Genomic DNA, 144,179 nt, shown 5'->3' on the forward strand with positions numbered 1-144,179 from the left:
TTCGGGTAATAGATTGGACATGGGGGTATGGAGTGCATGGGCGGATGGAAAAACATGAATGATTATGAATGGTGGCCATCAGATCATGGGAGACATATGGTGGAGATTGCCTTTTGGAGGTTAGTGGTCATGGTGGGAGTGGGATATGTCTGGGTCGTTATATCTCTAGGCGAGGAGATCAAATAGTTATCGGGCGGCGGAGTGTGCAGGTGATAATGCTTGGGGTGGTTTGATTTGAGTGGTAATGGCTTTTATCGTGCGGGCATCGGGCGGTAAGTGGTAAGTGTCAAAACGCGTGTGATGCCACTCAATGGATGACATGTAGCAGTGGGGAAAAATTAAAACCACCCTCATCGCATGAGTATCTATCTTGCTTGTTGTCTATGTGATATGGGCGATGACTGTTAGATCTGGCAGGGGTGATCTAACGGCAGAGGACTATCGGGAAAGTTGGTGTATCAGATGTGACGTGGGCTGTTGGATCAGCGGGGAGAGATCAATGGTAGAGAGAGACGGGAGAATGAGGTGGCCTCGAAAATTGTGCTAAGGGCGCGTATGACGGATGGGTAAGGTTTTATGGGGGTTTTGGCTATCGCGCTTGGGGCTAAGGCCAAAGAGGAAGTCATCGGCGCGCAAAGGGAAGAAAAAGGGTAAAATGTGAGCGGGGTAAGGGAAGAAGAGGAATAACGGCCCGTGTGGGACCTTTTTAAGAACAACAAAGCAGCCCGAATCCTTCCTTTATCCTTCAAAAGTCAGCACTGCACCTCAAGGTTAACATTTCCATTTAGAGCATTTAATTTTATGCAATTAGTTTAGGATTTGACTTCAGCACATGCACTCCATTACATCATGACAACAGAGGACAGAAAATTGTATGCTGCACACATAGTGCTGATACCTCTTAAGTTTGTACGAACCCCGGGTTGATAATTAAAGTTACTAGCCTTGTAAATTGCAACATTCTTGTTGCAATACCGAGGCTCATCACATGGTATTCATCCACCCATGGTATTCATTCACCAATGGTATTTACCCACCCAGGGAATTTACATGTGGTATTTCAATTAAAAAATACTATAAGTAACAAGCCACATTTTGTGAAAGGACACAATGTAGATTTTACAATTATTCTTTATTTTAATAAAAAAAATCTTGGTGGTTTTGTGTATTCTCTTTTTTTCCTTCAAGCATTTTAAATTTTCATATGTTGGGGGTTCCCCCAATGATCCAGACCAGTGGTATCAAATTCAGGTTATGAAACCATGGGAATGAAGGTTTGGAGCATATTTTAGATTCAAAGTTTCGCAACAATATTTAGAAAACTTCATGCAAGTACTATGACCTCCACATAGCATTTTAGAAGGTGAAAAATAACTCCTTTGAAATTATTTTCTATTATCTCAAATGGATTTTTTATGAAATTTGATTTCGTTTCCTGGTTTGAGAGATATGAGAAATTGAAGTTACACATGTATGGAACGTTGCATGGGGGCACGTACCATGAGTTCCTCGAATCATTTTATCACTCCACAATTCATGAAAGTTCAAGTGTCTTATATCAATGGAAATATCTCTTTAATACCTCAAATGGGTCTTTTACGGAAATTGATTTCATCACTTATAGCAAAATTTATCATCAAAGTTGTAGTAAGAGGTCTATAATATGAAAGAAGTCTTTACAATATCTCATTGGATAGGAGAATATACAACACCTGTGGGCACTTTTGTTACAATTTTGCAACACATTTAAAGTTTAGGTGCTTCTCTAGTGTGCCCTGGTTCTGTACCCCACCCAGAATCCATGCGTTTTTATATATTGAGCGGCGTTCGGACCGGGTTCGCTTTGGAGATGTGCCCTCCCACCCCGGTTTAGTAGGAACCTACTTCACATTCATCAATTTTAGAATAAAAACACCTCGTTTGGGTTCTTTGGAGACGTTTCCTCCCACCCTAGGTGATTTAGGCACCTTCTACTTCATTAATAGTCATCATCATGATTATAAGTCAATTGCACAAAATCCTTGTCATCGAAGTCCATTTGCTAGGCTGCACACTATTAGTATTGTTATCACTCAGGTTTTTCCCAAAATTTGTAAGAAAGGGAATACTACCGAGATAACCATAGACCAATCTTTTAGATACAGATTCTAGCCAATATGTATCCAGAGAGGGCTCTCTCTTTATGATTTAGCTTTGTTTTTAAAGGTGTTAGGCTAGTTATGGAGTTCAAGGGTTTTGTTTTGGGTTTGGGTGGTGAGATTCAATAGAACAGAGAGGTAAGATAGAATAGTTCAGTCCATTGGGCATGATGGAGTCAAAGAAGAAGGCTTTCTGGATTTGGTTTCTTAGCATAGGATGGCTTCACAGGGCAAGGTAGTTAAACAGGGAGCAAATGAAGGATTGAAATAGATGGAATGGGCCCAAAAGGGTGAAGGGAAGTTAAGGATCCTTCAACATATTGAAAGAGGGAAAATGGATGATTACTCATATGGAGCAGTTAAGAATTCCTTAGAAAATAAATAGCATGAGAGAATTAGGAAAGAGGAGCAATTAAGAGTTCACTGTTTATTCTAATTCTGAAGAAAACACAGAGAATAATAAAGACTGAAAACAGAGTGCAATCAAGCATATTCTGAATTAACCATTTTATTTATCATTCAAATTATGAAACACAGATGATATAATAAACCAAAAAACTATAAAACACAAGATATACGGGACTTATTGATCTGGATTTTGATTCAAGAATTCTGTAACAAGTTCTCTGCTTCAATTCTTCATCTAGTAGGTCAAACAACAGTTGGTTCCAACAGCTTTGTATTCCAAAATATTTAGTATTACAACAGAGTCTAGGAAATCCACACACTACAGACTACCCCAAAACTCTAATGGAGAGGGTATTTATACAACAAAATATGTACAACCTATATCTCATAACAGTTGTGAGATAATATCTAGTTTTAACCAAAATAGTTACAAGTGAAATAGAAGCGGCTTGAGAAAGATAACTGATGTTGCGTTGGAGGCAGGCCTTTAGGGTTCGGCTTGCAGGTGTCCTATAGTAGCTACACACTGACTGTCCATCTTAACTGTGCATTAATTCTAATGGGATTCTCTTCTATGCCGTCCTGATACTCTTTAATACCAATCTGATACACTTTAATGCTTGAACTGATACTCTTTGACTTGTTTTCATCCTCTTTAATTCTGAACTGACCCCTGCTCACCGCTGTCTGATATTTGGCCCAAAATTTCCCTTTTTCCAAGGGTAACAACACAGTCACGGATGAACACCTTTTTTTGGGAGTACTGGAGGTTGTTCTGTGCTTTTTAATCCATGACATTGAGATTTTTCTGTGGCTGGTATGCTAACTTTCTGGGGAGATTGCTGAGAAATCTTGGTAATTGATGCACTGATAGCCGATTGTTGGAGAAAATTTATAGGTACCTGCGTCAAAAAGGAGGAAACCATACACTAGAGGGTCGGTTGACAGGTGGCGGAGCTCATCGATGGAGCTTTTTCTTGTCTGGAGGCGGTCTAGGAGCTGGAACATTTGATTTCAGTCGATTTTATCTTGCAGGAGAACGCGGGGCGCTATATGCAGAAAAACATAGAAAAAACGACCTTTTCCCTCTTATTTGACAAAAATGAAGCTTTGGCGGGAATTTTTTTATTTAACGGATGGGTGATGTAAGCAGAAGTACGGGGCAGATGACATGGAAGGTGATGTTGTGGGTGATGTGGTAGTGACGTCAGCATAGGGCAGAGGATGTTAGTAGAGGGTTAGCGGGAGAGTGTTAAGCTATTTTTCTCGCACCACTTTTGGGGCTGGGCGATTTCGGGCAGAGAGCTGGTGAACATGGTGGGAGCTCGACGCATGGACTTGTACGGGCGGAAAAACCACTGATTCACCACATGTTAACGTTTGGTGATCGAGGGGGTTACAAAATGGATGGAGACCATCGGATGGTGGATCGGTTGATCGGACGGCGGACGCATATGGAATATGGCGGAGTTTAATGTATGCGGGCTCGGTATATTCAAACTGTTTTTCAATGGTATTAGGGGTAATTTAATTTGTTCGGGGGATGGTTAGTTTTTAATTAACGAGAGGTTAATTAATCCTTTTGAACGCACAGTGGGGAGGTTATTAATAGGTTCCAAATAAAACTATTAATCCCTTGCTTTATACAGTGACTAGGGTTATAGTTAACCGGGGCAGGGATATTAATATTTGGGGATTTTTAATGTATTTTTATATATAATACGAGATTGGGAAATAAAGTATGGGAATTATATAATAGTGTTAAGAGTTAATATGAAAGAATAAATGAAAGCGACAGCGCTAAGTCATATGGTTAAAAACTTAGGCTAAAAGGGAAAAGTGGTTTTATATGAGAAATATGACTATTCTCTAAGTAAAACAGATTTTTACTTAGGCAATCACTTTGAAATGGAATGAGTGGTTCATGGATATTAAGCAGATCTTAATACCTTTGGGGGGAGTTAGTGAATGATTTAGGGAAAAAACATGAAGGGAAGTTAGTTATGAATCTGCCTTGCTTGAGCTACATCAAAATATCTGCCTTGCACTTGTGATAGGGATAAGATTAACACATTTTTTTAGATACAAAATCAATCACAAGTATCCTTCTGCAACATCAATCTACCTACCCTGCCTACTTTGCCTAGCATTTTTTCTTCTCTTTCTTTAGGTGCACTTGGACTAGCAAGCCCTCATTTAACTTTTCTTTTCTTTTCATGGTAAGCCTACCTAAGTCTGCACTTATTACTTCCAAGGGCTCAGATTAAACTGTTGAGCTCCTTTGCTTCTCTACCTATCTACTTATCTACCAAGATTAAATAGTTTGGACAGATTTTATTCTCTATCTCTAAAACAGGAAATTAAAACATGAACTAGCCAAGATTAAGCTGTTTGGCCATTCATCAATTGTGGCATAAAGTTTAACAAGTTGCACACAATGCTTATTTATAGAAAAAGTAGTGGCTTTTTGGATTTGCACACTTTCCTGGTCTTTTTTTCTTCGGGGTTCCTTTATTCTCATTTTTTTTCTTTTGACCATTTTATTGTTTTTACCCTTTGATTTTTCTTTGAGGGCATACCCTCTTTAAATTTTTTAACTTTTTGATCTTTTGATAATATGGAAAACTTTACAGCAAGGAAAGGATGAACATATTACAGAGCTCAATCAGTCAATCATGAAATATGACACCTATTGGTATAGGAGTACAACAGTGGCTCCACTTGGGGATGGCTTTCCTTGGTGGAAAGTCAAAAACAGCAGGTCAGATGGCCTTTTGAGTAACTTTTACTATGTTATGAAATCTTCCTTTGCTGGTTGCTTTATTTGTATGTATGACAGCATACTTGTGAATCTTAGGGCCTTCTCTTCGGGCTTCAGCTGTAGCAAGTTGCTATCCAATCCAAACTATGATATTTTCAAGGATATAATATGTACATGTTAGGTTCAGAATACAACAAAAAATTGGATCAAAGTAATGTTTCAGCATTCGACCATTCACTAGTCCATCTTTTGTTTCCGTACCATCCAGGCTCTTCAAAACTTAAGTATTGTTCCCTTGCAATGCCTCGATGATAAATGGCCCTTTCCACGGGAAGTCAAACTTTCCATGTTTTCCTTTGTCTTCTCTCCTAGAATCCCACCTTAGAACTTTGTCTCCAATGTAGAAGTCTTCTGCTTTGGTCCTTTTATCAAATATTTTCTTGAGTTTTTCTTGTAATACTTAGGATCTTTGGTGCACTTCTTCTCTAGTCTATTGTAAATGGATGGTCTGATTTATTCTCCTTTGAATGTCATTTGGTTCCACCTGAGCTTCTTGCAGCAATTTCATTATTGGAACTCCTAAAGATGAAGGAAACACAGCCAATATGTCATAAACTAACTCATAAGGGTTTGTTCCAATAGATCTCTTTGTAGTTAGTCTGTCTGCCCATAATGCATTTGTGAGCTTCTTATGCTAGTTTTTCTTGTTCTCTTCCAGCAGTTTCTTAATAATATTGATTAGGCTTTTATTGGAGGACTCAGCTATACCATTACCTTGAGGGTAATAGGTTGTGGAATGGCCTAAAGTGATATGGTATTTGCTACAAAAATTTATCAGTTTCTTACACTTGAAGGCAACAACATTATCGGTTATGATCTTTTCAGGACAACCAAATCTAGACAAGATGTTGGTTTATAAAAATCCTATGATCACTATACCATTGGCTTGTCTAGAAGGAATGGCTTCTATCCATTTGGTGAAATAGTCTGTGGCAATAAGAATCCATTTGTGTTGGCCAGAAGAGGGAGGGTGGATTTCTCCAATGAAGTCCAAACACCATTGTTGAAATGGTTTTTCTGTGGAAATTGGTCTCAAGCGCAAGGGTAATAGTTTCATTTTGCCTTCAGAAATTTGGCATTTATGGCAAGCAGTGACAAACTTCTTTACATCAGCGAACAAGGTTGGCCAGTAAAATCCAGCCCTTAGAATTTTGTCTGCAGTTGATTTCCAGTAGAGGTTTCCACTGTAGTCCCTTGTAGGAAATTCTTTGAGAACTTTGTTAGCTTCTTATTTTATCAAACAATTCAATAAAATACATTCATGATTTTTCCAAAAAAGAGCATTATCTAAAACACAGAATTTTGAAGCTTTCATCTTTAAAAACCTTTTCTTTGTTCTGGATAACCCTGTAGGAGCCTGTAGGTTTAATAATACATGAATTATGTCAGCATACCAAGGTGATTCTAAGAAGGCCTGGCTAATTTTTGGAGTCGCCATCTCCTATTCGTTATCCAGTTCATTAATATCCAGGGCTTGAAAATTTGTTTCAGTCATGAGTTTAGCCAATTCCTGTCCTTTTATGAGCTTTGTAGGTTTTATTTCAATGTCATACTCCAATATTTTAGCTATCCATTTACCTCGTTTGCCTTCAATTCCATCCTAAGTCAGGATATCTTTGACAACAACATTTGGCACATAAGCTATTACATGTGAGTACAGTATATAGACTCTGAAGTCTTGAATATCTTTCACAAGAGCATAAGCTTGTTTTTCCATGATTTTGTAATTTAGAGGTGCATCTCTAAGTGCTTTACTGAAAAAGGCTATGGGTTTTTCACATCCTTGATCATATTTTTGGAGTAAAACAATGGCTATGGTGTGTTCTGATGCAAATGAGAAAATTATGAAGTCTCTATCAAACTTTGGACTTATGAGGACTGGTGTTCTAGTTAAAGTCATTTTAATTTCTTCAAATGCTTATTTGGCTTCTACTGTCTATTTAACCTTTGAATCCTTTTTCAACATGTTGTTCACCAATCTAATTAATTTACCCAAATTAGATATGAATCTTCTTAAAAAGTTGATCTTCCCTAGGAAAGCTTGAAGTTCTTTGACATTTTTGGGGTGGGGTATTTGCAGAATGGTTTCTATTCTGGCAGGATCAATCCTGATGCCATCTTTGGAAATGATATGACCTAATAGTTTGCCTTCTTCCAAACCAAACATAGACTTTTTAGGATTTAATGAAATACATATTTTCTGCATTATAGAAACACTTGTCTCAAATGATCTAAATGTTGCTGGTCTGGTTTTGAAAACACAGTGAGGTCATCTAGGTATACAACCAGAAAATCATGAATTTCTTTGGCAAAAGCTATGTCCATTTCTGATTGAAAGGTTGCCCCTGCATTCTTAAGTCCGAATGGAATTTTAACATATTTGAATGTACCCCATGGTGTTTTAAATGCAGTCTTTTCTTGGTCATCAGGATGAACCAGTATCTAATTAAAACCTGAAAACCCATCCAAAAGTGAAATGCTAGAAGCACCTACTACCCTTTGTAAAATATGATCCATCTTAGGTAAATGGTAATTGTCCTTCAAAGAAACCTTGTTTGCATTTCTTAAGTCAACACATAACTTGATTACTCCTGTTTTCTTCCTGGTAGGCACTAAATTAGACACCCACTCCGAAAATCTGATTGGAGCAATTATCCCTGAATCATGCATTCGTCTGCTTTCTTTTTTAATTAAAGGAAGCAGTATAGGGTTGAATCTTCTGAGTTTCTGTCTGAATGGTTTTTGATTTTCCTTAAGGGGTATTGTATGTTGAATTACAGAGGTGTCATAAGATTTCAGATCTTCATAGCTCCAGGCAAAAACATCCTGAAATTCCTTGATCAGTTTGACATACTTATGTTTTTTATCAGGGGGCAAAGTTTTGGACAATTTTACCATTTTTGGGTTTTGTTCAGTTCCTATGTTGTAGTCTTCAATGTTTGCTTTTGGAGGTTCCATTTGAGGTTTCTTTGGAATATCATTGAAATCAAAAAGATCTTCCAAAGGAGTCAATCCTTTTGGCAAATGATTGTCTTTTAAATTGATAATTTCAGATTCTTCTTCAATAATCTCATCAACATCCATTTCTTTAAGATCCTGTATATCCTCTTTGGTGAATTTCATTGGATGAAGTGTTTGAGTTTCGTTTTCTGTTGAAATGTTTGTTTCTATATGATTTGTTTGATCAAACTCACTAACCATATCTCTGTCTGCGTTAGTGCTGGAAAATTCCTCTTCTAAGGTTAATTTTTTTTTGATTTGAGTATCACTGTCAAACACTTGCTAGTTCTTCACATTATCAGGTATGGCTGGCCTGTGTCTAATTTCTGCTGTGAATTGATGATTTGGTTCAAATGGTAATTTACAGGTGCTGGCAAACATTGCTAGTCTATGAGCTTGCAAGTTATGTTTTCTCGGGATTTTGGCAAGCTGAGTTTCTAGAAATGTGTTTAGGATCTCAATGGTTATGCCTCTGTACTCTCTCAATCTAGGATCATTTGTCAAAAAATTCCCTTTTATCTATTGAATGATTAAATCAGAATCTCCTAGGACTGATACTCTAGTTACTCCCAATTTCTTTAGCAGTTTAAGACCTAGCAACAGAGATTCATATTCAGCCATATTATTAGTGCATCTAAAGTTTAACCTATAGGCATAACCTTTAGCATAATTGTTTTCTAGATTGTGCACCTAGACTCCTGCTCCTACTCCTAATTTGTTCACAGTACCATCAAATTCTAAGTACCAAATGATTTCATGTTCAAAATTAGCATCTGATGTTTCAGGGATCTGTTCAATAGAGAGATTTGGTTTTTCAGTTTCTTCTAGTTTATCTGATTTTTCATGATTTGCGGACATTTCTTGAATTTGGACACTAAAGCTTTCATGTGCAATTTTCTTTGTTTTAGCTGTTAGGACTTTTATTGCATGTGAGGGATCAATTTCAGCATTGTATAGGATAAAAGAATCCATATCCGAATGTATTGAGTAGATAGGGAAATTCTGAGGTTTCTCTTGACTACTTACTACATACTTCATTAAGGTTTCTCTGTATAGTCTCTTTGGTAGACCAAACACTGAAATAGTAGCGTAAGACATGTCTAACTGTATAGATCCTTGAAGCTTTGCACCCTAAGATCTAGACAATAACATACCATACTTTGGAGGAATATCAGCTACTACTATGTCCATTAAGATGGTTTTGGTAGGATATTGGACTAGTGACACACATAAGTCTTTGATTAAACCCAAACATTTGACCTGACTTGAATCAAAGGAAAAAAGGTCCTTATATGGCCTGGTTATGTCAAGGTCAAGTTTCCCCATCATAAATTTAGGCATTAAGTTAAGAGAAGCGCCTGAATCAAACATGGCATTGCGAAGTATTTTATCATGTATGTTTAACCCTACATAGAAAGGAGGAACTTCTCCCTCTATTGTTTTTCCATTTATTCTGGGGCCAAATATCAATTCCGGCTGGTCATCAAAAATGTTTACTGAATCTTCATTCACAGAAATTTTGAGTGATTTGCTGATTTGAATTCTGTAGACATCATGTTTAGCTAACTCTGATAATGGAACAACTATCTTTAGTTTGCCTACTTCTGTCTCAAGATTGAAAGGTTTCTTGGTCTGAGTCTTTGTATTTCGGACAATTGAATTTTCTGCGTTTCTCTCCTCTTCAGGACTGGGATTATGGGATGAAATTGCTTCCAAATCAAGTTCTAGAGGCTCTTCTTCTTTTCCTTTAGCAGGAATAGCAGTGGAAGACTGTCTGTTAGGTGGCTATTTGTCTGATATATTTTCAACAATTGGATTATCAGGTTTTGGATTTGTTTTGGAAAGAATATGTATAGGGGGATTATTGATCTTACCTTTGGGATACTTGGTATCTTTTTTTTGTTGATTTCAGGGACATCTATTCTTCTGCTCCTTAGATTGTATTGTTTGTGGACTTCATAAAGGGTTGTATCATATCCCTCCCTAAAGTCAAATGATTCACCTGACTGAGTTTGGAATTGTTTCACAATGTGAGCTTCTTGATCCTCTTGAGTCAATAAAACTTGTTGTTCATTGGTTAGTCCCATTAAATTAATTTGAGTGTCTTCTGTTGGTTCATCAGAGGTTGAGGCTTCAGCATAATTTTCTTGAAATGGGGGCCTAATATTTTGGTGAGGCCCTGTCTTTCCGGTGTTTGGATTTTGGTTCTTCCTGAAATTTGGATTTCTCCTAGTGTTGCTTGGTTGACCATCCCAAGGAGATTTTCTCTCAATTGTTTCCACTCTATCTCCTAGTCTATCCATTCCTTTGATTATAGAATCTAATTTTTGTTCAAAGGCAGAAGGTTCTTCTTTGAAAGGTGTCCTCCTTTAACCTCTGGCTCTAGATCGTTTGGAAAACAAGTTCGCCTCAACACTGATAGCTATACTCTGCATCTCTTCTAAGTTTCAAGGAGCTCTTTCCCTCAGTTGATATGCCATATCAGAATCAAATGCATCAGGGAATTTGATTAAGGGAAAATCTAGAGGAGGTCTGAGATTTTGAGGAATAGCATTGTAGATATTATTGAATCTGGTACAGTATTCTTGGACAGTGTCTTGTGGGCCTCTTCTTAGGTTTTCATGTTCTGATAAAATGTGGAGAGGATCTTTCTTCTTTTCCCATCTGTTCAAAAACGTCTGATAAAGAGCTTGTGGGTCATTGATACTGTTTGCAGGGAGGGCTCTAAGCCAGGTTCTAACATCTCCATTCAAACTTTGAACAAATACTTTCATTCTAACATCATCATCATCAATCTCATAACTTTCAAAATAGTCAGTCATTTTCTTGGTATGTTGTTGAGTTGTGTAAGTGCTAGTACTGTCGAAAGAAGGGATTTTACTTTGATAGTCTTGGGGCATAGCCCCTGGATTGGCAGGTAAGTTTAGGGGAGTATATCGGTTTGCCATGGTTGAAGAAATAGCTGTGACAACTAGAGGAGTAGGGATGACAATGGGAATGTGTGTTGTAGATGGAGGAGTGAAAAGGGTGGCTGGAGGTGCTGATGGTGAACTTGGAGAAGCTGTAGTAATCACAGAAAGGTTTGGTGTTCTTTCAGAGGTAAGCTCAGATTGAATGGAGTTCTGCAAATGTCTGTCAAGGTGTGAACTAGCAGAATTTTCTTGGCTCTCTTGGCTTCTAAGGATCCTAGAAATTATATTAGGATTTTCAAACACAGGTGGGGGATTAGGATCAGGATTTGATTTGGTGTAATGAATCCTTTCTGAGGCCAGTGTTCTGGGTATGTTTTCGGTTTTTTTTTTTTTTTTTTTTGAAATAGTTTTGACAATACAACTTTAACAGTCTCTTCTAGGAAATTTTATACGTGGGAGTTTTGAAATTTCCTAAAGACTTATTTGAAAAGAGGAGCTAATCAAGTATTTGAAACCAACTATTCTATCCATAAACTAGACCAGAGATAGATTGAAGCAACATTCATTTACTTCTGCAATTGCAAAGCAAAAGCAGTTTCCAAGGCTATCTGGCTAACTTCAGGCTCCGTCTGTAGCTTATGAAATAAACAATAGTGACAAAGAATTATTCAGTCCCCAATGGAGTCGCCATTGATGTTATCACTCAGGTTTTTCTCAAAAGTTGTAAGAAAGGGAATACTACCGAGGTAACCACAAACCAATCTTTTAGATATAGATTCTATCCAATCTGTATGTAGAGAGGGCTCTCTCTTTATGATTTAACTTTGTTTTTAAAGGTGTTAGGCTAGTTATGAATTTCAAGGGTTTTGTTTTGGGTTTGGGTGGTGAGATTCAATATAACAGAGAGGTAAGACAGAATAGTTTAGTCCATTGGGCATGATGGAATCAAAGAAGAAGGATTTCTAGATTTGGTTTCTTAGCATAGGATGGCTTCACAGAGCAAGGTAGTCAAACAGGGAGAAAATGAAGGATTGAAACAGATGGAATGGGCCCAAATGGGTGAAGGGTAGTTAAGAATCGTTCAACATATTGAAAGAGGGAAAATGGATGATTACTGATAAGGAGTAGGTAAGAATTCCTTAGCAAATAAACAGCATGAGAGAATCAGGAAACATGAGCAATTAAGAGTTCACTGTTTATTCTAATTCTGAAGAAAACACAGAGAATAATAAAGACTGAAAACAGAGTGCAATCAAGCATATTATGAATTAACCATTTTCTTTATCATTCAGATTATGAAACAAAGATGATATAATAAACCAGAAAACTATAAAACACAAGATATAAGGGACTTATTGATCTGGAGTTTGATTCAAGAATTCTGTAACAAGTCCTCTGCTTCAATTCTTTATCCAGTAGGTCAAAACAACAGTTGGTTCCAACAGCTTTTTATTCCAAAATATTCAGTATTACAGCAGAGTCTAGGAAATCCACACACTACAGACTACCCCAAAACTCTAATGGAGGGGGTATTTATACAAAAAAATATGTACAACCTATATCTCATAACAGCTGTGAGATAATATCTAGTTTTAACCTAAACAGTTGCAAGTGAAATAGAAGAAGCTCGAGAAAGATAACTGATGTTGTGCTAGAGGTAGGCCTTTAGGGTTCAACTCACAACTGTCCTGTAGTAGCTATGTGCCGACTATCTATCTTAACTGTGCATTAATTCTGACGTGATTTTCTTCTATGTCGACCTGATACTATTTAATACTGATATGATACAGTTTAATGCTTGAACTGATACTCTTTGACTTGTTTTCATCCTCTTTAATGTTGGACTGACCCCTGCTCACTGTTGTCTCATATTTGGCCCAAAATTTCCCTTTTTCCAAGGGTAACATCACAGTTATTGATGAACACCTTTTTTGGGGGTACTCGAGGTTGTTCTGTGCTTTTTAATCCATGACATTGAGATTTTGTTGTGGCTGGTATGCTAACTTTTTGTAGAGATTGCTGAGAAATCCTGGTAGTTGAAGCACTGAAAGCTGATTGTTGGAGAAAATTTACAGGTACTTGTGTCAAAAATGAGGAAACCATAGACTGGAGGGTCAGTTGACAGGCGGCGGAGCTTGTTGATGGAGAATTTTCTGGTCTGGAGGTGGTTTAGGAGCTGGAACATTTGATTTCAGTCAATTTTATCTTGCAGGAGTGTGCGGGGCACTATATGCAGAAAAACATAGAAAAAACGACCTTTTCTCTTTTATTTGACAAAAATGAAGCTTTGGCGGGAATTTTTTGATTTGTCGGACGAGTGACGTAAGCATGAGTACAGGGCAGATGACGTGGCGGGTGATGTGGTGGGTGATGTGGTAGTGATGTCAGCAGAGGACAGAGGATGTCAGCAAAGGGTCAGTGGGAGGGTGGTGAGTTGTTTTTCCTGCACCACTTTTGGGGCTGGGTGGTTTCGGGCGAAGGGCTAGCGAACATGGCGGGGGCTCGATGCGTGGACTTTTATGGGTGGCAAAACCACCGATTCCCCGCATTAACATTTGGCGATGGAGGGGGTTGCAAAATGGATGTGGATCGTCGGATGGTGGATCGGTTGATCGGATGGCGGACGCATATGGAATATGGCGGAGTTTAATGTATGCTGGCCCGGTATATTTAAACTATTTTTTAATGGTATCGGGGGTAATTTCATTGGTTCAGTGGATGGTTAGTTATTACTTAACCAGAGGTTAATTAATCCTTTTGAACACGTAGTGGGGAGGTTATTAATAGGTTCCAAATAAACCTATTAATCCCTTGCTTTATAATATGACTAGGGTTATAGTTAACCGGGGCAAGGATATTAATATTTGGGGATTTTTAATGTATTTTTATATATAATATGGGATTGGGAAATAAAGTATGGGAATTATATAATAGTGTTAAGAGTTAATATGAAAGAATAAATGAAAGTGACAACACTATGTCATATGGTTAAAAAACTTAGGCTAAAAGGGAAAAGTGGTTTTATATGAAAAATAGGGCTATTCTCTAAGTAAAACAGATTTTTACTTAGGAAATCACTTTGAACGGAATGAGTGGTTCATGGATATTAAGCAGATCTTAATACCTTTACGGGGAGTTAGTGAATGATTTAGGGAAGAAACCTGAAGGGAAGTTAGTTATGAATCTACCTCGCTTGAGCTACATCAAAATATCTGCCTTGCACTTGTGATAGGGATAAGATTAACACATTTTTTTAGGGACAAAATCAATCACAAGTATCCTTGTGTAACATCAATCTACCTACCCTGCCTACTTTGCCTAGCATTTTCTCTTCTCTTTGTTTGGGTGCACTTGGACTAGCAAAACCTCATTTAACTTTTCTTTTCTTTTCATGGTAAGCCTACCTAAGTCCTCACTTATTACTTCCAAGGGCTTAGATCAAACTGTTGAGCTCCTTTGCTTCTCTACCTATCTACTTATCTGCCAAGATTAAATAGTTTGGAAAGATTATTCTCTATCTCTAAAACAGGAAATTAAAACATGAACTAGCCAAGATTAAGCTGTTTAGTCATTCATCAATTGTGGCATAAAGTTTAACAAGCTGCACACAATGTTTATTTACAACCAAAGTAGTGGCTTTTTGGACTTGCACACTTTCCTGGTCTTTCTTTGTTTGGGGTTCATTTCTTCTCATTTTTTTTTTCTTTTGACCATTTTATTGTTTTTACCCTTTGATTTTTCTTTTAGGGCATACCCTCTTTACATTTTTTAACTTTTTGATTTTTTGATAATATGGAAAAATTTACAGCAAGGAAAGGATGAACATATTACGGAGCTCAATCAGTCAATCATGAAATATGACACCTATTGGTATAGGAGTACAAAAAGTATCACAGTTGTTCACAAGCATTACAGGGTATCTGTATCATCGGATCTTTGTTTTTCATGGTTATGGGTCATCCAGAAACCCACATTTCATTGAAATCCATTTTCTAAGTTGCATACTACCAGTATCACAATTAATCACAAGCATTGCGAGGTATCTCTATCCTCAGATCTTTGTTCATCATGGTTATGGGTTAACCACACAAAACCCTTCTCCTCAGTGGCTCTTCATATTCAACAAAGGATTCTTAGGAGGGAACTTCATACAATGGGTACCATTTCTTCTTAAGGAGGGAGGAATGATCTAAATGGAAGGTGGCATCTACCAATGGTTTTGTAAGTGGCATCCACCCATGGTATTTATCCACTTATGGTATTCATCCACCCATGGAATCTACTCATGGTATTGTAAGTGGCATCCACCCATGGTCTTCATCAATCCATGGTATTTATCCACACATAGTTTTGTAAGTGGCATCTACCCATGGTATTCACCCACCAATGGACTTTACCCATGGTATTTTAACTTAAAAAGACTATAAGTAAGAAGTCACATTTTGTAAAAGGAGATATTGTCCACCACAATGTAGCTTTTACAATTATTCTCTATTTTAATAAAAACAATTCCTGGTGGTTTGGTTTATTGTGTGTTCTCCTTTTCTTCTTCTTCCATTTTAACTTTTCAAACCTTGGGGCCTCCCCTAAGATCCGAATCATAAACGTAATGAAACTTTTGATCCCATTGAAGTGGTACGAAGATGTATGAATATTTTATTCAATATTAAAAGCTATTAACCATGGGTTAATTCATTAATTATATTTAAAAATTGTTAATTATATAATTTCTTCAATTAATAATAAAAATCATTGATAATAAATTTTTAGTTAATTTATTGTTAATCCAATTTAAATCTAGTGGAGAAGGATAATGGTTTAAATTATGGGGGCTTTTGGTTCACTCGCTGTGAATTGCCTTATCTATATTAATGCATTTAATGTCAAATCCTTTATGGCTAATAAAAGTCACCGTGAACAAAATTCTATAATTAATGTGACCACACAAAAATGTTGGGGAGTTGGGAGAACATAGGGGCTATGAACGCGAAGGGGTAGATAGGCTCAGTAGTGCCATAATAACCTCCCACTCTCATGAATTGAAAATGTGAAGGAAGGAAACATAGGGGAAAGGGGTTCTCTCTTTGACATACCTAAGACGCAACATGATGACTATAAATATGTTGGAAATTTCATATAAGGGTTTTGATGGGATTTTGGAGGATTTTCATGGAGAGATAGTGTGGGTGTTAAACTCATGAAGAGAATTCGGCCTATGCTGGACCACAACTTTATCTTCAATTTTTAGCTAGGATTATTATTTTGGACATAGAGATATTGATTTGGAAACATCAAGTGCTTGTGGAGACTGTAAAACAATTGGTGCTTGTTGCAACTATAAAACCATCAATGCTTGTCCCCTGTTGTGGAACAACCCATACAAAAAATCAATGGTGCTTACAGTTAGTTGTGAATCCACTAATGATTTTTGTGGCTATAGCTTTTGGAAATTATATGAACTAAATTTGTTTTTATTAAAAATTGTGATTTAAGAATGACCTTCATATTTATGAAATTTATAGATATTGGACTATCCTAAATGATGAGTATTCTACAATTGTAGATAGCATAAAAACTCACCTAGGTTTCTTTTTTTAAGTGTTTTCTAGGGGCCATAATCCACTTCCGACTACATCAATACCATATGGGTGATTAATATTACCCACACATGACCGTACTGCTAAATAATTAACATAGGTCAAGCTGCAATTTCGTATTTTCCAGTACTATTAGGTAATTTAAACAAGGGTATTTATTAATATCAAATTGTTTGATCCATCATTTCTCGACCTATGGGCATTCAGGATTTCAAATTCCCTTGGTAACTAATGGGATATATATATATATATATATATATATATATAGATAGATATATATAGTTGCATGTCATTATGATGAAAAATCAAAATTTTAAATCATAGTTAAGAGATAAAACAAATCATGATGAATTGCAACCCAAGAAAACTAGATCACTATGATAGAATGTAATGTATTTATGTATATATTTAAACATGTATTTCTGCACTAATGATTTGATAAAAATGTGATTGTGCATTATTGGATTAATAACTATCCGGACCTCGAGTTGGCATCATGGCCAAGCGTGTAACCATGAGGTTCCATGATGCTTTATAGGTTGTGCATGCCCACGTCGTGCAATGCAATGGGCGTGGAGAAAGAACACGACATGTTGGATGCATGGGTCAAGTGCTAGGAAAGTTGGGTAGGTGAGCGGTCCATGGGATTTTGCATAGAGTTCAAAACACGGAGACGCACCCCATGGGTTTGCCCACAGGAAGGCGAGGTGCCTGGGAACTCGTAGGCAAAGTAGCATGCATAGTATGGAAACGGGAGGGTGAGCTTGGGAAGAATGGGCATCAGGTGCCATGGCCTCATGATAGGCGGCACAAGCAAGTTGGGTGGAGGGCTTCAATGACGTACACACGATAGGTGTCAGGTAGGTCATGCACGATGTATGAAATAAGTGAAGGAAAAATGGTTGGGCTCATGGGATAAAAATGGTGAGTTGATTAAGCAAAGTCACAAAGTTATGTGTGCACGAGGGGAGAGTTTGAAGAACTAGATTAAGTGAAGAAAGTGGCAGGGATAACATGCAAAGTTATAGACGCCTAAGCCTTGCGCATGTGCCCACATGATGGCGGGATGCCTGGGAAGCCAAGGGACGTTGAGTGTTATGCTTTCCAAGTCACCTGAATAGAGGGGCATGCCCAGACACAACAACTAGTCAACTTGAGAATGAAAGGGCATCGGCCCAAGGGTGTAACCACCCAACCTTTGTGTTGAGGTGCATATAAATGAAGGATAGGTGCACAATGAAGATGGTGATCGAACAAGGAATTTCACACAAGACAAGAAGGAACAAAGCGATGGAGTAAGGGCACATGTCACTAAGGTAAAACAAAGCTAAAAGGAAGTTGTAGGCAGGCAGGTAAGGCTCACCTAATCAAGCATCACCCAAACAAGCTTGGATGTGTAGGAGTTATGGATCTTTGTTAAGGGTTGGTTTCTAAATTTGACTAGTGCACTGCTTTGGAGTTTCTGGTTTGGTTAGGGTGCAAGCCTTGGGCTATGCAAAACCGGTTTATTTTTTAAGTTTTGGAAAATGTGTTTGGTTGGCCAATGACTTCCAAATCGTTGTAAAATTATTGTACATTATATTTTGAAGTTTAAGTCCATATAAAGCGGATTTTTTCTGTTGGGATTTCCCCCTCCCATGTATGTTATTTTGTACATGTTCATGCCTTATTGAAATATGTTGTTGATGTCCTTTGTCCTATATTTATTTATTATTTTCGTTGATGATTTTTTTCATATCACAAGTTGAATTTTTAATTGATGAATTGACTAAGAGCTAAAAGACGAGAGTTTGTCTATCGTGTAAGAATTGTTTATAATATTTAAGTCTACAAAGTTGATAGGTGATTTCGTCAAGGCTCATAGGCTAGAGACATAGTTCTAGAGAATGTAGTTAAGTGTCTCGAAGTGAAATCTCACATGTGCCACACGACCAATGCGATCCAAGTGGTGTGACCAATGTGGGGTCATGATAGATGGTATTAGAGCACATTTGGTTGAAGTGAAAGTTGTAGGTTGTGACAAGACAATGCAATTTGTGAGAATTCAAAGAGGCTCCAAGTCAAAGCTTGGAATAATGTTTGGTTGAAGTAAGGGTAGTGGCAAGATGGTTACTACCACAAAAAAAGAATTCAATACTTGTTGGGTAAATTCATATTGAAGGAAGATATAAGGGCTACTCAATAGACCATTAAGATGGATTATTCGTGGGAAGCAAGAAGATAATAGCACTATGATGAACTTATGCATGTCTTGGAGAACTTGAACTACACCAAAGTAAATATAATGAGCATGCAAAAGGACTTTGACACTTTCCTTAAGAAATTGAAGAAGAATCTCTTTTTTGAAGAAGAACTACGCCAAGGCGATCGTAGACTCCAAGAGCTTGTGAATGAGTGAGGTTGCATACTATGATGATATATGCTCCCCCTAAGGCTATGCACTTCTCATGTACTACTACATTCTTTCAATAATATACATAAGGTGATCCATGGACTGCAGAGAGGAATGAACTCAAAATCTCAAGAGGAAGAGACTATCCTTGTTCTCTTTCTTTTTCTCACTCATCCCTTCGATAGGTACACATTGTCTAGGGTCTTGAATAATTTTGCAAACACTCTCTTTGAATTCTTTGTCCTTATGTAGCAATCCTTGGAGTTTGAGATTGCTTGCTTGACTCCATCAACCATATGACTCATACTGAGGATTTTATACTTCAATGCTTGCATTAAATAAAAATCAACTACATTTTTCCTCTCATCACTAAGACTAGCCTTTCCTTTTCCCAACACCTTAGTAGATGCATTGCTTCCGATTAAACATGGACATAATTAGTCTTCCTTAAGGAGAGAAAAATTATCTTGCCCCCAACATGTGATGGGAACAAACACTATCTATATACCATCAATCATCATGATCAAATGTGCATAGGGATATCCCACACTCAATTTTTTGCTCCTCCTTCCTCCTCCACATTGTAGTAGGTTGATTCTTTGCATGCACATTCCCCTCTTGTTTTCTATTAGAGCTATTCTAGTTTTGTTGCTGCTTTTGACTAATCTTCCTTGAGGAACTGAATAGCGTGCAATATCTAGTCATTTGACCAAACTTGTAACATGCATTGCATCTCACATGACCGATATATGTGTTTAGAGGGTCAAATATTCTATTGTTCATGCTAGATCTATCCCTTACATGAAATGTGACTCTACTCATAAATCCATGCATTATATCTTCAACAAATATCCTTGTGGCCAAACAAGTTACAAGTAAAACAAAAACTATTAAAAGCACCAATATACCTGAAAGTTGATCTCCTATACTTCCCATACTATTGATTAGATATTTGTATTCTACATATATATCTAAATGAAACACGTATGCTGTTGTGGTAGACATGACACTCCACATTATCCATGAAAGGAGAAAAGGAATTTTGACTCCTCCTAAATCTACCAACGTCAACTAGAGGAGAAAGAGATCTTCTTGAAATGGCAGATCCTTTAGGTCCTCTTCTGGGCCGATGAATGCATTGGTTCTTTCTCCCTTGTTCTTTCTTATTTTTGTTATTCCCCACTATAGGTCTCTTAGATACAACATTATTGTTCTTCCTTGCATGCGACATACACTCTCCCTTTTGAAGGCCAATACTAAATCTAATCAAGGGAGATCTTTGGCTACAAACAAAAATGTCCCTGAATTCCTTAATACTATCCGCCATCTTGAGCCAAGTTTCTTTTTGTTTAATTTGCTTCCTCAATAAGACAACCTCATCCTGAAGCTTTTCAATTCAACTTTCACCTTCTTTTAATTGATTGGTCTTCACATATTCAACTCTCTTAGATTCTTCCAGATGGATCTCCAAACTGATAACTTCTTCTTTGAGCTTAGACTCTTGTCATCACAGATCTGCAAAATATATTTCTGAACTTTGCATACAGTTTTTAGGCTACTAAACTCAATAGATAATCTCACTATTTCATCCATAGTTGGGCCATATTCAACGTAAAGAAGCATCAATTTATCAAATTAATCAACTTGACTACTTGACTTAGCAAGGCTAACATTATATCTATATAAACCATAATTAAAAACAACTCATATTTGTTTATACCTTCAAATATCCTGCATTGGAGCACACTAGGTTCTTCTAAGGCTTCATTTTCTAATTTGTCTTCATGACCATATAAATCATTCACACTAGGGGGATCAAACTCCTTATTCTACAAATCCTTCTTCCTTTCTTCTTTGTCTTCTTCGCTCCATTTTTGTTGATATTTATTGTCTCCTTCATAAAACACCTGCAATTTGTCCCAACTCTCCTTTGCATATTTCAGACCTCTTATCTTCTTGGGATCTGCATTGTGGAAATTCTCATAGATCATGCACTTTTCTTGAGCATTAGTTGCAACACTTTGGCTATTATAGGATAATTTTCACAACCTTCACATACTAGTTTCTAAATTTCAAATCCATAAGCGAATACCTGCTACTTTGCAACAATGAGGACAAATACTTCTCAAGGATTCACATTGAAAACAAAAAATCAAATGTTTCACATCGACCTGCTCGGGTCATATTTATGCAACACTTGAAAGCACTACTTTGATACCAATTGTTGAGAGCTTGACACTATTGAGAAGGGTGGTGAATTAGTAGTGTACTAATGGATTAATATTTTTTCACTTTTTTCCTTTCTTAAAGAAACACCAATTCATCAACCAATTAACAACATGACACATGAGAAGATCTATTGATAAACATGAACCATAAAAAATAGATCAACACAGATAAACATGACATCGAAAACACATAAGGCCACCATCACACATGATGAAAATGCATATTAGTTGGAAAACCAAATTGGGAAAAACCACCATTAGTTGTTGCCTTTAATATCTTGTTCTTATTATTAAAATATTTTTTTTACATATTCATGCACGAACCTCCACCAATGTGTAAGCCACAACTTTCTCTTCATGTGAGAAACATTCACTCTGGGCCAGTACCTATTTGAAATTTTCATACCTACATATACTAGAAGTCAATACTCCCATGACTTTGTAGGACACCTCTTAGTAGATGACCCAACACTAAATAGTCTATCCAACCACCACTAGATGGAAGCTACCAATTCCAAGTTCTCGGGCCACTGTCTAAAGGATGCCACTGCACCGTGAATTTTCAAGCCATCACTCGCCTCACAAAAGGACTCAACCTTCAATCTCTCCTTGTGGACCTCATTTCACAATTTTCATACTAGTTTCACCTAACTCAATCCAAATACCATGGGCCATGTTTCATCTGGTTTTCAAACTAGACCCACACTGACTCTATCACTCATGCAACTGAATACAAATTGACTCAACAACTCAGACTAAAAACCTAACACATACATCATCTATGCAACACAAGTCTTAACTATACTCTCTGTCACTCATCATAAAAATTATAGCCACCTCTTCATCAAACACATAAACTACCACTCATCCCTCAATACAAAACCCTAACTCAATACTCTACCCAACAATAAATAAACATTATAGGGCGTATATATAATAACACACAACGACATATTTACACCTCTCTAAAGTCAAACTCAACCCAACATGCATCACACACTTTGACATAATAAGTAGCAATTTCATTATACAATGCTTTGCCCTTGTATCAAAAACATATTAGAAATACAAAATCTAAGATCAACAACACCAAGCACAATAATTAGCATAATCAAAACTTAGCTAACATCCTTTGCTCATCATCTGCCTCATCCAGATGCACTAGTATTTTTTTCTATTGATAATGTAGATCTCAACTTTGCTATAGATATCTCTAATCACTATAAACCCACTGGCACCAATGCTCTATCATTTCTTTCTTCATGCACAGTCCTTCAATTATGTTTTGATATATTGCTTAACATTCAGTCTCTTCCCAAAACAGTAATGTACTAATCATTTTATCATTTGAATATGTATTCCATTTCTACTTTATGCACTCTCCATAAACTATTATGCCTCTTCTATGTCACTAGAAATAATACCTTCATATGAACAACATTCAATCTAAACATTTACACCAACAAACACGCATCCAAATGCTATGCTATTTGCATAATATCATGACTAGTAGATCACAGCACATATAATAAACTACAAAAGCACATAACCTATTGGGGTCCAACCCTAACCCCTTATTTATGTAATAATCCCAAGGGGCCTAGTGAGAGTAATAGTTAGCTAGTTCAGTCAATAAATCCCGTAAGCAGTTATCCACATTAATAATAGTTGTAAGTGGTTGACATGCATTATAGAAAAGGGACCATAATTAGTTATAAATGGGTCATAGTTAATAAATAAAGTGGTTAACTTGTGTTATTCAGGGGACCACTATTAGTTAGGATTTTGGATGTCATTAAGATATAAATAGTATTAGATAGTAACTGAAGGATAATTGAGTCTTATCGTAATTGAGCTCTGGCCTGTTGGAGGTCACCCCCTTGAAGAAGCAAGTGAATATTGTATTCTGCTTCTAAACAATAAAATATATTTACATCTTTTCTAAATTCATGTGATTTTTATGTGTTTCAAGCTATATTGTTTTCTATTTTAGGTATTCTTGTTTACTTATAGGTCAAGTGCATAAAAAGTGGTATTAGAGCACTTTCCAGTGTCATCTATACCTCCAATTTTTGCAGAAATGTTTTTAGGCTAGAGACATGTTTTAGCGCCTTTAAACCATGAGATTTTTCATTTAGCACATAAATATGCATATTTGGGGAGGAATGCATGAAGGAAATACAAGAGGTGGTCATGCTTGTTGGACTCCCTTGTAACCCCTATGGGTACCCCTTCGAGTAGTATCACATTAGACAGAACTGCGCACAGACTACACTTCCACGTACCATTTAGTATATCAAAATCTCCCAAGGTAACTTGACACCTAACCTTAGATAATCCGTCAATCATATTTCTACTACAATACACTAATAAAAACACTCAGCGAGATTACTTGCACATACAATAAGGTAGTCAGCTAGTACGACTAAGGGTATGGTCGATCCTCCTTAGTTAGCACCTTGAAATTTTGGGCCAAGTACTATTGTTGGACCCCTGCATATATTGCGATCTACAGCACCGAACACTCCTTGGAGACCATAGTTACCTCAACTATGTGAAGATCACCCCGTACCTTTTCTTCCAGATTAGAACAAATTATTTATGTTCAACTATCGTTGTCCATATCAGATCCAGTAGTTGGGGTTTGACCATCGCCATATAGATCAAATTCAGTAGTTGGGGTTTTCGCATTGCAGATTTGACTCTTTGTGCAGTGAGGGTTTTTTCCATCATTATCTAGATCAGATTGTTGGAGCACATTATACAGCACCAATACCTTGGGGTTTTTATTACTATAGTCTAGGCCCCATTTTAGCAGGATATCTGGCAGTATCAAGATTTCTGGAAGTTGGTCACTACAGTATTGATCACTTGGGAGTAAAAAAAAAAGTCTAGGGCCATCTCGGGATGCTTGCAAGAGACCTAACCCATAATATTTAGGATGACGAGTTGGTCATAGTGGTACCATTCATTTGTAAGCCACCAATTTTTAGGTGGTCCCAAATTTTTCCTGAAGCGACTTCAAGTGACCCACGTCACTACACTCATGTGCTTGCCCTCTTTCCAATCATACTACTCTTAAGAAAACTAAAAATTTTACTGAGGCTAGTGTATGCTCAGTACCAGATGTCAAGTTATGGCTGCTGAAAGGTCTGCTAAGAAGGTCGACAACCATGAGAAAAAATTCAATGATTTCCAAGAGACCATTACCTCCCAGCTCGCAAAAGTATTAGTTGTTATAATGACACCTTACGAAACCATGAGGGAAGAACATAGTGTTGATGCACACATAGAAAGAGAATCTAACCATCTCATTCATTTCCATGGTGAACATCAATATTCAAGCCACCAAACACCCAAGTTGGACATGTACAAATTTTATTTCTCTATTCTCCGAGCATGGGTGGTATAGATGGAACAATATTTATTCCTTAATAATATCTGGGAGGATGGAACTAAACTACATTTGGGCGCCCTTTACTTGGACTAAGATAGATGGTATTGGTGGCAGTCGCATCATAAATTTTATCTAGGGAAGCTAACTTTTAGCATGTTCCCAAAAGCCATTTGTGACCTCTTTGATCTAGAATATCACATTTTAGGTCGTCTCACTAAGCTCAAGAAAATAGGTATAGTAAGGGACTGCATTGCACCTTTTGAACAATTGACCATCAGAAATGATGGAATAAGAGACAAATTTTAATTGGAATGTTTCATTAGTTTCCTAAAGGAAGCCATCCAAGCCCATGTTTGAATGCATCACCCAACTACTTGGTTGGATGCATGCCACAAAGCCTTAGATGTAGAACTTGCCTTAAATTCCTAGTCCAATGGTCCAAATTTCATTACAAAGGTATGTCTCACGAAGGCTACAGGCCCCAACCAAACACTTAAGTTTCAAAAGTTGGCACCGGCAGAAATGAACGAAAGAAGGAACAAATACTTTGCTATTACTGTGATGACAAGTACTCCCCAGGACATTGCAAGGAATCATTTTTTTTTTCAAATTTGTGCTACTCAAAAAATCTCAACTAATGAAGATCCATCCACTACAGTGCCTAAGGAAGAAGTGGGTGAATGATAAATTGACTGAGACAATGATGTCATAGTGATGCCAGATGAGCTGGTTATATCACTACATGCCTTCGTTGGAATGTTTTCGCTCCTCTTAACATCTGAGGTTTTATTAAGAATCATCTAGCAGTGGTGTTGATTAATAATGGAAGCACTAATAACCTTTTTAATAAGAGAGTAGAAGAATTTTTTCATTATTTTGTACATGTGATATCTAATTTCAAAGTCCTTATCACTGATGGGGGGACCATGAAATGTGAAGGATGTTGTGAAAATATTAAGCTTAAAATGGGGGATTATCACCTCAAAACCCTCATGTTTGCAATTGAAATGGGTGGTTGTGAGATTGTCCTTGGTGCTTAATGGATCCACACAATGGGCCCTATCACAATGGATTTCTAGGAGTTATATATGAGATTTAAGAAGAATGTCCATACTCATATATTTAGGGGACTCTAGATAGATGTTCCTACTATCATCAGCTCAAATTGAATGGAGAAGTTTTTTAAAAAGGTCCATCATGGGGAAGTATCCCAAATTAATGCCATCCAAGCCATTGAATCCACTCCTCTTCATATTCATCCTAATATGTAACAAGTATTATATCACAGCCAGTGGGTCTTTGACAAACCTAAGGAGCTCCCACCCTCTAGGGGTGAACAAGATTATCACATTCCTTTGGTTTAGAGTGCCCAATCACCAAATTTCCACCCATATTGATATCCTTTTGCACAAAAGAATTAAATTTAAAAAAATATCAAGGAACTCCTTGAAGCCAGTGTTATTTGTCCCAACACCAGCCCTTATTAATCTCAAGTGGTCATGGTTCTGAAGAAAGATGGAGAATGGTGCATGTATCCTGACTTTAGAAGATCACTATCAAGGACAAATTTCCTATTCTAGTAGTTTATGATCTACTTGAGGAACTTTAGGGTGCTAATTTTTTTACTAAGCTAGACCTCTGCTCGAGCTATCACCAAATACGCATGAATGAAGTTGACAATCCAAAGACAACTTTCAAAACTCATGAAGGGCATTATGAATTCTTGGTCATTCCATTTGGTCTATGTAATGCTCCATCCACTTTTTAGAGCCTCGTGAACCACCTTCTAAAACCATATCTTAGAAAAAATTTCCTCGTCTTTTTTGATGACATTCTCATCTACAACAAAACATGGAACAAACACCTTCATCATGTTGACCAGATATTGCAATTGCTCCAAGATCACAAATTATCTGTGAAATTACCCAAGTGCTCCTTTGGCATGGAAGAATTAGAGTATTTGGGACACATTGTGTGTCATGACAAAGTGAGGTTTGTTCTGAAAACAATTTAGGCAATGCAAGATTGGCCCCAAATGAAAACCTTGAAGAGTTTTCGAGAATTCTTTGGTCTCCTAGGCTACTATCGTAAATTTATCCATAATTATGGATGTGTTTCTAGACCCCTAACTAATCTTCTTGAGAAAATTCATTTCTCTGGACTGACGTAGCTCAATAGGCCTTCTTAGCTCTCAAACATGCAATGTGACCCACTCTAGTATTGGCTTTACTGGACTTCACCAAATATTTTGTGATTGAATCCGATGCTTGAGTTATGGGCATTAGCGCAATATTAATGTAGGAAGGTAGACCATTGGATTTAACCAGTCAACAACTCAGTGGAAACCATCTAGGTAAATCTAAATATGAGAAAGAAATGATGGCCATTTTACATGTAGTAGACACTTGGAAACCATACTTATTGGGGCGATGTTCCCAAATCCGCACTGACCATCATTGCCTAAAATATTTTCTATAGCAACGTTTACTGTCACCACAAAAAATAAATGGCTTGTAAAAATTTTGGGATATGATTATGAAATAATTTACAATAAGGAGCATGAGAATGTAGTTGTTGATGCCTTATCGCACCAATTTCAGGATGAGGTTACCCTTTTATCACTTTCTCTACCCATACCATATTGAATTGAAGAGGCCAGCCATGAATGGTTCTCCCACCCCTCTTTGTCCTATCTCATTAATATCTTAAGAACATATCCTAATGCCTCAAAAGAATACTCTTCGAAGGATGAGATTCTTCGCTACAAGGATCGGGTAGTGCTATCCCTAACCTCCACCCTCAAAAACTGCATCTTGGAAGAGTTGCACTCCTCTCCGATGGCAAGACATTCAGGCTTTCAAAAGACTTATGCACAAGTGCACCTTTCTTTCTTTTGGCTGACATGAAGAACAAAATTATTACTTTTGTAGCTGAATGTGATGTATGCCAGTGCAACAAAGGGGAAACGATCAAGATACTATGAACCTTACAAACATTCCCACTCCCTACTTCCATCTGGATGAATGTTTCCATGGATTTCATTACAGGTCTCCCGAAATCCAACAAAAAATTAGTCATCACGGTGATAGTTGAAATACATTCCAAATATGCTCATTTTTTCGTTCTACCACACTCATTTACCCGACATTTGTGGCTCAAGTTTTCATGGACAAAATCTTCAAATTGCATAGCATGGTGACTTCCATTGTGTCCAATTGAGACCCAACTTTCGCCATAAAATTTTGGCAGGAATTTTTCAAGCTCCAAGGCACAAAACTCCAACTGATTACATCTTATCATCCTCGAAATAGATTATCAAATAGAAGCAATCAACAAATGTTTGGAGACCTATCTGTGGTGCTTCAATTTATGCAAGCAACATCAATAGGTACAGTGGCTTCCTTTAACTACGTGGTGGTATAATACTAACTATCTTGAAGCCACCAAGATGACACCATATGAGGTAGTGTATGGCCAGCTCCTACCTTCACCAACTTTTTATATCACCGGATGCTCCAAAATATATGTAGTTGATTAGCTCCTACAAAACTGTGCCACTACGATCACTCATCTCAAAGATAATCTACATCAAGCTCATAAAAGAATGAAGCACATGTCGACCAACATCATTCTGAGCAGTCATTTCAAGTAGGTGGCCACGTGTTCCTATGTCTCCGACCATATAAGAAAACCACTCTCAAAGGAAAGGGTTTCCATAAACTAGCACCAAAATTCTATGGGCCTTATTAGGTACTTCAAATTATAGGAGTAGTCGCTTACAAATTGGTCTTGCCAATTACTTTGAAAATCCACCCGGTCTTCCATGTATCATGCCTTAAGAAAGTTGTGGGGAATAATTGTAGGGTCCAAACAAGTATGGCATAATTGGATGATGAAGGCTCACTTTGGCTCTGACTAGAACAAGTTGTCAACACTCGTGAAAGAAATCTTCACATCTACATGATCAAGGAAGTCCTCACCAAGTAGAAATACACCTATGTAGAAGATGTGACATGGGAACCGCCGAATATTCCTCTGTAATTTCTATGGCTAGAGCCTTGATTACAAGGTTTCTTTTGATGGGGGAATGCCATGTTAGGGTTTGAACCTAACCCTTTATTTATGTAATAAGCCCAAGGGGCCCAGTAAGAGTAATAGTTAGTTAGTTGAGTCAATAAATCTCATAAGAAGTTATCTGCATTAATAATAATCATGTGTGGTTGACCCGTATTATAGGAAAGGGACCACAATTAGTTATAAATGGGTCATAGTTAATAAATAAAGTGGTTAACTGGTGTTATGCAAAGGGACCACTAGTAGTTATGGTTTTGGATGCCATTAAGCTATAAATAGTCGTAGATGGTAACGGAAGAATCATCTAGTATTATTGTGATTGAGCTCTTCTTTATTGGAGGTTTCCCTCTCAAAGAAGCATGTGAACATTGTATTCTGCTTTTGAATAATAAGATATCTTTGTAGCTTCTCTCATTTCATTTGATATTTCTATGTTTCAGGTTATATTATTTCGTATTTTTGGTATTCTATTTTTCTTGCACGTGAAGTGCATAACATAACCTTAGTATCATTAACACTCTATAGGTTCTAATATCCATTGGTTTGTATGTGTATATAGCCTATACAGAGCACTACATGACATATCCAGTCAATCAATCTTTCTCTATAAATGCACACATGAGATCTCCAGGGAAAATTTTAAGGATGAATTTTTTTCTTAAATTTTAGAATCCTTGAAGAATCTTACTGGTCCCAAAATTGAAAATTATAAAATCTTTGTTGATATATTTGTAAAAACATGCAAATTTCCAATATTTTTATATATAGCCTTTATACAATTTTGGCAATTTTTAAGGTAAACGAATTTTATACTATAAAATTTGGGCGAATCAATTTTAACTAAAAATGGAAATTGGTGATTCATTTTTTTAGAAAAATAATGGAAAATCAGCCCACTTGGGAATATTAGCCCCTGAAATTTTCCATTCAGATCTCTCTCTTCTCAAAGACATATTATGCACAGGTTATTGAACTCTCTAACCTTTCCCATGACTTTTTGCATGATTATTTAATCTCATTTCCCAACATCTCATTGAATGATCAAATAGATCATTATTACAATAGCCCCATGACCATATCAATTTGTGTTTTATTCAATCCATTGAGACAACTATCCATACTCCCTTTGATCAAATCTACACACATTAGGCTCAATCCAATGAGTAATTGCTCAACCATATCAACCACCAAAGCAATGGCGTGTAGTTTTAATGCATTCACATTTTAAACATAATGTCCAATGATGTCTCTATTGAAAAATTCAACATTTGTGGACTAGATTAGTTCATTGATTCAGTTATATCCATAATTAATATATTTAAACAACATTTCCCAATGTTATACTTGACCAAATCGATCACTTTAACAAGAAAATTAATTCATTAGGACCATATCACTACCACTAACACCATAATAAATTTGTAAATGAATTTACACTTAAATTGAAAGACCATATAAAAAAGTGATGAGATGAATGTGTGGGGAAGAATAGATCAATGCCACTAGCACGATGATCACACCAATAAAGCATTCACACCTTCCTTAAAACCATACTGACCAGGACTAAGTCATTGTAAATGTTGAAGTCTAATTCAAAACTTGAGGATTAGATCAATGCCACTAATTATCAACCAAAAGTAAATGCATTCCATGACCATTAGAAAATAATATCCATCCACTAACAATGATCACTTAGCAATCAAGGTATTCACACATATCTAGATACCAATTCAAACATAGCCATTGCATAACCAATATCAACCATAATTGTCTCGTAGGGTTGCCATCAATTCCAACACCATGCTACTGATAGGATTGGTCCCTATCATTATGTTAAATTGGTGTCATGTTATTTGATATCAGGTCTCAAAGGATCTACACCAAAATCATCTTATAGGCTATCTGATATCTAGTTTTGAAAACTAGTGTGCACAACTATATCAAACTTGGGATTTAACCTTGACTATAATGAGAATCAATATAATGAAAATGAAAATTACTTTTCTTTCTTTCATGGGTTTTAAAGTAAAAAATAATACAAGGAATAAAACTATATTCTGGAGCCAAACCATGAAATTACTAGGACATTTTGATCTTCAAACCCCACTGCTACATAACTATAACATATATTTTATAAACACTTTAAGAACATGCATACAAAAGGAAGGCACCACTTACTTGATAAATATAAATCAGTATTTTCCCCTGCCTGTAAGATTAGCTAGTCTATGTACTCCTTTCTCTAGAAACTAGCACACAGGAAACAATGCCCATTGTCTCGATAAGCACTTTCACGCTAAACATCACAACACAACTTAGAGAACAAACCACTCTCAAAATGTAACTAGCATAATGACCACCATATAGTATAGTGAATAAATTATTCACCTTATACATTTAGCACAATGATAACCCAAGAAATAATTCCCAAGGACATTTTTTGTAACAAGGTACCCCCCACGCCCCCCGCTTGAAAAGTGTTTTACTTCTCTTAAGTTAATTACAATGTCATAGAAAAAGTTCTAAAATCATAGTACATAAATATTTTCCAATAAAATTAGCTCACTGAAATGAAATCATAAAGTTTCTAGTTCAATATTCACATTCTTGGCCTCAGAATTTACTGTTAGATGGTGGTAAAATATATTGTATGAACATTTTAAGCACTCACATTTTATCCACTTTTTGAGCTTCAAACTATTGGTATTACATCTCATGTGTTGTCCTTGATGTCAATCTCCACATAGTTTGTTGAATGGATGGTTTGTTCACTATGGTGTCTACAAGATGTTTTGGTGTGCTTAATGCCATATTGATGTGTCAAGTGAAGGATTGTGCCTAATGTAGGATTCATGTGCCTAATGTAGGATTCATGTGCCTAATGCTGGATTGATGTGGCAAGTGTAGGACTAGTGTTTGGATGGTTGAGTTGCATAGATTTGAATGAGGCTTGTACGATGATATATATATCTTAAACAAGTGGTGGAGGTGATAAGGATCTATGTTTAAATGTTTTACACTGGCCAGAGAAGATTGTGCGTTACAATAAGCCCCATCCACAAGGAGGAAGGCCCATTAGGGTGGCTAGAAGCCTTCAGTCACATCAGGGAAGGTTCATCATGGTGTTTCTAGCTGAGATATCCATGAATCATGCATGTGGCCACACTTGTAGGTGGTAAAAATAAAAAACCAAGAATGAAACCAAGGTTTCGCTCATAGATTTGTCTATGCAGGGTTGTTTTGACATGATCCAATAAATACAATAATTTTCTTGCCTGTGGTATTTGAAAGAAATATTTTTTACGTGAAGTATTAATGAGATCTAGAAACAATAAATAGAGTAGTGAATGAAGGCATTGTGTGTATGCATTCTATGGGTTTTCATGATTATTGTTTCCCACATGTCTATACAAGGGTGAATGGAGGATAAAGTATCTCAATTTATTTATATGGTGAGAAATGTTTGACATATAAAGTGTGAAGAGTATGGATCAATGATCATGTTCTCTCTATTTCGTAAAGATTAGCCCTTATGTATGTATCATTCTATTTCTGTATCTGAATATACTTGGTTTTGTTACATATTCCTATGAATGAGCGCATTGTTCAACATCTTATGATGTATTGCTTTATATATATATCTATATATATATATATATATATATATATATATATATATATATATATATATATATCTATGCTCTGTGTTATGGAGGAGAAATATTGGGCAGAGGTGTTTTCTGAAGATTCATGTGAGACTTGTATGTTGCAAAGAGGATGAATATAAGATATTTTTTGACTAAATATTGTGTATGTAGGGTCAGAGCCTTGTAGTGTGCATCATGACTAATGTTTGCAAAGATATCTTCTTGATAATGTTTTGATCGACGACCTTGTATGAGAAGAATAATTTTATGCATTCATATGATTGTATGGCTATAATAACTTATTTTTTTGTGATCTTCAGAGATGATGATTATTTTGATAGTAAATACAAAAGACATGGTTTTTTTTGACATAGATGTTGTATGTTGAGAGTTAAATGCAAAGATCTTAGATTAATATTTGGCATTACTTTATAAGATAAAAACAAGCTTTGAATGACTTCTTGTCCTCAAGTATTTTATGTGTTAACTAAAGTATGCATATCTTAATGTTGGAAGACTTGTATTGTGATTATCATAAGTAATTGACTTTAACTTATTTTGTCGGTGAGGTTGGACGTCTTAACTTGATTGATGAATAAGTGGTAGGGTATTATTGACATAGGTTGCAAGGGCAAAGAACAGAGACTACGGTGCATAATGGTGCTAGTCTTTTAGATGTTGGCAGATATAGAATCAGTTATGCTACAGTGACAAATGTATTATGACTTGTTGATAGAGATCAGTTTGACATAGATGATTTGAAGTTTTATTTTTAAATTAGGATTTGATGAAAAATTTCGACATGCTTGTTGCATTAATTATGATCCTTTTACCTTCATGGTTCATGAAGTAGATATGTTCATGGTGATAATTATCCATGAAGAGAAAGGATTAATAGTAAATAAGTATGGGATATTTAGCTGTGTAGAGTTTGATGAATATGCTAATGATTTGTTTGTGGCTTGGAATTAAATAGATATTTCCTTATGGAAAAGTATTGAATGACTATTAATGTTATGAATTATGAAGATTTGTTGCTAGTGTTATGCAAATAAAGAATTGACAATGATATTGTTATGATGATTTCATTGTTGAAGAGTTGAATGGTTTGTTGCAAATCTTGTTGAGAGAGTCTTGGATTCTTACCTCTGCACATTCAAAGATTACAATAGACAAGGTTTGGTATGATGATGATACATTGAATGTGATAAGGTCTATGATATATTTCTTTATGACAATTAATATGATGGGTAATGTCTTGTGTTGAAGAAAGGATTTGAATGGCTTGACAAAGGTGTGACTTAGTTTCTTATGATAGTGGATATGATGAATGATTCATGTGCTATATGGCTTGACATTTTACAATATGATCACTTAGGGTCTGATATAATTGTTGATAGGAATTGACTTGGTATGATCTGACAGTATTATGGTTTGATTGACTTGGTACTAATAGTGTTGTTGTGATTGTTTGTTGGTTTGATTCAATGATTCAACATTAAGTTATTCAATGATTCAATATTTAGTTATTCAGTGACACATTGTTTCAGTGTTTGATGTCTTGTTATATGGTTAGTGTGGTTGGTGGCCTACATGTTCTTGGTGGTTGATTGACAGGTGGATCCAGTATGAAAATTTGAAAACATGGTCCATGAAGGTGTTGAGGGTTGTAGCCTTCAGTGAGGAAGTAGGTGTTTCCTTCTGGTAACAACTGGTAAACTTGATTAGGGGGTAGTAGCTCACTTCTAGTAGGCGTTAGAGAACAAGTGGAGGTTGTATCCTCCTATAGCTACGAGCCTATGTGCTAACAAGAGTCTGCACTATTACAAAATGTAAGAACATTTTTCTTTATAGTAAAATAAGAAGACAAAATTACAACAACGGTGGTTTTATCCCATATCGTGTTTCCACCTAAAATCTAGGTGTCCTTATGTGATTGATGTGTTTATGTGTTTTATGGTTTACATGCTCTTATTCTTAATGTTGCACATGGTTAATTGAATAAGCTATATTCAATAACATTATGATTTGCTAATGAAATAACTAAAAAAGAAAAATTTAGGAATGAATATATAAACTAAGTAAATTTGAATTAGGAATGAAATCTTGATTCACCCCCCTAGTATTTCCAACACAACCCTCATTTCTACAGAGTTGTAATTTATATTGTGTGAATGATTTAAGTACGTGCATATAAAAATGACATACGCTTGCCAAAAATATTGCATGTTTTGTTTCTCCGTTTTAAATGAGATTTCCTACCACACCATGAATGAACTGCATAATAAGCAACCATATAGCTTCGAAAGAAAATCCCTCATGTCATGTGACTACTAGAACAATGAGATTACAACCTCAAGAACAAGTCATTGACATGATGGAAGTAGAAAAATGATCACCCAATACCACAATATGAACAAAACCATTTTGTAATGAGATCTCCCAAAAGATAATCAAACATATGTTGGCAACATGCATGCTAAACAATGCATGATAAACACTTGCAAAATGCACATACATACAGAATAACTAGAAGTAGTGGTTACAATTATCACATTAGCTTTTAAGATTTCAACATATCTATTACACACTGACTAATGATGATACATTATTCATGATATCTTATTTTGAATACATATCCAATGCACATGCAGACATAATAAAAATTAATTACTGGTTAGAATCCTCACATTACTTTTTGAAATTTCATGATATGTTTTAGATACTAACTAATGAAAATATTTTATTCATGATACGTTATTTTCAAAAATATGCTATTCACGATATGCAGTGCATTCTAACTAACATGTATAACAATCATAATTATACTTTCCTCCTGGTTCTAAAAGTCCCATACCTTCTAGATACAGTCCACTCATATCTTTTGTTGCTAGAATCTATATGTATTTCAAGAAAAAAGACAATGAAATCATAAAACATCATATACTGAAATAATTCTAATCCACGACAGATCACTCAAAAATCATGGGTCAAATTTTAAACTAATGTCTTTCTAAAAAGGAAAAATTCATAAAATCTCAACAAAGTAATCCACATTCAAGGGAGTATTGACCATGAGATGATTGCTATAGTTCATAATAGAGGTAGGTACTATTTATCTTAACAACCATTTTTGAATAGCTGTGAGCACCCATGATCCAAAGTTCCTTATTAAATTTAAAATTATTTCATGTATGCGAGAAAATGCCTCTATTCATGCTCCACACAAACACTCCCTCTGCACACTCATTCTCATGCACATAACCCCTTTTCTGCACACCCTTTACTCCACACACATCACTGAATCCATACATCTATTGTTCCATATAGTTGAATGTGTAAAAATATCTTAGCTATTGCAACAACTTTCAATTTCTAAATTATTTGTGTAATTTCTAATTTAAAGTTTATACTTAAAGTTAATATAATTTTATGTGTACGGGAAACAACTTTTGTTCTTACTCTGCACACATATTTTCCCACAAATTCCCCTATTCCACACATCCTTTACTCTACAAACATCCCCAACTCCATACACCTGTTATTCCACATAAATGAATGTGTACAAGTTTAAAATAAATAAATAAAATATGTTAACTATTTCAACAACTTTTTTTGTAAGCTTAGTGGTTCCTTTCTATTAATTTTTGTAAATAGGAAAGATTACATCGATATAACCACGAGTTAGGTGGCCTCAACCTACCTAGTGGGAAACTAGGTATGTTGGCCACCTATCTGCAAAATAAGCCATCCATAAACACAAAATTGTAAGTATGTACAACCATGCCATATACACCTGAGTGTCTTTGTACTTCTTATGCACTAGATAACTATAAAAATAACTATAAATAAGTTTATATCTATATAAAAGTGTTCAAAAAAGATAACTAGAGTTTGTTGTCACTAATCATCGTCATCCAAGTCAGCTGGGGTAGGATCCTTCAGATTGGATCCAGGAAGCTTTGAGTGAGGGATGCACGAGATATGATGTTCAATCTGGACAAGCCTTCCACTCTACTACTATAGTTGAAACTGATTTTTTTTCCAAAACCCTCATGAGATCTGGTTTCTCTGAGTTGCCCTGGGTGCCTTCACGTTGCTATAAATCGGCCTGTGCATGTTGGTCAGAGGGAGACCGATCAATGGAATTTGCCAATATACTTTTCATCATCTAGAATAGACAAATTTTCTGTTGATATTAAGTTACTCTCCCCTTGGTATACCTTGGGTCCAGTGCAACCTCCTACCACTCATCCAATTCCATCTCAAATTCTTCCCCAGCTTGGTGAATTTCCTCCTCCCACTATACATTTATATTTCTTACTAGGTTCAAGATGCTAGCATGGTATGCTTGAGTGACCTTCTTAATGATGCTCATTATCACCTTATGCCCACGACCCCTCCCTGTCACCTCGTTGGATAGACTAGGTCTACTTCCTTGAGCTTGAGTGATCTTCCTGTGTCTTTAGTGGCCTCTATTCTTGGCTGCACTATTTCAAGGCCCCTTTGTCCATGCCATGCTTTCTCACACCTTCAAATTCTCCTCTCTTCCCTAGCCTTTCCGCTCTATTGTAATATTGGGCTGCGGGATGGGAACTCAACACAACCAGTGGGCTCATCCCTCCAGCAAACCTGCTACACACTCACAAGATGCCAACCACGTAAGAGCCTCCTCCCACTGCTTATCATTGATTGAAAGAAACTTGATATGGTTATGAATTCATGATGACCAACCTTACCCTACTTCATGTAGAGTTTGACCAAGCAATACGGTTTCGTTCTCGTATACCTCATATCCTCTATAATAGAATTCTAGTTTTCAACAAAATTCAAGCGAATTGGCCGAGCAAATTTTTTATGGTTGGACAACATTATAGGTATCACTTGGGTTTGAGCCCCACTCCCTTTGAACATGCTGTGAAGTACCTCTTTACCATCGGCTTTGGCATAAGAAATTGGCTTAGGTTTGGGCCAAGTCAGATGGAATTCCCCCCAAGGACACACAACCTCTCCCTATCTCTGAGGTGAATTTCCCTCGCACCTAGAATCCTAGCCTGGGGAATCTGATGCCAGAGGTTCATATCCAATCTATGGTTTTTTCCCTCAGTCCACACAGCCAAACCCATTAGGGTCCCCCTTTCAGTCACCCTCCCTTCCTCCTCTTCTACCTCATAGACCACCATCTTCGATAGATAAATTTCAAACTTCACAGACATTGGAACAAACATAATAATTACAACTAGTCCACCCATGTTCCACATGAGGCCAAGACTCTGGCATTCCTCCAAATCGGTACCCCCCCGACCCGACACCAGAATATTGAGAGGGACTAGACAATTCACCTCCATAGTAATATGATTTACAGGAAATAGCAGGAAAACATACGTGAGAGTGCTCCCCTTTACAGTGGATGTCATCCCCCAGTAGTGCAGAACTCCTGGAGTTTCTAGCACCCAGACCTCGCTCCACCTCCGCAACACCTTCCTCTCTCGTGCTCAACTCCTCCATAGTTGAAATGACCCTCTTCTCACTCCCACTTTCCTTAACTCTTCCCCTTTCACATGCATTACCTCTTGCATGCTCGCCACCACCTTTCCAAATGTTGGCTGCATATGGAAGGTGGCGGGGACAATTGTTACAACAACTTTTGGTTTCCCAAATTTTTGTACATTTTTTTATTTTAAAGTTTTTTCATAATGATAAAATAATTTCATGTGTGTGGAAACAATTTTTTTTCATATTTCACACATGCATTCCCTCTGCAGACCCATTCTCCCACACATACCCCTTCTTTCACACATCATTTACTCCATACACATCATGGGATCCATACATCTATTCTTCCAGATAGTTGAATGTCTAAAAGTTTAAAATGAAAAAATATGTTAAATGTTACAACAACTTCTGATTTTTTAATTATTTTTACAGCATTGTTATTTTAGATTTTTTTCATAATAATTTCATGTGTATGGGAATTAGTTTTAATTCTTGTTTTGTTTATGCATTCCCTTTACACACTCACTCCCACGCACATAACCCATGTTATGCACACATCCCCATTCCACACACCTATCATTATGCATAGCTCAATATGTAAAAGTTTAAAATGAAAAGGAGATGTTCATTGTTGTAATAGCATTTGATTTCCCATTTATTTGTGAGATTTTTTATTTAATGTTTCCACTTAAACTTAAAATAATTTCATGCAAATGTAAAAAAGTTTTTGTTCTTTCTCTGCACATGCACTCCCTTTGCACACATGTTCTCCCTCACATACCGCTTGTTTTTCACATCCTTTTCTTTGCACACATCCCCAACTCCATACACACGTTATTCCACATAGTCGAATGTGTAAAAGTTTAAAATGAAAAAATATGTTAATTGTTGCAACAACTTTTGATTTCCTAATTATTTGTGCAGTTTTTTTATTTTAAAGTTTCTGCATAAAGTTAACATAATTTCATATATGTGGAAAATTGTTTCTATTCTTATTCCACACATGCGCTACCTTTATACACTTGTTCTCCTACATATACCCTGTGTTTTGCACATCCTTTCCTATGCACACATCACCAATTACATACACCTATTATTATACATAGATAAATGCGTAAAAGTTTTAAATAAAAAATTATGATAACTATCACAACAACTTTCGATATCCAAATTATTGGTGCAGTTTTTTGTTCAGAAGTGTATCGAGAAAGGCTCGATTTGGCTTAGCCTTGGCAAATTGAGAAAATTCAAAATTTCCACATCAGAAGACAACTTGGAGGTAGTTAACTGAGGTGACATGGATCTTGTCACTTAATTAGCTTATTAAATTCAGCTTAGAGGGAATGTAGTTCAGTTATGCATGTGTGATTGCTAATTTATATCAATCAAGATCAATTATTTCTAGTTATACTCAGTCAAACTAGTTATAATACTTAATATAACTAGTTAGAGGTCAGTTGTGGAGTGGGACAATGGTCTAACTAAAAGATCAACTAGTTTCCCGATCAATCAACCAAAAATATCTCATGCATTCAAGGAATTCAAATTGATCGGCTATGGTGGATATTCTAAGGTAGTGTAACATTAGTTGTAAACTAGTGTTGAGTGTACATGTGTTGCATGCAATCAATGATCAATCATTGGAAATTACACAATCATTTTGGAGGGAGTTCCTAAAGAATAGGGGATAATTTACACAACGTTTCCACAAGGAAATAGTGGCATTGGTGAGAAAATATTTTCCTAAGTGTTGGCTACAGATTGTTCATTGAGTAGGAGAACAATTACACTTTTACCGGTTGAACTTAGAGCTAAAGCTAGAAATCGTAATAGTTTCTCAATTCATTGATTAATGTAAATAGGCTTGAGGGGTTTTTTTCTAGTTTTCTTCCCCTATATCACCGTTTGTTTGTGGTTTTTCTTATTTCATGTCTATGCATGTTATTCTAAATTGTGAATTTCATTCCGCAGATCTGTAGAGTAGAATTGTGTCTCTTGATTTTAGATTAAATTTCTTGAGCAGTTGCAACTCTATCAAATTTCTACATGGTATCAGAGCAAGATTCACATTAGAAAAATAATTTCAAAGTTGTTCCTCAAGAGGTTGGCATTTGCAGCCTCAATGTAGCAGGATTTCCTCAGAATTGGGAAAATGGACTTCAATGGATTGATATTAGAGTATGCCTTGGAAGGAAGCTTTAATTTCATTTCCTGGAAGGATCTCATGGAGGCAATGCTATATGACAATGGATTTCTAGATTATATCAAGACAAATATTCCAAAACTAGGATCAACTGATGCCCAAAACCTAGCCCAATGGAAGAAATATGTAGTCAAGGCAAGCAGAATAATCCCGGAGAGAGTGAGAGACCACATTGTCTCAAATATCCATGGAAAAGAGACACCATTTTACATGTGGAAGGCACTGACTGAATTATTATAAAATAGTAGTGACAATAGAAAATTGGCCCTGAAAGGCAAACTTCGAATAATTAAGATGCAGAAAAATGATACTATTCCGCAATATCTCACTAGAACTACAAAAGTTCAGGATGAGCTTGGAGGGGTTCATTTCAATGTTGCAGAAGACGACCTGCTTAACCTAGCTCTTCTAGCCCTTCAAAAATCCTAGCACAACTACCAAGACTTTGTGAATGGAAGGGAAAAGTTACCGAATTGAGAGCTTTTATGGTCCAATTTGGTAGAACAAGAAATTAGGTGAAATACCAGAGATGGAGGTTCATCCAAGGGAGAGGATGAAGAGAATTTTTCATTGGTTGGGAAGCGAAAGAAGGGAAAAGGGAAGAAATCACAAACCAAACTAGGTTCCAACCAAGGGGGAAAGAATAAATACTTGTCCAAAAGAAAATGCTTCAATTGTCATGAATTCAAGCACTATGCTACAAAGTTTCCACACAAAAGTTCTGGCAAGAATAACTTAAGAGGAGGAACAAGTGAATCATTGGATTCAAAACTCGAGTTAGACTTCACCCTGATCACATGCATGACTAGCATTGTGATGGGGAGTGTGTGGTATTGGGACTCAAGTGCCTCGTTCCACATGACATGGTGTAGATAGTTTTTCAGTGAATACAAGAGAAATATCTTCAGATACATATTGAGGTTGGGGATGACAGAAGGTACGATGCTACCAGGATTGGTATAGTAACATTTTAAATAGATTCAAGATCCCCTCTTCACCTCCAAGATATCATGTTTGTACCAAGCCTAAAGAAGAACCTCATTTTTGTAGCAATTCTGAAATATTGTGGCTACGATGTTATTTTCAGTAAAGGGAAATCCTTTCTGAGACACATAGCTACTAGGTAGGTGAATCAGACTAGAGTCATGTGAAGAGCCTATACAAAATTGATGTGGAAGAATACACTATATTAAGCAGTAAGGTAGAGAATGTATAGATTCGAGATTTTGGTGAACTCTAGCACAAAATACTTGGTCATTTTCACCATGGTGCCCTTAAAATTATGCATCAAATAAATATTGGCATCCCTTAAGGATCACTTGAGCAACAAGATGTATGCAAGTATTGTAACTTAGAGAAGTATGTATGAGTGTCACCTACCAACCTCCTGGCAATAAGTGTTCTATATGAAGTAGCTCATTGTGTAACCAAAAACCCATATTCCATGATTGAGAAAATAAATAAAATACAATCTTGGAGAGATTCCACTATGATGTTTGTGGACCCTTCTCGACAACCTCCATTGCCACACACACACACATATATAAGCTCAAATTTGATGATAATACCATAAATGATGATTTGATTGATTCCTTTGAGGCTTTTCATAGTTAAAGGACACCCAACAACTGCCTTCCATGGTAAAAAATACCCCCATAACTTTCAAGAGAGGGCACACATGTCTGTAATCAATGTTGCATCATTCAAGGGATTGGTTTAATGCCTTTCTTTATAAACATTATTAAAGAATCTTTAAAAAATATTTGGGTACTATGGCTTGAAGTAGTTTGTGAATGGACATTTATAATATTTTAACTTTGGTTATTGGCTAAAAGAATCAATGTAAAATTATAAAATTTGTTTGAAGGAAAAGTAAACTATTTTTTAATGAAATATTAATGGAAACTTAAAATTTTAATTTCTGAAGTCTTCTAATTTTGTGAGGATATTTTGTATCAATTATATTCTTTCTCAAAATCTAAAATATTGTTATAAAGAAGGAAAATTTCGGAAATAGTGTATGATTATGGGTCTGGAGTATGCTCTAAAACTACTTATGTTTGGATAAGAGCTCATTTTTCTCGGATGTAAGGAAATAGGTTAACAACCCAAGACACAGAGACATCTGGAAGGAGTTAAAGCCTACCCCCTTATGGACCACTAGTGAGTTATTCTAGGTGGCATGGTTTTCCATGGATAATGGTGATGAGTCAGCCTGTATTCACGGATAGCAGCCAGAGATGGTTTTCCTCACTGTTGATTTGACAACTAAATTATGATAGGTTTTCTCACCATGTAAGAAAAAAAAGTGTATGATTATGGTATGTCATTCTAGATATAATTATAAAAAGTGGATATTTATTTTAAATAAGTTACAAGGCAAATTTGAAAGTTATAAAAAGTTTACATAGCATTCATTTATATGTTAACTTTATGTAAATGAAAAAAGTTTTGTAAAATAGTTAAAGGCTTAGAAAAGATCTAAGCAATAAAGGAGGTTCCAAAAATTTACATTCATAATTGATCCTAGAAAAAAAACATACTTAAAGACTTCATGACTATTTAGGGAGTTACAAGCTAAAATCATTATATTTTAATCATAATGCAGGGAAATTATACCATCAATTTCAAAATAATTGATGTATAAACTACTATCATCTTCAGTTTTTCATTTTTGAAATTTCTATGCTAAGCCTCAATGAATTACTTTTATAAAATCTACAAAATTTGAATGCTTGAAACTCAAAATTTGGAAAATTTCACTATGTAAACATGTGAGCCATGTCAAGTGAATAACTTTCATAAAATCTACCAAATTTGAATGCTCGAAACTCATAAATTTGGAAAATTGCACTATGTAAACATGTGATCCATGTCAAGTTTTTTTCCATGAGTTATTTGATATATATGGTTCAATTGAATTGTTCCTTTGAGTAGAAATTCATTGAATTGTAAAATTGAAATAAAAGATTGAAACATATGATCATATTATGAAAATAGTGGAGTTACAAGAAGCCTTGTTATAAAGAAATGATTTGTTTGAAATTTAAATAAGTAGGTCATTATCAAAGAGAATTCATTATCAAAACACAATCTATTGTGCATGATCAATAGTACATGACATACTAAGCATGCACAAAGTAAAGTGAGTGTGACATAAGAAAAATGAGTGAAAATAAGCATGAAAAGAGGTATAAACATGTGTGATGGCTAAAATCATAGAAATGTTTTCCTTATTGGGAGCATTTCTTGAAACAATGAAAATAAATTCAATACAAATTCACAATAGGACATTAAAAAATGTTCTTTCGTGTTTATGGATCATGAAAAAAAAGGATAAATTAATAAAAATGCAATCCCAACTCTTGAATGTTGAGTTAAGAATTCTTAGAAATAAGGTCTTGTTAAGAGTTACGAAGTAGTGTTTTTCCAGGATCACCATTGTATGCTATTAATCCTCCCCATCATGTAGTTCAAAGAAATCAAATAACTGATGAAAAATAGCAAGATGTGAAAGAAAAGAGTTATACAAAAGATTAATAAAATCAAAATGACACTGAACACATTTAAATGTAGTTAGAATGGAAAACATTCATGAACATTTTAAAGATAACAAACAAGAAAAGAATGATAATTCGAAAAGTAGTGTTACCACTTGCGAGGAATTACAATTCAATATTAATTTACATCACTTGGGATATAAAAAGTAAATATGTAACATCCCTTATGTTAATTATCATTCATTTATGGACATTTTTATATAATTGTGTATTCCAACTTTATAAGAGTTGCTAGCATAAATTGTGTTTAAATTGATCTAAATGGAAGGTGGCATCTACCCATGGTTTTCATTCACACATGGTATTTATCCACCCATGGTATTCATCCACCAATGGAATCTACCCATGGTATTGTAAGTGGCATCCACCACGGTATTCATCCACCCATGGTATTATAAGTGGCATCTACTCATGGTATTCATTCACCCATGATATTTACCCACCCATGGAATTTACCCGTGGTATTGTAACTAAAAAAGACTATAAGTAACAAGTCACATTTTGTAAAAGGAAATATTGTCCACCACAATGTAGCTTTTACAATTATTCTCTATTTTAATAAAAAATTGATTGGTGGTTTTGTTTACTGTGTGATCTCCTTTTTTTATTCTGAAATTTTAACTTTTTAGATCGTGGGGGCCTCCCCCAAGATCTAGATCATTGGTATTAGATTCAGGGTATGAATCAATGGGAATGAGGGTTTGAAGCATATTTTAGTTTCAAAGTCTTGCAACAATCTTAAAACAACTTCATGCAAATACTACGGACTCCATTTAGAATTTTAGAAGGTGTGGAATATCTAATTTGAAAGTATTTTATGTTATATCAATATTTTTTTTACCGAATTTGATTTCGTTTCATGGTTTGAGAGATATGAGCAATTGAAGTGACACATGTCTTGAATGTTGCATTGCCGCACATAGCATGAGTTTCTTGAACCATTTTCTCACTCCAAAGTTCATGAAATTTAAAGTGTCCTATATCAATGAAAATATCTCTTCAATACCTCAATGGGTCTTTGAAGGAATTTGATTTCATCACTTGTAGCAGAATTTATCAGCAAATTTGTAGCAAGAGCTCTATAACGTGAAATAAGTCTTTAAAACATCTCATTGGATAGGAAAATCTACAATGCCCATGGCCACTTTTGTATTTACCTAGCCATGGAATTTACCTCTGGTATTGTAACTAGAAAAGACTATAAGTAAAAAGTCACATTTTATAAAAGGACATATTTTCCACCATAATGTAGCTTGTTAAATTATTCTCTATTTTAATAAAAATTATCTTGGTGGTTTTATTTACTGTGTTCTCCTTTTTTTCTTCTGGTATTTGAAGTTTTCAGATCTTGGGCCAACCTCCCCCCCAAAGAGATTTCGATCATAAACATAATGGAACTTCTTATGCCCTTGAAGTTGTAGAAAATCTTGTAGATTCACAAGCTAATGCAATTTTTTAAAGCAAGAGACAAGAATCTACTTCTACTCTTTACAACAGAAGCCCATAAACTTTGGGCAAACAATAATCAATAGACGAAGAGAATCACAGGCACATAACACAATAAATATATGGGGAAGGCCACAACTCAAAACCCCACTATATGTTTTGTATTAATCTAGAAAATCAAGATGAAATTACAATGCTTTTTCTCTCTAGAAGAATCCTAGCATTGAGAAAATTCAATATCCAACTCATAAGAAAGCTCAAGTCCAAATCTTATCCTCTTCACAAGCTCTCAAAGTCTCTATTCCAATGCGTAATTCTTATGGAGGATAGATTGTATTTAAAGGGAAATAAAGCTTCTAAAAACTGTGTAATCCCTTAAGGGTCATTTCCTAAATGCATGCACTGTCAGTGCAACTCTAAAAAATATAAAGCAAATAGTACACTATCCCTACACTCTAGTCTCAACTAGGTCTTTCTCTTATTCGACATGCATGATTTTCTGATGAGTAAATATTTAGTTAACTAGAGTAGCATTGTTGGAGTTCAATAGTGACATCACTGGCTATTAACTCACTATTAGTTCTCTAAATCAGTTTGAGAACTAATTTAACTGAATTGACTCATTAAAGTGAGTATTTTATTTTACAACTGACACTGGACTCCTACAAAGTAAGGAGAACATACACATGATGACAAAAGGACTTCCAACTCGAATTTCTAAATAAGCTTAATAAACTTAATTTAACTATTTTAAGTTGCTACGAGAATAGAATTCAAATTTAATTTGCAGTTTAATTCAAGGAAAAATTAAGCTAGACTCTCTTGTTTCCATTTCTCAACACTCCCTCTCAACCGGAAAGGGATTATCAACTACCTCGATCTTGTCTCTATGAAAACTTGAATTTATATCTTGACAATGCCTCTGTCAACATGTCAGCATCTTTCTCCTCCATGGGAATGTAATCTAACAACATGATCCGCCTCAATACATAATCTTTGAGATGATGATATCGGATATCAATATGCTTGGACTGATCATGAAAAACTAGATTTTCATAGAGGTTCATACAACTCTAATTATCACAGTAAATCACTATCGGATCCATATCCTGACCAAACAAACCAACCAGGATCTTCCTCATCTAGATAAACTCACATGCTGCCTGACTTGCAACCATGTACTCTACCTCTGCCGAACTCAGTCCAATCTATCTTTGTTTCCTTTTGTACTAAGAAATTGTTGCTCACCCAATACTCAAGATCCCTCGTGAGGTCATCTTCATATCAGATGGACCCCTTGCCCAATATACATTGGTGAAGCCTTGAGGATTCACTCCATCTTTCCATCTGTACCATAACCCAAACCAATTAGTGCCTTTGAGGTATCTCAATATATGCTTTGTTGCCTTCCAATACAACTTGGTAAGCCTAGCCATCGCTTGACTAAGTTGGTTAAATGCATAGCACATATCCAGTCGTGTGTTCACTAAGTACATGAATGAACCCAAAATCTTCCTGTAAATAGTAGCTTCCACTACTTCCCCTGAAGTAGCATCCTCCGTCCTCTAGATACAAGCTAGAGGAGTTTTCATGAGTTTACTGCTCTCCATGCAAAATCTCCTGAGTATCTCATTGGCATACTTTCCCTGAGATACAAACAACTCCCCATCTCTCTGCCATACCTCCATGCCAAGAAAGTAATGTATAAGCCCCATGTCCTTCATCTCAAATTCTCTTGCAAGGTCCTCCTTGCAAGGTTTGAGGGGCTTCTCATCACTTGTGAGTATAATATCATCTACATAAACTACAATGATCAATAGCTTACCTTCCACCACTATGTGATACAGGTTCACATCTTCTTCACTCTTCATGAAGCCCAACCCAATGAAGTAGCTATCTATCCTAGTGTACCAAGCACAGGGTGCTTTCTTCAGCCCATACAAAGCTCTCTTGAGTTAGCACAAATGTGACTCGCGGTCCAAGGTATCAAAACCTTCGGGCTTCTCTAGTACACATCTTCCTTAATCATGCCATTGCGGAAGGAAGTCTTAACATCCATCTAAAGGATCTTCCAACCCATCTGTGCTGATAGTGCCAAAATAGATTTGATTGATGAGTACCTTCCAACAGGAGAAAAGGTCTCATCATAGTCAATCCCATCTATCTATGAAAATCCATGGGCCACAAATCTGGCCTTCTACTTCTCCACACTACAATCTGCAGCTTTCATTACCTTGTAAAGCCAACGGGAGCTCACAATTGACTTGTACTTCGGTATCGAGACCACATCCCAAACACTATTTCAAACTATGGAGTCATAATCCTCCACCATTGCATCAACCCAAACCGGTTACTGCACTACTTCCTAAAAGGAAAATGGCTCTATCACAACACATGCACCCATAAGTGGCATGTAACCAGTGTCTTCTCTGGTGACTTCCTCTGCCTGCACTGGGAAGAGGGTGCTCCCACATTCTCTCATGCAACATCCAACAATTTTTCAGCCTCTCCAATGTGATCTCTTCCCTCTCTGGAAGACTCTGCCTAAATGGATTTCTCCACTCCCTGAACCTCTATATGTGGTTGCTCCACATCAATTTGAGGCCCCCCAACCTTAGGAGCTAAAAGCTCGTCATCCGCATGTAGCTCAAGATCCCTCTCAAGGGATACTCGCATGGCCTTCTCCTCATCGAACTTGATATCCCTGCAAACCACTCTCGTCTGATTAGTCGGCATGTACACCTGATAGTTGTAAGGTGTATCAGTGTACCCCACAAAGATCCCAAACTCTATTATTGGCTCAAGCTTCTTCCGTGCATCTTTGGTCACATGGAAATAAACTAATGACCCAAAAATCTTGAAGTGACCAACATCTGGCTTCTTACTAGAATAAGCCTCCTCTGGTGTCTTCATCTCAAGTATCTAATGTGGGATATGGTTCTGAACATAAACCGTTGTGTTGCATGCCTCAGCCCACAAGTGTAGTGATAGGCCCTGATCATGCAACATCACCCCTACTGCCTCTACTATGCTCCTATTCTTCCTGTCGGCAAGCCCATTATGTTGAGGGTTATGGGGTGCCATCAACTCTCTTTTAATCCCTTTTGCTATACATAAGTTCTTAAACTCACTAGAGACATACTCACCACCATTATCACTCCATATAGCTTTAACCTTCTTGTCAGGATCTTTCTCTAACAATGCTTTTAACTCACAAAACTTTGTGAAAGTTTGATCCTTTTTCTGCATAAAAAATACCCAACATTTATGAGAACAGTCATCAACAAATATAACATAATACCTATGTTTGGCCTTGGATGTTGTCAAGAATGGTCCACACACATCTGAATGGACTCTCTCTAGAATAGACTCTATTGGACTATCTCTATCCCCAAAGGAAGACTTGGTTTATTTTCCCAAAGTACAACCCTTGCATGTATCAACTTGATCAGGCGTACCTTTGGGAAGACTGGTAGAGATTTATTGCAACATCTTCAAAGCACCATGATGCAAGTGGCCCACTCGCCTATGCCACAACTCATTAACATCTTGGATCAACATCTTTTCTTCTTTTGAACTCAAAGAAGCATAATTCTCTACCTCTATCTTATAGAGATTCTAAACTCAAACCCCTATCTTCTTTACTTGACTCGTGGCTATGTGACAAAGGAACACATTTCATTTTGAAAAGATCACATCATAGCGTCTTTCCTCAAGCATGGAAAAGGATACCAAGATCTTCGTTAGTCTGGGTACATGCATAACATTCTTCAAGGTGATTGGAGCCACATACTCCCTCTGAAAAGTAATAGTGCACACAGCAGTAACACTATACTTACCGTCATCACCCATATCAATATGCATCTTGAGATCTTTCTCCTCTAGTTCACTAAATAACTCTTTGTCACCAGTCATGTGGAAAGAAGCTCTAATGTCTAAGTACCAGACACTTCCCATCATTGAAGACAACATGCATGCAATGACGGAAAAGTCCAATTCGAATTGGGAGGCAAAAACCTCACCTTCCGCTCCTCCTGAGGACTTCTCCTTGGACTTATTCAATGGAAAATTTGTAGCAAAGTGTCCCATCTTGTGTCAATGAAAGCATTTAACTTTCATCATCTCCTTCTTCTTACCTCCATGATAAGAATCTTATTTGGAATGGGAAATTTTACCTTTCCCCTTCCTTACCTTAATCACTAAGGCACAATTCTCTTCATCACCAGTCTTTGATGAAGAGCCATCCTTGGCGTTCCTCATGATGTCATTCTAAATTAAATCTGACCATATTCATTCCCAATCTGGCAGCTTCTCCCGACCATTGAAATCGTCTTGATAACTATGCCAACTCTTTAGGTGTCCAAGAAGAGCAAGGCTCACCATATCCTCCTCAGCAACCATGATTCCAACACTTCCCAGTTCATCTCAACATTGAGTGAACTTGGTCAAGTACTTTGGAATCATCTCTCCTTTCTCCATGTTGATGTTATGAAGTTTATCCTTCAGTGCCAACTTCCTTTGATGAGTGTTATTCTGATACAAGTTCATCAATGTTTTCCACATAGAATGAGGGGTTTCCTTTCCATGGAAACTCGAGACAATATGACCTCAAACTCCATCAAGGATTACTTGCCTTGCCTTTGCCACACACTTCTTCCACTCGGCCAAGTTTGTGCATCAGTAACTACTGTCTTAGGAATTGTTTGTTCAACAAATTCCTTCAAGCCATTGTTGTCTAGCATAGCCTCCATCCTGTCCCTCCAGGCTATGAAATTCAAGCTACCTTCCAAGGCATACTCAAGCCTCAACCCATGGAATGCCATCTGCCAATCCTTAAGTATGTATTGCAAATTTGATTTTCACCTATAACCCAGAAACTCAAAACTTCAAAATCTCCCCTAGTATATTGTTCTTAGCTCTGATACCATGTATAAAATCCTGTAGATTCACAAGCTAATGTAATTTCTAAAGCAAGAGACAAGAATATACTTTTACTCTTTACAATGGACACCCATAAACATTGAGAAAACAATAATCAATAGAGGAAGAGAATCAAAAGCACATAGCACAATAAATATCCGGGGAAAGCCACAACTCAAAACCCCACTATATGTTTTGTATTAATCTGGACAATCAAGATGAAATTACAATTCTTTTTCTTTGTAGAACATTCCCAGCACTGAACAAATTCAATCTCCAACTCATAAGCAAGCTCAAGGCCAAATATTAGCCTCTTCACAATCTCTCCAAGTCTCTATTCCAATGTGTAATTCCTATGGAGGATAGATTGTATTTAAAGGGAAATAAAGTCTCTAAAAATTGTGCAATCCCTTAAGGATTAGTTCCTGAATGCATGCATTGTCAGTGAAACTTAGAAAAATCTAAAAAAATTGCACACTGTGCCTGCACTCTACTCTCAACTGGGTCTTTCTCTAATTCAACATGCATGAGTTTCTAATGAATAAATATTCAGTTAACTAGAGTAGCACTGGTGGAGTTCATTATTGACACCACTCACTGTTAACTCACTATTAGTTCTCTACATCAGTTTGAGAATGAATTTAACTGAACTGACTCATTAAACTGAGTCTTCTATTTTACAACTCACAATTAACTTACATTGGACTCCTACAAAGTAGAAATAACATACACATGACGACAAAAAGACTTCCAACTCTAATTTCCTAAGTTAAGTAAGTTTAATATACTTAATTTAGCTATTTTAAGTTGCTATGAGAATAGAATTTGAATTTAATTTGTAGTTTAATTCAAGTAAAAATTAAAATAGACTCTCTTATTGTCATTTCTCAACAGAAGTGGTACGAAGATGCATGAATATTTTATTCAATATTAAAATCTATTAACCATGGGTTAAGGCATTAATTATATTTTAAAATTGTTAATTATATAATTTCTTCAATTAATAATAAAAATCATTGATAATAATTTTTTGATTAAGTTATTGTTAATCAAATTTAAGTCTGTTGCAGAAGGATAATGGTATAAAGTCTTGGGGTATTTTGGCTCACTCAGTTGATGTGAATCACGTTATCCATACCATTGAATTTAATTTCGAATCCTTTATGGTTAAGAAAAGTTATCCTAAACAAAATTATATAATTAATGTGACTAGACAAAAATTTTGGGTAGTTGGGAGATCGTAGGGGCTTTGAAAGTGAAGGGGTAGATAGGCTAGGTAATGCCACAATGACCTCCCACTCTCATGAATTGAAAGCATAACATGCGAAGGAAGGAAACATTTGGGAAAGGTGTGCACTCTTTTCCATGCCTAAGAGACAACATGATGACCAAAAATATGTTAGAAATTTCGTATATGGGTTTTGATGGGATTTTGGAGGATTTTCGTGGACAGATAGTGTGGGTACGAAACTCATGAAGGTAATTTGACCTATTCAGGATGGAAACTCTATCTTCAATTTTTAGTTGGGATTACTATTTTCTACAAAGAGTGATCGAGTTAGAAACATCAAGTGCTTATTGAGACCGTAAAACAATTGGTGCTTGTTGTGGTTATAAAACCACCAATGCTTGTCTCCTGTTGTGAAACCACATGTACAAAAAATTGCTGGTGCTTGAAGTTAGTTTTGATGCCACTAGTTCTTGTCGTGACTATAGCATTTCGAAATTATATGTACATTTTTTTTGTATTGAAAATTGCAATTTAGGAATGACCTTCACATTTATGAGATTTATAGATATTGGATTGTCCTGAATGATGATTATTCTACAATTGTAGATGAAAAAACAAGTCACCTAGGTTTCTTTCTATTAAGTATATTCTAGGGGCCATAATCCCCTTCCGAATGAATCAATACCATATAGGTGATTACTATTACCCGCACATGACCAAACTACTGAATAATTAACATAGATCAAGCTACAAGTTTGTATTTTCAAGTACTATTGGATAATTTAAACAAGGTTATTTGTTAATATCAAATTTATTGATCCATTGTTTCTCGACCTATGGGCATTGAGGATGTCAATTGCCCTTGGAAACTAATGGGAATGAAAATATATATATAGCTATATATATATATATATATATATATATATATATATATATATATATATATATATATATATATATATATTTATATAGATATATAGTTGCATGTTATTATGTTGCAAACTCATTTTTTTAAATCATAGTAAAGATGTAAAACAACTCATGATGAATTGCAACCCAAGCAAACTGGATCACTATGATAAAAGGTAATGAATGCATGTATATATTTGAACATGTATTTGTGTATATATTGTGAATTATTGTATTAATAACTATCAGGACCCTAAGTTGGCACCATGGCCAAGCACACAACAATGAGGTTCCTTGACAATTTATAGGTCATGCACACCCATGTCATGCAATGCAATGGGTGTGGAACAGGCACATGACATTTTGGATCCATGGGTCAATTTTTAGGAAAGTTGGGTAGATGAGCGGTGCATGGGATGTTGTGTAGAGTTCACGACACAAAGACACACACCGCGGGAGCATTGGCAGGAAGATGGGGTTCCTGGACACCCATAGGAAAATTAGCATATAGGTCATAAAGATGAGAGGGTGAGCTGGGGAAGAATGGGCATCAGGCAACATGACCCCATGACGAGCAACACAGGCGAGTTAGGTGGAGGGATTTAGTGACATACACGCAATGGGTGTCATGGTAGGTCATGGATGATGTGTGAAATAATCGAAGGAAAAATTCTCGGGCGCATGGTATATAAAGGGTGAGTTGATTAAACGAGTCATGAAGTTGTGTGTGCCTGAGGGGAAAGTTTGAAGAATGAAAGGAAATGAAGCAAGTGGTAGGGATAACGTTTGAAGTTGCGAATGCTCACGTCTTGCACATGTGCCCTCATGATGGCGAGGTGTCTGGGTACCCAAAGGGGCGTTGCGTTCTATGCATGCTAAGTCACATGAATGGAGGGGAACCCCCATACACAACCACTAGTCAGCTTGAGGATGAATCGGTGTCAGCCCAAGGGCATGACCGCCCAACCTTTGTGTTGAGGCACATATAAATGAATGATAACCGTATAATGGAGATGATGACTGAACAAGGAATATCACAGAGGAAAAGAAGGAAAAAAGCCAAAGAGTAGGGGCATGTCTCACTATGTGAAAACACAGCTAAAACAAAGTCACAGAAAGGTAGGTAAGGCTCACCCAAGCAAGCCTGCACGTGTAGGAGTTATGGATCTCTGTTAAGGGTTGGTTTCTAAATTTAACTAGTGCACTGCTTTGGAGTTTGTGGTTTTGTCGTGATCTAAGGCTTGGGTTGTGCAAAACTTGTGTATTTTTTTACTTTTGGAAAATGGATCCGGTGACTTCCCAATCATTGTAAAATTGTTGTACATTATATTTTGAATTTGAATTCAATATAAAGGGGATGTTTTTTGTTGGGACTTCCCCCTCCCATGTATGTTATTTTGTACATGATCATGCTTTGTTGAAATATATTGTCAACGTCTATTTTTTTTTTTTTCTGAATTGGACTAATTCTATTAATCAAAATATGGTACAAGAAGATACATTCAAGAGAGACAGAAAACCGGCAACAAGAAATGATAGGACTATCAACCTCGGTTCCGGAGAAGCAGTGAAACAAGAAAGAAGCTACAACATATGGCTAGAAGCAAAAAAAGACTGACTTCTACCCAGAATGGGTAGAAGCCTCAACACGAATCTTTTTCCCTTTCCTTTTCTGACTTCGACCCAACCGTCGTCGGGTGAATGAGCAATAACAACTTGGAGATTGTGGTTCTCCGTAGGGGAGCCCTCCTTTTCTAAGTTAGAGGAGGAGGTCAAATGGACGCGTTTCTGAGCGGTGGCTGTATCGGAGGACTGTGCCAGACCATCAGTTGAAGGGACCACAGAATGAGGGGCTTGATCCTTTTTTGCATCGCTACCTTCATCTTCAGAGCTGGAGGAATCAGAATCCACGACTGGAGGTGGAGACCAAGGAGCCCATCATTTGGACTTGGGCTTCGAGAGGTTATCCTTATTCTTTTCTGTTGGGCGAGATGGGTAGGTGTTCTGCAAATGCCCTAATTGGTGGCAATGGCGGAAACGGAATGCAGTATTTTCGTGATCCAGTGCCTGGGACCAGAAAAAGTTGTTTATCTTGAGATTGATTTGGTCTGGAAGTCCTTTGCTCAAATCTAACTCCACACATATTCTGGCATATGAGTAGAGACCTTTGGTTTCCCGCCAGTAATCTCCCATAATGAAACTGCCCAAGGTGTTGCCTATAGCTCTATAGACATGAGTATGCCATAAGTGAGCAGGTAAGTTTGGAAGCTTGATCCATACAGGTGTCCTGGTAATGACTGCAGTTGCTGGATCAAAATCTGGGAACCAAGGAGTCAAGAAGAGCCCCGTAGTTCCCATGAACCAAGGGCCTTCTTCTAAGGCCTTTTCATAATGCTTACTATTATCAAATAGAACAATGAAGTAACCTTTTGAACAAAAACTAATCTTACAATGATGAGTCCAGTTTGCATGGATCCATGCATAGAGATCCAGAGATCGCGACCACAGTTCGTTAAATCTGCAAATGATGGTTCTTTCTGAAAATTCTTGAAGTTGGGTTGCAAGATCTTCATGGGTGATTTCAACAGAGGGAACTTCTTCTATCTTATCAACCAAAAAAGGCTTAGGTTTAAGGGCCTCTAGGGGTTTGGGGTTCTCAGAGTGTACTGCATCTTTGTATGAGAAGGGATGAGTAGAGGATGACTATCCCACCGCACCTCCTCTCAGATGAAGGGTTACCACCAAAGAGCTGTTCCTGGTAATGGTATAAGAAGAGAGGGGAAGAAGGTCTTCAAGTTGTTTACCTTGAAAGAGAAGTCTCTGAAGGCCTAAAGGGATCCTAATCTACTGTTCTAGATCCAATTTGAGATCCAGCACTAGATCTGAAGAACTGACGCATTATAGGATGGTTCTGCCTATAGGCTGAGAAATTTGGATCTGAAAGGAGTCGAAGAAGTGCCTAGACCCAGTGCCAAGGCTTCTTGTGCTTCCTAGAGCAGATCCGCCATGGCGATTTTCCATCCAGGGTGTCAGACCTACAAGATCTTGGCTGATTTGTCTATTGAGAGCCCGATCTGATTGATCAATGGCGGATCTGGGGTTTTTATACTTGATCAGATCAGTGACTTCACTCATAAATGCAGAAATAGCCAAACCCGCCATTGTGGAAGGCACTGAAGATGAAGCTGAAGACTCCTCCACAGGCTTGTTCCCATTGTCCCCAGCCACTTTCACTTCCAAACTTTGAGCAACAAGAATTGTTGCAGCATTAGAGGATCCATGGACTACAACCTCGTTCAGAGATGATTTCCACAAAGCTGGCCGAGAACCCCGATATCGCTCAAACTGTCCAGTAAAAGGCCGATTGAGGTGACTTCCCGAGAAGCTCGAAGCTAAGACCGAACCCCGTGAGCAGGCCCTGGCATTTGAAACCCTAACGTGATGATGCTGACTGGCCTGAGAGCTAAATACTCCATTGCTATTGTCGCTGTTTGCTTCTACTAACGAAGGCGCAGTCGCAGACGCTGTGGGAACGGTTGCCATTCGTTTTTGGGAAGGAGCTGTTTTCCTACTCATTGAGACCTCTCAAGCACCACTATTGTCAATGTCTATTGTCCTATATTGCTTTATTATTTTCGTTGATGTTTTTTTTCATATCACAAGTTGAATTGTTAATTGATGAATTAACTAAGAGTTAAAAGATGAGAGTTTGGCTATTATGTTGGAATCATTTAGAATATTTAATTGTAAAAAGTTGATAGGTGATTTCGTCAAGGCACATAGGCTGGAGGCATAGTATGAGATAATGTAGTTAAGTGTCTAGAAGTTAAATCTCACTTGTGCCACACGCTCAATGTGATCTAAGTGGTTCGACTATCATGGGGTCATGATAGATGGTATTAGAGAACATTTCGTCGAAGTGAAAGTTGTAGGTTGGGACAAGACAATGCACTTTGTGAGCAGTTGATGAGGCTCCAAGTCGAATCTTGGAAAAATGTTTGGTTGAAGGAAGGGAAATGGCAAGATTGCTACTACCATGCCAACAGATTTCAATACTCTTTGGGTAAAGTCATGTTGAAGGAAGGTGTAAGGGATACCCAATGGACCATTAGGATGGCTTATTCATGGGAAGTGAGAAGATAGTGGGACTATGATGAACTTGTGCATGTCGTGAATAACTTGAACCACACCAAAGAAAATATATTGAGCTTGCAAAAGGACTTCGACACTCTCCTTGAGAAATTGAAGAAGAATATCTTATTTGAAAAAGAACTATACCAAGATGATTGTAGATTAGGAGATCTCGTGAATTAGTGAGGTCACATAGTATGATGTGATATGCTCCCCCTGAGGCTATGCACCTCTCATATACTACTAAATTCTTTCAAGAATATGCATAAGGTGACCCATGGACTACAAAGAGGACTAAACTTAGAATCTCAAGAGGAAGTTGTAACATGCATAAAAACTCACATGATTGATATATGTGGATAGAGGGTACAATATTATATTGCTCATGCTATATCTATCCCTTGCATGAAATGTGACTCTACTCCATGCATTATATCTTCAACAAGTAAAAAAAAACTATCAAAATCACTAGTGTACCTAAAGGTTCATATCATAGGCTTCCCATACTATTGATTAGATCTCTATATTCTACATCTACATCTAGATGTAACATGTCTGAAGTTGAGGCAGACATGAAACTTTACATTATCCATCAAAGGAGAAAAGGAATTTTGACTCCTCCGAAATCTACCAACATCAACTAGAGGAGCAAAAAATATTCTTGAAATGGGGCCTCCTCTCGGTCCTCTTCTGGGCTGATGAATGTGTTGCTTATTTCTTCCTTTTTTACTCTTGTTGCTACTATTTCCTACTATAGGTCTCTTAGATTCAACATTGTTGTTCTTTCTTGCATGAGAGATTGACTCTCCCTTTTGAAGGCCAATACTAGATCTGATCAAGGGATATCTTTGGCTACCAAGAAAAATTTTCCTTGAAGTCCTTAGTATTATTCTCCATCTTGAGTTGGGTTTTTTTTGTTGAAGTTGCTTCCTAAATAAGAAAACCTTGACCTCAAGCTTTTCAATTCATCTTTCACCTTCTTTTAGCTGATTGGCCTTCACATCTTCAACTATCTTTGATTCTTCCAGCTAGAATTCCAAAATAATAACTTCTCCTTTGAGATTAGCCTCTCTTCATCACAGGTCTACAAAATATTTTCCTGATCTATGCATACAGTTCTTAGCCTAATTAACTCAATATATAATCTCTTTATTATGTCCATAGTCGAGTCATATTCAACCTAAAGAAGCATCAATTTATCACATTAATCAACTTGACTACTTGACTCAGCAAGGCTAATATTGGATCTATCTAAATCATAACTAAATCAAATCATATTTTTTTATACCTTCAGATATGTTTCATTGGAGCACACTAGGTTCTCCTAAGTCTTCATTTTCTAATTTGTCTTCATGATCATCTAAACCATTCACACTAGGGGCATCACACTCCTTATTATACAAATCCTTCTTCTTTTTCTTCTTTCTCTTCTTCTCTCCATTTTTGTTGATATTGTTGTCTCCATAAAACACCTGCAATTTGTCCCAACTCTCCTTGGCATATTTTAGACTTGTTAGCTTCTCGTGATCTCCATTGTGGATATTCTCTTAAATCATGCACCTTTCTTAAGCATTAGTTGCAACACTTTGGCTATTATAGGATCATTTTCACAACCTTCACATACCAGTTTCCAAATGTCAAATCCATAAGCCAATAACTAAGATATAACATTTTTTTGCCATACCTGGTACTTTGCAATAGTGAGGACAAATACTCCTTGAGGATTCATATTGAAAATAAAAAATAAAAATGTTTCACCTCGATATGATTGGGTCATTGTTATGCTACACCTGAAAGCACTACTTTGATACCAATTTTTGAAATCTTGACACTATAGAGAAGGGTGGTGAATTAGTATTGTACTAATGGATTAATATTTTTACATTGTTTTCCTTTCTTAAAGAAACATTGATTCATCAATCAATTATAAGCATGACATATGAGAAGATCTATACATAAACATGAACCATAAACAATAGATCAACATAGATAAAAATGATATCAAAAACACATAGGGCCACCATCACACATGAGGACAATGTATATTAATTGGGAAACCAAACTAGGAAAAAACATCATTAGTTATTGCCTTCACTGTCTTCTTCTTATTATTAAAATATTTATTTTACATATTCATGTACTACAAAGCACCAATGTGTAAGCTACAACTTTCTATTCATGTGAGAAACATTCACTCAAGGCCAATACCTATCTGAAATTGTCATACAACCATCTACTAGAAGTGAATACTCCCACTACTTTGCAGAACACCCCCTATTGGATGCCCCAACACCAAATAGTCTATCCAACCACCACTAGATGGAAGCTACCACTTCCAAGTTCTCAGGACACTACCTAAAGGATGCCACTAAAACCTAAATTTGCAAGCCACCACTTGACTCACAGAAGGAATCAACCCTCAATCTCTTCTCATGGACCTCGTTTCACAACGTTTCATACTATATTCACCTAGCTTAATACAAATACCATGGGCCATGTTTCATCCAAATTTGAAACTGGACCCACACTTACTCTATCACTCATAAAACCAAATACAAATTGACTCAAAAACTCAAGCTAAAACACTAACACATACATCATTTATGAAACACAGCTCTTAATTATACTCTCTCTCACTCATCAACAAAATTATAGACACCTCTTCATCAAACCCATAAAATATCACTCTTCCCACAATATAAAACCTTGACTTAATACTCTACCCAACAATAAATAAAAATTATAGGGTCTATAGATAAGAACGCACAACAACATATTTACACCTCTCTAAACTCAAATTCAACCCAACATGCTTCACACACTTTGACATAATAAGTAGCAATTCCATTATACAATGTTTTTCCCCTATAACACAATCATATTAGAAATACAAAACCTAAGATCAATGGAAGCGAGAACAACAATTAGCCACAATCAAAACTTAGCTAACATCCACATGCACTAGTATTTTTTTTCTATCAATAACTTAGATCTCAACTTTGTTATAGTTGTCTTTAATCACTATAAACCCACTGGCACCAATACTATTATGAAACCAGCTCACAAAAAGATAGAAAAGAGAGATCAACACCTTAGAATTTAGCCTCTTCGAGGGGGCAACCTCCTTTACATTACACAAATGAGCAATTCTTGGATGATTCAAATGACAAAACCTCCTTTCTATATAGGAGTCTAAGGAGTCACAAAATAACCCAGCCGACCTAACAATAATAATATAAAGCCACAAAAATAACAATAGAGGGATTCTATGGGGCACAGTAATAACAATATGGGGACAATAGGGGAACAACAATATTAATAAGGGATACAACTACAATAGTAATGGGGTAATCACTAGTATTATAGGGACCCAACATGCTGTTGGCATTATGATTCTGGTATGGCTCTATGTTACAGATGTTGTACTTGATGGCAACACCCCCAAGTGGCAATGCTCTGATAAGGCTCTCAAAATGTAGAAAATTAAGAAGTACGCAGGAGAACAGTTCAGAAGATGCGTACACGCAAGTACTCCATGAAGGGACCGTGGCCAGACACGCTGGTCACCCGTTCAAAAGGTGCGTACCTCCAGTTTCACTTACTTCAAGGCAGAGAAGCGCGTTCACGAGGGGTTTCCTTTGTTTGGCCCGTGGTATTTAGCCCGCCGCTCTTGATTCTATGGTTTTGGCCCGTGGTATTGTTTTATATTATTATTATTATTGGGCCCCATGTTTTTGGGCCCCTGGTATTGGTTATCTATGGTATTGATCCATGATTTTAGGAGGAGCTTGCCTATATAAAGCAAAGGAGATCACTTGGCTAAGTATCTTTTTGCAAATTGAATATCTTAAGATCTGAAATATTGGGTTATTGTTTTAAAAAGCTTGATCTATATGAAAGTGAAGTTAAAGGCGAATCTGTGAAGGGTGATCTCCCAAGCGCATGATCAGATCTGGGCATCTGACTAACTATGGCACACTGGTGAACTGCCAATTCGGCCCTAATCAGAAGTACGCAGGTGATTAACGGTGCAAGTGCGTGGGTATGCAGAGGAGAAACAAAAGAGCTGCGTGGGTACGCAGAGCAGAAGAAGGGGCACTGCGTGTGTACGCAGAGCAAAAGAAGGAGAACTACGTGGGTACGCAGCGTGACAGAGGTTCAGGTGCGTATGCACAATAAAGGTACGCGACGCGATAATGTCTATGAGTGCGTGGCTACAGCAACAGTACGTGGCGCGATAGTGTCTTTGGGTGCATACCTACTGTAACAGTACGCAGCGCGATTGAAGAAGCAGTGCGTGGGCACGCAGAGCAGCAGAAGGCTCTCTACGGGTATACGCAGGGAAGCAGAAGGTGAAGTGTGTACCTACGCAGGCCAGAGAAAGAAAAACTGCGTATCTATCTTAAGATCTTCTGTTGACTGAATATTTCTGTTGATAAGGTGTTCTGGGTTTAGTTCTGTTATTGTTGATCTGGTTACTGCAGTTGACTGTGTAATTTACATGTACTTGATGATCATTTGATGTTTATGGATCCAGTTTGAAAATTTATGAAAAGTGATCCTTGTAAGAAAAGAAGTAGGGGGTTGTAGCTCCCTTCCAGGAGAGACTGGAAAACAAGAGAGAGTTGTAGCTCTCTGCAGGTTGCAGCCTATGTACTGGTAAAGGACTGCACCAGTAAAAAATCATTTTCTAATTTGAAAGAAGATAGAGACATTTTGCAGCAGGTAGTTTTCACCCACATTGGGTTTCCACCTTATATCTGGTGTTCTTTGGTGTGACTATCTGTTTTTCTTGTTCATGCTCATTATTTTATGGTACTGATATGCAAAAATAATTCAAAGTATAAATAAGGAAGATTTGTTAAAAGAACTTGATAATACTGATTCACCCCCCCTCTCAGTATTATTTCCAACAATTGGTATCAGAGCAGGTCCTTCGGAGAAGCTTGATCACTTGAAGGAAGATCATTCATCATGAGCAACTACAAGAGGGAAGCATCAATTAGGCCACCAATTTTTGATGGGACAAACTTTAATTATTGGAAGGTAAGAGTTATTACCTATCTTCAATCTCTTGGTACAGAAGTTTGGGATATCATAGATACAGGCTACACTTTTCCTTCAGCTACTCCTACAGATACGGCCGAAAAGAAGAAATATGAAACAAATGCTAAAGCAGTCAATACTTTGTTGGGATGCTTATCTGAAACAGAATTCATAAAGGTTATGCAATAAAAATCCGCAAAAGAAATATGGGACAAGATTGTCTTGAGCTACGAAGGAGATGAACAGGTAAAGCGTGCTAAACTTCAAACTCTCAGGATTCAGTATGAGAATCTCAGGATGTATAATGATGAAAGTGTGGCTAACTATTTTCTTCGGGTAGATGAGATTGTTAATTGCATGAAAAGCTTGGGTGAAGAAATAAAAGAGGCTATTGTGGTTGAAAAAGTTCTAAGATCATTGTCCCCCAAGTTTGAATCTAAAGTGTCTGCAATAGAAGAAAAGGAAAATCTACGAATTCTTACTATGTCTTAGCTACACGGAATTCTAACTGCTTATGAAATGAGAAAGGGAGGTCCATCAGACAGAAGAGAAGTTGCTTTTAAGGCTTCAGGCAAAGGAGATTATTATGAAGCAAGTCACGTGCCAGAAGAAGAAGAAGAAGAATCAAATTTTGTCAGAAATCTTCAAAGGGGTTCTGGAAGGTTCAGAGGTAAGTTACTTTTTAAATGATTTGCTTGTGGAAGAGTAAGCCATTATGCTGCAAAATGTCCTTATAAGGATAAAGGAAAGGAACCTGCTAGATGGAACAAGGAACAGAGTGCAAATAAGGAAAGCTACTACACTCATGAAGATAGTGATGGTCTATCAAATAGTGATGAAGATGAACGAGGTAATGACTTTAAACTGTTAATGGCATTTGAAGATGATGATTATATGGATGCTATAGATGTGGATAGCCTTTATGAAGAAATTACTAAACTCAAGAGATGTATAGAAGAAAAGAATATGATCATTGATACTCTACAATTTCAAATTGATGAAAAGGAAAAACATCTTGAAAAATTAGAAGGTGAAATTGTTGGTCTTAGAAAAGAGATTGAGAAAACAAAATCTATTAATCTTAAGTTTGTCAAAGGATCTGAAACTTTGGATGAGATTATCAATGTACAACGTTCTCCACTAAACAAGACAGGTCTGGGCTATAATGGAGAAACTTCTCAAGCATCCACCTCAAAAAGTTATCTTGATGCAGCAAGAAGGAATGAGCAAAAGCACAATGGAGACCATCAAGTAAAGCAGGGAAGAATTGCAAACAGAGACTATCAGGGGCAATCCGTCTTAAGGGTGAACAAAAGCTACAACCAGCCACAGGTAAAATCTTCTCAATTTGGTTCAAGAATGGATGACAATAGAAATTACAATCATTTGGCCAGTAGATTTGATAACCGCAGAAGTTTCTTCAATGGACAATGTTTCTCTTGCCATAACTTTGGTCACAAAGCAGCTCAATGTGTTGCATATAAAACAATCATGACTAGAGAAGCTCAAAAACAAAGAAGTATGACTGGGATTACAAAAAGGACCTATAACCACTTTTCGGCTCTTGAAAATGAAGTTGAATGTTCTATTTGCAATAACTTTGGTCATAAAGAGTCTGAATGCAAGAGCAGGTTTCAGCAGACAAAGGAACAAGCCTCAAGCACCAAAACATGGAGAATAAAGGAACCAGAAACAGAAAGATGTGGGATAGCATTTTATGCAGAAGGACAAGAAAATCTATGGTACATTAACAGTGGATGTTCGAAGCATATGACAGGTGATAAAGAAAAACTTGAGTCATATTCTGCTCTAGAAAAAGGAAAGAAAGTTTCTTTTGGAAATGATAATCCTGCAACTATAAAAGGAAAAGGCATTGCTCAATTGAAAGAAAAGGTCAAGGCTGGAAATGTTTTGTATGTTGATGGATTGAAGCATAATCTTCTAAGTGTCAGCCAGATTTGTGATCAAAGAACCGAGGTGATATTCAGATCAAATGGATGTCTTGTTCGTGATCTTGATACAGGTAAAACGGTGATCAAAGGTAAAATAACTCCAAATAATCTATACATATTTGAAGAAGGACAACAACAATGCTATCTGAGCAAGGATGATGAGCACTGGTTATGGCATCGGAGGTTGGGGCATCTAAGCTTTTCACAAATAAGGAAAGCATGCAAATATCAGGCAGTTCGCGATCTTCCAGATATCAAAATTCCAGACAACACCATATGCAAATCATGTCAGTTTGGAAAGCAAACCAGAACTAACTTTCCAGAGAAGGAAGGATCAGCTAGCATGCCTCTTGAGCTAGTGCATACAGATACATGTGGTCCATTCAGGAAAAGAACACCTCGAGGAGAAGAATACTTGATATTATTCATTGACGATTTCTCCAGGTTTGTCTGGTTAGGACTTATGAAGCACAAAGATGAAGCATTCGAAAAATTCAAATCCTTCAAAGCCTTGGTTGAAAACGAATCAAGACACAAAATTAAGTGCCTCAGATCCGACAGAGGTGGGGAGTTTACCTCAAATGAATTTTTCGATTTCTGTGAAGAACATGGGATAAGAAGAGAATTCTCTACAGCTAGAACACCTCAGCAAAATGGAGTTGTGGAAAGAATGAACAGAACAGTCCAACAAATGGCTCGTGCTATGCTTGATGAGTTGGGAACTCCCGTAACTTTCTGGGGTGAAGCTGCACATGCTGCGGTTGTTATTCTAAACAAAACAAATGTCCGGGTGAACAGCACTGAAACCCCTCATGAGCTCTGGTGTGGTGAGACTCCTTCGGTAAGGCACTTCAAAATCTTTGGGAGCAAATGTTATATTAAGAATACTGATGAACAACTTGGCAAACTTGAACCTAGAGCAGATGAAGGCATTCTTCTTGGTTATTCTCCACATAGCAAAGCATACAAGTGCTACAATAAAAGACTTGGCAGAATTGTTGGCAGCATTGATGTAGTGGTTGATGAGAAGGGATACATTCCTAAGCAAGTGCATCATGAAGACATCGAAGAAGATGAAGGCTACCCTCAAAGACAGAATGATGAAGAAGAAGAACCTCAAGAAGAACCAGAGGAGCAGACAAGAATAGAAGAGAAAACTCCATCCAGATATGTTCAGAAGAATCATCCAGAATCTCAGATTGTGGGACAGAAAGAAGCAGGTGTACAAACAAGAAGAACAATTGCAGAAGCTTCTAGCTATTTGGCATTACTCTCTTCCACTGAACCACAAAATGTGAAAGAGGCATGCAAAGATGAATGTTGGGTCAAAGCAATGGATGAAGAACTTGAGCAGATCGAAAAGAATAACACTTGGGAGTTGGTTCCTAGACCAAAAGATAAGAATGTTATAGGGACAAAATGGGTCTTCAAAAATAAATTGAATGAAAATGGAGAAGTAATTAGAAACAAGGCCAGACTTGTTTGTAAAGGGTATGCGCAGCAAGAAGGAATAGATTTTGAAGAAACCTTTGCTCCTGTTGCAAGACTTGAGGCCATCCGAATGTTCCTTGCTCTCTCAAGCTTTCAAAACTTCAAAGTATTTCAAATGGACGTGAAATTAGCCTTTCTGAATGGAGACTTAGAAGAAGAAGTATACATTGAGCAGCCAGATGGTTTCATTCTTGGGAATGATCCAAATCTTGTATGCAGATTGAAAAAGGCTCTCTATGGTCTCAAACAAGCTCCAAGGGCTTGGTACTATCGTTTGGACAAATATCTTCATCAACAAGGTTTTTCAAAAGGATCAGCAGATAGCAATCTTTATATAAAAGTTGAAAATGACAAATTGCTAATACTTGTTGTGTATGTAGATGACATTATCTTTGGCAGCAATGAAGAAGCTATGAGTCAAAGCTTTGCCTTGGTGACGCAGAAAGAATTCGAAATGTCCTTTCTGGGAGAACTGACATATTTTCTTGGTTTGCAAATCCAACAAAAAGAAGGAGGGATCATTTTGTCTCAAACCAAGTATCTCAAACAGATTTTGAAGAAATATGGCATGGAAGATGCAAAACCAGTATGTACACCCATGGTCACAGGATGTAGCCTCAGTGCAAATGATGAATCTGCAGCAGTGCATCAACCAACCTACAGATCTATGATTGGAAGTTTACTTTATTTGACAGGTACCCGACCAGACATCATGCATGCAGTTGGAATAGTTGGAAGATTTCAGGGAAATCTGAAGGAGACTCATCTTCAGGCAGTGAAGAGAATTTTCAAATATCTTCAAGGGACTCAAAATTATGCCTTATGGTATCCTAGAGATACAGATCTCACACTTCATGCTTATACAGATGCAGATTGGGCCGGAAGCGTGGATGACAAGAAGAGCACAAGTGGTGGTGCATTCTTTATAGGTTCCAGATTAGTATCTTGGTTCAGCAAGAAACAAAGTTCGATCGCCTTGTCTACAGCTGAAGCGGAATATGTTGCTGCTGCATCTTGCTACACTCAACTCCTTTGGATGATGCAGACCTTGCAGGATTTTCAAATCACTTGTACTCCACCTATTCGCATCTTATGTGATAACACAAGTGCAATCAGCATCTCAAAGAACCCAGTCATGCATTCAAAAACCAAGCACATACCAATCAAGTATCATTTTCTCCGGGAACAAGTGCTTGAACAGAAGGTCAAGTTGGAGTATGTTCCTTCTAAGGAACAAGTTGCTGATATACTTACCAAACCATTGCCCAGGGAGACTTTTGAATACCTCAGGCAAAAGCTAGGGGTTGTTGATGCATCATCTTATTGTTGAATCTCTTCTGATTGATGTACGCATGGTTCATCTGGGGTATATGCGTACATGTGCTGGGTGGCTGATTGGTTGAAGATTGAATGGCACAGGTTCAGGGGGAGCATATAATGCATTGTTGGCATTACGGAGGATGTACAGAAGGAGATCATGGAAGCTGGTCTGAATATAGCTGCAATATGTCTCTATCTCTTTCATGGTCATTTATGGTGTTTGGCAGATTATGGTTCTTCTTTGCAGATCTGGTTCATATTCAAGGTAAGCATGCTCTTAGGGGGAGCATAACCCTTTGCCCTTGATGTCAAAGGGGGAGAATGAAGCTGAAGATTTTGAGGTTGCCATCAAGTCCAAAGGGGGATATTGTTGGCATTATGATTCTGGTATGGCTCTATGTTACAGATGTTGTACTTGATGGCAACACCCCCAAGTGGCAATGCTCTGATCAGGCTCTCAAAATGTTGAAAATTAAGAAGTACGCAGGAGAACAGTTCAGAAGATGCATACACGTAGGTACTCCGTGAAGGGACCGTGGCCAGACAAGCTGGTCACTCGTTCAGAAGGTGCGTAACCCCAGTTTCACTTACTTCAAGGCAGAGAAGCGCGTTCAGGAGGGGTTTCCTATGTTTGGCCCGTGGTATTTAGCCCGCCGCTCTTGATTCTATGCTTTTGGCTCGTGGTATTGTTTTATATTATTATTATTATTGAGCCCCATGTTTTTGGGCCCCTGGTATTAGTTATCTATGGTATTGATCCATGATTTTAGGAGGAGCTTGCCTATATAAAGCAAAGGAGATCACTTGGCTAAGTATCTTTTTGCAAATTGAATATCTTAAGATCTGAAATATTGGGATATTGTTTTAAAAAGCTTGATCTATATGAAAGTGAAGTTAAAGGTGAATCTGTGAAGGGTGATCTCTCAAGCGCATGATCAGATCTGGGCATCTGACTAACTGTGGCACACTGGTGAACTGCCAATTCGACCCTAATCAGAAGTACGCAGGTGATTAACGGTGCAAGTGCGTGGGTATGCAGAGGAGAAACAGAAGAGCTGCGTGGGTACGAAGAGTAGAAGAAGGGCCATTGCGTGTGTACGCAGAGCAGAAGAAGGAGAACTGCGTGGGTACGCAGCGCGACAGAGGTTCAGGTGCGTACGCACAGTAAAGGTACGCGGCGCGATAGTGTCTATGAGTGTGTGGCTGCAGCAACAGTACGCGGTGCGATAGTGTCTCTGGGTGCGTACTTACTGTAACAGTACGCAGCGCGATTGAAGAAGCAGTGCGTGGGCATGCAGAGCAGCAGAAGGCTCTTTGCGGGTATACGCAGGGAAGCAGAAGGTGAAGTGCGTACCGACGCAGGCCAGAGAAAGAAAAACTGTGTATCTGTCTTAAGATATTCTGTTGACTGAATATTTCTGTTGATAAGGTGTTCTGGGTTTAGTTCTGTTATTGTTGATCTGGTTACTGCAGTTAACTATGTAATTTACATGTACTTGATGATCATTTGATGTTTATGGATCCAGTTTGAAAATTTATGAAAAGTGATCCTTGTAAGAAAAGAAGTAGGGGGTTGTAGCTCCCTTCCAGGAGAGACTGGAAAACAAGAGAGAGTTGTAGCTCTCTGCAGGTTGCAGCCTGTGTACTGGTAAAGGACTGCACCAGTACAAAATCATTTTCTAATTTGAAAGAAGATAGAGACATTTTGCAGCAGGTGGTTTTCACCCACATTGGGTTTCCACCTTATATCTGGTGTTCTTTGGTGTGACTATCTGTTTTTCTTGTTCATGCTCATTATTTTATGGTACTGATATGCAAAAATAATTCAAAGTATAAATAAGGAAGATTTGTTAAAAGAACTTGATAATACTGATTCACCCCCCCTCTCAGTATTATTTCCAACACATGCCCATCTCCTTCAAAAGAGTGTTGTCCTCAATGCTTGAGTAGTTATGGATGCTTCTGTATAAAATTCTCATCTTCCCATGTGGAATCTTTAGCGGGTAAGTTCTTCCACTTGACAAGATACTTTGAAATTGATCGATTTCGTAACTATCGAGTTCTTGTTTGTGTGACTGCTTCTGGTTCCAATATAATTTTTCCTTCATCGTCAAGTTTTGGCAATATTGTTTGAACTGGGAGCTTATCACCTATAACCTTCTTTAAACATGAAACATGGAAAACTGGGTGCAAATGAGAAGCTGCAGGAAGCTCCAATTTGTATGCCATAGTACCAATCTTTTGCAACACCTTGTACGGACCATAATACTTTGGTGATAATTTATTATCCTTCTTAGATTGCTTGAGGGACATTTTCTTATATGGTTGTAGTCGTAGGAATACCTAATCACCTACGTCAAAACTTCTTTCACTGCGATGTTGATTTGCTTGTTGTTTCATTCTATTCTGTGCCAACAGGAGGTTATCCTTTAAGAGTTGAAGGACTTTTTGTTGATGTTCGATGTGATGTTCGACTGCTTGAACCTTAGAATTTTCTCTTAAATATGATGTGATGGATGGTGGCTGATATCCATAAAGTGCCATAAATGGGGTCATTTTTGTTGCTGTATGGAAGGAAGTGTTATACCACCATTCAGCAAGAGGCAACCATTTGACCCATTGTGTCTGTTTATCAGATACAAAGCAACGAAGATATCCTTCCAAACATTTGTTTACTATCTCAATTTGCCCATCAGATTGAGGATGATAAGATGAGCTATCAGCTAACTAAGTACCAAGACAAGAAAATGATTCTGTCCAAAAATTTCCAGTGAAAATGGGATCTCTGTCACTTATAATAATCTTTGGGTTTCCATGTAGCTTTTGAATTGTTTCCATAAATGCAGTAGAAACTGTATTGGCTTTAAATGGATGTGATAATGCACAAAAGTGTGCATACATGGTAAGTCTGTCAACTACCACCATGATGACACTCTTTCCCTCAAACTTGGGTAAACCTGTGATAAAATCCATTGAAACCTCCTCCCAACATTGGCTTGGAATGGATAAAGGTTGTAATAGACCCGGTGTCTTAATTGTTTCAACTTTATTTTGTTGGCAAACCAAACATTCCGCCACAAAATTTTGAATATCTTATTTAAGGCCCTCCCAAAAAAATTTCCTCTTAACCCTATGGTAAGTTTTTAAAAATCCTGAGTGCCCTCCTAAGGGAGAAGTGTGCAATTCCATAAGAATCTTTTGATTTGGCTGGGAATTCTTATAGAGGTGTAAGTGATCTTTGTACCATAATGAATCATTTTGCCAGCTAAATGTATCAGACGTACTAGAGTCTTGTTGTAACTTTCGAATAAGTGCCCACACTTCTTCGTCATTCTTCCATTCCTCCCTTGCTTCGTTTATCCAATCTGGTTCGATAATAGAAATGGCACACAACAATGCTTCCACATCCTCATCCTTTCTTGAGAGTGCATCTGCCACCACATTTTGCTTCCCTTTTTTGTGGATGATTTGAAAGTCATAACCCAACATCTTTGTGACACACTTTTGTTGCTCTTAAGAGGATAATCTTTGTTCTAAAAAGTATTTAAAGCTATCATGATCCGTTTTTACCTTGAAGTGTCTTCCCATTAGGTGGGGTCGCCATTTCTTAAGTGCATGGAGTATTGCCAACATTTCCTTCTCATAAATAGCTTTGTATAAAAACTTTCCCTTGATTGGACGACTTTCAAAAGAAATGGTTCTTTCATCTTGCATTAAAACAGCACCAATTCCATTTCCTGAAGCATCACATTCCACAATAAGGGTTTTTGTGAAGTATGGTGTAGCTAAGACCGGTGCTTGGCACATTGCCTCTTTAAGATGCTCGAAGGCCTTTGTTGCTTCTGGAGTCCATGAAAATGCATCTTTCTTCAATAATGTTGTTAGAGGTGCTGCTATTCTCCCATAATTCTTAACAAACTTGCGATAATACCTTGTCAACCCGAGAAATCCTCGCAGATGCTTTATGGATGTTGGGATTTTCCATTCCTTAATGGCTTTAATTTTGCTAGGGTCTACCTTAACTCCTTCATGAGATACAATATGACCCAAATATTCCACCTCTTGTACTCCAAAGAAACATTTGGATCTTTTTGCATATAATTGTTTCTCCTCCAATAGTTGTAGCACCTTGTCAACATGTTCAACATGATCCTTCCAAGACTTGTTGTAGATTAGTATATCATCAAAAAATACTAACACAAATTTTCTAAGGAATGGTTTGAAAATGGAATTCATCAAACCTTGAAATGTTGAAGGTGCATTGGTAAGGCCAAAAGGCATGACCAAAAATTCATAATGACCCTCATGAGTTCTAAATGTTGTTTTCAGAATGTCTTTAGTATTCATTCTGATTTGATGATATCCTGAACGAAGATCCAACTTGGTGAAGTAAATTGATCCATGCAATTCATCCAGTAATTCATCAATGACAGGAATGGGAAACTTATCTTTAATAGTGAGCTTGTTGAGCTCCCTATAATCCAGACACATGTGCCATGACCCATATTTCTTGTGCACCAATACTACTGGAGTAGAGAAAGAACTTTGACTTGGTTGAATTATACCAACCTCTAGCATTTCTGCAACCATACGTTGAATTTCACTCTTTTGGGCATAGGGATATCTGTACGGCCTGATGTTTGGAGGAACACTTCCTGGAATCAGATGAATAGCATGATCATGATCACGAATAGGTGGGAGACCTTTGGGAGTCTCAAATACCTTGGAATGATTGTCCAAGACTTTTTGGAGATCTTGAGAAATAGATGATTCCAATGTGGAATCATTTGGCAAACATAATTCTGCAATTACACCTCTTTGTTCCTTTTTTAGAAAAATTTTCATACTGTTAGAGTTGATTATCTTTCTCGGTTTCCCTGCAATACCCCTTAATTCAACTTCCTTTCCTTCCACATAAAATTTCATGAAAAGTTCTTGAAAATTAAAAGCTATTGTACCCAAGGATTGTAGCCATTGGACTCCTAGTACAACATCAACACCTCCCATTGGAATGGAAAGCATTGGGCTAGTCAATACATATTCTCCCATGGATAGCTTGATATTATGGCACTTTCCAGAGCAATTTATTGTTCCTCCATTTGCAATCATCACTTGACACTCTGGTGCTAGATATAAGAAGCAATTCAATTCTTTTGCTACCTTACAATGAATAAAATTGTGGGTACTTCCTGAATCAATCAACACTATTACCTTTTTCTTCTTGATTTGTCCTTCTATCTTGATGGTTTGAGGAGTGGTAATTCCCACCAATGCATTACAAGATATGGTCGGATTCATTCCTTCTTTATCTAGGCTTTGTTCCTAGAGTATATCCTCTTCTTTTGACCTTTCTTGCTCCTCTTTTTTTTCCTCTTCACAATCTATGTATAATACTTTCTTCTCAGCACACTTATGACCTTTAGTGTGTTTTCTATCATAGCTGTAACAAAGCCCTTTTGCTCTTTTTTCTTCCAATTGTTGTGGTGTCAACCTTATAGGTTGTGGAAGACTAGGGGCAACAACACTTCCATCTTTATAGTTGTGAGTGGTATGCTTCCTGGTTGCCATAATTTTGCTTTCCATTTTTCTTGCTAACCTAAATGCCTTCTCTAATGAATCAGGTTCCCAAAGGTGAACATCAATTTGGATATTATCCTTTAAAATCCCCTATGAGCACATCAATCCTATGCTCCTCTGGAATATTTTTTACCCTTATGTTCAATTTTTGGAACTCCTCAATGTGCTTCATTATTGAACCCTTTTGTTTGAGACTTATCAATTGGCTAAAAAAAGTTTTTCTTTTTGTATCCTCATAATGTGCTACCAATTCTTCCGTAAAAATTGCCCAAGTGATAATTTATTTATGAGAGAAAAGCCATTGATACCATACAAACTGATTTGGTTCCAAATATAAAGTTGCAATACGTACCTTTTGTGTGTTTTGCACATTATTGAGATCGAAAAATTGCTCCATCTGTAATATCCATGTTGCGGGATCCTTGCCATCAAAATTCCTCATATCGATTTTTGGAATATGGTGGGTCTTCGATCCAACATTAGAGTCTATGGAATCATGATTAACATTTCTTTTGTTCTCATCATGAGTTTCCTTTACTACCCTTTCACCATTAGTGACCATTTCTTGTAGCAACTTATTCATATTTATCTTCAATTCTTCCATCTTATCATACATGCCATCAATTTTAGCGTCCATGCCATTCATCTTAGATTCCATGCCATCCATATTAGCTTCTACGCCTTTCTTTAAACAATCCATCTTAGCTTCTACACCTTTCTTTAAACCATACATCTTAGCTTCTACATGTTTCCTTAAACTAGCCATCTTAGATTCTGTTGCTTTTTGTGCAAGTGACACTTGTTGCACTTGGTCTCGTAATTTTGATATATTATGTTGCATTTCTTCCTCTTCTTCATGAGTCATGATAGAGCTTTCAGGTTTCTTACTAGGTGTTTTCATTTTCTTTCCTCGGGGCATCAATTACCGATTCAAACTAATTTTTCAAACCAAGCTTATGCAAAAATTAAAAAAAAAACTACATACCTTTTTTCACTTTGTAGAAGATTGATATTGAATCTGATGTATCTCTGCAATTTCAGATCATCCAGTTCTGAAATTGTGACCTATAGTATCCCTTTGTGTCCTCTTTCCAATGCCACTACTCTAATCCAAATTGGATTCTCCAAGGAAGAGTTATGCACAATCTCCCAAGATGACCTGATTATAGACTAGTTCAGTAGAGAAAATTTGTACGACGTGCCATGAGTCACTGTTTTGACCTTTGGCTCTGAAAAATATGTACAAGAAACTACAGTCCGTCCTCTTTCTGTACCTTCTTGCGAAATTTCAATCTGATGCTCAGAGAGAACGTTATGATGATTTTCCCCAGGTCACCTGTTTGGAATGTAATCCAGTAGTCTGCAAAAAGACCAACTTCCTCAAATCATATCTCCGCAAATATAGCGCAAAAATCTCTGAAATTTGGATCCAAGATTCAGCGTGGTTTCTTCCCAAATAGGTTTTTTTTTTTTCTTCTGAAACGTCGCAAAAAAAAAAATTATAGCGAAAATGCCACGATGACCTGTTTGGAGCAGTGAAACCCTAGAATCCAAAGCTCTGATACCAAATGTTATGAAACCAGCTCACAAAAAGATAGAAAAGAGAGATCAACGCGTTAGAATTCAGCCTCTTCCAGGGGGCAACCTCCTTTACATTACACAAATGAGCAATTCTTGGATGATTCAAATGAAAAAACCTCCTTTCTATATATAGGAGTCTAAGGAGTCACAATATAACTTAGCCGACCTAACAATAGTAATATAAAGCCACGAAAATAACAATAGAGGGATTCTATGGGGCACAGTAATAACAATATGGGGACAATAGGGGCACAACAATATTAATAAGGGATACAACTGCAATAGTAATGGGGTAATCACTAGTATTATAGGGACCCAACAAATGCTCTATCATTTTTTTATTCATGCACACTCCTTCAATTATGTTATGATATATTGTTTAAGATTTGGTATATTCCCAAAACAATAATGTGCTAATAATTCTATACTTTCCATATGCATTCCATTTATACATTATGCACTCTCCATAAAATATTATGCCTCTTCTCTGTCACTCGAACTGGTACCTTCATATACACTCAAAATAAACAGTTATATCAACAAAAACACATCCAAATGCTATGACCTTTGCATAATATCATGACTAGTATATCACACTTCATATATTAAACTACAAAATCACACATAACATGTTAGGTTCCAACCCTAACCCCTTATTTATATAATAATCCCAAGGGGACTAGTTAGAGTCATAGTTAGTTAGTTGAGTCAATAAAGCCCATAAGTGGTTATTCACATTAATAATAATTGAAAGTGGTTGACCCACATTATAGAAAATGGACCACAATAGTTATAAACAAACCATAGTTAATAAATAAAGTGGTTAACTCATGTTATGCAATGGACCAATAGTATTTAGGGTTTTGGATGTCATTAAGCTATAAATATTCTTATATAGTAACAGAAGAATCATCGATTCGATTAAAATTAAGCTCTACTCCGTTGGAGGTTTCCCCCTTGAAGAGGCAAGTGAACATTGTATTATTCTTATGAATAATAAAATATATTTACATATTCTCTCATTTCATGTGATATTTCTGTGTTTTGAGCTATATTGTTTTGTTTTTCTGTTATTTTGGTTTTCTGAAAGGTCAAGTGCATAAAAAGTGGTATTATAGCACTTTCCAGGGTCATTTATACCTCGAATTTTTGCAGAATGTTTTGTAGGCTAGGGACATGTTCTGACACCTTTAAACCAAGGGATCTCTCTTTTAGCACATAAACCTACCTATTTAGCGATGCATGCACAAAGGAACTACAAGAGGTGGTCATGCTTGTTGGACTCCCTTGTAACCCTTGTGGTTACGCCTTCAAGTAGTATCACATTAGACAGAATTGTGAATGAACTGCACTTCCATGTACCCTTAGGTATATCAGAATCCCCCTAAGGTAACCTAAAACCTAACCTTAGATAAGCCATCAGTCGTCTTGCTACTATAGTGCATTGAGAATAACACTCGGGGATAGGAATCACATTTACAATAGGGTAGTGAGGTAGTAAACCTAAGGGTATAGTCGATCCTCCTTCATTTGCACCTTGAAACATTGGCCCAAGTACTATTGTTCGACCCATGTGTATATTGCGATTTGTAGCACCTAACACTCCTTGGAGACCATACTTCCCTCAGCTATTTGAAGATTCCCCCTATCTTTCCTTCTAGATACTATCCAGTTGTTGGGGTTCGACTATCACTGTCTAGATCAAATCTAGTAGTTAGGGTTCGGCCGCTATTGTACATATCATTTTTTGAATTTGGTGTTTTCACATTGCAGATCAGACTCTTTTTGTAGCAACGGTTTTGACCACCATTGCCCAGATAAGATTATCATAACACATTCTGTAGTACCAATACCTTGAGATTTTTATTATTACAGTCTAGGCCCCATTTTAGCAAGATATTTTCCAGTATCAAGAATTTTAGAATTTGGCCACTACAGTATTGATCGGTTGGGAGTTAAAAAAGAAAAAGAAAAAAAGTCTAGCGCCATTTCAGGATGCTTGCAAGAGACCTAACCCATAAGATTCAGCATGAGGAGCTGGTTGCAATGGTACGATGTTATGCAACCAACTCACAAAATACAAGGAGAGATAGATCAACAACTTCAATATTAGCCTCTTCAAGGGGGAAACCTCCTTTACATTCTGCAATTCAAAAAAATTTTGGATGATAAAAATGACAATACCTCCTTTATATATATAGGAGCCTTAAGGGGTCACAATATCATCAGATCCTACATAAAAATTATATTGTAAGCGAACACCAATAATAATAGTGGGCTTCTATGGGGTACAATAATAACAATATGGGGACTACATGGGCACAACAATACAATAAGGGGGTTGTACTAATAACAATAAGGGGCTACACTAGTAGTATAGGGACCTAACATGCCCCTCTCCTTCAAAAAGTGCTGTCCTCAATCCTTGAGTATTTTTGGATGCTTCTATATAAAATTCTAATCCTTCCATGTGAAATCTTTAGCAGGTAAGTTCTTCCGCTTGATGGGGTACTATGAAATTGATTGATTTCGTAGCTATTGGGTTTCTGTTTCTGTGATTTCTTCAGGTTCCACTATGATTTTTCCTTTCTTTTTAAGTTTCGGAAATATTGTTTGAACTTGGACTTTGTCACATATAACATTCTTTAAGCATGAAACATGGAAAACTGTGTTCACTTGGGAAGATGTAGGGAGCTCCAATTTGTATGCCATGATACCAATATTTTGCAACACCTTGTAAGGACCATAGTACTTTGGTGATAGTTTATTATCCTTCCTAGCTTGCTTGAGGGAGATTTGTTTGTATGGTTGTAGTTGTAACAATACCCAATCTCCTACATCAAAACTTCTTTCACTACGATATTGATTTACCTGTTGTTTCATTTGATTTTGCGCCAAACTGGGGTTATCCTTTAAGAGTTGGCGAACTTGTTTTCGACGCTTGATATGATCTTTCACCGCTTCAACCTTTTTCTTCTTGATATGTCCTTCTATGTTGAGAGTTTGAGGAGTGGTAATTCCTACCAATGCATTACAGGATATGGTCGGATTCATTTCTTCTTTTTCTGGGGTTGGTTCCTAGTGTATATCCTCTTCTTTCGATGTTTCTTGATCCTTTTCTTCTCTTCACAATCTATGTAAAGTAATATTTTCTCAACGCACTTATGACCTTTAGTGTGTTTTCTATCACAACTGTAACAAATCTCTTTTGATCTTTTCTCTTCCAACTTTTGCGGTGTCAACCTTGAATGTTGTGGGAGGCTAGAAGCAACAACATTTCCATATTTATAATTGAGTGGTCGGCTTCCATTCCCTATTTTTTTTTTCAATTTTCTTTTCAACTTGAATTCCCTCTCAAATGAATCATGGTCCCAAAGGTGAACCTCATTTTGGATGTTATCCTTTAAAGTCCATATGAAGACTTCAATCCTATGCTTCTATGGAATATCATTTACCCTTATATTCAATTTTGGGAAGTCCTCAATGTGCTCTGTCATTAAACCATTTTGTTTGAGATTATCATTAAGCTAAAAAAGGTGTTTCTATTTGTATCCTCATAATGTGCTATCATTTCCTCCGTGAAATTTGATCATGTGACAAGTGGTTTAGAAGAACAAAGACCTCTATACCATACAAACTGATTTGATTCTAAATATAAAGATGCAATATGTACCTTTTGTAATGGTTGTACATCATCGATATCAAAACATTGCTCCATCTATAGTATCCAAGTGATTGGATCCTTGTAATCAAACTTCCTCATATCTAAATTTGGAATATGGTGGGTTTAAAATCCAATGTTAGATTCTATGAAATAATGATTATTATTTCTTTTATTCTCATCATGAGTTTACTGTACTACCTTTTCTTCATTAGGAAGCCTTTCTTGTAGCAACTTTGACCAACCTTCCTTCAAATCTTCCCTGTATTTCTTCAAATATTCCATTTTGCCTTTCATTTTTTCTTCTATACCATTGATATTAGCTTCCTTTCGATAGATAAGACCATTTATGTTAGCTTTGATTGCATTCTTCAAATCATCCATCCAATTTTTCTTACAAGGTGTTTTTATTTTCTTGATTCGAGTCAAATCTTTTGTTCCTTTTAGGAGATTGACATTTAAACAATTGTAACTTTGTAATTTCATATTTCCAAGTTCTAAAATTTAAGCCTGTGGCAGTCGTCCGAGTCCTATTTCCAACCCCATAGGTATGATCAAGATTTCATTCTCTAAGAAAGAGTTATGCCCAATCTTCTATGATGACCTGATAATATACTGGTTTAGTTGAGAAAACTTGTACAAAGTTCCACGTGTCACTGTTTCAACCTCCAGCCTTGAAAACGGTACCCAAAAAATGATAGTCCATCCTCTTTCTGTATCATTCTATGAAACTTAAATCCGATGCTCAGAGAGAAAGTTATGATGATTTTCCCAAGGTCACCTATTTGAGATGGAATTTGGGAGCTTGAAAAATCCTAACTTCCTTAGATCGTATCTTTGAAAATATAGCGATACAAGATCTGAAATTCAAACATGAGGTTCATTAAAATTTTGGATCAAATGGTTTGTATTTCAGCGTCTGAAACTTTGTAGAAAAAACTTTATAGTGAAAATTGCATGATGAACTCTTTGAAGCACAGAAACCCTAGAATCCAAAGCTTTGATACCAAATGTTAGGCAACCAACTCACAAAATAGAAGGAGAGATAGATCAGCAACTTCAAAATTAATCCTTTTGAGGGGGAAACCTACTTTACATTACACAAGTGGACAATTATAGAATGATAGAAAGGACAAGACCTCCTTTCTATATATATGGAGTCTTAAGGGGTCACAATATAATCACAGCCTACATAAAAATAATATTCTAAGGGAACAACAATAACAATAGTGGGATTCTATGGGGCACAATAATAACAATATGGGGACTACATGGGTACAAAATACAATAAGGGGGTTCTACTAATAATAATAAGGGGCTACACTAGTACTATAGAGACCTAACATGTCCCTCTCCTTAAAAGAGTGTTGTCCTCAAGGCTTGAGTAGTTCTGGATGCTTCTGTATAAAATTCTCATCCTCCCATGTGAAATCTTCAGTGGGTAAGCTCTTCCACTTGATGAGATACTCTAAAATTGATCGATTCCGTAGCTTTCGGGTTCATGTTTCTGTGACTACTTCAGGTTCCACTATGATTTTCCCTTCCTTGTCAAGTTTCGAAAATATTGTTTGAACTGGGAGTTTGTCACCTATAACCTTCCTTAAGCATGAAACATGGAAAATTGGGTGCATTTGGGAAGATGTAGGAAGCTACAATTTATATGCCATAGTACCAATGTTTTTCAACACCTTGTAAGGACCATAGTACTTTGGTGATAATTTATTATCCTTCTTAGCTTGCTTGAGGGACATTTATTTGTATGGTTGTAGTTGTAAAAATACACAGTTGCGTACATCAAAACTTCTTTTGCTGCGAGGTTGATTCGCTTGTTGTTTCATTCGATTTTGCGCCAAAGTAGGGTTATCCTTTAAAAGTTGGAGAACCTATTGTTCATGCTTGATGTGATATTTCACTGCTTGAACCTTTTTCTTCTTAATATGTCCTTCTATCTTGAGAGTTTGAGGAGTGGTAATTCCTACCAATGCAATATAAAGTATGGTCAGATTCATTTCTTCTTTCTCTGGGGTTGTTTCCTCGTGTATGTCATCTTCTTTTGATGTTTCTTTATCATTTTCTTCCTCCTCTTCACAATCTACGTAAAATAATTTCTTCTCAACACACTTAGAACGTTTAGTGTATTTTCTAACACAACTAAACAAAGCCCTTTTGATATTTTTTCTTCCAATTATTGTGGTGTCAGCCTTGAAGGTTGCAGGAGGCTAGGAGGAACAACACTTCCATATTTATAGTTATGAGTGGTCAGCTTCCTTATTTCCCAAATTTTTCTTTCCAACCTGAATTCCTTGTCCAATGAATTAGGTTCCCAAAGGCGAACCTCAAGTTAGATGTTGTCCTTTAAAGTCCCTATGAATAATGCAATCCTATGCTTCTCTAGAATATCATTTAACCTTATAGTTATGAGTGGTTAGCTTCCTTATTTCCCTAATTGAGGCTTAATGGATTCATATTTATGGATTCTTAGGCATGTATATAAATGTATTACAACATTGAAATGAATATAACAAAAAATCAATTTTCTAGTCCCGGTTTTGTGATCCAGGGGAAAATCTTTGTGTATATATGTTTTATGTTTTATGCTCTCGCCATTGTTTATTTTCTATTTGTAGAATTCGTATAAAGGTTATTTTTGTATGGGGTTAAAACCTACATTTGTTATGTGAGTTGTTTTGGCTCCAAGGGGACGCCTTTGTCGCTGAGGGGTTTTTCTTAGGCCTGTGGTAGACCCTGTTTAGTGGGAGATCTATAGGATTGATTCTTGTGGTTAAAGAAGATGGCGAGCAATGGAAAGATAGAGATTGAAAAATTTAATGGTCAGAGTTTCGAGTTGTGGAAACTCAAGATGGAGGATCTATTGGTGGATAATGATTAGTGGATTGTGATAGATATAGGTACTAAGGCAATGGAAATGTTAGTTGAATACTCGACGAAGTTGGATCGAAATGCAAAGGGCACAATATGGTTGTGTATATCAAATTTAGTATTGTTAAATATTTTAGGGGAAGCTTCAATGAAGGCTTTGTGGGACAAGTTAGGGACTTTGTGCAAATCTAAGTCTCTGTTGAATAAATTGTTCCATTGGAAAAAGTTGTATAACTTGAGGATGAAGGATGGAGACTCGGTGACGGAGAATTTAAACGCCTTTAAGATTATGGTAAGCTAGTTGTTATTTGTCGATATAAAAATTTTAGATGAAGATAAGTGTATCAATTTTTTTTTTCTCTACTAGATTTGTGGGATAGTCTGGTTGTTACAATAAGTAGCAGTGTGATTTCCTTGTAGTTTGATGAAATAGTCTCATCCTTGTTGTCTTGTGAGAAGAGACGGAAAAATACGGAGGGCCATAATGGTGATGCCTTGTCTATACGAGGATGGTCCCAGAACATAAACAAAGATACATCCTTGAGTGGGAGATCTAAATCTCCAGGAAAACTTGTAAACGTGTGTTGGAAATAAAGAAAGGAAGGGCACTTTAAAAATGATTGTATATCTAAAGCTATTGAGAAAGGAAAGAGATCTGATGATGCTCCTTAAGTAGAGGCAAAAACCAGCTCAGATGAAGGTGGGGATGTGTACTTCGCTTCTTCTTCAAGTACACATGTAGATCATGGGGCATGATTGATTGACTCAGGTGCATCCTTTCACTTCACTCCCCACAAGGAGTGGTTCTGTGAGTATGATAAATATCATGGAGGTGATGTCTTCTTAGGGGATCAAAGGAAGGCTAGAATTGTCAGTTGTAGAAAAGCCAAGTTAAAGTTGTAAGGTGGAAGGATTAGAACACTACTGGGTGTTTTTCATATTCCTGCATTGGCCAAAAATCCAATTTCTATAAGTAAGTTGGATGATGCAGGTGTAAAAATAATGTTCGAGAAAGATACCTGCAAGATGGTTTGGGGAGCATTGGTATTGATTCAGGGAGTTTAGATTGGAACTTTGTACAAGCTTTAGGGTAGCACTATTATTGATGGGTGCAACAACTATGTGATTTTTGAAAGAGGAGCATAAAATCTAGTGGGCTTTGGAGGAAAGACCATACTATGGCATCAGAGGCTTGCACATATTGGAGAGAAGGGCCTTCGAATACTTCATGGTAATGGTATGATAGAAGGTATGTCTAGTTTCAACAATGGAAACTTTGAAACGGGAACTATAAACTGAAAACGAGAACTCTGGCCAAAAAACCCCGAAAAAACATAAAAAACAATGCTAAAAACAAAAAGTGTTCATGTTGGAATAACACCCTTTTTTTCTAGGATAAATTTTCAACATGTTTTAAAAATGGTGGTGAAAACCAAATTTTTGTGTAAAAATTGTCCAAAAAACACCCTCAAAACAAAAAGTGTTGATGTTCGAATAACACTTTGCAAAAAACACCCTCAAAACGAAAAGTATTGATGTTCGAATAACAATTTTTTTTTTCAATGATAAATTTTGTGCCAAAAAACACCCTCAAAACGAATAGTGTTGATGCTAGAATAACACTTTTTTTTGGGCAAGTTTTCAACATTTCGAAATAATGGCGTAAAAGATTTTATCATGACTCCGAAAAACATTAAAATTTCAAAAGAATAAAGAAAAAAAAATTAAACAATATAAAAGCACAAAGCAAAAAAAGTTTAAAAAAATAACAAAACGTAAATTAAAATATATATTAAAAACAAAACAAGAAATAAAAAATGAAAAACAAAAAAAATCAAATATATAAAAAAAAGACAAAAAAAAATTAATAGAAAAAAAAAATCAATCTTAAAACTGTTAAAATAAAAGAAAAATTAACCTATAAAATATAAGAACTATAAAACTAAAAAAAATAAAAAATTATAAACAAATAAATAGTAAGAAAAACATATTTAAAAAAAAAATTATCTTGTAACCCATAAAAAAATTTGGAAATTTTTTTTTTAAAAGAAACTATAAAATGAAGTAAAAATAGAAAAATTAAAAAAAACATCAACAAAAAACTAAAAAAAAAAAATGAAAATAAAAAACAAACTAGATTTTAAAAAGAAATAGAAAATTAACCAAAAAAAAACTTAAAAACCACTAAAATTAAGATTAAAAATATTTGAAAAAAAAACCCTAGAAAAACAAAAATATACTGAAGTAAAAAAAAAAAAAAAACAAAACAAAACAAAAACGAATTAAAAAGTAAAAAACATATATGTGTTTTCAAATTAAAAATGAAAAAAAAAAATACATTTAAATTTAAAACGATATATATATATATATATATATATATATATATATATATATATATATATATATATAAAACATTTATAAATTTTATAAGAAAAAAAACAATTTCAAAAACAAATATTTTTTATTTAAAACAAAAAAAAATTTATTAACCATTTTTTATTAAATAACTTTTTAATTTCTTTTTAAACAATTATTTTTTTATTTAAAAAAAGATGGGCTATCCCAGCCGCCCATGGTGGTGCTGCCGTGGGCTGAGGGGTTGCATGCAGCCTCCTCCGCCCAGGGCTACGACACCACGGGTGGCCGGGAGGAGGTGGGGTGATTCTGGAATCACCTTGTCATTGTCCAACCGCCTGTGGTGGCACGGCCCTCGGCGGAGCAAGCTGCATACAGCTCCTCCGCCCACAGCTCTGCCACCATGGGCAGTCGAGCGTGAATAATTTTTTTTTTTTAATTAAAAAATATATGTTGAAATTTTTTTCAAAAATTAATTAAAGTTTAAAATTTTTTAAAATTAATTTGTTTATATATTTTTTGAAGTTTATTTAAAAAAATAAAAAATTCTTATAAATTAATTAAAGTTTATTTTCTTCTTCTTTTACAATTAAAAAAAATATAAAAATTAAATGTTTGTTATTGAAAAAAATAAAAAATATGTGCATATTTTTTTTGTTTTAAATAAAAAACATTCATTTATTAAAAAAAAGTTAAATGTTTATTTTTTTTAAATCAAACATATATGATTTTTCTTTTTTAATTTAAAGAAAAAAATTAAAAGTTTTTTGGTTTTTTTTTTTTCCAAAAAAAAAAAAAAATTATTTTTTTAACTTTAAATGTTTTTTGAATTTTTATTTTTTAATATATATATATTTAAAATTTTCATATTGTTTTGGTTTTTTTTGTTTGTAATTTGAGTTTATTTTTTATTTTTTAATTTTATTTTTAAATGTTTTGAATCTTAATTTTAGTAGTTTTTTTTTTGCTAATTTTCTATTTTTTTTTAATCTTGCTTGTTTTTTATTTTTTTTTTCTAGTTTTGTTAACGTTTTTTTTAATTTTTCTATTTTAAAGTACTTAATTTTATAGTTTTTTAAATTATTTTTTTCCCCAAATTCTTTTACGGTTTATGAGATAATTTTTTTATGTTTTTTTTTACATTTTTTATGTTTTTTTGTCTTTTTTATATATATTTTTATATATATTTTTTAAGTAATCAACATTTAAAAAAAGAAAAATAAAACAACTTGAAAATTCGTTAAGTAATCATGATTTCAAAAAAATTTGGACATAATAAATTTTAAAGTGTAAAAAATAAGCCCTCTTAAAAAAAAGGGTATGTTGCATCAACACGTTTCAAAATCAACATGAAAATCACTAACATTTAAAAACAAATTTTTATATTTGATACATAAGAAAATTTAAAGTGTCAAAAATATGCTCCTAAAAAATGAAGTGTATTCTGCATCACCACTTTTCAAAATCGGGTCACTTTTTTGCTACCTCTATGAAACGGGTAATCATATCGGTTATTTAAAGTGTCAAAAACTATGCTCTAAAAAAATATGTGTGTTTTGCATCACTCCTTTTCAAAATCGTGTCACTTTTTTGCTATCTCTACGAAATGGGTAACAATATCAGTTCCCTCCAAAGTTTACGTTGTTTTTCTCTGTGGATTTTGATTTATGTGAAATTTGTGTATAAGGGAAGTAGAATTGGGTGAGTTTCCCGTCTAGTGATAAGAGGGAAAAAAAATTATTAATGTTTGTGTCCAGTGATATGTGAGTTTCCCCTCTAGTGCTAACAGGGAAAAACAAATATTAAAGTTTGTGCCCAGTGATGTGTTTGGACCTGTGTCAGTTCCATCACTCAGTAAGTCTGTGTACTATGTATCGTTTATAGATGACTATTCAAAGGATACATTGATATATTTCCTGAGGAAGAAATCTGAAGTCTTCGACAGCTTTAAAGAATTTAAGGCTTTGGTAGAAAACTAGACAGAGAAGAAGGTAAAGGTGTGGAGGATAGATAATGGTGGAGAGCTTTGCAAGAAGGAATTTGTAGATTTCTGTAAGAAGTGTGTTATAGCATGGAAGAATAGTAATCCATACACACCTCAACAAAATGGAGTTGTAGAAACAATGAAGAAGATGCTTATGGAAAAGGCAAGAAGCATGCTCAGTGGTGTCGGGTTATGATAGGAATTCTAGGTAGAGGTGATGGAGACTACATGTTACCTAGTCAATAGATCACCTTCATCAATGTTGGAGGATAAGACTCCACAAGAGGTATGGAATGGTAAGAAATCCTATCTTTCACATCTGAGGGTATTTGGATGTGATGCATATGTACATGTTCTAAAGGAGAAAAGAACCAAGTTGGATAGTAAATTTGAAAGGTGCATATTTATTGGCTATACGGATGGTTTAAATGGTTATAAGCCTATCTTTTACAATTGTGATGTGGTGTTTAGAGAGGTGAAATATCTTATTAAACATGAAGTCCTACTAAATGAACCTGAGAAGATAAAGTTTGAGCTAAAGGTGGATGAATCAGACTCTACAACAGAAGAGGAAACAGAAGATGAAGAGCCACAAAATTCAGCTGTGAGAAGATCAGTTCGAGAAAGAAGGTAGCCAGAAAGTATAGTTTAGCTAATTTTTTTTCAAAATTTTCTTTATTTATTACTGATGATGATCCCGGAACTATCAAGGAAGCAGTAGATTTAGAGGGTGTAAAACTCTGGAAAGAGGATATGGTTAATGAAATGACATCTTTGCACAAAAATGAGGCTTGGAATTTGGTGGAGTTGTTGGCTGGAAGGAAACCCATTGGAATCAAATGGGTGTTTAAGAAGAATATGAATGCAAAAGGAAAGCTAGAGAAATAAAAAGCTTGGTTGGTAGCAAAAGGTTATTCCCAGGTGCTTGGAAATGTTTTTGGTGATATTTTTTCTCTTGTTGCCAATGTAGCTTCTATTAGATTACTTTTATTTGTTGCTATTGCTTTTGATTTTAAGGTTGAACACATGGATGTGAAGACGACATTTCTTCATGGGGATCTCGAAGAAGAGATGTACATGAATAACCTGAAGGCTTTGCGGTGCAAGGTAAGAAAGAACTGGTATGTAGGTTAAAAAGTCTTTGTATGTTAAAATAGTCACCAAGGACATGATATTAGAAATTTGATACATATATACGAGGACTTGGCTTCACTAGAAGCACAACAGATCATTGTGTGTATTTTAAATTAATTGGTGATTGTGTTATTTATTTGGTCTTGTATGTGGATGATATGTTGCTAATTGGAAATACCAAAGAATTATCTAGGAATTGAAGACCTAATTGTCCTCCAAATTCGACCTAAAAGATCTTGGTGTTGCAAACTATATTTTGGGCATGGAAATTAAACGAGATCGGGAAAAAAGGAAGCTCTAGTTAAACCAGAGGAAGTATGTTGAGACAATATTTCATAGGTTTAGTATGCAGGAGAGTAAATTGGTGAAGGTTCCTATTCTTGTCGATGTAAAGTTATCTACAGAAAAGTGTCCCAAGGCACAAGAAGAGGAAGAGGACATGTCTAGTGGTCCATACGCAAGTGTAGTCAATAGCTTGATGTATACAATGGTCTGTACTGGACCATACCACCATTGCACATGTAGTGGGAGCATTGAGCAGGTTTATGTCAAAACCAAGGAAGGGGCATTAGAGAGCAGTGAAGTGGGTTTATAGGTATTTGCGTGGCACTAGTGATTATGGTATTTGCTACCAGGGAAGACCAAGATTGGATAGAGTTTTGGACAATTGTGGATTTGTTGTTGTAGACTAGGTTGGAGATCTGAATCAGAGAAGATCTACAGGTGGGTATATATCTAACCTATTTATAGGTGTAGTCAGTTGGATTAGCAAGAGACAGTCTGTGGTGGCACCTTCAACTACAGAGGCAGAATACATGGTGGCCACTCATGCAAGCAAGGAATCAGTTTGGTTGTAGAGATTTTGTTCAAGTATGGGGTTGGTACAGTGAGCTATAAAGATAGACTGTGACAGCAAAAGTGCAATTTTCTTGGCAAAGAACCCTGCTTATCATTCTAAGAGAAATCGCATTGATGTTCAATATGACTTTGTGAGGGATATGGTTGAGGACAAAAAGGTGTTTCTGGTAAAGGTAGACACTTTCAATAATGTTGTAGATGAATTAACAAAGTCTATGTTCACTAAGAAGTTTTCTCGGTGTAGAGAAACAATGGGCATTGTAAGGCTGGACCAATGACTAAGCTCTCATGTGGCCCTGTGTGGAAAGAAAACAACAAGTGGGAAAATGTTGAGTGTGTGTTATATTCTTTCCATAACTAGTCCAACAGATGGGGGGCTGATAACCCCCCAGTTCATTGCACCCAGTACAACAAGGGGTCACAGGGGGGGTGACATCCCCCCTTGTTGCGGGTATGAGGGAGGCAGTAGCCCCTTATACAAGGTACAGGGTAGCGCCCTGGGGAATTTATTTTGGACCCTATATTAGGTGGCGAACCAACCTATGGTTTTGTGCTTGGTTTTCAAACATTGTTTTGGGCACGATGGTTTTATGCCCATGGTATTTTGTAGATCTGGTCAAGGGAACTATGGTTATGTTCTAATCTAGGGTTAATGGATTGAGGTTTATGGATGCTTCAGAATGTATATATATGTATTGTAACATTGAAAGGAATATAATGAAAAATCAATCTGATAGTCCCCGTTTTGGGATCCGAGGGAAAATCTCTGTGTATATATGTTTTATGTTTAACACTCTCGCCATTGTTTATTTTCTATTTTTAGAATTCATATGCAGTTAATTTCTGTAAGGGGTTAAAACCTACAATATTGAAAAGACCCCCTTTCTATATATAGGAGTCTTAAGTAGTCACAATATAATTAGAGGCTACATAAAAATAATATTGTAAGGACATAACAATAACAGTAGTGGGCTTTTGTGGGTCACAATAATAACAATATCAAGACTACATGGGCACAAAAATACAATAAGCGGGTTGTACTAATAACAATAAGGGGCTACAATAGTAGTATAGAGACCTAAAATAACATTCACTTGTAACCCCCAAATTTTAAGGCGGCCCCAAATTTTTCTTGACATGGCTTCAAGTGAACCATGTCACTAGACTTGTGAGGTTGCCCTCTCTTTGCATACTACTATTAAGAAAGCTCAAAATTTGACCGAGGCTAGTGTATGCTCGATACTAGGTCTCAAGTTATGGCTATAGAAAGGGATACCGAGAAGGTCAACAACCTTGATAAAAAATTTCAATGGCTTCGAGGAGGCCATTACTCTCATCTCACAAACTTGTTGAATGTTATAATGAAACCTTTCGAAACCATGAGGGAAAACATTGTGTTGATGTACAAATAGAAAAATAATTTAGCCATAACATTCATTTCCATGGAGATCACCAATATTCAAGCCACCGAACACCCAAGTTGGACATGTACAAATTTTTTAAGTCTAATCCTGCAGTATGGGTGGCACAGATGAAACAATATTTCTTCCTTAATAATATCTGGGAGGATGGAACTAAACTACATGTGGGAGCCCTCTTCTTGGAATAGTATAGATGGCGGTGGTGGTAGTGGCATCATAAATTTTATCCAAGGAAGCCAACTTTTAACATGTTCTTAAAAGAAATATGTGACCGCTTTGATATAGAATCTCACTTTTTGGGTCCTCTCACTAAGCTCAAGAAAACAAGTGTAGTAAGGGACTACATTGTAGCTTTTGAAAAATTGGTCATTAGAACTAATGGACTAGGAGATAAATTTTACTTGGAATGTTTCATTAGTGGCCTAAAGAAAGTCATCCAAGCCCATGTACAAATGCATCACCAAACCACTTGGTTGGACACATACCACAAGGTTCTAGATGTAGAAGTCACCTTAAATGGCCAGTCCAAATTTAATTGCAAAGACACATCCCGCCTAGGGTAGGGGCCCCAACCAAACACTTAAGTTTCAAAATGTGTCACCAGTAGTAATGACCGAAAGAAGGAAACAAATACTTTGATGCTACTATGATGACAAGTACTCCCCAAGACATAAATGCAAGGAACCAAAATTCTTTCAAATTGATGCTACTAAAAATAGCTTAGATGATGAAGCTCCATCCACTGCAGTGCTTGAGGAAGAAGCGAGTGAACCCAAAAACCAACCTGGACAAGGATCTCACAGCGATGCAAGATGAGCGGGTTATATCATTACATGCCTTCGATGGAATTTCTTCGTCCCATATTCTCAAAATATGAGGTTATATTAAGCATCGGCTAGTAGTTGTGTTGATTGATAGTGGTAGCACTCATAACTTTGTCAATAAGAGAGTAGCAGAAGTTGTTCATTGTTTTGTGCAGGTGATATCTAATTTCCAAGTCCTTATCACTGATGGGGGGACCATGAAATGTGAAGGACATTGTGAAAATATTAAGCTTCATATGGGGGATTATCACCTCAAAACCCAAATGTTTTGAAGTGAGTGGTTGTGAAATTATCCTTGGTTCTGAATGGATCCACACACTCGACCCTATCACAATGGATTTCCAGTAGTTATACATTAGTTTTATTGCTTATGGTATTTGAAATCAATAGTTTTTACATGAAGTATTAATGAGATCTAACAACTGTAAATAGAGTAGTGAGTGGAGGAAATGAGTGTGTGCATTCTTTGGGTTTTCATGATTATTGTTTCCCATGGGTCTATACAAGGGTGCATGGAGGATCCAGTATCTCAATATCTTCATATGGTGAGAAATGTTTGACGTATAAAGTGTGAAGAGTATGGATCATTGAGCATGTTCTCTCGATTTCCATATCTCAATGTACTTGGTTTTGTTACATATTCCTCTGAATGAGCACATTTTTTTGTTGAAAATGGTAACAAGAAATGCTAAAAATAGAAGTGCTAAAAATAGCACTGCTAAAAATAGCCGTTTGGGTACCAGTGCTGGATTGGAAAACAGAGAATGAAAAATGGAAGTGATAAAAATAACATTCTATTTTTAGTAGTTCAGGATGGATTTGTAATTTTAGTCGGTCCCTGGACTATAATAGGAAGTAAAATTCGAATTTGATATTAACAGCAGTTTGTAAATTAATTAATTAATTCATCTTGAGTTAGTTAGTTAAGGAAAATCAAACTTGAAGTCTATGTGAGGACATGCAACAGTTTATCTATTAATTGAGGAATTTATCCATCGGTTAAAGAGATAAGGATGAGTTGTAATATTGAGTTGTAATTAGTTGGCTTAGTTAACTGAGTCAAGTCTACTTAGATTAATTTAACAGTTTGTTAAACTAATGAGAGTTTAGTTAGTTAATGCTTGCATGCATGTAACTACTGTATTTCAGAAAACTGAGTATTCACTCATGGATAACTCATGCATGTTTGTTCAGACAAAGACCCAGTTGAGATCAAAGAAGGGACAATGTACTATCAGTTGGATGAAATTTTTCCTATAAAGGAAGCTCATCCATGGATGAGGATTTATCTCCTTCAGGACTGCGTATTTGGACCAGAGGTTAGTGCATGTGTGAAGAGGCCAATTCACACAAGTGGCTGCACTGGACCCCAATCAAAATTACACAAAGAAATAGGAGGCTTGTAGGGTAGACCAGAGGTTGGATAGAGGCCTTTGACTATCTATGAGTAGCAGAGGTATTGCAGAGAGAGCAGGATAACTTTTGAGCTGATTCTTTTTGTAATACTGTCTATATTTCCACTTGTATGAAAATATAGAGTTGGGGTTTTAGGCTGAGGCTTTCCCCGAGTAAATTCTTCTGTGTTATGTGTGATTGATTCCTTCTCATCAGTTATATGTGTTCTTATTGATGTTGCTCATGTTCGATTAAGCTTCTGCTAAATTGTTTGTAGAAGTAGATCAAGTGTTTTGCTTTAGTACATTGCATTACCAGGTGATCTACAGGTGGGAATTTCTACATGGTATCAGAGCTAGCTGATCTGTAGAAAAATTCTACATGGTATCAGATCACAGGTGATCAAGGAAGAACTATGTACAAGAAGGGAGAAGTTGAAGTTTGTGATTCTTCAATATAGAAATCGAGTTCTTATCACATCTCTATTTCACCTATGGCATTGTATGGTTTGAGACTCAAATATGCCCTTGATGGAAGTTCGAATTATATAGCCTGGAAGGATCACATGGAAGCAGTACTAGAGGATAATGGTCTAAAGGACTTCATTGATCAAGAAGTCCTCAAGCTGACTGGTGCTACTGAGTTGGCTGAATAGAAGAAATGTGTGGCTAGAGCAAGGAGAATCCTTTTGGAGCGAGTTCGAGATCACATAGTCTTGAGTCTCCATGGGAAGGAGACACAATTTTCAATTATGAAAACATTGAGAGATCTATATCAGAATAGCAGTGATCAGAGGAAGATGGCACGAAAGGACAAACTTCGAAATATCAAGTGTGAAAATGACAACACGATCTCTATCTATCTAAACAAGCTCACCACATGTAGGGATAAGCTTGGAAGTGTAGGGATCGTGACAACTGATGATGACATGGTGAGTCTTACACTCCTCAGTCTTCCCAAGAGCTAGCATAGCTACCAGGACTCAGTTAATGGAAGAGAGAAACTGCCAAATTGGGAACGACTTTGGTCCGATTTGATGCAGGAGGAGATAAGAAGAAGCACCAGAGATGGTTCTTCATCCATGGAGGATGAAGAAAACTGTGCCTTAGCGAGTAAGGTGAATAAGACGAAGGAGAAGGTTTCTCTTTCCGAATCCAATTCTTCCCATGGTGGGAAGAAGTTTGACAAATTGAAAGTGCAATGCTTTCATTGTCATGAGGTGGGCCATTTTGCTACAAATTATACACAGAGGAAATCCAAGAAGGGATTCGGGGAAGGATCTGAAGGTGAGGCACTTGCATCATAGTTCGAGTTGGATTTCACACTCTTTGCATGCATGGTTTCATCCATGGTGGGAAGTGGTTGGTTTCTTGACAGTGGAGCTTCTTTCCACATGACCAGCGACAAGAGTTTGTTCATTAGTTTGGAGGAGAAAGATCTCCAGATACTCATAGCGATGGGTAATGATGAAAAGTACAGTGTCTCGGGTGTAGGCACAATTATTTTTCAGAGGGAGCATGGAGTTCACCTTACCTTGATCGATGTCAAGTATGTACTAGGACTGAAGAGAAACTTGGTGTCGATCACGATGCTGGAAGACAAAGGATGTGATGTAGTCTTCAGTAAGGGAAAGGCTTTCCTTAGACACATCATCAATAGACAGGTGAAGCAGATTGGTTCATGGGTCAAGAACCTGTATGCTCTTGAGGTTCAAGATGCATTCAAAGCCTTGAGCAGTAAGGCAACTGATGGAGACTTGGTGATTGAAAGGGAGAGTATATTACCTCTCAACATGCAGTGCCAGAAAATGTCTCGGACGATTGTGGAGGAGCCATGATTGGTGTAGCATCTTCAGGAGATTGTGGAGTAGCCACAATAGGGGAAGCTGAGAGGAGATCGAGTAGAGACATCTACTCATGTAGAGACATCCAGTAGGGGGAAACTTCAAGCCAGGTGGGAAGAGGGATCACATGCAGCCATACCTCTAGGTAGGAGGTGGGGTGATGTGGAGTGATCGTCCCACGAAGGCTGATATGGGGGCAGGATCCTTGAGGTACCCAACTTCTTTGATTCGAATTTGCTACAAGAGCCCCGATGAGGAGTAGCAGGACTCACTGATTGGGTAGAGACAGATGTGAACGGAGTGACAAAGAGAGCTATAGTGCAAGAATCCAATGACAACACAGATCTAGCAGGCTGCAACAATGTGAGAGGCACAAGTGTGTTGCACCAGTGCAGGATGGCACAGAGAGGTGTGCAACAGTGCGAGATGCATGGAGATGTTGCAGTAGCATAGAGGTTAGAGAGGGAGCACTTGTCAGCAGTAGGTAGAGCTTCAGCATCAGAGTATTTTTCTAGCCCAACAAAGAGGATAGTTTGGAGTTTTTTTTGTTCTGAGAGTTGCTGGAGCAACCACACTTGGTAGAAGTGTTGCATGCAGAACATTCCGAAGGTACAGGATCGTGTTTGAGAGGAATCCTTTCTTGTTGAGAGGGTGTGTTGAAAATGGCAACAAGAAATGATAAAAATAGAAGTGCTAAAAATAGCAGTTTGGGTACCAATGCTGGATTGGGCTACAAGGAATGAAAAATGGAAGTGCTAAAAATAGCATTATATTTTTAGCAGTTTAGGATGGATTCGTAATTTTAGTCAGTCCTTGGACTAAAATAGGAAGTAAAATTTGAATTTGATGTTAACAACAGTTTGTAAATTAATTAATTAATTCATCTTGAGTTAATTAGTTAAGGAAAATCAAACTTGAAGTCTATTTGAGGACATGCAACAATTTATCTATTACTTGAGGAATTTATCCATCAGTTAAAGAGAAAAGGATGAGTTGTAATATTGAGTTGTAGTTAGTTGGCTCAATTAACCAAGTCAAGTCCAGTTAGATTAATTTAATAGTCTGTTAAATTAATGAGAGTTCAGTATGTTAATGCTTGCATGCATGTAATTACTATATTTCAGATAACTGAGTATTCACTCATGGATAACTTGCTTGTCTATTTAGACAGAGACCCAGTTGAGATAAAAGAAGGGACAATGTGCTATCAGTTGGGTGAAATTTTCCTATAAAGGAAGCTCATAGTTTGTTAAATTAATGAGAGTTTAGTTAGTTAATGCTTGCATGCATGTAATTACTATATTTCAGATAACTGAGTATTCACTCATGGATAACTCATGCATGTCTGTTTAGACAGAGACCCAGTTGAGATCAAAGAAGGGACAATGTACTATCGGTTGGATGAAAATTTTCCTATAAAGGAAGGTCATCCATGGATGAGCATTTATGTCCTTTAGGATTGCATAGTTGGATAAGAGGTTAGTGAGTGTGTGAAGAGGCCAATTCACACAAGTGGCTACACTGGACCCCAATCAAAATTGCACAAAGAAATAGGAGGCTTGGAGGGCAGACTAAAGGTTGGATAGATGAATTTGATTGTCTATGAGCAGCAGAGGTATTGTAGAGAGAGCAGCATAGCTTTTGAGTTGATTCTTTTTGTAATACTGTCTATATTTCCACTTGTATGCAAATACAGAGTTGGGGTTTTAGGGTGAGGCTTTCCCTGGGTAAATTCTTCTGTGTTATGTGTGATTGGTTCCTTCTCACTAGTTATATGTGTTTTTATTGATGTTTCTCATGTTCGATTAAGCTTCTGCTAAATTGTTTGTAGAAGTAGATCAAGTGTTTTGCTTTAGTACATTGCATTGCCAGGTGATCTATAGGTGGGAATTTCTACATGGTATCAGAGCTAGCTGATCTGTAGGAAAATTCTACATGTTCAACATCTTATGATGTGTGTGTGTGTGTGTGTGTGTGTATATATCTATATATATATATATATATATATATATATATATATATATATATATATATATATATATATATATATATATATATATATATATATATATATATATATATATATATATATATATATATATATATATATATATATATATATATATATATATATATATATATATATATATATATATGCATGCTCTGCATTGTGGAGGAAAAATATTGGGCAAAGATGTTTTTTGAAGTTTCATGTGAGACCTGTATGTTGCGGAGAGGATCAATAGAAGATATTTTTTGACTAAATATTGTCTATGCAGGGTTAGAGGCTTCTGGTGTGCATCATGACCAGTGCTTTCAAAGATCTCTTCTGGATAATGTTTTGATCGATGACCTTGTATAAGAAGAAGAATTTTATGGATATAATGCCTTATTTTTTGTGATCTTCAGAGACAATGATTATTTTGATAGTAAACGCAAAGGAAATAATTTTCTTTGATATATATGTTGTATGTTAAGAGTTACATGCGAATATCTTAGATTAATATGTGGCATTGACTTGAGAAGATCAAAAAAATCTTTGAATGACAACTTGTCCTCATGTATTTGATGTTTTAACTCAAGTATGCATATATTAACGTTGGAAGACTTGTATTGTGACTATCATAAGTAACTGACTTTAGTTTATTGTGTCAATGAGGTTGTATGTCTTAAATTGATTGATGAATCAGTGATAGAGTATTATTGACAGAAGTTGCAGGGGCAAAGAACAAATACTTGGTGCATAATGGTTATAGTCTTTTAGATGTTGGCAGATATAGAATTAATTATGCTACAGTGAAACATGTGTTATGACTTTATTAATAGAGATCAATCTGACATAGATGATTTGAATTTCGTTTTTGAATTAGGACTTGATGCAAAATTTCCACACGCTTGTTTCATTGATTGTGATCCTTGTACCTTGATGGTTCATGAAGTAGATGAGTTCATGGTGATAATTGTCTATGAAGAGAAAGGATTGATAGTGAATAAGTATGGAATATTTAGTTATGTAGGGTTTGATGGATATGTTAATGATTGATTTGTGGCTTAGCATTAAATGGATATTTCCTTATGGAAAAGTGTTGCATGACTATCAATGTTATGCATTAAGACGTTTTGTTGTTGGTGTTTTGCAAAGAAAGACATGAAAATGTTTTTGTTGCGATGATTGAATTGTTGAAGTGCTGAATGGTTTCTTGATAAGCTTATTGAGATAGTCTTGGATGCTTGGTTGGATACCTCTACACATTCAAAGATTACAATAGAGAAGGCTTGGCATGATGATGATACACTGAATGTGATAAGGTTTATGATATATTTATTTATGGAAAATAGTATGATGGGTAATGTATTATGTTGAACAAAGGATTTGGATGGCTTGAAAAATGTGTGACTTAGTTTCTTATGATAGTGGATATGATGAATGATTCAAGTGCTATATAGCTTGGCATTTGACAGTGATGATTACTTAGGGTTTGATATCCTTCTTGATAGGAATTGACTTGGTAGCATCTAACAATGTTATGGCTTGATTGACTTGGTATTGACAGTGTTGTTGAGATGGTTTGGTGGTTTGATTTAGTGATTCAACATTAAGTTATTCAGTGATTCAGTATTTAGTTATTCAATATTCAGTTATTTAGTGACACGATGTTTCAGTGTTTAATGTATTGGTCTATGGTTAGTGTTTTTGGTGGCCTACATTTTCTTGATGGTTGATTGACAGGTGGATCAAGTATGAAATTTTTGAAACATGGTCCATGAAGGTGTTGAGGGATGTATCCTTTAGTGAGGGAGTAGGTGCTTCCTTCTGGTAGAAACCGGTAAACTTGATTAGGGGGTAGTAGCTCCCTTCGGGTAGGAGTTGGAGAACGAGTGGAGGTTGTATCCTCATATAGGTAGGAACCTATGTGCTAACAAGAGTATGCATTAGTATTAAATGTAGGAATATTTTATTTATAAGAAAATAATAAGACAACACGACAACAATGGTGGTTTTCTCCCACATTTGGTTTCCACCTAAAATCCAGGTGTCATTATGGCATTCTTGTGTTTATGTGTTTTATGGTTTACGTGCTCTTACACTTAATGTTGTTCATGGTTACTTGAATAAGCTATAATCTATAACACTTTGATCTGCTAATGAAATAAATAATCAAGGAAACTTTAGGAATGAATGTATAAACTAAGTAAATTTGAATTAGGAATGAAATATTGATTCACCCCCCCACCCAGTATTTCAAACACAAACCTCATTGCTATAGAATTGTAATGTATATTGCGTGAATGATTTAAGTACGTGCATAAAAAAATGATGTATCTCTTACCTGCCAAAAATGTTCCATGTTTTGAGTTTGCATTCGAAATGAGCTTTTCTACGACACCATGAACGAAATGCACAATACACAACCATAATAAATTTCGTCTGTCAATGTGAATACTAGAACAGCCACCATACAACCTGGAGAAAAAGTCATTGGCATGATATAATAGAAAAATGATTACCCAATACCGCAATATGAACATAATACTTTTTTAATGAGATCCCCCAAAAAATAATCAAACATATGTTTGCAACATGCATGCTAAAAAATGCATGATAAACACTTGGAAAATGCACCTACAGACAAAATAAGTAGAAGTAATGGTTACAATTATCACATTACCTTTTAAGGTTTCAACATATCTATTACATACTAGCTAATGATGATATATTATTCATGATACCTTATTTTGAACACCTATCCAAGGCACATGCAAACATAATAAAATAATTAGTGTTTAGAATCCTCACATTACCTTTTGAAATCTCATGATATGTGTTAGATAATAACTAATGACAATATTTTATTCATGATATGTTATTTTCGTAAATATGTTATTCATGATATGTAATACATTCTAACTAACATGTATAATGATCATAATTATACTTTCCTCCTAGTGTTAAAAGTCCCATACCTTCTAGATACAGTCCACTCATATCTTTTGTCACTAGCATCTATATGTATTTCAAGCCAAAAAGATAATTAAATCATACCATGCCATATACCAATATAATTATAGTCCAAAATAGATCATTCAAAAATCATGGGTCAAATTTTAAACTAATGTCATCCAAAAAATAAAAAAAGTCATAAAATCTCAACAAAGTAATCCACATTCAAGGGACTATTAAAGATGAGATGACGGCTATAGTCCATAATAGAGGTAGGTACTATTTATCTTAACAACCATTGTTGCATAGCCATGGGCACCCATGATCCACAATTCGTTCTTAAATTTAAAATTATTTCTTGTGTGTGGGAACAAGTTTCTATTCACGCTCCACCAACACTCCCTCTACACACTTGTTCTCATGCACATGCCCCCTATTTTGCACACATGTTCTCCCTCACATACCCCTGTTCCACACATCCCCAACTCCATATACCTGTTATTTCACATAAATGAATGTGTAAAAGTTAAAAAAAAAAAAAATTTAATTGTTGCAACAACTTTTGATTTTCGATTTTTTTTTGTACAAATTTTTTTTAATTTTAAAGTTTTTGCATAATGATAAAATAATTGAATGTGTCCGGAAACATTTTTTTTTTCATATTTCACACATGAATTCCCTTTGCAGACTATTGAAAATGGCAACAAGAAATGATAAAAATAGAAGTGCTAAAAATAGCACTGTTATAAATAGCAATTTGGGTTCTAGTGCTGGATTGAGCAACAGGGAATGAAAAATGGAAGTGCTAAAAGTAGCATTGCTATTTTTAGCAGTTTGAGATGGATTCCAATTTTAGTTAGTCCCTGGACTAAAATAGGAAGTAAAACTCGAACTTGAACTTAACAGCTATTTGAAAATAAATTAATTAATTCACCATGAGTTAATTAGTTGTGAAAAATCAAACATGAAGTCTATGTGAGTACATGCAACATTTTCTCCATTAATTGAGGAATTTATCCATCAGTTAAAGAGATAAGGATGAGTTCTAATTTGAGATGTAATTAGTTAGCTCAGTTAACCGAGTCAAGTCCAGCTAGATTGATTTAAACAATTTGTTTAAATTAATGTGAGTTCAGTTAGTTAACGCATGCTTGCATATAACTGCTACACTTCAGATAACTGAATATTCTCTCATGAATAACTCATGCATGTTAGTTCAGACAGAGACCCAGTTGAGATCAGAGGAGGGACAATGTACTATTAGTTGGATGGATTTTTCCTATAAAGGAAGCTCATCCATGGAGAAGGATTTATCTCCTTCAGGAGTGCAGTTGGATCAAAGGTTACTGAGTGTGTGAAGATCACAGAAGTGGCTGAACTGGACCCCATAGAAAATTGTGCAAAGAAATAGGAGGCTTGAAGGGCAGAGGAGAAGGTTTGAGAGAGGCCTTTGACTATCTATGAGCAACAGAGGGATTGCAGAGAGAGTAGGATAGCTTGTGAGCTGATTCTTTTTGTAATCCAGACTATATTTCCACTTGTATGATAATATAGAGTTGGGGTTTTAGGATAAGTCTTTCCCCTGGTTATATCTTTTGTGTTATGTGTGATTGATTTGTTCTTATTAGTTATATGTGTTCAATTGATCTTGCTCATATTCAATAAAGCTTCTGCATAATTGTTTGTAGAAGTAGATCAAGTATTTTTCTTTAGGATATTTCATTATCAGGTGAACTATAGGTGGGAATTTATACATGGTATCAGAGCAAAGGTGATTAGAGTTGTGAACAGTATACGAAGAAGAGAAATTGAAGTAAAAAAAATTGTGCTGCGAGCTTGTAGAGCATATCTGAAAATTTTTGTGAACAATTTTCAGAAACAAATAGCATATCTAGATTCCTTGTGAAACAATACCCAAATTCAAAAAAAACATCACCTGAATCGGAGTTTGGACGAGGGAGATATCGCTGATTTAAAATCAGCTCTTTTTCCAGAAAATTTCATGACAGTGGGAAAGATGATATAGATTGGTGTGCTAGCCAAGAACCTGTATGCAGTTGAGGTACAAGATACTTGGAGGTTGAGAGGGAGTGTACATTACCTCTCAACATGCAGCACCAGAAGAAGTCTCAGACAACTGTGGAGGAGCCACAATTGGTGAAGCAATTTCAGGAGGTTGTGGAGCAACCACAACTGCAGAAGCCAAGAGGAGATCGAGTGGATGCATCCACTCATGCAGAGACCTCCAGTAGCGGGAAATTTCAAGCCAAGTGAGTAGATGGATCACATGCAGCCATACCTCTAGGTAGGAGGTGGGGTGATGTGGATTGATCGTCCCAAGAAGGCTGGAATAGGGGTAGGATCCTTGAGGTACCTGTTGTGGCGAGCAACAACCCCCCTTCTTATTTAGTTTTATCACTAATAATAAATAAGTGGGGACCCTTATCCAAAAATATAAAAATCAATTAATGCTTGTATTTCCTTTTTCATTAAAACTTACTATCATAAACTTAGGAGAATACCCTAAAAAAAAATCTAAAAAGACTTAAGTTTTATGATAAGTTAGAATAAAATCACTGCTTAAAACATGTCACATCGCAAAAAGGGTAATGGATGCCTTACTACAAATGGAATTCTAAAAGTGCGAAATTGCGATGCAAAATCATGCATCAAAAGACCCTCATCGCATCGCATGCCTTAAGTATCACTTACGTTGAAATGCCTCAAACCACATCTCATGAATCGAATTTCATAGAAAACACATTGATGGATGATTACCACATGCAACAGATATGTGATATTGCGATTTTCGATATTGCGATCTACGATATTGTGAAGCAAATCGCAAAATCGCCTTATAGCAGATCTATAGGGCCTGTTGTTCAAGAAAGTTTTTTTCATAAAAAAAGGCCCAGTTATGCCCTTTAATGTTAATTAATGAGTTAGTTGGCAATCATTAATAAAATATGGTTTTGATCTTATCGAGGAGCCATTTCATGTAAGGTGGTATATTTTATATGTTTTCCGCATTTAAAGCTTTGCCGTCACCTTTTTCTTATCATCAGTCTCACGTCATTTGTAAACTACAGGAGCAAAGAATAGAGAAGTATACATAGCAAAGTTCAAGATATTATGGGATAGAAGGATAAAGCTCCCAGTTCTGAAGATAAAGAGATGATGCCCTTGTACACAGACACCACCTGTAACAAAGATGCTGGTATTACTACCTGGGAAGGCATGTATAGTTTACTTGAGGAAGAAGATCCAAAGGTAATGGAGGTTACGGCTACTTCAGGCTCACACGGGTCTTCTGAGGCGTCTATTACAGATCTAGCATGTTCATTCTTGCATAGGATAGCGGCGAGACCCAAAATCTTCCATACACAGACATGGTCAAATGGGTACTAGATAATGCTGATATCTCGTATAGAGAATTTAAAGCTCAAAACCAAGAACGTATAAGTTGTTCTTTCCACAAAATTTAAGCTTTATATCCTCTAACAAAAAGCGCGCAAGAGGTGAAAATTGCATCAAGGAAGCCTGAATCATGAAATGGAGGTAGTTTCTAATGCGCGATTAGGTGAAACCCCTCGAGATGGAAAGCCTCAAATTGCTCAGTCACCTGTAAGCTCGGAAATTTGTAGGAAAAAGGTGCTAAAGAAGGAAGGTAAAACTGGAACTCAAAAACAGTGATATTTATCTTCAAATAGTATGTAAATATCTATCAAATGTACAACATCTACAAACAAGCTGGAGAAAGAAGGCTCGAGAAAGGATAGAGTCAATCAAAAGGTTAACCGAGTTGAATTGGGATTCTTACTGGGTGTACTTGGTAAAACCACACAGCCAGTGCATGACTCTCAAATGTATCATCAATTCTGCCGAGAAGATGGCGCCAACTCTTACCGATTCTATTTTTGCAGGATAGCTAAAGTCGGAAGTCGGCTAGCCAACTCCCCTCAAGCAAATGTTGAATGCTTGCAACTACAAGGGACAGATACATAGATAGTTAGTTATTAGTTTTAGTTTTAGATTCATTTTTAGTTTTAATTTTGCTTTATTTTTTCCTGAAATGAGGATGGTCATTTAAACTGCATCCTACATTATTGTAATAAATTATTTTTAGAATTAGTTAGTAGTATTTAAACCCTTCTCATGCATTTAGAGAAGGGTCCAGAATTTTATCAAAAACTTGTCCTCAGAACATGCACTTTTGCACCCTCCGAGGAGGTTTTGATGAATGAATGGAACACGATTTATTTATATCTGCGTTTAATATCTACTACTGATGTTGCACTTTTGTACTCTTAGTGGATGTTGGATTAAGAAGAGACAGATCATTATTGTTGGAGCTCATGAGTAGAACTAGTTATAAATGGTACTTTTATCTCTTAACTGTTTCTGCTTATGTGTTATGTTGATATTCATGTTCAATTATTTATATATGAATGCTTAAATGCTTGATTTATCACTTGGCACTTTTGTATGGTGATAGCTATTTATTTTTGCTTAATATATGAGTAGCTTACTATGCGATATGTCCTTCACAACTATTTCGTCTAACGTTTTATATGAAATGGTTTATCTTTATTAAATTCGTTTCTAATAGTAGTTGAATGATCTTTATTACCAGCTGTTGTTTGAAATCATTTTAGATCGCATAACAGAAAGATTACATCCTGAGTTAGTTTAGAATTAGATAGTTCTATTTATTAGAATACAATTGCATGTTGTTAGATTAGATTTAGAATAAAAAGCATTTTACTTAGGAATCATTAGGAAAGAAATATCAATTCTCAACACACACACACATATATTTGGAAAATGGTCCCATATCCCCAATCAGACCCTCTATACCAAACATAAAAGGAGCTTCTAACCAAGGTCCGGACCGGGTCGGTATCCCCCTTGTTGTAGACCCAATTTTCAGGGCTTCAACATATTTGGCGCTAGAAGGAGGGCCCCGAACTATGAATGGCAGGTAAGTCTAAATCTAAATACCATTCTGAGAGTAAATCACCCTCACCTTCTCCCCCAACTTCTCCATCACATTTAGAATCTTTCAATCTTGAGCAAGAAGTCAAAAGAACAACAACCACTGCCACAAACCCTGACATTTTAGAAAAATCTACTATTGAACCTCCTAAAGTTGAATCTTTGATTCATAAACTTCAGTGATTTTCAATATCTCCTCAAAGATTTGATAAATCTCAAGGCAGCGTGACTTTGCAATATAACCCTGCTCATCCTCTCACCAAATTAAAGAGCGAAAAGTTTAGTATTGAGCCAACTAAGTTACCTCTACCTACAAGGAAGAGAGCAAGGAAATCACCTAAAGGGTCTGATAGTGAGACTCTCTCGTCATCGTCATCCACCTCAACCTCTCCACCACGAAGTCAACCATCCACTTCTCCACTTGAAATCATCATCCACCAGACCATTGGAACTTCAACATCTCCTTCTCAAACATCTGGAACTATAATATCCTCATCTTCCCAACCGCAGGGATCTTCTTCTGCGCTTTCCTCTATTAGCAGTTCAACGATGGCCCAAATGCCATAGAATAACCCAGGGGCAGTCTTAATGCCTGCGACCTTGAGTCAATTACCAGCCCATCCCAAAAAATTGCTGCCTAAGTTTAATCCTGAAGCAAGCATGCTAGCAGAAGAACACATAAATAACTTTATGTTGTAGCTTCATGACTGGGATTATCCACAGTTTCTTGTTCATTCTGCCAATGTTTCAAACCCCAAAGGGGTCCATCATCAGGACAAAACAGAAAGAATATGAATGAGAAATTCATATTCTTTCTGTTTTGTCCTGATGATGGACCCCCTTTGGGGTTTGAAACGTTGGCAGAATGAACAAGAAACTGTGGATAATCCCGGTCATGAAGCTACAAGAAACCTCCACAGAAGCCTAAAATCTAACTTTATGTTATCCATAAATCTCAATGGGGTCACTAATGAAGACGTTGCCGATTGGCTTTTTCCTTACACTTTGTTAGGAGCTGCCGGATCATGGTATTTATCATTACCATTTGGGTCTATTACTAGTAGGGATATCTTCCAAGAACAATTCTTGACTAAGTTTGGTGATGACAGCCTGTCCACTGTGACATTAATCAATGACTTGTTTAACCTTAGGGCTGATTCAAAGGAACCTATCAAAGATTTTAACTCGCATTTTAATAAACTGTTGAACAAAATTCCTACTACTTCTAAACCTAGCAAAGAAGTGTGAAGTGAATGGTACATCTCTGCTTTACCATCAAACATAGCAATCTTCATTGATAGAGCTAACAAAACAACTTTAGCTGACAATATCAAGGAAGCAATAGCGGTAGAGAAACGCATCATAGCTCTAGAAAAGAAAAACGTCATTGAAGAACATAAACCTATAAATGTTTCTTTCAAAGAAGATCCAAAGAAAAAATAGCCCAAAGACCCATTTGATTTAGAGGGATTGCAGAAAGTTTTGAAAACCATGTCTAACGAAATGATTGAGATAAAGAAACAAGTAGCAGAGACTTCTTCTAAAAATCCTTACAAGCCTTATAGAAGAAATCCTTTGACTGATTCAAAACCTCCTAACACTATTACAAATTCTGAACCAAAGGAAGAAGAAGAGGAAATTGCTACCGAAGAACCTACCTAGAAGAAGAAGTTGTAGAGGTACAAGGTATGTGGGATTTCATCCTCCCTGATGAAGATGATCAAGAGGCATCACCAGTTAGTACTCGAAGTAGAAATCAACTCGATCCTCCTCAACCTACTCCTAAGCCAAATAGCACAAGCTCAATGCCTAAGGATAAAGTCGTAGCCAAGAAAATGACATCCAAAGCGACTCAAACAAGCCCTGTCCAAATAGATTTACCAACTCCATCTAAAAAATTGATTGTTTCAGAGGAAATGGAGTATTATATCATAGAAGACATGAAGAAGACTAGGGCTAACATCACTTTTTATGAATTGAGCAAGTTAAAACATCAACAAAAGCTACTTTTGAAAGAATTACATGCAGTACCAGTTGCACCTCTACCCGCTGTTGTAATCTCGCAAGCTTCCCATGAGATGGGAAGACCTCCAAATACTGTGATTAATAAAGTTGATCCAAATGACATTGGTCTAATTGGAGGAAGGTTAAGATATCATACTCCGCCATTTCTTCTTACTTATGAAATTTTCAATAAAAATTTGCATAATTGTTTAGTTGATTCAGGAGCTTCATCCAATAACTTACCTAAATCGATTTGTGAAAAGTTTAATGTTCAACCTCAAAAATATGTTGTGTGCATAGTGCAGTTGGATCGGTCACAAGTTGAAGTGATCGGCGAATTAAATCAGGTTACAATAAGGCTGTCATCTAATCCAAAGGTATGTCAAGTTATCGATATTTTAGTTGCAGACATTCCAGAATTCTATGGCTTAATTCCTAGAAGGGATTGGTCAAAAAAACTTCATGGATACTTTACAACCGATTGGTCGCACATGTAGCTCCCTTACAATGGTAAACCAAATTATATAAAGGTTGAGCGAGAAAGACATCAGAAATAAATAGTAACAAAATTGGAAGGAGAAAATGAACTAGTAGCATACAACAATAATATAATTGGTAACTATTCTGTTGATTCTTTCCTAGGAAATTTTAACGCTCACACTTCACCTTAGAACATTTTGTTTTATCTCAAGTAGAAATTTTTTCTCAAACAGATAGTTCTAAATGTATTAATTTTATACATAATCCTATAAATAAATCTTTTTTTTGGAAGTTATTTTTTGACGGTTCTAAGTCTAATGAAGGAGCAGGAGCAGGATGCGTATTAGTTAGTCCAGAGGGAAACAAAACTATGCTAACTTGTAGACTCGAGTTCGATTGCACTAATAATATTGTAGAATACGAGGCGTTAGTCCAAGGATTATACAAAGCAATCGGATTAGACATCAAATATCTACAAGTCTTTCGAGATTCTAAATTTTTAACAGAGAGGTACGGAATACCATACATTGTCTATCAAGTCATTTAAAGCATTACCAATCTTTAGTACAAGATCTGACTGAACATTTTATAGCATTTAATATTTCATCAATTCCTAAACTCCAGAATGCTAGTGCTAATCTCTTGGCAAGTGTAGCTTCCAAGCTTATTCCCTCAGAAGACTTTAGCCCTGATAGATTTTCAATCGAATTAATATTTAGATCCTTGATTCCTAATAACATTACAAATTGGAGAATTTTCAACGATGATCCTGATATTGTAAGCTTCCTCACCTCTGAGGGATCTTACACCAATTAGATAATTGATGAGAAACAACATGACAAACAATTGCAACAAGATAGCACTAATAATGCTATGCCAAAATCAGTAGTCAAATTAGAAGATCTATTTGATTTGAAAGATCGATTCAAAAGATCTACCAATTCAAAGCTTCAAAGTTCAACTCTTAACTATGAATTAGTAAATCTAGGAACTGATACCAAGCCACAGAATATCAACCTAGGCCTTGGCCTAGCTCCTGAAGAAAAATTAGTGTATGTTCATCTCTTGAAACAATACAAAAATGTCTTTGCTTGGAACTACGATGAACTTAAGACTTACGACACTTCTATCATCCAACATACTATCCCAATGATAAACGATGAGAAACCTGTCCAGTAGACGCTAAGAAAGATCCATCCTAATCTAGAAAACTAGATCAAATCTGAGCTCAATAAGTTATTGAAAGCCAAAATCATTTTCCTCGTGTGACATTCTCAATGGGTTTCCAATATGGTTCCCGTTAGAAACAAGAACAGAGACATTAGAATTTTCATTGACTTTTGAAATCTTAACAAATCCCGCCAAAAAGATCATTTTCCTTTGCCTCCTATGGAGCAAATATTGTAGGTAGTTGTAGGATTAGAATTAATGTCCTTCTTGGATGGTTTCTCCGGCTATAACCAAGTTTTGGTCGATCCCGATGATCAATTAAAGACCACATTCAGAACCAAATGGGGTACTTATGCCTATCAAAAGATGCCTTTTGATCTGATCAATGCTGGTGCCACATTCCAAAGGGCCATGAACATCGCATTTAAGGGATTAGTAAAAAAATCAGTAGTAATCTACCTAGATGATATAATTATATATTCCAAGAAGTGAGGCAATCATCTTAGAGATTTAAAATAGATCTTCCAATGATGTCAAAAGTATGGAATTTCACTTAACCCAAAATAATCCTTTTTTGCATTAAGTGAAGGAAAAATTCTTGGATTCATAGTGTCAAAATCTGGAATCCATATTGATCCCAACAGAATCAAGGAGATTTCTGAAATACCTTTGCCTCACAACAAGAAAGCTATGCAATCTTTCCTTCACCAAATTAACTTTGTAAAGAGATTTGTTCTAGATTTTTCAAGAATTGTATCTCCTTTACAAGAAATTATTAAAAAGAACTCAATCTTCAAATGGGGCCAAGATGAATATGAAGCATTCAATTTGATCAAACAAGCGATTATTAACACTCCATCTTTAGCAACTCCAATTTTTTCCAATCCTTTCATTTTATGTACATTTGCCTCTGATAGATCATATGCTGCGATACTCACTCAAGCAAATCAAAACAAGGCAGAAGCCCCAATTACTTTTTTCAGTTCAAATCTACAAGGGGCTGAGTTAAATTATTCAGACGTAGAGAAAAAAGCATATGCTATTTTCAAAGTGATAAAATATTTCAGAACCTTTCTGCTTAAAACCCATACAAAGATCATAGTACCATTTCCAGCAGTAAGAAATCTTTTAGTACAGAAAGATGTGGGTGAGAAAAGAGCCAATTGGGTTACCGCATTACAAGAATATGACGTTGAAATTAAACCAACAAATATTGTAAAAGGTCAAGGCTTTTGCAGAATGCTGGTTGGAGCATCACTTATTTCTGAAATACCATCTACAGAGATACAAATGCATGAGGTAAGCCTAAGTGATGTTGATTCATTATACGCTGATATCATATTTTATCGAAATAATGGATATGCCCCTTCAAACCTCGATTATACAAAGAAAAGAGCTCTAAGGTTGAAGGCTAAGCAATATCAGCTCGTGAACGATGTACTTTTTAGGATGAATTATGATTCTATTCTCCTTAGATGTCTTCAGAAATATGAAGCTTAAAAGGTGTTGCAGGAACTCCACGATGGACCAGCAGGTGGACATTATGCTGGAGATGCTACTTCACATAAAATCCTCTGTGCAGGCTATCACTAGCCCACACTATTCAAAGACGCACATAGCTACGTAAGGAAATGTCAAGTTTGTCAAACTACTACTGGGAGACAAAAGAAGCCATCATTACCTTTGCAGCTAGTCGACATTGAATAGCCTTTTGATCAATGGGGATTGGATATAATAGGTGAGATCATTCCTCACTCTTCTAAACAGCATAGGTATATCCTTACAGCTACAAATTATTTTACTAAATGGGTAGAAGCAATTCCTCTCAAGACAGCTAATGCCGAACACATCATTGATTTCATAGATCAGTTCATAATCACCAGGTTTGGTTTACCCTCTACTTTAATGTTTGATAATGCATCGTATTTTTCTGGCAATGCTATGACTGAATTTGCACTCAAAAGAGGTTTTAAGCTTAAATACTCTGCCAATTATTACCCACAGGGGAATGGGTTAGCTGAATCTATGAATAAAAACTTAATCAGAATCATAAGAATTGGCACAAGTCTTTAATATATGCTTTATGGGAAAACCGAATAATGCAAAAAGCCTCTATTGTCACTTCTCCCTTTAATTTAGTTTATGGGAAAGAAGTGGTTCTTCCAACTCATCTAGCAATTCCCTCTTTGGCCTTAGTTCAATATATTGATGAAACACCAACTTCTTCCTTACAACTAAGGCAGCTACAAATCCTTAAGCTAGAAGAGCAAAGAGAACAGACAAAAATAACTCATGCTTATCACCAAGAATTAGTAAAAGCTTCTTTTAACTCAAACATGATGTCTAGAAAAGACTTTCAGATAGGGGATCTAGTTTTAAAATGGGACAAGGCTCATGAGGAAAAGGGCAAACATATGAAGTTTCAACGAATGTGGCTTGGCCCTTTCCAAATCGCAGAAATCATAGGCCCATCTACCTTTATGTTATAGGATTTAACTGGAAAAAGAGAATCTTTACCTGTTAACGAGAAGATCCTCAAAAAATACTTTCCATAGGAGATCATTCTTCTATTTTTGTAGATTAGTTTTTCCTTTATTTTCATAATAAAACCAGTTGTAAACGGTTACATTTGGAATTCACGAAAAGGACAAGTATTTCTTTTAGATTTTTTTATTTTTTTTCGCTTGTATAAATAGAAATAATTTAGAAATTTGGTCATTATTATTGAAAGATACAATCAAAGAGCTATAAGCCTGAATATGATACTAGTTTCAACCTTGTAAATTTTGATAAAAAAGCGACCTTTAGTGGGAATTTGTTTTATATCAGTCAAATGAAAGGTATCAATAACAAAACAAAGATTCTCTGTAGAAAAGCTCTTTCCAAAAACTCTACCATTGTCGTCCAGAGCTATTCTTAAGGAAACAATGACTTCCTCCCCACCTAAGGAATCACAAGCTTCAAGGAATAATTCAGTGATGCACTTTAAACTTAAAGAATAAGAGGTCTCATTATGAGTCGAATTATCATGATCATAGATATTATAGCTTACTAACTTTGCCAAAACTACATATCACAACAAGGAAATGACTCAAGATTGTTGCAATCAAAAGACAAGGGGTCTCATCACGAGCCAGCTTGTTCAACAAAGTTATAAATCAAGTGAGTGGCACTGTCATAATTTGGCTATCAAACCAAGGCATTGTTCTTTAAGGATTATAAGAAAATGAAAGCAATAAGTATAGATATGGATTTCTCTTTGAAAATTGTATATTTCTCCATGTGGGATACAGGATCATTGCTGGGTAATAGGTAACCCTGTCGAGGCTATAAACGCCTGCTAGTAGCAGAGGCTCTACCTACGAAAAATGAGCATATTTAAAACTGATTTACAGAGAAGCCTTTGTTTTTATCTCTATAAACTAAGTAGTGATTGATATAGATACAATGACTAGCTCTAGGAAGTAAATAAACAAAGTTGACATAGAAGAAACAAACTATCATTGACGGCTGAAAAGCATAATGTATTTTATCTTTCTATAATAAAGTTTGATTTTCTAGAAAATTTTCTGTTTTGGAAGTTTAGGAAATTCAAAACAAAAGCAGAGATAACTAGTTCTTCCAAGTGAATCGCCAATTGTTGTGACCAGTAACAACCCCCCTTCTTATTTAGTTTAATCACTAACACTAAATATGTGGGGACCCTTATCCAAAAATTTAAAAAATCGATTAGTGCTTGTATTTCATTTTTCATTAAAACTTACTATCATAAGCTTAGGAGAATACCCTCAAAAAAAATCTAAAAAGACATAAGTTTTATGATAAGTTAGAATAAAATCACTCCTTAAAATGCGTCGCATCGCAAAAAGGGTAATGGATGCCTTCCTACAAGCGGAATTCTAAAAGTGAAAAATTGCGATGCGAAATCATGCATCAAAAGACCCTCATCACATCACATGCCTCAAGCATCACTTACGCTGAAATGCCTTAAACCGCCGATATGCGATGGAACATCTCGTGAATCGTATTTCGTAGAAAACACATTGACGGATGATTACCACACACAACGGATTTGCGATTGCGATTTTCAATATTGCAATTTGCGATATTACGATCTGCGATACTGCGATCTACGATATTGCGAAGCAAATCGCAAAATCGCCTTATTGCAGATCTACAGGGCCCGTTGTTTGAGAAAGTTTTTTTTCATAAAACCAAGGCCCAGTTATGTGAATTAATGTTAATTAATGAGTTAGTTGGAAATCATTAATAAAATATGGTTTTTTTATTATCGAGGAGCCATTTCACATAAGGTGGTATATTTTATATGTTTTCTGCATTTAAAGCTTTCCCGTCACCTTTTTCTTATCATCGTTCCCACCTCATTTGTAAACTGCAGGAGCAACAAGTAGAGAAGTATACATAGCAGAGTTCAAGATATTATGGGAAAGAAGGATAAAGCTCCCAGTTCTGAAGATAAATAGATGACGCCCTTGTACATAGACACCACCTATAACAAAGATGCCGGTATTACTACTTGGGAAGGCATGTATAGTTTACTTGAGGAAGAAGATCCCAAGGTAATGGAGGTTACGGCTACTACAGGCTCACATGGGTCTTCTGAGCCGTCTATTATAGATATAGCATGTTCATTCTTGCATAGGATAGTGGTGACGCCCAAAATTATTCTACACACGGACATGGTTAAATGGGTACTAGATAATGTTGATATCACGTATAGTGAATTTAAAGCTCAGAACCAAGAACGTATAAGTCGTTCTTTCCACAAAATTTAAGCTTTATATCCTCTAACAAAAAGCGCGCAAGAGGTAAAAATCGCATCAACGAAGCTCAGATCATGAAATGGAGGCAATTTCTGATGCAATCGCGCATCGCTAGGCAAAACCCCTTGAGATGGAAAGCCTCAAATTGCTCAGTCGCCTGTAAGCTTGGAAATTTGTAGGAAAAAAGTGCTAAAGATGGAAGGTAAAACTGGAACTCAAAACCAGTGGTATTTATCTTCAAATAGTATGTAAATATCTACCAAATGTATAGCATCTACAAAAAAGCTAGAGACAAAAGGCTCAAGAAAGGACAGAGTCAATCAAAAGGTTAACCAAATTTAATTGGGATTCTTACTGGGCATACTTGGTAAAACCACACAGCTAGTGCATGACTCTCAAATGTATCATGAATTCTGCCAAGAAGATGGCACCAGCTCTTACTGATTCCGTTTTCGCAGGACAGCTAAAGTCGGAAGTTGGCCATCCAACTCTACTCAAGCAAATGCTGAACTCTTGCAACTACGAGGGACATATACATAGATAGTTAGTTATTAGTTTTAGTTTTAGATTCAGTTTTAGTTTTAATTTTTCGTTATTTTTTCCTGAAATGAGGATGGTCATTTAAACCGCATCCTACATTTTTGTAATAAATTATTTTTAGAAGTAGTTAGTAGTATTTAAACACTTCTCATGAATTTAGAGAAGGGTCCAGAATTTTATCAAAAACGTGTCCTCAGAACATGCAATTTTGCACCCTCCGAGGAGGTTTTGATGAATGAATGGAACAAGATTTATTGATATCTGCGTTTAATATCTACTACTGATGTTGCACTTTTGTACTCTTAGTGGATGTTGGATTAAGAAGAGATAGATCATTATTGCTGGAGCTCATGAGTAGAACTAGTTATAAATGGTATTTTTATCTCTTAACTGTTTTTGCTTATGTGGTATGGTGATATTCATGTTCAGTTATTTATATAAGAATGATTAAATGCTTGAGTTACCATTTGGCACTTTTGTACGGTGATAGCTATTTATTTATGCTTAATATACGAGTAGCTTATTATGAGATATGTCTTTCATAATTGTTTTGTCTAACTTTTTATATGAAATGGTTTATCTTTATTGAATTCTTTTCTCATAGCAGTTGAATGATCTTTTTTACCAACTGTTGTTTGAATTCATTTTAGATCGCATAATGGAATAATTACATCCCGGGTTAGTTTAGAATTAGATATTTCTGTTTATTAGAATACAATTTCATGTTGTTAGATTATATTTAGAATAAAAATCATTTTACTTAGGAATCATTAGGAAAGAAATATAAATTCTCAACACACACACACATATATTGGGAAACTGGTCCCATATCCCAAGTCGGATCCACTATACCAAACGGAAAAGGAGCTGCTAACCAAGGTCCAAACCGGCTGGGTATCCCCCTTGTTGCAGACCTAATTTTTGGGGCTTCAACAATAGCCAACCTCTTTGATTCAAATTTGCTACAGGATCCTTAACGAGGAGTAGCAGGACTAGCTTATTGGGTAGAGACAGATGCAGATGGAGCGACAGAGAGAGCTACAGTGCAAGAGTCCCAGGACAGTGTAGAGCTACTAGGCTGCAACAATGTGAGAGGCACAGGAGTGTTGCACCAGTGCAAGATGGCACAGAGAGGTGTGAAATGGTGCCAGATGCATGGAGTGTTGCAACAGCTCAGATTTCAGAGTGGGAGCACTTGTCAGCAATAGGGAGAGCTTCAGCATCAGAGTATGTTTCTAGCCCAATAGAGAGGTCATATGGGAGTTTTCTTTTTGTTTCTAGAGTTGCTGGAGCAACCCACACTTGGTAGAAGTGTTGTATGCAGAACATTCCAAAGGTACAGGATCGGGTTCAAGTTGAATGCCTCTCTTGTTGAGAGGGATTGTTGAAAATGGCAATAATAAATGCTAAAAATAGAAGTGATAAAAATAACGCTACTATAAATAGTAGTTTGGGTACCGGTGCTGGATTGAGCAACAGGGAATGAAAAATGGAAGTGATAAAAATTGCATTGCTATTTTTAGCAGTTCGGGATGGATTCCAATTTTAGTCAGTCCCTAGACTAAAATAGGAAGTAAAATTCGAATTTGAACTTAACAGTTGGTTGAAAATAAATTAATTAATTCACCATGAGTTAATTAGTTGTGAAAAATCAAACATGAAGTCTATGTGAGGACATGCAACAGTTTCTCCATTGATTAAGGAGTTTATCTATCAGTTAAAGGGATAAGAATGAGTTCTAATTTGAGTTGTAATTAGCTGGCTCAGTTAACTAAGTCAAGTCCAGTTAGATTGATTTAAATAGTTTGTTTAAATTAATGTGAGTTTAGTTAGTTAATGCATGCTTCCATATAACTGCTGCACTTTAGATAACTGAATATTCTCTCATGAATAACTCATGCATGTCAGTTTAGATAGAGACCTAGTTGAAATCAGAGGAGGGACAATGTACTATCAGTTGGATGGATTTTTCTTATAAAGGAAGCTCATCCATGGAGAAGGATTTATCTCCTTTGGGATTGCGCAGTTGGATCAGAGGTTAGTGAGTCTGTGAAGAGGCCAATTCATACAAGTGGCTGCATTGGACCCCAAGGAAAATTGTGCAAAGAAATAGGAGGCTTGGAGGGCAGAGGAGAAGGTTTAAGAGAGGCCTTTGACTATCTATGAGTAGCAGAGGGATTGCAGAGAGAGTAGGATAGCTTATGAGCTTATTCTTTTTGTAATCCAGACTATATTTCCACTTGTATGATAATACAAAGTCGGGGTTTTAGGCTGAGGCTTTCCCATGGTTATATCTTTTGTGTTATGTGTGATTGATTTCTTCTTGTCAGATATATGTGTTCAATTGATCTTGCTCATATTCGATTAGGCTTTCGCATAATTATTTGTAGAAGTAGATCAAGTATTTTTCTTTAGTATATTGCATTATCAAGTGATCTACAGGTGGGAATTTCTACACAGACCCATTCTCCCGCACACACCCCTTGTTCCACACATCATTTACCCCATACACATTAGCGGATCCATACATCTATTGTTCCACATAGTTGAATTTCTAAAAGTTTAAAATGAAAAAATATGTTAATTGTTACAACAAATTATGATTTTTTAATTAATTTTCTAGTATATTTATTTTAGAGTTTTTGCATAATAATTCCATGTGTATGTGAAAAAGATTTTATTATTCTTCTATGTATGCATTCCCTCTACACACTCATTCCCCCACACATAACTCATGCTCTACACATCCTTTACTCTCCACACATACCCACTCCATACACCTATTGTTCTACATAGCTCAATATGTAAAAGTTTAAAATGAAAAGATGTTAATTGTTGTAATACAATTTTATTTCCAATTTATTTGTGAATTTTTTATTTTATTTTATTTTTATTTTTTTAAGTTTCCACTTAAAGTTAAAATAATTTCATGTAAATGGAAAAAGGTTTTTGTTCTTCTCTACACATGCACTCCCTTTGCACGCTTGTTCTCCCTCACATGCCCCTTGTTTTGCATATCCTTTGCTTTACACACATCCTGAACTCCATACACATGTTTTTCCACATAGTTGAATGTGTAAAAGTTTAAAATGAAAAAATATGTTAATTGTTGCAAAAAATTTTGATTTCCCAAGTATTTGTGCAGTTTTTTATTTTAAAGTTTCTACATAAAGTTAACATAATTTCATGTATGTGGATAATTTTTCCTATTCTTATTCTACACATGCAGTACCTCTATACACTTGTTCTCCTACTCATACCATGTGTTTTATACATCCCTTTCTATGCACACATCACCAATTGCATACACCTATTATTCTGCATAGCTAAATGTGTTGTTAAACACACACATCGCAAAGACAAATAGGAAAGATAAAACATGAGAGTACAATTTTATTAACAAAACATATTCATTTATAGTACATGGTTTTGACCGTTGGGTTTCGCATCCCAAGGTCTCTCGACTTCCTTTTGTCTATTCGGCTTCCACACTAACCCATTGAGGATTAGGTGTCCAACATTCCCCCCTTTAATCCAAAGGGTTATGTATGACTCCAAGAAGAGAGCTGTAATGAAAAATGTGCAAAAAATGCATGGTAGCACTAGGCTGAATGTTCTCTCTGAAATGCTGGTATAAAGGGCAGTGGTTTAAGGATGATCACCAACACTGGAACGCTTAGTGCAGTTCTCGGAACTCTTCCAAAACTGGCAAGAAACTTAAGTATTCTGCTAGAGGAAGTGCTCCTAATGTTTTGAAGAGGGAAACCTTCAACCAAGAAAGGGAGAACTTCAACTTGTGATGGTTTAAGGATCACCAACAACTTTGGAATGCTTAATGCAATTCCTGGAACTCTTCCGAAACTGGCAAGAAGCTGGAGTCTTCTGCTAGAGGAAGTTTCCCTAATTTTGTTTCTGGAATTCTTTCAAAACTGGCAAGAAGCTGAAGTCTTATGCTAGAGGAATTGTCTCAGATTACTAAGTGAAGGCATGCTCAGGGGCATCTTTGTCTCTGGCTACAACTTTGAAACTAGTGTCACAGGTTATGGCTCAGGCTCGCTTGATGTGACTTTGAAGCTTGTAGATGACCATCATTTCCCCCCTGTTAGATACAAGGTGAGATGATGGAGAAAACTCAACTACAAGACTGTTCAATACTCTGGAACAAGTTCTGACATGTGATTGAAATATCTTCTTGGTTGTTGATGCCCATTTCCAAGGAGCGATCCATCTAAGATAAATCTTTGTTCTTGCAGGACGTTTATTTATGAAGCATATGTGTGAAGAATGGGTGGTTTTATGATAGTGCTTACATGGATGAAGATCAAAATAATGATCTTTCAAATGGCCAACTCGGTCACAGTGTTGGCATTTCACAATCTGTTGTTGTTGCTGTGGAAGAGGAGTAGAATATGGAACAACTAGAGGTGAACTGTAATAAAGGAATCTAACATTTTGAAACTGAATGGGATTTGAGTATTCTAGAATATGAAAGGGCAAGTCCTTCTCATATTCGAGACAAGTTCTATGTTTGTTGTGGACAAGCTCTTCCCAAGGTCTGATGATGGGCTTAAGAAGTGCAAGCTGAACTTCTGCATCTGCATGTAGCCTTACTCCTTTATGGGAGTCTATTTCAATCTTCTGTACAGAAACAGGTTCAGAATGACTCTTCTATTTTAATTCTTCTTGCTGTAGCTGAGATTCGAGCTACAAAAAATCAATTTTCTCTTATGCATTTTGTAGATAGACCTGAATGTTTGTGTGAGAAACTTTGCTGACTTTTAATGTATCATGAGTAGTAGACAATATTAGAGTTTTGAGGAACTATAATACTTCATTGATTCTGGCCATTTTCTCCAATGTTAAACTTACACTTTAAACCAACTATGAACCAATGTCACTACAAGGTATTCTCAAAGTTTGTTCTCCCAAAAAACTACAATATTTTAACTCTACAATTATTCTCCAAATCCACACACAACGATAGTTGGTTGCATTCATATACAAGGAAAGTATATTGTGCATTCCCAAACAATGAGACTCAAACGCTACAACAAATAAAATACTTGTTTCTCCATTATGAATACTCAAAAATATGTATCAGCAAGGATGCAAGCTTTACACAGTCATCTATTCAAGAAATACAGTGTGCAAATTGAAAAGGAACCTGACCCAGCCACTTGTATAACAAATTCAACTTCTAGAGAGTCTGCTACAGCTCTAGGATTGCCTGCTATGCCAAGGGAATGATAGTAAACTTCATAAAATTGTCCACTGTTAAGTCTGCACCAGAACTTGATAAATTTCGTCTCACTGATTTGAAGGTTTAATAATAGCAATTAGCAACCCATTCATCTGAGAATTGTCCCCGCATTAGAGTTGAACTCGCCCCTTATATATATATATATATATATATATATATATCTAGATATATATATATATATATATATATATATAGATATATATATATATATATATATATATATATATATATATATATATATATATATATATATATATATATATATAGGAGACAATCTGGGTGCTATTATTTTCGCAGTAACTTCTCTAGAATCACAACTTAAAGCTATTTCCTCCACCCATGTGCAAGTTGAGGATTTGAAAAAGAGGCCTTTCATGCGGCCATCAATTCTTTTGGATCCCACTAAAGCAGCAGACGTTAGTTTGGAAAGCATTTATGATATTTCTCTCAGAGGGCTTGATGAACTCTCCATAATTGAGAGATCCTTTGCTACATTTAAGAAGACTTTGTTCAATTTAGAAAGCCTACAGATAGACCGGGAGCTTCAGAATAGAGAATACAATGCAAAACTAGATAAATCTATTGCCACATTCTTGCATTTACTGTCTGGATATTTGCTTCGCTACAATACAACATATATGCATATAATGTAGATGATGAAGTGCTCAATCTCAAAACCCTTAACCATTCAATGCATTCAGATCACTTGCATTGTATTGTTGCAACTCATCACAAAACTGGGTTATCATAGGTTCAGAGGATGGGACAGTTTGCTCCTAATCCACAGGTATTCATGTTGTTGTGGAGATGCCAGGTAGAGTCTATGACATGCTGCGGTTTCGTTCCTTGCATCTTGATTCAATTACAATGTTTTTGCTCAATGAAGGAGATGAAATCCTATCACGTGGGTTTAAGGACCAGATATATGATATATTTCAATTGTTACCTTAAAATCTCCAAGTCGGTGTTTTCTCGGCTACCATGCCTCCTGAAGCGTTGAAGATTATTAGGAAGTTCATGAGTAATCTAGTTAGGATTCTTGTCAAAAGAGATGAGCTTACTTGATCAAATGCGAGCTCACAAATTGAGACTAGGATACATCTGGTACCATTTTGAAAACCTCAATGATTATATATATGCATCTGTAGTCCTAAAAAATGGCTAATGCACAGTCAATTTTATCAATACCAAATGTGGCCCTTTAAAATTTCGACGCAAAATACCAGGAGTTATGCATGGAGATCACACATTGTTTTGTATTCCTTCGACCTTCAAATATTTAAAGAATGATTCAGCTCAGGTTCAGGTTCATTGCAAAAGTAGCAATGATCGATTCATAATTCATAAAATTCATGAACAATGCAACAATGATCAGTGTTTCACTCTCTGTTCCAATGTCAATTCAATCCAATGACAATTGTTTTCCCTTCAACCAATGTAGGAACCTAGCATTCAAGTCAATCTATCGGCTTCACCGCAATGTGGTGTACTACTCGAGCTTGAACTCAGTCATTGAAACAAAACAACTAGCACATTGCAAACTTCAACGAATTTTAAAACATACCATCTTTGTCTGGTGTTCAATTTAATGTAGTCAGCGTTCACCGCAGTTCTAAGAGCAACCAACACGAGTTCATCGTTCATATTCAACTCCTTCGATCTCAGTGAATATTAAGAGCCCACAAGAATTTTTGATCTACCTGCAATGAAGTTCCACCGTTGTATCAATTACTACCTTGTAATGTTGCTTCGGTGAATATCAACAGTCCTCAACATAGAAAATAGTGAACGGTGAGGAGATAGAGCATTCAATGCACAGCGCAGGGAATCAAAGACATATTTTCAGAGGTCGAATCAGCAAACTTCTAATACAGACAATATCCGCACACAACCAGAGAGTTAGTCACTCCAGTGTTCGAATCTCATAGCAAAAATCCTCCCTCAGATGCTCGTCTTCTTGATGGATTCCACGAGCTTCTGCTGCATTGTTCCCAAAGCCAGCTTCTGCTCTAGCTGAGAAGACCAGTCAATTTTGATCTGGCATACTACATGGATGGGGGAGATTATGGAGCGTATGGCGATGTTCAAACAGTGCCTATGGCAGCGTATGAGAGCAGAGGTGAGAGGGAGCATTGTATGACAACATTCACACAGTGCGGTAGTTATTCAACATTCAATGTAGGCCATACATTATGCCAGAGGCCAATGTTATGGGGAAGGGAGAGAGTAGCGTATGCGTGCTGCAAACAAGCTGCAATGGAACGTTATGCCAGAGGTCAATTAACTTATGCAATATCACCAAATATGCACTCATCACACCATACTATGTTAGTGATGTTAGTTTCTGTAATATGGGCAGAACATAGGCAGAATAGGCAAATAGGTAAAAAAGGGAGTTACAAGGGAAGGAATGCTAAAAATAGGGCTGGAGAAATGACAGAGGTTGCAGCTAGAATTTAGTTGAGAAGATATTCATGAAATGCGTAAGTGATGGTAGAAATGAACTACACATAAATGCCATAAAACAATTGGATCAAAGTAATTATGTAGGGTAGGAATACACCTGCTTTGATACCATGTTAAACACACACATGGCAAAGACAAATAGGAAAGATAAAACATGAGAGTACAATTTTATTAACAAAACATATTCATTTATAGTACATGGTTTGACCATTGGGTTTCACATCCAAAGGTCTCTTGGACTTCCTTTTGTTTATTTGCCTTCCACACTAACCCATTGAGGATTAGGTGTCCAACATGTGTAAAAGTTTTAAATAAAAAAATATTTAACTATTACAACAACTTTTGATTTCCAAATTCCTTGTGTAGTTATTTGTTGAGAAGTGTAGAAAGAAAGACTCGATTTGACTTAGCCTTGGTCAAATTGAGAAAATTCAAAATTTCCACATCAGAAGACAACTTAGAGGTAGTTAACTAAGGTGACATGGATCTTGGCACTGATTTAGCTCCGTAAATTCTATTTAGAGGGCATGGAGATTAGTTATGCATGTGTGATTACTAATTTATAGAAATCTGGATCAATTATTTCTAGTTGTAGTTAGTTAATCTAGTTCTAACATTTAATATAACTAGTTGGAGGTGAGTTGTGAATTGGGACAACAATCTAACTCAAATATCATCTAGTTAACTAATCAATCAACTAAAAATATCTTCTGCATAAAAGGAATCCAAATTAATCTTTTATGGTGGAGATTCCAAGGTAATCTAGCATCAATTGTAACCTAGTGTTGAGTGTACAAGTGTTGCATGAAATTAGTGATCAATCCTTGGGAGTTGAGTAATTATTTTGGAGGAAATTGCTAAAGAATTGGGGATAATTTTCTCAGGATTTGCACAAGGAAATAGGGTCCTTGGTGAGAAAATATTTGGCTAAGTGTTGAATCAATATTGTTCATTGACCAGGAGAACAATTATTCTTTTGCAGGTTGAGCTCAGAGTTGGAGTTAGAAATCGTAATAGTTTCTCATTTCATTGATTAATGCAAACATGCTTGAGGTATTTTTCCCAGTTGGATTCCCCTAGAAATCATTATGTATTTTTGGTTTTTCTTTTTGCATGTCATTATAAATTGTGAATTTTATTTCACATACCAGTAGAGCATAATTGTGTCTCTTGATTTTAGATTAAATTTCTTGAGCAATTTCAACTCTATCGAATTTTTACATGGTATCAGAGTGGGATTCACATTAGAAAAATAATTTCAAATTTGTTCCTCAGGAGGTTCGAATTTGTAGCCTCAATGTAGTAGTATTTCCTCAGAGTTGGGAGAATGGACTTCAATGGAATGAGATTAGAGTATGCCTTGGAAAGAAGCTCGAATTCCATTTCCTAGAAGGATCGCATGGAGGAAATGCTTGATGAAAATGGATTGCTAGATTATATCAAGACATATATTCCAAAACTAGGATCAGTTGATGCTCAGAACCTATCCCAATGGAAGAGAGATGTAGCCAAGGTGAGGAGAATAATCCTGGAGGGAGTGGGAGACAACATTGTCTCAAATCTCCATGGAAAAGAGACACCATTTTCAATGTGGAAGACACTAACTGAGCTATTCTAAAATAAAAGTGACCATAGAAAATTGGCCTTGAAAGAAAAACATCGAATCATTACGATGCAAAAAAATGATACTATTCTGCAGTATCTCACTAGATTTACACAAATTTGGGATGAGATTAGAGGGGTTGGTTTCAATGTTGCAAAATATGACCTAGTGAGCCTAACTCTTATAGTCCTTCCAAAATCCTAGCACAACTACCAGGACTCTGTGAACATAACGGAAAAGTTACCGAATTGGGAACTCTTCTGGTTTGATTTTGTAGAAGAGGAAATTAGGCGAAATACTAGAGATGGAGGTTCATCCAAGGTCGAGGATGAAGAGAATTTTGTATTGGTTGGGAATGGAAGGAAGGGAAAAGGAAGTAATCTCAAACCAAACCAGATTCTGATCAAGGGGGTAAGAAGAAATACTTGTCGAAAATAACATGCTTCAATTGTCATGAATTCAGGCATTATGCTACAAAGTATCCACACAAATTTTTTAGAAATAATAACTCAAGAGGAGTAGCGAGTGAATCATTGACTTCATAGTTCAAATTAGACTTCACCTTGATCACATGCATGGCCAACATTGTGATGGGGAATATGCGGTACTTGGACTCAGGTGCCTTGTCCCACCTAACCTGGTGTAAATAGTTTTTAGTGACCTAGAGGAGAAACATCTCCAGATGCATATTGAGTTTGGGGATGACGAAAGGTACAGTGCTATCGAGACTGGTACAGTAACATTTAAGAGGGAGTTGGGATCCCCTCTTCAACTCCAATATGTCATGTTTGCACCAAGCCTAAAAAATAACCTCATATATGTAGCAGTTTTGGAAGATCGTGGCTATGATGTTATTTTTAGTAAAGGGAAATCCTTTCTGAGACACATAGCTACTGGGCAGGTAAAGCAAACATGGTTACTATGAAGAACCTACACAAACTTGATGTGGAAGATTGTATTGCATCAAGCAATAAGGCAGAGGATGTGTAGAGTTGAGATGTTGGTTAAATCTGGCACAAAATACTTTGTCATTCGCACCATGGCACCCTCAAAATTATGCATCAAATAACTAATGGCCTTCATAAAGGATCACTTGAGAAACATGATGTATGCAAGGGTCATACCTTAGGGAAGTATGTAAAATCCATATTCCATGATCGAGACAATAAACAAAACAAAATCTTGGAGAGAGTCCACTCTGATGTTTGTGGGCCCTTCTCAACAACCTCCATTGCTGGACATAAATTCTATGTTATTTCTATTGATGATTTCTCAAGAAAGTGTTGGATATTCTTCATGCAGAAGAAGGATGAGGCATTCTCAAAATTTGTAGAATTCAAGGCACTAATCGAGAGAGATATCGAAAAGATGGTGGAGGCTCTTAGCAGGAAAAATGGAGGTGATTATGTTTCGACTGACTTCTAGGACATTTGTGCCAAAGAAGGAATTTGAAGAGAACTGACAAATCCCCAAAACCCATAGCATAATGGGGTAGCTGAGAGAAATATCAAGAGCATTATGGGAGTTGTGAGATTTATTCTAGATGACCATGGCCTTCCACTTCATTTGTGCACAAAGGCATGTAACATAGTAGTCTACTTGAAAAACTAGAGTCCTCATTGGATTCTTGGTATGATTACAACGAGGGGAGGAGGCCTTCTTGGGGAGAAATATGGATGTGTCTCATTTCAAACCTTTTGTAGCCTTTGTTTATTGCCTTGTCTCCAAAGATTCAAGAAAGAAACTTAAGCCAACAAAAGAGTTAGGAGTTTTTGTGGGTTACATCGAAACTCCACACAATTACTGGGTGTACTTGCCTTCCCTTCGAATGAGAATTGTGTGAAGGGATGTAAAGTTTGATGAGGAGAAATCAATGAGATGCTCTCTTGAGAGGGAGCTTCAAATGCCACCAGAAGAAGATATTTTATCTCCAAAGGAGGAGTCTCAGGAGGTTGTGGAGAAGCCAAAAATGAAGGAATAGAGAGGAGGCAGAGTGGAGACATCCCCACAAGAATAAACATCCCAAAAAGGTAGAGAAAGAACTAGGGAAGCTAAAAGACTAATTTGGGATGTGATGGAGAATGTGGGATCTCCTTCAAATTTGCACAAGAAAAGGAGTTCACCTAACAGGTACATTGGTTACATGGCTCTAATGATTGATCTTGTAGAGACTGAGCCATCCTATTTTGAGGAAGCAGATGCACAACTAGTTTAGGTTGACACAATGGTAGAAGAATATAAATCTATCGTAAAAAACAATGTTTAGGAAGCATTCATAAGCCCAAAAAAAAAATCAATTGTGGGTTCGAAATGGATCTTCAAAGTTAAGCGTCTAGCAAATGGAAGCATAGAGAAATACACGGTCAGATTTGTGGCCAAAGGATTTTCTCAATTTGAGGGAATTGAGTATGAGGAAGCCTTTGCTCTCGTACTAAGGCATTCATCCATTAGATCAATTATTGCACTAGTTGTGTAGATGGGGTGGAAGATCCACTAGATGGATGCAAAAAAAACATTTGTCAATGGTGTTATTGAGGAGGAAGTGTACATAGAGCAAACAAAAGTTCTTGATATATTTGACCGGGAATCTCATGTGTGGAGGCTAGGTGAGCATTGTACGAACTCAAAGAAGCACCCTGAGCTTCGTACACTTGGATTCATAATTATCTCAATGGATTGGGCTTCACCAAGAGTGAAGCAGATTCAAACCTCTATCATATTTTGGTTGAAGGTAAATTACTTATCATTATTTTATATGTTGATGATTTAATATTTACAGGTGATGAGAAATTGACTAGCTCTTGCAAGAATGACCTTGCAAGGGAATTTGAGATGAAAGACACGGGTATCATGCACTACTTCCTCAGGCTAGAAGTATGGAAATGTGATGGGGAATTTTTTAGGTCTCAAGGTAAGTATGCCACTGAGATACTATAGATATTTCACATGGAGAGTTGTAATCCAATGATGATACCTCTAGCGACCAACTGTAGGAAGGATAATGCCACATTAGTTGAATAGGTTGATGCTATCATTTACTGTCAGCTAGTGGGTTGACTAATATATCTTGTGAACACACGACTAGATATGTGCTATGTAATCAACCAGTTGGGCCAATATATGGTTAGGCCAACCAAATTGTATTGGAAGGAAACAAAGCATGGTTTATGGTACCTCAAAGGCACTACCGAATATGTATTATTGTATATATGGACAGAGGGAGTGATGTTGCATGGATTCATAGATGTAGATTAGGCAGGGAGTCTATCCGACTAAAAGAATAGATCAGATGCAATTTTTAGTGTTAGGACCGCAAAATTTTTGATCTGAACCTAAACATGAATGAAAAAAATACAGATATAATCACAAATACAACGATGCAACAAAGATAACACTTCATTTCATTAATATCAAAGAACTGAAATATGCTTACAAACAAAATGGAAATAAACTAGCTTGGGTGATGGTAGCTTATCTCTAAGAATATATTTGGTAGCCACATGCCCCTGAACTATGTTATAATGAGGCTCAAGGGCATTTTTTCAATCAACAAGGGAAAACCCTAAACAACCAAAACCCTAACCCTAGGAGATGGAATGCCAAGAGTTTATGGGTTCTGTTAGAGTTAGTTGGGCAACCAACTTCCTGGGGTCGTAACTTGGTCATATTATCCCTGTTTGGCATGTATGATATCTCATTGGAAATATCTCTCCCAGTACTACAAGATTTTCTGCAGGCCCTGACCTAATATTATCGGTTTGTTGCAGACCTCAAAAAAAATTATTTTAGGGGGTCAAAACTACTTGGGAAGTTCAGAACCCGAAAAAATGTTAAAAATAGTAAATGTTGTTATAAACAATGAAACTAATGAAACTGACTAGAGGTATAGGTGGAAAAGGCAGGTTTTCACCAATATCCACCTAGAACAGTCCTCCCTCCGTAGGAAGAAATGGTCCCCATTGTGTGCAGAGCCTCCATGAGGTGAGAGAATTCCAGTTGAACCTGGTCCCTGGTAAACCACTTGCCCTGGTGAAGGAGTTGTCCTGCTTTGACAACTCGATATAGTTGGATCCTCTATTGGAGATTGTTCTTGATCTATGCATCCATGATTTGATCAGCTATGGCATGTTCCATGGAATCTGGATTTAACTCTGTTGGTGTGATATGTTCTGCAATGTTGGATGTGTCGAGTAATGGTGGAAAGTATGGTTGAAGGCAGTCCAGATTGAACACTGGGTGTAGGACAAGGAATGGTGGAATGTTGAGATCGAAATAATTATCCTCTACAACCTTGGTGATCGTGTACGACCCATATCATAGATATTGAATCTTACAGTGGGGCCAAGTGAGGCGCTTCTTTGGGAAATGTAGCCAAATTTTGTCGACCACTTGGAACTTGTGTGGAACCCAATGTTGATCATATCATTTCTTTTACTTAAAATTTTCTTTGTCCAATATGTCATGGACCTACTAGCAGATGCACTGGATTCACTCAATGAAGTTGTTAGCCTGCCATCTTCGAACTAGACATGGGACGAAGCTGCCTGAGTAGTTGCAAATTGTATCGCCACATTAATGAGACATAGTGGTTGGAATCCCAAGCCCACCTAAAAGGGGATATGGCCAGTTGAGATATAGAGAGATATTTTGTAGCTGTGGTTGACATAGGGGAAGCTTTCGTCCCATGTGTGTGGATGCTTTGACTTGTACATGGACAGAATGTGTACGATCATCTTGTTGATGACCTCTATTTGTCCATAATTTTTGGGATGGAAAGTCGTGGACTTACTAAGCTTGGTATCCAGCACCAACTAGAGACTTGACCAAAATTTACTTAGGAACCTATATTTCTGATTTGAGATAATGGACTGTGGGATCCAAAAGTGTACCCACACTTGTTCAAAGAAGAGCTTGGCCATGGATTTGTTGTGATACTCTACTTGCAAGCTGCTAGCATGGACATCTTAGAGAATCTGTTGATGACCACAAAAATGTAGTCATTGCCATGCTTAGTAGAATGGAGGCCTAACATGTAATCCATGGATATGGATTCCCAAGGCTGACTAGGAGTAGGAAGAGGAGTATATAAGCCTTACTTCTTGATGGTTGATTTCACAATGATGTAGGAAATGTATGATGTGATGTACTTCCCAACATCTTGTCAAAGGTTTGGCCAACAAAAATACTTTTGTAGCACTACCACTATTTTCTCTACTCTGAAGTGTCGAACAACCCGACTGTAGTGTGCCTTCCAAATCATCTTAGCATGCTCACTTGAAGGAACACAGAGGTGTCCCATGTGATATAACAATGTATCCTAGAGGTGAAAATTTGGAACTTTCTTTCCTTCCAGGAGCATCTAGTATGTGCTTTCAAATTCTAGATTGCTCTTGTACATATGCATCCACCTCGAACTATTGTGTCCACAAGAATCGAGCACAGTGGTCAACACCATGACCGATGGTCAGCTAAGGAAATATGCAATATTATTGGTGTTTCCCTTCTCGTCCTTAATGTTCAAATGGAACTTTTGTAGGTATGTGGAACATTTATGATGGCGATTGTTCTACAACTTTCCTTGTGTCTGTATGAAATACAGGGGCTGGTGGTCTATGTGGATGTCCATTTCCTTCCCCAAAACGTAATGATTCCATTTTCAACAGGCCTACACAATGGAATACATATCTTTTTCATAGATGGGATACTTTCAGACTGTGTCTGAAAGTGCCTCACTGTGATATGCCACTATATGCCCCTGTTGAGTAAGAATTGTGCTAATAGCATAGTTTGAGGCATTTTTCTCAATCTCAAATGGTTGCTGCAAGTATGATAATGTGAGAATTGGTATAGATCAGAGGTGATTCTTCAACACAGAAAATTCCTTTTGTTGGGATTTAGATGAAAATAATTTTTATTTCGCTCCTCCCTTAGTGACTTGACTCAAAGATCGGGTGATATAAGAGAACCCCAACATGAACCTGCTGTAGAAATTGGAAAGGCCTAGAAAGCTATGAAGCTCCGTTAGGGTGGTTGGGGTTGGCCAATCCTTAATGACTTGTACCTTGGCTAGGTCCACATGCACACCCCTCTCATCAATTATGTACCCCAAATATTGAACCTGAGTCATACCAAAACTGCATTTCTCCAAAGTGGCAAACAACTTGTGTTTTCACGGAGTTTGGAGGAACTGTCAAATATGTTGGAGGTGCTCTTCCCAAATCTGGCTTAAGATCAAGAATTCATCCAAATACACTACCACGAATGAGTTGGTGAATGGTCGCAAGATGTCATCCATCATCCTCATGAAGGTTGCGGTGGAATTTGTCAGCCCAATAGGCATGATCAACCATTCAAAAAGGCCCTCCTTCGATTTGAAGGTGGTCTTCCATAGATCAGAGGGTTCGATCAGTACCTGGTGATACTTGAACTTCAAGTCAATCTTGCTTAAATATTTGGCAACCTTGAGCTAGTCCAGAAGGTCATCAATCTGTGGGATTGGATACCTATTCCAGATAGTGATCTTGTTCAACACTCGATACTTAATATAGAGTCTCTAGGTCCCATCCTTCCTTTGTACCAACATGATTGGGCTTCCAATGGGTAATGAACTTGGCCTCATGTGCCATTTCTCCAACAACTCCTGAATCTCCCTCTTAGTTTCATCATTCTCCAAAATAGAGGGTCTATAAATCAGTCCATTAGGAAGTCACACACCTGAGGTTAGATCAACGAAGTGCTTGACTTGAAAATGTAGAGGTACCCTTGTGATTGAGGTGAAGATGTCCCTGCACTACCTCATGACCTTGTCCATGTGCTGTTGTCATGTGGAAGAGCACTCTCTAGAGGTGATGGCCACAATCTTCTTCTTTCCCTGAGGGAAAATCATAAGGAAAACAAATTTCCCAATCTGGGAAATGATCTTATTGCACTGCTTCATAGTGATCAAAGTGATGGTGGTAGGCAATGCTACCTCCGTTATCTGGTACAACTTATTTCCCAAAGTAATAATAGCAGTGCGGGGCCTAGACTCATACACAAGTTGCCACTTACATAAGTATGGTTTTCCTAATAATACATCACAAAATTTAAGAGGAGAAACATCACAAAGTACCTCATCTGTGAAGGGGTTGATGCTATAGGGAAGGTGACAATGTTGGCTGATGAAAATATCTCGCGCTTAGTGAAACCATCAAATAGTGTACAGGTGTGGGTGTGTTATGGTCAGTAGGTCCAGCCGCTTCACAACCTCTACTAAAATGAGGTTCTTTTGGCTCTTGATGTTAACAACGAACTGTAGCGAAGAACCCTTCACCCATATCTGGGAGTGGAAGAGGCGCCCCCCCTCCTCTGGATCTTCGAGCTCATTCTTCTAGACCTTGGTGGTGGAAATGGTGGCACTTGGCTCCACATCAATAATATGCTTCCCTTTTTCATTCCCCTTGTTGGTTTTTGACTCAGAGTTAGAACATGCATCTAATTCAAAGGCCTTCAGCTCAACCACCAATGGTTGATTGACCTGACACTCACTTTTTTTGTGAGTGGGGATCTTATGGAATTCACACCATTTCCCCATGTCCTTTGTGTTTGTGGTGTTTTTATTTTCTTTCGGCTTCGACAGGTTGTCTTGGGTTGCCCCACCTTAGATTTTTCCTTTGTTTTGTGGCTTGGGGGCACCTTTCCTTTGCTTTAGATTCACAAATTTGAAGTCTTGATTCTTGGGTTATAATTTTTTCTCGATCTGGAGAGTGTATCAATAGAAAGTGTTGAGCAAGGAGATGTCTAGGAATTCCATCTAATCCAAGATGTACTTGTGTAGACAAGCATGAAACTTGACTACCAAATTCTACTAAGAATCCTTGATTCTTACTTCATGCGAAGGGTATGAAAATTATTTGTGAACTCCGACGCATCTTGGTCCCTTCCCTACTATAGGGTGGTCCACTTTATGTGTTTATCTTCATAGCTCCTGACAGGGTAATACTACTCCTTGATGGTGTCTCGAAAATAATTCCAAGTGGCTTAGGCTGAGAATAGTGAGGGTTCACTCTCATCCCTCTTCTCATAATAGGTTTCCCACCAGTATTTGACATGGGGGGCACCTTTGAGAAGTGCAAAAGTAATATTTTCGTGGTTGGAAAAGTCATGAACCAAGAAATATCCTTCTAGTAGATTTAACCTTTTATCTATGACATCCACATCTATTTGAGCTTCCAATATGTAGATTTCAAAGTTAACTTGTACCTTAATGGGAGTGGCACTCCCATAGTGACTTTTGAAAGAAGATGCGTCACCTGTGGGTAGCCACTGAAGGATTTGGAAAAAATTGTCCATCATCACGTTCTTCTATCACTTGAGTGCTTCTTCAAGCAATATTTTGAAAGGATATCTTGCTCCCATGTCTTTCTTTTATTCCACCATGGGAGGTTGTCTGGATTTGTGAGGCTGGTCTTGCAAGGGTTCAACCAACTTTGTTAGGCACATAAAAAGAAAAACAGAGAAAGAGCAAACCTCTCTAATACTACTAATCTAAACTTAAATAGGAACACAACAAAATATAGATATAACCACAAATAAAGAGATGCAACCAAAATAACACTTAATTTCATTAATATCAAAGCATTGAAATATGCTTACAATTAAAATGGAAATAAACTAGGTCAGGTGATGGTATCTTATCTCTAACAAGAGATGCAGCAACCACATGCCTATGAAATGTGTTACAATCAGGCTCAAGGCCCTTTTTATGGTCAACAAGGGAATTCCCTAAAAAACTGAAACCAAAACCTGAAGAGATGGAATGCCAAGAGTTTGTGGGCCCCATTGAGGTTAGTTGGAAAAAAAACTTCTTGGGGTTGTAACTTGGTCATATTATCTCTGTTTGGTGCATACGATACCTTGCTTTGAAATATTTCTCTGATAACTATAAGCTTTCTTGCAGACCCCTTCACAAGTCAATAGGCCTACTACAGACATCAAAAAAACATTATTTAGGGGGTCAAAACTGCTACAGAAGTTCAGAACCCGAAAAATGGCTAAAAATAGTAATTGCTACTATAAATAAGGAAAATTATGAAACCAACTCAAGGTCTAGATGGAAATGATAAGTCACCACCAATATCCACCTAGATCAAATTTCTAGGTGCAACAGGAAGTAGATGTTTGTGGCACTTATCTCAACAGAAGTTGAATACAGGGCTACAAGTCAAGCAACATGTGAGTGATCTAGATCAGAAAGATACTCGTACGACTATTTTATCAAGATATGGATCCAACTATGATCTATTTGTGATAATAAGAGTTTCATTAAGCTCTTTTAGAATCTAGTATTTCACGATCGATCCATGCATATAGATATTCGACATCATCATTTAGCAAACTATCTATAGAGGAGGATAATTTCGCTACAATACATTTTGACTAAGTAACAAGATGTTGACATCTTGACAAAAGATTTTTCAATAGGGAAGTTTTAATTCCATAGATGGAGGATGGGGGTGGTTGATGATAGATTTCTTCCTAAGAGGGAATGTTGGGAAGTGTAGCATGAAAGGCTCAATTTGGCTTCACCTTAGTTAAATTGAGAAAATTTGAAATTTCCACATCACTAGACAACTTGGAGGTAGTTAACTGAGGTGATGTGGCTCTTGTTACTTATTTAGCTTGGTAAATTCGAGTTAAAGGGCTTGTAGTTTAGTTATGCATGTGTGATTTCTAATTTATAGCAATCCAGTTCAGTTATTTCTAGTTGTACTTAGTTAATCTAGTTGTAATAGTTAATAGAACTACTTAGAGGTCAATTGTGTGGTGGGACAATAGTGTAACTTAGAGATCATCCAGTTAAATGATCTATCAACCAAAAATATCTCATTAATACAAGGAATTTGAATTTCTCAGTTTTGGTGCATATCTAAAAGCAATGTAACATCAATTGTAAACTATTGTTGAGTGTAGAAGTGTTGCATGAAATCAGTGATCAATCCTTGGGAAATGTGCACTCATTTTGGAGGAAATTCCTATAGAATAGGGGCTAATTTCCGCAAGATTTGTGCAAGGAAATATGGTCCTTGGTGAGAAAATATTTGGCTAAGTGGCTTCCATAGCTTATTCATTGATCAGTAGAACAATTATCCTTTTGTAGGTTGAGCTTAGAGCTGGAGCTAGTAATTGTAATGGTTTCTCAATTCATTAATTAATGAAAAGAGGAATGAGGGTTTTTTCCTAGTTGGGTTCCCCTAGAAATCACTGTGTAGTTATGGTTTTTCTTATTGCATGTTTGTGCATGTTTTTTTAAATTGTGAATTTCATTCCATAAATTAGTAGAATATAATTATGTCTCTTGATTTTAGATTAAATTTCTTGAGTAGTTGCAACTCTATCAAATTTCTACAATTTTTTTAGTTCTTTTGCTTAAAGTTAAAATAATCTAATGTATGCGAGAAAAAGTTTTGATTCTTGTTTCACACACCCATTCCCTTTGCACACCCTTTCTCCTACACATAATCCTTATTTCTAACATCCTTGACTCTACACACATCCCTGCTCCATACACCTATTATTACTCATAACTTAATATGTAAAAGTTTAAAATGAAAAAAAATTGTGTCAACTATTGCAATAGCTTTTTATTTACCATTTATTTGTGCATTTTTTATTTTAAAGTTTCTCCTTAAAGTTAAAATAATTTGATGCAAATAGAAGAAAGTTTATTTTATTTCTCCATACATGGACTCCCTCTTCACAATCATTCTCACACACGTACCCCCATGTTCCATACACCTCACGAGCTCGATACACCTATTTTCCTACATAGTTGAATGTGTAATAGCTTAAAGTGAATATATATGTTTTTCTTTTTTGTACCCCAGAGGAACCTAACAAACTGCCTAACACGTAACTATTAGTAAACCTCTAGGGGTCTATAGCCTGCCCTCTTCTCTATAAACCATGTCACAATTAAGGGGGTTTGACCCTTGTATATCTTAGTTTTCACATATTTCACATTATTTCAATCACCAATTGAGTTTCCTCCTGGGACAAATGAGGAAATATGATAATTGTTACAACATCTTTTGGTTTCCCAATTATTTGTGCAATTTTTTATTTTATTTTTTTTGTTAAAGTTAAAATAATTTCATGTGTGTGGAAAAATGTTCCTGTACTTGTTCTGCACACGAATTCTGTTAGGTCCCTATAATACTAGTGATGCCCCCATTAATATTGTAATTGTATCCCTTATTAATATTGTTGTGCCCCTATTGTTCCCATATTGTTATTATTGTGCCCAATAGAATCCCTCTATTGTTATTTTTGTGCCCTTATATTATTATTGTTAGGTTGGCTTGGTTATATTGTGACACCTTAGACTCCTATATATAGAAAGGAGGTTTTGTCATTTGAATCATCCAAGAATTGTTTATTTATGTAATGTAAATGAGGTTTCCCCCTCGATGAGGTTGTATTCTAAGGCGTTGATCTATCTTTTCTATCTTTTTGTGAGCTGGTTTCATAACATTTGGTATCGGAGATTTGGATGCTAGGGTTTTGCTGCTCCAAATAGGTCATCGTGGCATTTTTGCTATAACTTGTTTACTACGATGCTTCAGAAGTGAAAAAAAAACCATTTGAGACAAAATCGCACTGAACCTCGAGTCCAAATTTCAGAGCTGCTCAAGCTATATTTGCAGACTCTTGAATTACATTCCAAATAGGTGACCTGGGGAAAATCGTCATAACTTTCTCTCTGAGCATTGGATTGAAATTTTGTAAGAAGGTACAGAAAAAGTACAGACTATAGTTTCTTGTATATATTTTTTAGAGACAAAGGTCGAAACAGTGACACGTGGCACTTCATACAAGTTAACTCTTCTGGAAAGGCCTATAATCAAGTCATCTTTAGAGATTGTGCATAACTCTTCATTGGAGAATCCAATTTGGATCAGACTGGTGGCATTGGAAAGAGGACGTAGAGGGCTACTACAGATCGAAATTTTAGAACTGGATGATCTGAAATTACAGAGATACATCAGATTCAATATCAAGCTCCTACAAAGTGAAAAAAGGTGTGTAGTTTTTTTAAATTTTTGCATAAGCTTGGTTTGAAAAATTAGTTTGAAGGAATTCAAAGGGCATAGTAAAGAATTATTATCAGTAATTGATGCCCCAAGGAAAGAAAATGAAAACACCTAGTAAGCAACCTGAAAGCTCTAGCATGACTCATGAAGAAGAGGAATAAATGCAACATGATATATCAAAATTATGAGACCAAGTGCAACAAGTGTCACTTGCACAAAAGGTAACAGAATCTAAGATGGATGGTTTAAAGAAAGATGTAGAAGCTAAGATGGATGGTTTAAAGAAAGGTGTAGAAGCTAAGATGGATTTTTTAAAGAAAGGCGTAGAAACTAAGATGGATGGCATGGAAGCTAAGATGAATGGCATGGACGCTAAAATAGATGGCATGGATGATAAGATGGAAGAATTGAAGATAAATATGAATAAGTTGCTACAAGAAATGGTCACTAATAGTGAAAGGGTAGTAAAGGAAACTCATGATGAAAACAAAAGAAATCTTAATCATGATTCCATAGACTCTAATGTTGGATCAAAGACCCACCATATTCCAAAAATCGATATGAGGAAGTTTGATGTCAAGGATCCCACAACATGGATATTACAGATGGAGCAATTTTTCGATGTCAATAATGTGCAAAACACACAAAAGGTACATATTGCAACTTTATATTTGGAACCAAATCAGTTTGTATGGTATCAATGGCTTTGCTCTCGTAAACAAATTATCACTTGGCAATTTTTACGGAAGAATTGACATCACATTATGAGGATACAAAAAGAAACACTTTTTTTATCCAATTGATAAGTCTCAAACAAAAGGGTTCAATAATGGAGCACATTCAGGAGTTCCAAAAATTGAACATAAGGGTAAAAGATATTCCAGAGGAGCATAGGATTGACGTGTTCATAGGGACTTTAAAGGATAATATCCAACATGATGTTCGCCTTTGGGAACCTGATTCATTAGAGAAGGCATTCAGGTTAGCAAGGAAAATGGAAAGCAAAATTATGGCAACCAGGAAGCATACCACTCACACCTATAAAGATGGAAGTGTTGTTGCCCCTATCCTTCCACAACCTATAAGGTTGACACCACAACAATTGGAAGAAAAAAGAGCAAAAGGGCTTTGTTAAAGCTGTGATAGCAAATACACTAAAGGTCATAAGTGTGCTGAGAAGAAATTATTCTACACAGATTGTGAAAAGGAAGAAGAAAAGGAGCAAGAAAGGTCAAAAGAAGAGGATATACTCCAGGAACAAAGGCTAGATAAAGAAGAAATGAATCCAACCATATATTGTAATGCATTGGCTGGAATTACCACTCCTCAAATCATCAAGATAGAAGGACAAATCAAGAAGAAAAAGGTAATAGTGTTGATTGATTCAGGAAGTAACCATAATTTTATTCATTGTAAGATAGCGAAAGAATTGAATTGCTTCCTATATCTAGCACCAGAGTGTCAAGTGATGGTTGCAAATGGAGGAACGATAAATTGCTCTAGAAAGTGCCATAACATCAAGCTATCCATGGGATAATATGCAATGAAAATCCCAATGCTTTCCATTCTAATGGGAGGTGCTAATATTGTACTAGGAGTCCAATGGCTACAATTCTTGGGTACAACAACTTTTAACTTTCAAGAAATTTTCATGAAATTTTATGTAGAAGGAAAGGAAGTTGAATTAAGGGGTATTGCAGGTAAACCGGGAAAGATAATAAGCTCTAACGGTATGACAAAGCTTCTTAAAGAGGAACAATGAGGTGTAATTGCACAATTATGTTTGCTAGATGTTTCCACATCAAATTCATCTATTGCACCAGATCTCCAAAAAGTCTTAAACAATCATTCCAAGGTATTTGAGACTCCCAAAGGTCTCCCGCCTATTTGTGATCATGATCATGCTATTCATTTGATTCAAAGAAGTGTTCCTCCAAACATGAGGCCGTACAGATATCCCTATGCCTAAAAGAGTGAAATTGAACGTATGGTTGCAGAAATGCTGGAGGCTGGTATAATTCAACCTAGCCAAAGTTTTTTCTCTGCTCTAGTGGTATTGGTGCACAAGAAGGATGGATCATGGCACATGTGTTCGGATTATAGGGAGCTCAACAAGCTCACTATTAAAGATAAGTTTCCCATTCATGTCATTAACAAATTATTGGATGAATTGCGTGGATCAATTTAATTCACCAAGTTAGATCTTTGTTCAGGATATCATCAAATAAGAATGAAGACTCAAGACATTCCGAAAACAGCATTTAGAACTCATGAGGGTCATAATTAGTTTTTGGTCATGCCTTTTGGCCTTACCAATGCACCTTCTACATTTCAAGCGTTGATGAATTCCATATTCAAACCCTTCCTTAGAAAATTTGTGTTAGTGTTTTTTGATGATATACTAATCTACAGCAAGTCTTGGAAGGATCATGTTGAACATGTTGACAGGGTGCTACAACTATTGGAGGGGAAACAATTATATGCAAAAAGATCCAAATGTTTCTTTGGAGTACAAGAGGTGGAATATCTCGGTCATATTGTATCTCATGAAGGAGTTAAGGTAGACCCTAGAAAAATTAAAGCCATTAAGGAATGGGAAATCCCTACATCCATAAAGCATTTGCGAAGATTTCTCGGGTTGAGAGGGTATTATCACAGGTTTGTTAAGAATTATGGGAAAATAGCAGCACCTCTAACAACATTGTTGAAAAAAGATGCATTTTCGTGGACTCCAGAAGTAACAAAGGCCTTCGAAGATCTTAAAGAGGAAATGTGCCAAGCACCGGTCTTAGCTACACCAGACTTCACAAAAACCTTTATTGTAGAATGTGATTCTTCTGGAAATGGAATTGGTGCTGTTTTAATGCAAGACGAAAGACCCATTGCTTTCGAAAGTCATCCAATCAACGGAAAGTATTTACACAAAGCTATTTATGAGAAGGAAATGTTAGCAGTCCTACATGCACTTAAGAAATGGTGACCCTACCTAATGGGAAGACATTTCAAGGTAAAAACAGATCATGATAGCATTAAATACTTTAGATAACAAAGATTATCCTTTGAAGAACAACAAAAATGGGTCACAAAGATGTTCGGTTATGACTTTGAAATAATATACAAAAAAGGGAAGTAAAATGTTGTGGTAGATGCACTCTCATGAAAGGATGAGGATTTGGAAGCATTGTTATGTGCCATTTCTATTATCCGACCAGATTGGATAAACAAAGCAAGGGAGGAATGGAAGAATGATGAAGAAGTGTGGGAACCTATTTGAAATTTACAACAAGATTCCAATACATCTGATACATTTAGCTGGAAAAATGATTCGTTATGGTACAAATATTGCTTATACCTCTGTAAGAATTCCCAACTCAAAAAAAAGATTCTTTTGGAATTGCACGTTTCTCCCTTAGGAGGGCACTCATGATTTTTAAAAACTTACCACAGGGTTAAGAAAGAATATTTTTGGGATGGCCTTAAATCAGATATTCAAAAGTTTGTGGCAGAATGTTTGGTCTGCGAACAAAATAAAGCTGAAACAATTAAGACACCATTTCTATTACAACCTTTATCCATTCCAAGCCAACATTGGGAGGAGGTTTCAATGGATTTTATCATAGGTTTACCCAAGTCTAAGGGAAAGAGTGTCATCATGGTGGTAGTTGATAGACTTACCGAGTATGCTGTTATAGACAATTTTGTGCCTTACAGCAACAAGCATGAATTGTCAATAATCCAAGGGATCCAAAGTTCCCTAAACATGATGTTCCTACCCCTAGAGGAACAAGGTCAACAAACCAATAGCTCTCAGATCAGTTCTCCACCTGAAAAAACTCAAAAACAAGCAATCCTGAAATCAAAGCAGGTGCTCCACTAGGCTTCTGCGCTGAAACACAACTGCTCCATGGTGTACCTGCGTTGCAAAGCAGGTAGAACAAAGCCCACCTGCGTTGAGCGAGTTTGGACATGTGGCACACTGAGTCATTGCTCTGGAATCTTCCAAAAATGACACTTGGATCAGGGATTTCGCCTTATGATGAGTCAGAGGCTTTGTTTCTCCAAGTGGAAGCAAGGTTCACCAAGTGGACTCAAGAACTGAAGATCAACTAAAGATTAACTGAAGAGAGAGAGGACACAAGGCAGCTACACATCAGTTGCAAGCTGACTCATCCTTTCTCAATTCATCTATATATTGAGCTCTCTCCTATGAGCTCAGGAGGCTGGAATTTTGTGCAAAGTAATGATATGCTGTTGGTTTCACTATAGAACTATTGGGTGATTGTTTGAGAGAGGTGAAGAAGAGCAATTCTTTCTGCTGGGAGGTGTTGCTGGGATGGAGCCTTCAATGGTTGTAATACTCTCAGAACCTTTATTTCTTCATTAATAAAAGCTATTGAGGTTCTTCTATGTGCTCTTGTTTCAATGATATATTGTGATGATTGCATGTTTGGTTTACACTAATCCATGAACCAGTTATGATTGCATGCCTCTTGTAGTTTCCTTCTTTGTTATTTTGCAGGATCTCATTGTAGCTGGGAGAGCAAAAGAACAAGGAGCTAGGAGCAAGTAGCCAAAGAGAAGAGTTTGGATTCGACATTAAGCGCAAGGCAACGGTTAGTGCATTTTCTCCATTCTCTTTTGCTTTCATAAAGAAGTAAACCTTAAGTAGTTTGTTTTACAGTTGTTGCTAAGGAACTGTCACCCTTAGAGTGGGATAGGGCCATCCGAGTCGGATACTTTTCCCTACAACAAACTGGCGACTCCGCTGGGGATCGTATCTGTTTGATTGTGTTTGTAGTATCTTTCTATTCATTTCCTGAACAAGAGAGTACCAAATCGAAAAGCTTTTGACTATATCAAAAGCGAAGTAGAGGGCAGCTACTCTGGCTCATTTCTGAGCAAGTTCATGATTTGAAGAGCTGATCTACAAGGATCCTTGTAAGCTCTTAGTGATAGCTTTTCACCTTCCTAATCATCCCTTTGAGTGTGCTTGACTGATTGCTTCTGATTTGAGCAAAAACTGTGCATTTTTGAGAAAATTATGACCCGGAAACTATGAAAACACAACTTTCGTTTTCCAAAGCAGGTAGTACACAGGCTACCTACTTTGCAACGTAGGTCCCGAAGGGGCTACCTGCGCTGAGAGCCAGACTGGCTGTGCAGCACCTGCGTTGGCCCAATTTTGCCTAGTGCTGTTGGGGTTTCCTCCTTTTCTCTTTCCTGTTTTCACTATTGATTTGGCTGCCAGTTACCAGTCTTGCACCTGTTCTGAAACCAATATTACTTGCCATCATTCCGCCTCTGTTATATAACGAAATTGTACTTGTTCTTTGTATTTCTTACTCATTTACAATTTCCCATAACGAAAAGTAAACTAGTCTTGCTTTTGGCCTCTTAGATCTGAACCTGTGTTAGGCATTTTGCTGGTCTAAAGAGTTAGCTTGTCTGCTGTCCATAGCTGATTAGTCATTTACTTTCGTCATTATGGTTTGATTTCATGCATTTCCAGTGATTAAGCAAGTGAATCTTAAGGTGTCTTTTGATTTTGGACAAGCTTGTTTACTTTCGCTTTAAATCGAAATCAAAGTTATATAACAACTTTCTTTTTTAACCCATCCACATTAAGAAAGGGAAAAAGAAAAAACATGCATTGTGCATTTTGCATTTGACTATTTGCTTGACGATTTGGGAAAAATTTGCATTTAGTGTGTGCTCTATGATCTGTGTGAAAAGATTTGCCTTTCTTTTCCCTTAGTAGTTAAGGTTTTCAAAGTTGAAAGATTGAAAAGTTTACTTCTCATCTTAGACTGCGTTCAGGAATTTGTTACATACATCTCGTGGTGATCCTTAAAGGCAAACTGCTAATCAAGATCAACATTAAAATAAATCCAATTTACATAACAACGCTTTGTAACATAACGCAAACAAATAGAGGTCTAGGTAGAGACGTGTTCCGGCGTCGTTAAACATAGTGACTGTCGATCTCTACGAAGGTGGGTGATTCCTCCTGAGAGTCGGTGGCACTAATACGGACTTGTGCTCCCACGTACCGTTGCGTATATATTGGGAGACCCCTATAGGCAATTATCCTTTATCCATAGGAAGCCGTGTCGGCCGCCCTACTGATCGCGATGCAGTGAACACAGCATTCACGAAGATCGACCACCCGTACCGTAAAACGTATTCTGTGGTTTCGCGAAAAGTTTGGCACACCCTCTGCCTAGAACTCCAGAGCAGTTTCTTTTGGCCTTTTTCAAACTCTATAACTGAAAAAGTCCATCTGAGCATTTGTCACTTCGGGCTCGTTAATACATCGAAGGGGACTAGAGTCATCTTTAGCTTTTTCTCGACTCTTAAAACATGAAAAAGCAAGTTTGTGTCTAAAAGCGTCGTTAATAAAATTTATTTTAAACGGAACATAATCACCTCTTATTCCCACGTTGATCTTTCAGTTGAAAAGTATGGAGCCCACCAACCAAGGAAGTAACCTTGGTGGAAGTCCAAATCCCTTCTCCTCTTGGGGAGATGTTGGTGCGCCTCATATGGCCACATTGTCACTTCCAGGATTGACAATTGGCCTACCTGTATGGCTCTTTTCAACTAATGTAGTTCAAATCGCCACTAATCCTGAGCAGTTGAATCAACAGTCAGACCAGTCTAGAGCTGCCCACCAGCCTTCCACCTCTTACATTTCTTCCTCTGATCCTTCATCTTCACAAGGTAGAGCCAGCAAAAGTCAGCCTCCCATGGAGAAGAAGGAAAAGAAGAAGAAAGAAAAGAAGCAGAAGGGGCCTATGGCGAAGGTGACTTGGGGCAACCAAAAGACATCTGACAAAAATCCACACACTGCACCGACCGGGCCTAAATCGCCATGTGTCATTTGCAAAGGGACCCACTTCCATCATGATTGTCCTTGTATTCCCCGGATACTAAGGGACTGGTCCCCCAGGTTGCACAATCCGGTAGCATCAACCTCTGGTAGTCATGTTGATTGCAATCCGTCAACTAGCGAGAGTGAAGGACGAAAAGGGAGACCAAGATCACCCTGTATGTTGTGTGAAGGCGATCACGCCATCCACCGATGTCCATTCTTAGATGAGGCGAAAAGAGTTTTGGAAGATCGTCCGGTATCACCGTTACGACTTCCTCCTGGATACCAAAAACTCGTGCCTAATCCCTCGATAGTTGAAAATCCAGCTGGCCCGCTCGAGTGGTCAGTTGAAGTGTCGGTCATTGAGAATGAACCAACCGAATCCAGACCAGATGAAAGTCTAAAGGTCGAAACGACAGTTGACCCGGTTCTTCCTTCGGAGGTTTCATCCTCAAATGACACCGTCGTTGAAGATTCATCTTCAAATGACACCCTCACTGAAGAGAATAAGGATGACACCGTCCAGATTCTTTTCATCAACACAGACTCTGATGAGCATCAGGGCAATGCGCCCATTCCTTTATCGCAGGAAGGAACATCATCAGGGTCGTATCCGGCCGTGTATTCGGTCCCACCACCAAGCAACCTGGTTGTATCCTTTGATTGGAACCAACTAGGCAGACCCCGGTTACCAGCCAGTATACCATTCAGAATCATTGTCCAAATCTATAGAATGGTAATGGCTGGAACCATCATTGATGAAGGGGCATCTGTGAGTATCCTTTCCTCTATTGCTTGGAAAGCACTGGGTTCCCCGGCGCTTTTACCTGAGATGAGAAATCTATCAGGTTTTGATAAAGGAACCAGTCGCCCTTTAGGGATCCTCCCCAATGTTCCCGTTACATTGAGGAAGAAGACAGTTCATATGAATGTCATGGTCGTCCAAGGACCCTTGGATTATAACCTACTCCTTGGACGGGACTATATATATTGCATGGGAGCTATAGTCTCCTCACTCTTTAGAGTAATGTGTTTTCCACACGAAGGAAAGATGGTCAAGCTCGTAGACCAACTTTCATTTCCGGGATCTTGCATCGCAAATAGTCAAATACCAACCCTAAACGGCTTATTCACTCAAGAAATGCCTCCACCCCTGGTTCTACTTCCCGATGAATGCGAGTAATTCAGAAAGAAAGAACTGGGACCCAGGGGGCATGCACCCTGGCCTGCCTTGGGCAGAGGAAACCTTGGGTATAAAGTTGATTTCCGCAGAAGAATATGACTAGTCCGTACCCCGTCCGAAAGAAGGAAGAGAGGGTTGTTCTAGAATAAGATTCTTTTGTCAAAGTTATGTGAGTGAGATAATCTGCTTCTCGCTCCCCTTGTCTAGATAATAAGGATACCGAGGAAGGGGACCATTTGCGGTAGCAAGTAGTAACCATCTTTGAAGACAAGCCTCACCCATTAAAACATATGTTTTGAAGGATAAGTAGGGGCAGCCTCCAAAGAAAGAGATTCTATTGCTACAACAAGTGGTCACCATCTTTAGTAACCTAATGGTAGACATCGCCGGGAGAAAGAGTTTAGTTTGCGGCAGCAAACAAAACCATTTTTCGGATAATAAGTAAGAGGAAGAGCCTAGAAATTATACTTTATACCTGGGGGCATGCAAACCTTTTGGAGTGCAAGCAAAGAGCGGTTATTTATCTGTTTTTTGGATTAGTCGTTTCCGAACTAGCATGAAAAAAGGATGTGGGGCAAAAGTCAAAACTTGCCAAATAGGAGCATAGCTTCGTGAGATAAAGCTCCTTAAAAAATAGCTATCTAACCTGAGGCGTTTCTTGTATTATGACTGGTATGTTCGAGCAGTTTTAGCACATAGTTCATGCTCGTTAAAAAATAAACGCAAGATCCGAGCAGTTTTAGCGCATAGTTCATGCTCGTTAAAAAATAAACATAAGTTGTGAGCAATCTTCCCCTAGAGTTCAAGCTCACCCAGAAAAAATGAACCGGTAAATAACCTTGGTGAATGTAACCATTGACAGCCATATTAAAGCCCTTGGTCGTGTTCTTGCAGTCTCACCTCCATCCGTTCATTTGGCCAATCGTTCATCTCCATATGTTTGTTTACCCATTTTGAGGAACAGCTGCGAAGAGTGATCTCACTAAGCCATCCTTGTGACACTGCCGTGATTGGAATATTCCAACCTGTACCTGGAATCTGCTGCTGCCCTGTTAATCACTCGTTCCTCAAAAGACGAGTCTTCTTTGAGCTCTTTTCACTGACTCGTAAAATATGAAAAGTTTGCCGAGTTTTGGCCTTCCAGCTCGTTAAAGCGACCGGAAGAGCTATCCCTCCTCTAGATTTTAATCTTTTTGGACCTGAGGGATTATTGCACAAAAAGATCGAGCGCTTGTTTTGTTCGGCTCGTTAAAGCAATCGAAAATTCATCCCTTCTGTATTGTTTTATACTTTTTCGGACTTAAGGGATTAGATGACGAAAAAAGGAATTTTGGAGTTGACTTTATGTACCTTTTCAGACTCTCTAAAAATGAAAAGGACCGAGTTTTCCTTGTCATTAGACTCGTTAAAATGATTAAATAGCGACAAACTTGTCTTTAGACGAGAACGAGTTTCCCTATCGCTAGGCTCGTTAAAACATAGCGATGGGCTTGCCCAAAGGGCAGGTTATAGAACAAGCATATGTTATCCTCCTCAAGCTTGACAAAAATAAAGAGGTACTGGTCAGCAATGACTGGGGAAAAATTGGGAGAACCTCACAGCATTAATGGTAGCAAATCGCTCTTGAACATGACACTTTGTCCTCCGTATCACATCGGGTTGGGTTGTTTCATTCATCGGTCTCATAACCATGGTCCTCGCCACACCATCCACAATTGGGGTAATGCTACCGATCCATCACATCAGTGTCGTTATATGTTCAAGAGATGTGGTTCTGCAAAGAGTCAACCGTGTCCCACCCACTGCCATACATTATCCTTCATCCACTTCATGACCACCACCCTGAATCATACATCACAGTTTGTTTTCACCTCATCACAATCACTAGCTCCGTTTCGTGTCACTGATGTGGGATTCATTAAGGCCCTCCCTTGACGGATCGCTCCTTGTCGACATCAGCTCATTATCGAAGGAGTTGATCTAGGAACAATCCCTTCAGTACTTTGAAGCTTGCATGCCTTAATGGCAAGTTTCTCACTTCCGGCGACAGGTATACATCAATGACTTTCGACCAGAAGATTTTGCATGGTGGTCGACGCCAAGTCCTTTATTCCCACCATGTGAATTGTACTGCTGTACCTTGAGGGTCATCATCCTTATCGGTGATTCCTCTCGCGCTTGTTAACGGTTTACATCATTGGCCGGTAATCAAGCAATGTCTTTCCATGTTCGATTTCAAGAAATTCTCACATGGATCGACTTGTACATCGAGTGAAGATCGGAAGAGATTGAAGACCCCGGATCTAGTTTCATCCATCCAGGCTGCGATATATATTCAGGATATAAAAACATTTGATATGTACATCGTTGCAGCAGATGATCATCCTTCTCAAAGGATGATAATTTCAGCAGAGAATTATCAGTCTACAATCAGACGATCGTATGTTCTATGTACCAATGTATTTATAAAGCTGAGCATGGGAATGCCCGCCTCAGCTAGATCATGAAAATGTATGAAAAATAATGTATCGTATTGTATCTTATTACAGGACACCTCTCAGCAGATTGAATGAACTTCGGGTCCTCTCAATAAAGCATTTCACCCGATAAACGACCTCATACTTTAGGGGGCATCTGTTATAGACAATTTTGTGCCTTACAGCAACAAGCATGAATTTTCAATAATCCAAGGGATCCAAAGTTCCCTAAACATGATGTTCCTACCCCTAGAGGAACAAGGTCAGCAAACCAACAGCTCTCAGATCAGTTCTCCACCTGAAAACACTCAAAAACAAGCAATCCTGAAATCAAAGCAGGTGCTCCACTAGGCTTCTGCGCTGAAACACAACTGCTCCATGGTGTACCTGCGTTGCAAAGCAGGTAGAACAAAGCCCACCTGCGTTGAGCGAGTTTGGACATGTGGCACACTGAGTCATTGCTCTGGAATCTTCCAAAAATGACACTTGGATCAGGGATTTCGCCTTGTGATGAGTCAGAGGTTTTGTTTCTCCAAGTGGAAGCAAGGTTCACCAAGTGGACTCAAGAACTGAAGATCAACTAAAGATTAACTGAAGAGAGAGAGGACACAAGGCAGCTACACATCAGTTGCAAGCTGACTCATCCTTTCTCAATTCATCTATATATTGAGCTCTCTCCTATGAGCTCAGGAAGCTGGAATTTTGTGCAAAGTAATGATATGCTGTTGGTTTCACTATAGAACTATTGGGTGATTGTTTGAGAGAGGTGAAGAAGAGCAATTCTTTCTGCTGGGAGGTGTTGCTGGGTTGGAGCCTTCAATGGTTGTAATACTCTCAGAACCTTTATTTCTTCATTAATAAAAGCTATTGAGGTTCTTCTATGTGCTCTTGTTTCAATGATATATTGTGATGATTGCATGTTTGGTTTACACTAATCCATGAACCAGTTATGATTGCATGCCTCTTGTAGTTTCCTTCTTTGTTATTTTGCAGGATCTCATTGTAGCTGGGAGAGCAAAAGAACAAGGAGCTAGGAGCAAGCGGCCAAAGAGAAGAGTTTGGATTCGACATTAAGCGCAAGGCAACGGTTAGTGCATTTTCTCCATTCTCTTTTGCTTTCATAAAGAAGTAAACCTTAAGTAGTTTGTTTTACAGTTGTTGCTAAGGAACTGTCACCCTTAGAGTGGGATAGGGTCATCCGAGTCGGATACTTTTCCCTACAACATATGCACACTTTTGTGCATTATCACATCCATTTAAAGCTAGTACAGTTTCTACGACATTTATGGAAACAATTCAAAATCTACATGGAAACCCAAAAATTATTGTAAGTGACAGAGATCCCATTTTTACAGGAAATTTTTGGACAAAATTATTTTCTTGTCTTGGTACTCAGTTAGCTCATAGCTCATCTTATCATCCTCAATCTGATGGGTAAACAGAGAAAGTAAACAAATGTTTGGAAGGATATCTTTGTTGCTTTGTATCTGATAAATAGACA

This window comes from Pinus tabuliformis, chromosome 8 (genome assembly GCF_031772625.1).
Source record: "Pinus tabuliformis cultivar Carrire ecotype Pingquan chromosome 8, CPIR1, whole genome shotgun sequence".
NCBI classification, from domain to species: Eukaryota; Viridiplantae; Streptophyta; class Pinopsida; order Pinales; family Pinaceae; genus Pinus; species Pinus tabuliformis.